This window comes from Perca fluviatilis, chromosome 12, assembly GCF_010015445.1.
Source record: "Perca fluviatilis chromosome 12, GENO_Pfluv_1.0, whole genome shotgun sequence".
NCBI lineage: Eukaryota > Metazoa > Chordata > Actinopteri > Perciformes > Percidae > Perca > Perca fluviatilis.
The window spans coordinates 33,288,402-33,424,644 of record NC_053123.1 but is presented as its reverse complement, the minus strand read 5'-3'; the positions used below and the strand labels follow the sequence as shown (position 1 = coordinate 33,424,644).

Here is a 136,243-nt window from a genome sequence, read left to right as displayed (position 1 = left end):
ACATGGGCTTTGAAGTGGTACCAATGCATGCCTGACGTTTTCCCGTTTAATTTAATACCATAATCTTCATTCTAGCCGCAAAAGTGAGCTCACTACAGCCTCTCATATACGACGAAGTGAAATCGCAGTCAACCTGCGATTAATTTCTAACGCGTTTAATGTTTCTAATTAACCTAACAGAAATTATTAAATACGTTAAGTTTGACAGCACTAAATGGCACGATAATTTGCAGATCAAGGTTTTTAGTTCAATGAGTAGAGAACCTGAGAGTTGTCATTTCTATAAGACAGGATGTGACGCAGTGAAGGGTTGTTCAATGGCACAGAATTGCACAGCGACAGAGGCAACCCGTTCTCACTCCTAATTCGTAAAATACGGACTTTTGGACATTGGCTGTCAGTGTCTGAAGCGACAAAAAAAACGCCCTTCAGCCTGTTTGTAGAATGTACCGGAGAGAGCAGCAGCTACACGGGATTTAGCGAATAGTTTGTAATGGAGAAATTCCATGGAGGGAGGTTGGTCAGGGTGGTGGATGGGTCAATCACAGGACTTTCACCCAGGAGACCGGAGTTTGTGTCCCGCATGTGTCTGTAACCGTCCCGTTATTCCCGCGCGTCACGGAAGCATAAGCCCACCCACGACCTTTTCCTAAACTCAACCGTCCCGTTCTTCCTGCAAGTCAGGGAAATGTAAGCCCACCCACGAGCCTTTCCTTAACCTAACTGCGTCAAAAGGGATGCCAATAGTCCCGACCAAGCGCGTTTGTTAAAGCGTGTTATGAGGGAGCTTTGCGATCTTTTTAGTATTGGTTTTGCTGGCATGAAGGTTTTAGGGATTTCAAAAGTGACCCCAGGCAACCCATGACTACACCACTTCTAACACTCAGACATGTTGTTGAAACTGCTGTAAGCAGTGCAGAATGTGAGAGAGCTTTTTTTCGAAATGAACACAATTGTTACACCTTTACGTTCCCTGCTGAGAAAAGGCAGACTAGTACTGAGGTGTTTGCATACCAGCCATTATGGGAAGTAATGAAGTTATAGATTAGTTATGAGTTATGAGTTATAGCTGTGTTGATTGTAAAACTAACCAGTGTAATTATCATTTTTATATCTTAATAAGTAATCAAAACTACATACTTGGTTGCCAAGCTGGCAGCTTTGAAGAGTTTATGTTGAGTCCTGGTTAGACTATGTTTACCTTTGTTTGTGTGTGTGTGTGTGTGTGTGTGTGTGTGTGTGTGTGTGTGTGTGTGTGTGTGTGTGTGTGTGTAAAGAGTCTGGCCTTGGATTGATTTTGTCTCTACATTTAGAACTCTTCTGGATCAATGTTTTGTGAGTTTATTTAGGAACATTTTAAAACACATGTCCGACTTTTGTTTGATTAATTATTATGGTTTATTGACTTACATATCCTTTTAGCTTAGGTTGTACTGATTTAGGGGATATTGAACATTTGAAGATACTCCCAAGAAATGACATCACATTAAGCTAAAATACCAATGTTAGAATTGAAGGATCTCTATTGCAGAGTTCAAAGGGTTTACAATCGACTATCCGCACAGTTCACAAAGATACCAAGTAGATTTAACATCAAAACTCTTTATTGAAATTAATGAGACTTAACACACAATTCTTCACAATAAAAGTGTAGTGTTGGACACATTGTACATGTTTGCATAGTAATGACCCTTTTTGTCAGTGTGTTTCCCATTTGTCAGGGTCATATTGAACTCTGTTTGAAATTTTGTACATATTTGCATAGTAATGACCCTTTTAGTCAGTGTGTTTCCCATTTGTCTGGGTCATATTGGACGCTGTTGGACACATTGTACATGTACATTGCATAGTATTATATATAGTATAATAGTTTTCCAAATGGCAGGGACATTTCTTGACTTGGGTGGATAAAATGCACAGACCAGAGGCGATTTCTTTAAGACTTCAAGGGAAGCTCAGCTTCCCCTAAAATGTAAAAAAAATAATGGTCAAATATGTACTGTTGTGTTAAAAAAAAATTTTGTGATTGGAAATTTTTATTTATTTTAAACTACAATTTTCAAGCTAGGATTGTACCATATGCTCGATGACATATTCAAGAAGGGGTCAAAATTTAAAAAAATTTTCCAGACTCCCTTAAGACATGAGAGCACAGGGTGATCCTGCACAGCAGGGGGAAGCGTGGCAGTAAGATGTAGAGTCAAATGGGTCAAATGGAGATCAGGGCAGTAATGAGCTTCTGCAGTGAGCCATCGTTGAGCCCGTTCTGGGGGGAGATACCACTGTGCCAGGTACCGTAGACAGAATGCATAGTGGTATAGCAGTACGTTTGGAATCCCTAAGCCTCCCTGATCACATTTTTGTTGAGGTTTTTTAAGGTGAATTCTTGGATGCTTCCCATTCCACAGAAACAGGTTACATAATTTATCAAACCTTCGAAAAAGATTCACAGGAACATTCACTGGGAGAGACTGCAAGATATAATTGAATTTAGGGGCAACACTCATCTTCAAAACATTAGCCTTAGCCCACCGACAGGTGAAGGGGTGACCACCTTTCCAAGTCTAATTAAAATTGTTCAAGTAATGGCTCTATATTTACTTTCATAATGTCTGATAGGGTTAGATGGAAACAGTATCCCAAGATATCTAATGCCTTGATTTGGCCATCTAAAGTTACCTGATTTGGAATAGCGTTTTTGGGCAGTATGTCGTTAACGCCAGGGCTTCACACTTGGACCAATTTATCTTATATCCTGAGATTTTGGCAAAAGAGCTGATCAAGGATAACAGCGCTATCAGTGCTGCTATCGCTGCTTCAGTAGCTGGTGCATGTTCGCCACTTCGGTAGCAAGGGTATCAGTGACAGGAGCGCCATCTTTATCGCTAGCAGTCTTTTCCGCAGCATGGTCAGTGTTTTTAGGCTTGTTGGTCTGTCGTCGCATCTCTTTTGCTGGTTGAAGTGACATGATAGATGTCAGAAGTTGGCCAAAGTATAATGCCGTTGAGTATTTAGCAGGAAGTAAGCTTAAAACTTTACAGGATGGTGTCTGGAGCTCACGGTCTGAGCAGCCATTCCCCAGCGAGCGTCATGTGACCCCTTGTTAACACTTTATTGACTAAACATGCATTAGAACACGTTCATCTCAAAGACGAGTTCGTTCAGAATCAGCTACATGAAGCATTCCCGTAGGGTCACAGGGAATTTCTCCGTTGACGCCTGGTGTGCATGGACCCCAATGGGGCTGCTTTGAACAGTTTTTTTCAGTGCTTGGATAAATGCTGCGATTATGTCCCGCCCACGGACTATCGGCATCTCTGGGTGTGAATGGAGGAGTGGGCTGGCCTAGACTCCGGGCTTCTGTATGATGATTGGAGGGTCTGTCGAAAGACTGCATCTCCTTTTGATTGAGAGCGATTTTGTACTATAATAAGTCGCCAAAGCTATTCAAGCTTACAGCTCAGTCCCATCGTAGATTTTGCAAGTGTAGTCGAAAGACAAACTGCTGCAACCTATTTGTTGGTATTTGCTTAACGAAATTGTTAGCCAATTTCCATCATACATTTCATAAAATTATACACCACTTTCCTTTTTTCAGTTTAACCTAATTCCCATATTTCCTACTTTGAGTTTAATATCGTTTTGTTAGATTGTTTGTTCATTTATTCAATCATACAGTAGGCTAGGCTAGTGTTGTTGGGGTGAACTAGCCACCTAGCAAACGATGGCAGACAATGCTAATATTGTCAACCTGATTTTGGCAAAGCCATTTGAAAGTATTCCTTATGAGGAGTAACTTAGATTCAAACAGGAGGGCAGATCAACACCTGAGAATGATTTAGTGCAAAATATAGGACAAAGTAACAGGTCTGTTCAGCTCTCCTGGTATGACAAAGTTTGCTGGCTGACAAAGAAAATGTACTGCTCAACATGCCTCTTGATGAAACCATCTATTATAATAATAATAATAATTTCAGTGGGGGTTTCATTGGCATAAAGTTACCTTAAATGTCCACCACATTGTCACCGTGTTCATTTTCTGCCATGTTCCTATACAAGCCTGTTCATTGTGGCTGACATTCGGGAACGTTTCCCTACACAATAAAAGTGCACCTGTAAATGACGGGAATTATGTCAATAAGATGGAACAATGTGAAACATCTGGGAAGGAATTGTTGCGTTTCATGGACGGGAGCTTAACACTGATCTTAAATAATGGCAGAATGGAAGCTAATATAAAAACAGAAGGCCTGTGCAATTACTGTAATAAAATTTTGATCGCCATTATGATTTTTTCTCAAAATCACGAAAACTATGAATTAGAGAAAACCGATTATTTTGCACATTGCGTTTTGCAATTAACAAAAAAGATTTATAAAGGGACATTTTACATTAGCTTCTGCATTGAGGAATAAACCTCTACATATGTGCGGCCACTCTACCAACTGAGCTAACCCGGCCACCTGTTTCACTGTTTTCAAACATCTTTCCAAGCATGCTTAAAGGCGAGGTTAGTTACTATTTCCAATACACACTTTTGTATATATTGTTTGAAATTGTCTTTATGCCTCGACAGCATAAATAACTCATGGGCTCTGAAAAAGGTGCAAAAAAGATCTGTCATCTCTAGCTGCTATAATCTTGTAAAACGGCCACCAATGAAACCTTGCGGTGCACTTGTAAATAACCAATGAAATGTCTCTTTTCCCCGCAGCGTGTACTCTTCCCCTGCTGTGAGCAAGCCTGAGCTTGAAGAACGTTGTCGCCGGAAATAAATAAATGTAGTGCAGTAAAAAGTACAATATTTCCTTTTTTGGTGGAGTATGAGTATACAATGAAAAAAAGGCAATACTTGATTAAAGTACAAGAATGTTGACATGCAGGCTGCAATTTGTTAATGTTTCACCTCTAACTAGAAAATAATTGTGTAATAAAAGTGTTTACTTGTTCCGTGATCCTTTCCAAGCATCACCATGGTGATCATTGATTCAAACATGTTTTTTAGGTATCAAGATTTTCAGATGTCACGCGGCCTGATAAGGGTCTCTCTCAACTGAAATAGAGGGACGTAACTTGAAGGGTCATGCAGGCGTAGACGTACTCTCTTGTGGCGCTTTGATAAACTATATAAAGAGTGAATATCTTCCTTTACTGACAGTCATCAGCTGGTTGTTCTTCTCTGTGTCAGCCAATCATCACCTCAGAAAAGGTAATTATATTTCAATTTATTATCACAATTTAACTGAGAGGACATTTTATACACTTTACACTTTAAATATTAATCTAAATATTAAACCATATTTATATTAGCCTATATAATACACTCATAACTAGAGATGGTCAAATACCATTTTTTGCTTCCTGATACCGATTCTGATATCTGAACTTGCTTATTGGCCGATACTGAGTACTGATCACATACCAGTGTGTCATATATTTTATTATGTTTTAACAACTGTCTACTAATATCCCTGTATGGATGTGATATGATTTCTATCTTTGTTGTCGGTCTGGCTTAGGTTAAACTTTTTGTGAAACATGAACAAACTTTCTTTTATTCTCCAGTTTGACATTCAGTTATAACGGAAAAAGAACATACATAAACTACTTTAATGTAGATTTTCTTTCGGGCTTTATTACGTGGTATCGGATCAGTGCATAAACTCCAGTACTTCCAGATACCGATACCAGCGTTTTTAGGCAGTATCAGAGGTGATACTAGTATAGTATCAGAACATTTCTACTAATAACTAGCAGGATACTTTAATTGATAAATGGCTCTCTGATCACAGTCACTAATTGTCTGCATTTATGTCCTTGTCTGCAGTATGTCGACTTTGTTTAACGTCTTTCCACAGATGGCATCAGGCTTTCCGTTTGCTTTGTTGCTCTGTTTGTCCATCGGACTGTTGGCTCCATCTGTAAGTAAAAACTATGCAACTCTTAATTTAAAAACAACTTTATGTGTTGCACATGCAGTATGATGCAGTGGTTTCCCAACCTGTAAGATTATGAGACAGTTATTAAATAATGTTACTAGTTTTAATGTAGGCTGAGTGCAAACTGTAAGCTGAAACTTTTGATAAGTTTGTTCTGTGAAGCACTTTGGGCTGCATGTTTGTATCAAAAGTTGAGTTGAGTAGTCCTGTAATTAGACTGCTCGTGTTTAAATACGTCTTTTTGTGATCACAGTGTTATGGACAAACCTCCAGCCCAGGTCAGTACAGTATCTCTGACTCGTTGCTCTGATTGTATTTGACTTGTTTGTTCATATAATGTTACTAGGGTTTTTGTATTTTTTTTGTTGTGTGTGTGTGTGAGTCAAGGTTATTATAGTTTTGCATTTTTCATTAGTTTTTATTTTTATTTCGTTTTGACTTTTTGTTTTCAAATTCAGTTTAGTTTTAATTAGTTTTTAAAGCGGGTTTGCTAGTTTATTTTTTGAAAATGCTTAGTTTTAGTTTAATTTTTATTAGTTTTAGTCTTTTTCGTAATATGGGTTATTTGTTGGGGGCAAGATTCAAAAAGGTCAGAAAAAAGTATTGTGTAATAATAACTCAACAAAAACATCATACAATTTTAGAAATATGTATTCACAATGTATTCAACAATAACACCAGTACATAAAATGTACATATGATGATGAGCATAAATACAGTATCTCACAAAAGTGAGTACACCGCTCACATATTTGTAAATATTTCATTATATCTTTTAATGGGACAACACTGAAGAAATTACACTGTGTACAGCTTGTATAACAGTGTAAATGTGCTGTCCCCTCAAAATAACTCAACACACAGCCATTAATGTCTAAACTGCTGGCAACAAAACTGAGTACACCCCTATGTTAAATGTTCCGACTACACTCTTGAACCTGCACTTTCATATGTCTCTTTGTAGCTTTGCTTATTTAAAGCTAATGTATTTGCACTTACTACTAGTTGTCTGGAGTTTGAACCTTCACAGTTGAAAGCACTTAATTGTAAGTCGCTTTGGATAAAAGCATCAGCTAAATGACATGTAATGTAATGTAAAATGTTAAATTAAAATAGCTCCACATCATCACATACCCTTCACCATACCCCCACATCATCATCACATACCCTTCACCATACCCCCACATCATCATCACATACCCTTCACCATACCCCCACGTCATCATCACATAGCTTTCACCATACCTAGAGATTGGCATGGTTTTATGTCGGTTAGCCTAATAGCTGGTTTGATTTGCACTGAGAGATGATTTTATGGAAAGTACCCCATGCCAATCTCTAGGTATGGTCAGGGGTGCCGGACTTGGGGTAAAACCAATACTGATTACCAGGGCCCAAAGGGAGAGAGGGCCCTTGAAAAGTCTGGAATATATTTTATTTCACCTGGATATTTTCATTTCCTAATTAAATTTCACAATGCATGTCAGATGAAATGTAAAGTTAGTGTATTGGCTGAATAACTTGGTTGATTGACTGACTACATTTTGTATACAAAAAGACTATCTAAGGTCTCACCCACCCCTTGCTAATGCACGAAATGGTTTAGTCCATCTGCACACATTTTGTTTACATTAGATCAGTTGAGCATCTGGTGGAGCGCAAACTTGTCTTCCTCAAAGAAATCCAACTCAGGCTACCAAAAAGAAAGGAAAGACAGGAGGAGGAGAGAAAACAAAATGAGGGGAAACAATTGGTAACTGACTTATTTTCAAAGAAAGGCGAGCACAAACTAGAAAACGAAATTCATGGTGCTAGACTAATTGAATATCTCCGCGACCGTTGCCGAAAACAGACTGAGACAACCCATTGAAAGAACATTTACTTTCAAATGATAATTTGTTTATACATTAAGGTAAAGGTTAAATATATAAACTACACTAACAATGCTGTTTGCATATAACACACCATTGTAATAGCCTAATTTAAAACATGTTTAATTTCAAATTAATGGGCTATAATGTCTATAATTAGCAATAATAGGCTAATCAGTGTCATAGGTAGCTTGGTAGCTCATCGGTAGATACATATTATGTCAACATTATAGTTATGTCAGACTCAGTAGAAGCAGATGTTAACATTGTGAAACACATGGCTCTCAATTTCAGGAACTGTCCCACCAGGGAGTGGAGAAACAACAGACCCCTCATCCTCCTCTTCGGATTTGAGACAAGGTAAGCAAATATCAAAATTGAAGCAAACCATGTTTAGTCATTTTGACTGAAAGGTGTTAAGTAAAACTAACATCTTAGTGTTTTTTTATTATATTAGGTTAATATCAGATGTATCCTTCATAGAGAAAGATGATAGAGAACATCTGATTGAGGATGATGGGAGTGAAGACAGCAGGGAGCATGAGTGTTGCTCTGAGCACAGTGTGGAAATGAGAGCTGAGGAACTGGAAAGTAGGCAGAGCAATGTAGACCAGTTTTTGCCAGAGGATCCAGGACTATGGCCAGTTAAATTAACAGATGATCAGAGAGACACCATAGTACGCAGGTTGGCAAGTTAAGGTATAGAAAAAACAAACAAAATGTAGTAGTAACCACAGTAAAGTAGGCTAGAGAATGTTGAGAAAGGAGGTTTGAAATGTGTTTTATCAGTCTACTCTAAGCATTACAGTTAATAGTTATTACCCTATAAACATCTAGGCCTACAGATTCATGTGTACAGAGGCCCAATTATTATTTATAAGAGTTGAAGAGTGAAGAGGGAAGAGTTGAGGAACATGGGGGCCCATCAGGACTGCCTATGCATAGGGCCCAGGGTCTTGTGCTACGCCCCTGGGTATGGTGAAGGGCATGTGATGATGTGGGGCTATTTTAATTCCAAAGGCCAAGGGGACTTTATCAGGATGCATAGTATCCTGGATCCATGAAATAACTGGCCTATAACAATAAACATCTGCCTGCCTCTATGGGAATTTAACATAGGGGTGGACTGATTTTTGTTGCCAGGGGTTTAGACATTAATGGCTGTGTTGAGGTATTTTGAGGGGACAGCACATTTACACTGTTATACAAGCTGTACACTTAATACTTTACATTGTAGCAAAGTGTAATTTCTTCATCGTTGTCCCATTAAAAGATATAATGAAATATTTACTAAAATGTGAGAGGTGTACTCACTTTGGTGAGATACTGTATGTAAACAGTCTACACAAGACGCAGCAGTAAGCGCAAAATGTGTTAGTAACTGTGCCAGGAAAAAACCTAAATAGCCAACAGACTAAAGAAGACAGACATCAACAGGTGTTTTGAACTTTGGTTCGAGTAAAGTGGCGAACTTTCTGAAGTCAATCGACTCACACAGTTGTGTAGACATCCCAGTATCAAGACAGATATTAACCCACGTTTCCTCATGCTTCTAGTGTTGCTGCGTATTTACTAACCAGCAGCTACCGGGTCTCCGGTGAAAGCCCTCCTGTAGTGTTCTCTGTCCTGCTGTTGTCTCCATCATGCTGCCTGGCCCTGGCCCCATACATCCATGCCCTGTACCGGGCTTATATTAGCTTCTGTTTCGGGGGAAGGGGGCTTTGCGTTCTCCTTGCCCTGTCACTGCTTGTTGAGGTAAGCTAGGTTAGCCTCCTTGTGCACGCTTCTCAAATGTACTTTCAAATTCGTGGGATTTTTCCCTTAATTGTCCACTTATTTTACCACCTTCCACTGCGAGGCACTTGCTTTTATCTGACACAGTCATAACCAAATAGGACTCTGCTGCTTTCTTCGGGCTTTTGGTACCGCTATGGTGCCAGGGAGGGGCATGGACATGTTGTGTTCAATTTGACATGGAATGTCGGAATTTCTGGGTTCCCAGTGGGATACTATGTCTACATCATAGACTGAATAAAACAGGTCTATGTTCGGAAATGTCAACTCTGAAAGATATAATGTTATTTGCTCTGTGAAAACATTGACAAAGACAAAAACTAAGGACATTTACCCGATAATTTTATTTAATTTTAGTTAGTTTTGCAAACAGACATTACAGTTTTAGTTTAGTTATCGTTTTTTTTGTAATGCCTCGTTTTTATTTTTATTTCAGTTAACGAGAATGTTTTTTCCCACCTAGTTTTTGTTATTTCGTTCGTTTTCGTTAACGATTATAACCTTGGTTTGCGCCTCCTTCCTCTTTTCTCCATGTTGGTTTGTCTTTTCAACTTTCTCAAATTTTCAGGGAGACCAAGATGTTGCAAAATATAAGATCTTAATTCAACCAAAGACCTGAGTTACTCTGCAGAAGAACTGAAGACATTCTCTAGCCTGCCTTGCCATGTCATTTTTACATCTGGGAGTCCATATCAGTACGTCCCGCGTTTAACATTAGGTACCACATAAGGCCATTGACCTCGCTGTCCCTGGATGTATGCCCAGATGTTAAAGGAATACGCCGTAGATAGGTGGGACAACGCAATTTTTTGTCTCAGTATAAGTAATTAGGTTGTTTTTTTGTCTTTTGTTGGCTCACTTTTACTCACAACATGCTAACCGGCAACATAGGATTCCATTCACTACGCTAAGCTAACTAGCGGCGGCGCTGCCAGTGTTGCACTGGACCAAAACAATGCATGCACAAAAAATTCGTTGGCCCACCTATCTACAGCTAGAGGAGACCCCACCTATCTTCAGCTAGAGGAGACCCCACCTATCTTCAGCTAGAGGAGACCTCACCTATCTACAGCTAGAGGAGACCCCACCTATCTACAGCTAGAGGAGACCCCACCTATCTACAGCTAGAGGAGACCCCACCTATCTTCAGCTAGAGGAGACCCCACCTATCTACAGCTAGAGGAGACCCCACCTATCTTCAGCTAGGGGAGACCGTGATAAGCCCTATTTCAACAAACGGTGGCGTATCCGTTTAAAGGAGAATTCCGGTCGATTTCAACATGTAGCTCTGTTGTTTGTAAATTTGGAGTGCTGTCAGTAGCGCGAAAAACGAAAACAATTGGTGTTGTCTACACCGTGTTATCCTCCTGCTAGCCTTAGCACCCGGGAGGCTGAAACAGGACAAGTTTTAAATGTGCTTTTAGCCTCTTAACATGTTCAAAATGTCATTTCAAGTGCCTACCCATGTGAAGTGATTCCTCCCGAGTGAACACAGTGAATCTGACTGAAAGAAAGAAATGCATAAAAGTTGTAATAATTCCGCTCTGTTAAAGGAATATTTCACCGCTGGAAAGCTGAATATATCTTTAAATTGGGTCACTTATGTAGTAGAAATGTGAAAAGAAAATTGAAATTGGTGCCTTCTAGGCCGAAAAAAGCCAGAAATGTGTTTTTGCGCTTATATGGATGAAAGACACCAAATCCCAGAATGCACCTGCGCCCGCTTCATGAGTCCACTTCGCCAAGCCCGCCTAATGCTTGACAGACCGACAGAGGCATTCAACTCAACTCAAGCATGTTTTATTGTCATTTCAACCATATACAACACAACATTGCAAATAGAGTCTTTAAATGCTTCAGATGTAAAGTTATTCGCTGTCAAAGTGACGCCAAAATGAATGGCAGTCAATGGAATGCTAACGGGAGGTGATGATGTGATGTTAGCATCAAAATGGCGCCACAGGAGCTACGCATTCCGAGGAGAAGCTTACCCCCTGTGTAGGCAACACCGATTGTTTTCATTTTTCTCGCTACTGACAGCACTCCAAATTTACAAACAACAGAGCTACGTGTTGGAATCGACCGGAATTCTCCTTAAACTTCCGTTACATCTGCTCTTGACTGATTGCATCACGCGGAAAGATATATTATAGGTTTATTATATTATTTATTATTATATTCCCGATAGGGAAAAATTATGTTAGGTTTCTGAAGGAAGGATGGGAGGAGTTTGTAACAACATTTTCTATATAATGTATTAATAATACAAAACAGAAGACATGCAACACTGCCTCACAGAAGTTAAAAAAACAAAAGCCAGTTTGCTACGGACAGGCAGAGGTCGATCAACTTCACATGCTTCACTCAGTCTGCTGCCGGCCGGCACAATGAAGGTCTCCTCCCTCCTTTATCCAGGGAGCTGAGTGAGCACAAGCAATAACCAACCAAGCTGGAGAAGGGAGGGAGGAGGCACACACACGCAACAAAAAATACAAACTGCTACGTAACAAGAATCTAACTTTCTCTTTTTTCTAACATTGTCTTGAAGGTCCCTGCCCTCCTGGTTGGACTCAGTTCGGCTCTCGCTGTTTCAGTTTCAACTACCATGCAAAGAGTTGGGTCAATGCAGAGGTACAGCAGTTTTATCAAGACTGTCCTGACCTATATTTAGATTTCTAGTGGTGGTGTCCTCTAGTGGCCGTAGTAGTTAGCGACAGGAACAAAAAATAAATCACTTTACTTACTGTTTTGCTGATGTCATATCTACTACGGCCATTAGAGGGCCACCACTATAAACCTAAATATGAGTCCTAATTGCTGCTTGAACAAACAACTAATGGGACTGTTTTTTGGGGAAGGACAGACTCTAAAAGTATTAATACTTTGTCACAGTAAAAGTCTTGTGTAAAAATGAGATGTCCTGAGATCGCATTTGTTAAAATTGTGATTAGGTTTATGTTTTTTTCTTAAATGTTTTTAACCTATTATATTGTCTCCATTAGACCTTCTGCAAGGCCGCCGGTGGGAATCTGGCTTCAGTCCACTCAGAAGAGGAATATGAATTCCTCAGAACCTTCATTCACCAAGTGACCGGTGAAAACAAAGTTGCCTGGATCGGAGGCTTTGACTCAGTGCAGGTGAGACTTTTATCATCACAGGAAATGATGTCACTCGTCTCTAAAGGTATCGAGAAAATGAAATTTGATGAAAGAGATAAAGTACAGAAAGAGGAAAAGTACTCCAAATAAAACAATATAAAAAAGGAGGATCCTCTTGATTTGACTTTGAACCAATCTTTCTCCTCCAGGAGAAGGAGTGGATGTGGTCTGATGGATCCCCATCTCGACTCGCTACTGTGAACTTAACTCAGCCTGACAACGAAGGTGGACGTGAGCACTGTCTTGAGATGAACTATCACGGTAAAAAACAACAATATATAAAACATCTTGTCTTTTAAATAAACAAGATGATGCAACAATGACCTCTAAACTTATAGCAGGCGGTCATATTTTGCAGTCTGAAAGATTAAAAGTTAGACATTAAAATTTTGGAAAATCTCTCTACAGACAAATGGAACGATTACGTGTGTGAAAAGAAACGTCATTTCCTGTGCTCCATGAACCTGTGAGGCCTCCCGCCATCATGATCTCACTACAGCTCATCTATAATCTCTGTCACTGATTCACTTTCAGTTTGTTGTGCAGACAGAAACAGCTCTCCTCATTGACAGACCTAATTTCACTTGTTTAATACTATCTGAAGAGTTAGGAAACAGTTCACATTTGAGTTTTAAGGAAACTGACTCTTGAGCTGGACAACAAAAGCAAATCAGTTATTGGACTTCTTTAATCTAAATTTTAAAATAACACAAAAATTAAATAAAGAAAACATTAAAATACTCTGACATCTCCATTTTAGTTTGCTTTCGAATATTGTCTCTTGTCAGTCTTTGTCCAAAGGTAACAACATCCACCTACCAGACATTAGAGTGATGACGATCTTCATCAAAATTTGTCCAAATAGAAAATAAAATCCAAACAAGTTGTCCTAAAGTTCTTTGATACAAGAGGGGAGTTTCTGGTGTGTTGATCTTTATTCGCCTGTTTTCTTCACTATATAATCAATAAGCATTACAAAATAAAGACATATTGTCACAAACAGTGTCTGGTCCTGACTTATTGACTCTTGTTTTCTAAAGTGGACAAAATAGTTGCTAATTGTGAATATGCTATTGCTTTCTTTAAATAATTACAATAAAACAAGGTTAAGATACTAACCAAAATACAAATAAAACATTGGATGAATAGATTAAATTAGGGGCTGCAGCTTTCATTCAATATTTTTGTTGTCCTTTAGTTCGGTTACATTATTGCTAATGTTACTAGGGTTTTATGTTTTGTATTGTGAGTCAAAGGTTATTATGGTTTGCTTTTTTCTTGTTTTTTTTTTATTTCAGTTTTGACTTTTGTTTTCAAATTCAGTTTAGTTTTAAGTGGTTTTTAAAGCGGTTTTGCTAGTTTATTTTTGAAAATGCTTAGTTTTAGTTTAATTTTATAGTTTAGTCTTTTTAATATGGGTTATTGTTGGGGGCAAGATTCCAAAAGGTCAGAAAAAGGTAGTATAATAATAACTCAACAAAACTCATACAATTTCAGAAATAATGTATTCTTTTCAACAATAACACCAGTACATAAAATGTACATATGATGTATAAATACAGTTTCTCACAAAGAGTTGGTACACCTAATATTTGTAAATATTTCATTATATCTTTTAATGGGACAACACTGGAGAAATTACACTGTGTGCACTTGTATAACAGTTGTAAATGTACTATCCCTCAATCCTACAACACACACCATTAATGTCTAAGCTGCTGGCACATACTGTTACCTATGTTAAATGTTCCATCTACCCTCTTGACCTCACTTTCATTATATCTCTTTGTAGCTTTGCTTATTTAAAGCTAATGTTATTTGCACTTACTACTAGTTGTCTGAGGTTTAACCTTCACAGTTAAACACTTAATTGTAAGTTGTTTGGATAAAAGCTTCACTTTGTTGTTGTATGTTAATATGCTCCCCTCCTACCCTTCACCCCTACTCTCTCCCTCCTTCCCCTAGGTGTTTTTGTTTATTTTGTTTGCATGGGTTTGTTCCCCGCATCTCTAGGTATGGTAGGGTGCCGGATTGGGTCCAATGCTGATTACAGGGAAGGGGTAAGAATGATATTTTTTTCACTGATATTTTCATTTCCTAATTAAATTTCACAATGCATGTCAGATGAAATGTAAAAGTAGTGTATTGTTATGGTTTATTGACTCTAATTTGTATACAAAAGCTATCAAAGGTCTCACCCACCCCCTTGCTAATGCAAGAATGGTTTAGTCCATCTGCACACATTTTGTTTACATTAGATCAGTTGAGCATCTGGTGGGCGCAAACTTGTCTTCCTCAAAAGAAATCCTCATTCCTTAAAGAGAGGAAGACAGGAGGAGGAGAACAAAAAGAGGGAAGAATTGGTAACTGACTTATTTTTCAAGAAGAAGTGAAACTAGAAAGCAGAAATTCATGGTGCTAGACTAATTGAATATCTCATCGACCTTGCCGAAAAACCAGACTGAGACAACCCATTGAAAAGAACATTTACTTTCAAATGATAATTTGTTTTACATTAGGGTAAGAGTTAATATATAAACTCACCTAACAATGCTGGTTGCATATACACACTATTGTAATAGCCTAATTTAAAAACATGTTTAATTTCAAATTAATTGCTATAATGTCTATATTAGCATAATATAATCAGTGTCATGGTAGCTTGTAGCTCATCGGTAGATACATATTATGTCCATAGTTTATGTCAGACTCAGTAGAAGAGATGTTAACATTGTGGGACACATGGCTCTCAATTTCAGGACTGTCAGGGGTGGAGGAACACAGACCCCTCTCCTCCTCTTGGTTGAGACAAGGTAAGCAAATATCAAGTGAAGCAAACCATGTTTAGTCATTTTGACTGAAAGGTTTAAGGTAAAACTAACATCTTAGTGTTTTATTATATATGGAGTTAATATCAGATGTATCCTTCATAGAAAAAAAGATAGTAGAACATCTGATTGGGGATATGCAGAGTGAAGGCAGCAGGGAGCTGGTGTTGCTCTGAGCACAGTGTGGAAATGAGAGCTGAGGAACTGGAGTAGGCAGAGCAATGTAGACCAGTTTTGCCAGAGGATCCAGGATACTGGCCAGTTAAATGCTTAACAGATGATCAGAGACACCATAGTACGCAGGGTTGGCAAGTTAAAGGTATAGAAAAAACAAACAAAATGTAGTAGTAACCACAGTAAAAGTAGGCTAGAGATGTGTTGAGAAAAGGAGGTTTGAAATGTGTTTTATCAGTCTACTCTAAGCATTACAGTTAATAGTTATTGCCCTATAAACATCTAGGCCTACAGATTCATGTGTACAGAGGCCCAAGTATTATTTATAAGAGTTGAAGAGTGAAGAGGGAAGAGTTGAGGAATGGGGGCCCATCAGGACTGCCTATGCATAGGGCCCAAGGGTCTTGTGCTACGCCCTGGGTATGGTGAGGGCATGTGATGGTGTGGCGCCCTATTTTAATTCAAAAGGCCAAGGGGACTTTATCAGGATGCATAGTATCCTGGATCCATAAAATAACTGGCCTATAACAATAACATCTGCCTGCCTCTATGGGAATTTAACATAGGGGTGGACTGATTTTGTTGCCAGGGGTTTAGACATTAATGGCTGTGTTGAGGGTATTTTGAGGGGACAGCACATTTACCTGTTATACAAGCTGTACACTTAATACTTTACATTGTAGCAAAGTGTAATTTCTTCATCGTTGTCCCATTAAAAGATATAATGAAATATTTACTAAAATGTGAGAGGTGTACTCACTTTGGTGAGATACTGTATGTAAACAGTCTACACAAGAGGCATGCGTAGTACGCATAAAAATGTGTTAGTAACTGTGCCAGGAAAAAACCTAAATAGCCAACAGACTAAAGAAGACAGACATCAACAGGTGTTTTGAACTTTGGTTCGAGTAAAAGTGTGCGAACTTTCTGAGAGTCAATGCGACTCACACAGTTGTGTAGACATCCCAGTATCAAGACAGATATTAACCCACGTTTCCTCATGCTTCTAGTGTTGCTGCGTGTTACTAACCAGCAGCTACCCGGTCTCGGTGAAAGCCCTCCTGTAGTGTTCTCTGTCCTGCTGTTGTCTCCCCCATGCTGCTGCCCTGGCCCCCATTTATACATCCATGCCCTGTACCGGGCTTATATTAGCTTCTGTTTAGGAGGGAGAGGGGCTTTGCGTTCTCCTTGCCCTGTCACTGCTTGTTGAGGTAAGCTAGGTTAGCCTCCTTGTGCACGCTTCTCAAATGTACTTTCAAATTCGTGGGATTTTTCCCTTAATTGTCCACTTATTTTACCACCTTCCACTGCGAGGCACTTGCTTTTATCTGACACAGTCATAACCAAATAGGACTCTGCTGCTTTCTTCGGGCTTTTGGTACCGCTATGGTGCCAGGGAGGGGCATGGACATGTTGTGTTCAATTTGACATGGAATGTCGGAATTTCTGGGTTCCCAGTGGGATACTATGTCTACATCATAGACTGAATAAAACAGGTCTATGTTCGGAAATGTCAACTCTGAAAGATATAATGTTATTTGCTCTGTGAAAACATTGACAAGAGCCAAAACTAAGGACATTTTACCCGATAATTTTATTTAATTTTTGTTAGTTTTGCAAACAGACATTACAGTTTTAGTTGGTTAAGTTTTTTTTGTAATGCCTCGTTTTTATTTTTATTTTCGTCAGTTATTTATGTTTTTTTCAACTTTTCATTGTTTTTTGGTTTCCTTTTAGATTAGATTTATAACTTTTCTTTTTTTTTTTTTTTTTGGTTTGTTTTTTTTTTTTTTTTTAAATTTTTAGGGAAGAAAAAAATGTAAAAAAATAAAAATTTAATTCAAACAAAAACCTGAGTTACTCTGCAGAAGAACTGAAGACATTCTCTAGCCTGCCTTGCCATGTCATTTTACATCTGGGAGTCCACATCGATGCGTCCCGCGTTTAACATTAGGTACCACATAAGGCCATTGACCTCGCTGTCCCTGGATGTATGCCCAGATGTTAAAGGAATCACAGATAGGCGTAGGTAGGGTGGCGCCAAATTTTTTGCTCTAGTATAAGTAATTAGGTTGTTTTTTGTCTTTTTTGTTGGCTCACTTTTACTCACCATGCTAACCGGCAACATAGGATTCCATTCACTACGCTTAAGCTAACTGCCGGCGCTGCCAGTGTTGCACTGGACCAAAACAATGCATGCACAAAAATTCGTTGGCCCACCTATCTACAGCTAGAGGAGACCCCACCTATCTTCAGCTAGAGGAGACCCCACCTATCTTCAACTAGGGGAGACCTCACCTATCTACAGCTAGAGGAGACCCCACCTATCTACAGCTAGAGGAGACCCCACACCTATCTACAGCTAGAGGGACCCCACCTATCTTCAGCTAGGGGAGACCCCACCTATCTACAGCTAGAGGAGACCCCACCTATCTTCAGCTAGGGGAGACCGTGATAAGCCCTATTTCAACAAACGGTGGCGTTATCCGTTTAAGGAAGGAAATTCGGGTCGATTTCAACATGTAGCTCTGTTGTTTGTAAATTTGGAGTGCTGTCAGTAGCGCGAAAAACGAAAACAATTGGTGTTGTCTACACCGTGTTATCCTCCTGCTAGCCTTAGCACCCGGGAGGCTGAAACAGGACAAGTTTTAAATGTGCTTTTAGCCTCTTAACATGTTCGAAATGTCATTTCAAGTGCCTACCCATGTGAAGTGATTCCTCCCGAGTGAACACAGTGAATCTGACTGAAAGAAAGAAATGCATAAAAGTTGTAATAATTCCGCTCTGTTAAAGGAATATTTCACCGCTGGAAAGCTGAATATATCTTTAAATTGGGTCACTTATGTAGTAGAAATGTGAAAAGAATATTGAAATTGGTGCCTTCTAGGCCGAGAAAAGCCAGAAATGTGTTTTTGGCTTATATGGATGAAAGACACCAAATCCCAGAATGCACCTGCTTCGCTGCTTCATGAGTCCACTCCCAAGCCACGCCTAATGCTTGACAGACCGACAGAGGCATTCAACTCAACTCAAGCATGTTTTATTGTCATTTCAACCATATACAACACAACATTGCAAATAGAGTCTTTAAATGCTTCAGATGTAAAGTTATTCGCTGTCAAAGTGACGCCAAAATGAATGGCAGTCAATGGAATGCTAACGGGAGGTGATGATGTGATGTTAGCATCAAAATGGCGCCACAGGAGCTACGCATTCCGAGGAGAAGCTTACCCCCTGTGTAGGCAACACCGATTGTTTTCATTTTTCTCGCTACTGACAGCACTCCAAATTTACAAACAACAGAGCTACGTGTTGGAATCGACCAGAATTCTCCTTAAACTTCCCGTACATCTGCTCTTGACTGATTGCATCACGCGGAAAGATATATTATATCCCGATAGGGAAAAATTATGTTAGGTTTCTGAAGGAAGGATGGGAGGAGTTTGTAACAACATTTTCTATATAATGTATTAATAATACAAAACAGAAGACATGCAACACTGCCTCACAGAAGTTAAAAAAACAAAAGCCAGTTTGCTACGGACAGGCAGAGGTCGATCAACTTCACATGCTTCACTCAGTCTGCTGCCGGCCGGCACAATGAAGGTCTCCTCCCTCCTTTATCCAGGGAGCTGAGTGAGCACAAGCAACCAACCAAGCTGGAGAGAGAGGGAGGGAGGCACACACCGCAACAAAAATACAAACTGCTACGTAACAAGAATCTAACTTTCTCTTTTTTCTAACATTGTCTTGAAGGTCCCTGCCCTCCTGGTTGGACTCAGTTCGGCTCTCGCTGTTTCAGTTTCAACTACCATGCAAAGAGTTGGGTCAATGCAGAGGTACAGCAGTTTTATCAAGACTGTCCTGACCTATATTTAGATTTCTAGTGGTGGTGTCCTCTAGTGGCCGTAGTAGTTATGACAGGAACAAAAAATAAATCACTTTACTTACTGTTTTGCTGATGTCATATCTACTACGGCCATTAGAGGGCGCCACCACTATAAACCTAAATATGAGTCCTAATTGCTGCTTGAACAAACAACTAATGGGACTGTTTTTTGGGGAAGGACAGACTCTAAAAGTATTAATACTTTGTCACAGTAAAAGTCTTGTGTAAAAATGAGATGTCCTGAGATCGCATTTGTTAAAATTGTGATTAGGTTTATGTTTTTTTCTTAAATGTTTTTAACCTATTATATTGTCTCCATTAGACCTTCTGCAAGGCCGCCGGTGGGAATCTGGCTTCAGTCCACTCAGAAGAGGAATATGAATTCCTCAGAACCTTCATTCACCAAGTGACCGGTGAAAACAAAGTTGCCTGGATCGGAGGCTTTGACTCAGTGCAGGTGAGACTTTTATCATCACAGGAAATGATGTCACTCGTCTCTAAAGGTATCGAGAAAATGAAATTTGATGAAAGAGATAAAGTACAGAAAGAGGAAAAGTACTCCAAATAAAACAAGAACAAAAAAGGAGGATCCTCTTGATTTGACTTTGAACCAATCTTTCTCCTCCAGGAGAAGGAGTGGATGTGGTCTGATGGATCCCCATTCGACTACACAAGCTGGAATCCGAATCAGCCTGACAACGAAGGTGGACGTGAGCACTGTCTTGAGATGAACTATCACGGTAAAAAACAACAATATATAAAACATCTTGTCTTTTAAATAAACAAGATGATGCAACAATGATGTCTAAACTTATAGCAGGCGGTCATATTTTGCAGTCTGAAAGATTAAAAGTTAGACATTAAAATTTTGGAAAATCTCTCTACAGACAAATGGAACGATTACGTGTGTGAAAAGAAACGTCATTTCCTGTGCTCCATGAACCTGTGAGGCCTCCCGCCATCATGATCTCACTACAGCTCATCTATAATCTCTGTCACTGATTCACTTTCAGTTTGTTGTGCAGACAGAAACAGCTCTCCGCTGACAGACTCACTTTCACTTGTTTACTATCTGAAGAGTTAGGAAACAGTTCACATTTGAGTTTTAAGGAAACTGACTCTCTGAGCTGGACAAAAGCAAATCAGTTATTGGACTTTTAATCTAATTTAGTAAATAACACAAAATTAAATAAAGAAAACATTAAAATACTCTGACATCTTTTCCATTTTAGTTTGCTGAATATTGTCTGTCAGCTCTGTCCAAAGGTAACAACATCCACCTACCAGACATGAGTGATGACGATCTTCTCATCAAAATTGTCCAAATAGAAAATAAAATCCAAATGTTGTCCGAAAGTTCTTTGATACAAGAGGAGTTTCTGGTGTGTTGGATTCTTTATTCGTCTGTTTTCCTTCACTATATAATCAATAAGCATTACAAAATAAAAGACATATTGTCACAAACAGTGTCTGGTCCTGACTTATTGACTCTTGTTTTCTCTAAAGTGACAAATAGTTATATAATTGTGAATATGTTATTGCTTTTCTTAAATAATTACAATAAAAACAAGGTTAAGATACTAATCCAAAATACAAATAAAAACATTGATGAATAGATTAAATTAGGGCTGCAGCTATCGATTATTTTAGTAATTGAGTATTCTACCGATTATTCCATCGATTAATCGAGTAATCGGATGAGAAACACTTTTGTTTTATTGAAGCGCAATAATATACAACAGTTTGGTTTAATTTTCGGAAAAAGCTACATTTGTATTGCATACATTGCTCACAATATCTCTTTGTGATTTACTTTTGTCGTTTAATTAAAGTTACTTAATTTTTTCTGTTGAGATGCTGAAGCACTGACATTGTGCTATTATTGTAGTAAGCTAGTTCACTGTACAGAGTTTTCAACGTTTGAACTGATTCCAAACTTTGGACACTTTCTGTTGTTTTCTCCACCCTGTCTCTATCTTAGCCCATTACGCTCTTTCGTCATTTTGTTATCACTCTTCATGGCATGTGTCGCAAGCAGCGTCACCCTGGTGTGCGACAGTAATAATCCCCCATGTGGAAACACCATGAGCGATACAGCGTTGGTAACATTAATTAAACAAAGCTTTGAGGTAAATCGAGAGCCTTTACGGGATAAAATTATAGTTTTGTGTGTGACCTATGGGTGGAGCGTTGACACAGGAAATGCTTATAGAAATCAACAGCCACAGGTACAGGTGTGTGGCAAAGGGGAAGGCAAGCAGTATTGTTTGATTTGTGTTTAACTGCAGGGCTAGACTGGCCATCGGGCATACCGGGCATTTTCCCGGTGGGCCGACGCACTTTTGGGCCGAATCGGAATATATAAATAGGCCTTTTTTTTTTGCGCCGGGCCATTGGTTAATTTTCTTTATTGACACTGGCCTGACCCAATCAAATCCAGGAACCCCCTTCCCCACTCCGGGCCGCAAATTTACGAATCCCACTATGGCCACGCCTCCCGGCCCTGACACACAAGCTGTAATTGTTATGCTGGAAGTTTAGCATCCACGTTAAAATGGACAAACAACCAATAAAGTGCAAGGGAGGTGCAGAGAAATTACAGGAGAAAAAGATTAAGAATCTTCAGGCGGATTCCTCAAAAATTTCGGACATTTGGGGCTGTAGTAGCTGCTTCAACATCAGCATTAGGCTACCTGAAGTAGAGGAGGAGGAGAGGTGGCTGGCTATACATAGAAGCAGAAACAACATCATGACAGGGAAGAAGCCACGAGGAGGAGGAGAGTGACCATGACAGGGCCATGGGAGCGAGTGAGGAAAAGATGGAAGAGAGAGTAGATGACGATGTGGTAAGGAGTAGGCAAATCAACAGGGACTCTCAGGAAGGGAGGGAGGCTGTGTGTGTGTGCTTATGCCCGCCTCACGTCATAACAACAAGCAGTTTGGCTGTAACATTAAAGTTAGTGGCTGTCAGGTAACCTAACTGCTAAGCTTACATTGAAAATGCTAGCGGTTGGCCTGTTGGGTAGTTGAAAAGTCTGTGTGATCAATAAAATCAGTGTTGATACAAGCATCAGTGTTCCTTGAATTGCTTAATTAGCTTGTATTGGTGCTCTTTTCCAGGGCATATTCTACTGTCAGCTTTTGTGGTGGCAAATTTTATTTTAACCATCTGTTTAATGATATAAACCATTCGTTTAAAGATTGTTTTAAACCTCCACAAAATCCTGCTCCTTCCTGTAGACTTTTAAAGCACCAGAGAGGGGTACAGCTACAGCCGTCAACTATAGCCCAGTAGAATTATTTAGTTTTACTAGTTTGAAGCTTCTCACATTGTTGTCTTTTGCTTAGATAGAAGTGGAGAAGGCCGATGACTGTTTACGACAGTGAGAACTACGTAGGTTTCTGTCTCCTGAGATAAACTGTTGTTTAGGCTAATGAAAAGAACAGGAGCAGAGGGGAAGGTGAGACAATGGTGTGACTGTAATGATGTCCTCTTTTTAACTATGGCCATGCTAAGAGATACGTTTAGAGGGGTGGCTTAACAGAGATTTTCACTATATGATGTGTGGATGTTTAGACTTTAGGTTAGAAGACCCTTACAGATGTGCCGTCGTACTTGTGAAACTGTTTTCTCTGCATTTGCAAATGTTTTAAATACTCAAAGACCAAACTTTGGTTAAATTCTCAAACAGTCGTTATTCGTTTTGATTTTATCATGAATATCAATAAACGCTGCTGCTTCATAGGAAAAATTCCACGACACTTTATTGTAGCTTTTGGGAAGGGTTATGGTTATTGTATTTGGACTTTTGTCCAAAGCGACGAAATATGAATCTTACAATATTTAAAATTAACAGTAAACAGTTTTTAAAGTTGCTAAGCCAATATTAAGCAAAATAGTAATAATAAAAATAATGGCAATACAATATCAAATATCAATAATAAAAAATAATAAAAATACCATAAATATATAAATCATAACTCTAAGTGTAAATACACTGGTGCAATGGAGTAAGGCCACGCATCATACAGATGTCCTTTGTTCATTTATTTCCACGTTTCATCGTAAGACACCGTGAAAACTAAAAGAAAAATAAACACATAAAATACAATAAGTCAAATGCAATTCCGCCAGTCATTTCACAGTCTCTCAAGCACGTTTCACCAACTAGACGGGCCCCCACAATGTACGCTTCACAATAATACGTTAAATGTAAAGAAAGTACAACAATATTAAACATAAATATGACAAGGCTGAAATACAAGTGCAAAATTACCGTTGTTCCCTCTTGAACCGTGCATCATTTTAGTTTGAAGCCGCGTTATGTGTCTCTGCGGCCACATTTACTCTCTCTGTCCGTCTTCAACCCACAATGCCACAGGTGTGGCCTTCATTGAACTCTGGTCATTTGACCTCCGCATCAAAAATGGTATTTGTGCTACAGAACAACATTTTAAACCAACTTATTTTTAAAGTAAAATATTTAACAAATATAACATCCCCTTTTTACTCTTATTTATTACATTTTTTTATGTTTTTAATATGGAATTATCAAAAATATAGACCACAAAGCAAATCTTTATAACACTGTCCCTCAGACAGTTACACTAAGAATGAATGAATTATTTAAGTGTAAGCTCAACAGATAAGTCTTGAAGGATCCAAAACCATCACATGAACGCAGAACACTAGGCAACTCATATCATAGAATGCACGCATATTTTAAGAGGACTGTCTGCAGGGAATGTGTCTGACCAATCACGGTGGGTGTGGGCCGCCTGGGCCAAAAATGCCAGGGCCGATTTTTTGTCCCAGTCCAGCCCTGTTTAACTGTAGAGATGAATGAAACTTACCTGAGATGAAATGGACAAACCTGAAATATACCTGTGCTACGGTGAACATGTAAGCATGCACAGTCTGACTCTATAAGATGGCCAAAACATAATCAGTAATTGGACTTTTAATCTAGAATAACACAAAATGAAATACAGAAAACATTCAAATACTCAGAAATCTTTTCCATTTTAGTTTCCTGAATACTGTCTGTTATAAACAGTGTCCACAGATCTGATATGAAAAACTAATTGGATTTCTCTCTAAAAGTTATATTCTGATCGATACAACTATCGTCTGTACATTAATTATGAAGTTCCCTACGAGCAAACGTTAGTTTAGCTTAGCATAAAGACTGGAAACATGAATCTGCTCTATGCAGTGTGGGAAATCTCCTCTCCTCTCTTCCACTAACACTGCTCCTCTGCTGCTAAATATGCTAAATGAATCCCTATCAACTGGGATCCTCCCCCCTTCTCTTCGGCAAGCCTCTATCTCTTCAATATAATAAAAAAATAAGGACCCAGACCATTGTTCATCTTACTGCCCCATTTCATTACTTAATGCTGATATTAAGATTTTTGCTAAGGCTCTTTCTCTTAGACGGGAATTGGTCCTTCGCCTCCATCATACTCTCAGAACAGACTGGTTTTTATTAAAAACGGATGTTCCTTTTTCAACATACGGCACCTCTTCAGTGTCATTTATAATGACAGCAATTCTCAGTGTCCAGAGGTTGTTGTATTGTTGGACGCTGAGAAAGCTTTCGATAGGGTGGAGTGGGACTATCTCTTCTCCTGCCTTTCTAAATTTGGAATTGTTCGTACGAATAGCAACGTCTCAGAATACTTTTCCCTCCACAGGGGCACCAGACAGGGCTGTCCCCTCTCTCCTCTCCTTTTTGTGGTGGCAATTGAACTTTTAGCCATTGCTCTCTGTAATATGTTGGATTTTAAAGGGATCACTCGCTATGGTATTGAACAAAAAGTGTCATTTTACGCTGACGATCTCCGCTTATTTATCTCTAATCCACTGGAGTCTATGCCATTTATTCTTAAGACTTTAGAGCACTTTGCGGCTATATCAGGGTATGAAGTCAATCTACCCCTAATTATTATTATAATAATCATTTATAATATCTGTGAGATGGTTTCATCAAGAGGCATGGCCAGCAGTACATTTTCTTTGTCAGCCAGCTAACTTTGTCATACCAGGAGAGCTGAAAAGACCTGTTACTTTGCCCTATCTTTTGCACTAAATCAATTTTAGGTGTTTATCTGCCCTGCTGTTTAATTCTAAGTTACTCCTTGTAAGTGTAACGGGCGTGCCTTGTCCTTAACAGTTTAAAATCAGGCTGGATGCACGTCCATTAACTCTCATGTGTTCTGCGTTGTGTTCTATGCTGTGCTGAGTGAGTGAAGGAAGGACCCGGACCACGACCAGCTGCTGGTTTCTCTTTTAATGAATAAGCAGGCAGAACGGTGGATTTGTCTGTACAAATCAACAGAAAAACACAAGGCTCTGTAACCCGCAGTCTCCTCCACATAGCACACAGGCTCCCTCTAAGCTCCTCCTCTCAGCTAGTCTGGGCGGGACTGCACATACATACATGACTAACAAAACTCCCAGTATTAACAGCAAAAATACTTTTAAATAAAAGAAATGTGGAAATGAATTAAATAAACCATAAAATGCTCAATGTATTTAACATGAATTTCTTTTACATGCTTAATACAACCAATGTAAACACATGTAAACACTATGCAAGATGAATTATAATGAACATTATACACATACCTGTACAAATCAACAGAAAAACACAAGGCTCTGTAACCGCGCTCCTCCTCCACATAGCACACAGGCTCCTCTCAAGCTCCTGTTAGCAAATAAAACATACAGAAAACCCTGTAGACTAGCATGTGGAAATGTCTACTTTAAAGCTTGCCAAAAGTCTGTTTAGAAGGTTTATATTCGACTGACACAGTAACTGCATGTTCCCAACCTAGAAACTAACATTTATAAATGCATAAAACAAGGTTTGCATTGTCCAAAACCGAAATAAATGTTTAAAAATGACGAGCAAAAACGAAAAAAACATTACCTCCTCTCAGCTAGTCTGGCGGACTGAGAGAGGCACCTGAATGACTGACACAAGGCCTACACGTCTTAAAGTGACAGAATGCAATGTTAACACCTTGGTTTGAATACAACATTCAGGCATAAATATAGGCACAAAAAAACATCTTAAACCTTATAGAAAACAATATTCATCAGGATTTGGTGACATTTCAACTGTAAAAGTAAAGATAATTTCAACCTGGTTACATTCACCCCTCCTGAAATTCACCAATATCCTGATAACGGGAAGTCTCAGGACTGCATGGAGCATACAATATGTCCACTACTGACACAATCTGGCACAAATGAAACAAAAGACCTAGTCCACAGTCAACTCAGAAGTTACCTCACATACAAGGTTCAGGGAAGAAAGAGGTTGATCAGGTCTCAGAATCCCCTTAGCTCAATGCGACGCCTGATACGCCACACAACACTTGGCCCAATAAAAAAACTTGTCCCACAGACATTTGCACGTATCAATGCTCATAACCCAGTCCAAAAAAAATAATATAACATATACTACATTAACATTACCAACATATATCAAGGCTTATCTCTGCAAAACAAGGAGAGATTGTGAACGGCCCCCAAACAAAATGTTTGAACCCCTCATAAATGGTTTCTGAACCATGGATTCTATCAGTCTGTTCACTGATCTCACTACTCTCCCCGCACGTGTTCTAACATGACCATCAGCTGCAGTGTGTGTGTGCGGGTCAGTGTGAACCAAAGCGTCAGCATGTGGTGAGTGTGAAGTATCTGATTGTGGTGCAGGTGAGATGGATGGGCAGCCAACAATGGCACCAACAGGACTGTGCACTGGACTAGACTGGTCCAGCTCTTCTGCATCAGCTGACTCAGATTCAGGAGGGACTTCAGGTGACAAAACTGCAAGACTCTCACCATCTCTGGAATTTGACAGATTCTGTGCACTGTCATCTTGAGACACTGAGGCTGTATCATCACCACAGTCAAGGTCTTCCTGATCAGACTCCTCGCTGGTCAAAGACTGATCATTTGTATGGGCATCCTGGTTCTCATCCATCCCAGAGAGAGGCAAGAAGTTGACCTCCAACAAAAGATTCCTGTGCACAACTCTTGTGTGTCCCTCTGCATCCTGTATTTTGTAGACATGGATATTGGGATTTGCACCAACAACCGTGAACACTCCGTCCTCCCATTTGTCGGCCAACTTCCTCTTTCCTCGTTCTCCTTTATTCGCTACCAAAACACGATCTCCCACGGAGAGGTAGGTACCCTCGACACGTCTGTTATATTGCCGGGCCTGGTGCTGTTGCTCAGTGGAAGAATGTTTCTGGGCGATTTCCATAGCACTTTTGAGGCAGGAAAGCAGGGACTTGGCATACGAGTCATAGTCAACAACTCCTGGGTCATTCAAAACCTGCTTAAACAGAATGTCCACTGGCAATCTAGGTACACGCCCAAACATCAAGAAGAAGGGTGCATAACCCGTAGTCTCATGAACGGAAGGGTCCGGAGCATGTTGCCCAAAGTGCGATTGAACCGCTCTGTTCCCCCATTGCCCATTGGTAGTCGCGTAGGTGATTTATGCGCGTACACCGGCCAGACGAAGGAGCTCTGCAATCAAGTTGCTCTCGAAATTGGTGCCCTGATCGGGTTCATCCTCTCAGGGAAACCGTAAACACAGAACACATTGTCCCAGAGCTTTTTGGCGACTTGTTTTGCCGTCTGATTGGCACAAGGGAATGCATGGGCAAGTTTGGTGAAATGGTCGGTGACTACTAGGACATCCACAGAACGCTGCTTGCTGTCCTCCGCCGACCAAAAATCCATGCACACTAACTCCATCGGGGCAGAGCTCTTGATGCTTTCCAGGGGCGCACGAGCAGCAGGTTCTGGCGACTTCCCAAACACACATCTCTGACAGCATCTGACATGTGCCCTCACATCTCTCTCCATATCAGGCCAGTAAAATCGCTGCCTTGCCAGTGAGAGAGTGCGGTCCTGACCTTGATGACCTGCCAGATCATGAATGCCCAACAATGTCTTTTCCTTTAGGCTCAGAGGCAACACATATTGAAATCTTTTCTGCTTGGACACAGGATCTCTTGTTACCCGATACAACATCCCGTCATGGACTTCCAACTTGTCCCATTGCTTGAACAATCTGAGGACCTTCGAATCAGCTCCATGTCTTTCACGCCTAGATGGTCGCTTCCTGGCTGCAACGAAAGGCAACACCTTAGCGATGCTGGGGTCTTGCTCTTGACTCAACTGCAGCTCCTGAGCAGAGAACATGGGCATAACATCCTGACCACTCGACAGCTGTTGGACGTGTTGGGCCAAACAGAGTGCCCTGGATTCCGCTGCATCAATCCAGTCACAGTGTGCCTGACAAAGAGCTCTGATCTCGGCTGAATCACACACCACCCTGGATGTTGGATGGTCCCCTGATCTGTAGCTTTGAGACTGGCAGCTGATCCTGAAAGCATCCTGCACATAATCCTCCTCTATCCCATCAGCTTCCTGAATCAGGGTGGGATATGGCTCCCTCAGCAGTCTCTGACAAATGGGCTTTGCGAAGAGGTCGCGACTCAAGGCGTCAGCCACCACATTTCTTTTCCCGGGCAAGTGTTTGAGATCAAAGGAGTAAGATGCAAGCTTAGAGACCCAGCGGATTTCACATGCGTCAAGCTTCGGCTTTGTTAGCAGGTAAGTTAGTGGATTATTATCTGTCCAAATGGTGAAGCTTCGGCCTTTTAGCCAGTGGCTGAACTTTTCACATACACTCCACTTCAAAGCCATGAACTCCAGTCTGTGAGCTGGATATTTCCGTTGCGACGCACTGAGGGTCTTGCTTGCAAAAGCAACTGGTCGGGCCTTGAACTCTCCTCGTGGCACTTGAGAGAGCACTGCTCCAAGTCCGTCCAATGATGCATCGACTGACAGGATAAATGGCTCGTCAAAGTTCGGATGGGCCAGCACAACACATTCCAACAGCATGGTCTTCAACTGGTCAAAAGCGGTGCCACATTCTGCCGACCAGTCTGCAGGGGTAAGCTTACGATAGGCACCTAGAGGCTTCTTATCTTTAGCTGACCGTCCTCGTCTCTTCTGTCCAGCCGTAAGTGCGAACAAGGGCTTCGCAATTGAAGAACAGTTTGGGATGAAATGCTGGTAGTAAAATACCATGCCAAGGAATGATTTGATTCTCCGGAGAGAAGGCGTGCACTCGTCATCCTCCATGAGGTCTCGTACCGTCATCTTGGTGATGACCTCCACCTTGGCAGGATCGACGGCCACACCCTCATCAGTAATGACATGTCCAAGGAATCTGACTTGTTTTCGAGCAGATGGCACTTCTTTGGGGCCAGTTTCAAGTTGTTCTCTCGCAACCTTGGAATACTGTGCGAAGTCTGGACAGGGCCTCATCCTCGGACGATGCAAAGACAAGAAGATCGTCAAGATAACACAGAAGTTTTGTGAAGTTCATGTCCCCAAAGATCCCAATCATCATCCTCATGAAGGATGCTGGACTGTTACACAGTCCCTGTGGCATGCGATTATATTCATGCAGTCCAAGGGGGTGTGAAAGCTGTATACTTATTTGTCGTCGGTGCATTGGGATATTGAAGAAGCCAGAAGTGAGGTCCATCGTGCTAAAGAGGCAATTACCACCAAGAGCAGCCAGACAGTCAGACTGGTGCGGCAAAGGGATGGCGTCCTTTAAGGTCCGGGCATTCAGCCACCTGAAATCAGTGCAAATCCTCAATCCACCGTCTTTCTTCCACACCCCACCAGTGGCGAAGCATACTCGCTGAAGACTTCCTGATAATCCTTTTTTCTTCCATATCAGTGAGAACCTGCCTCAACTTCTGATAATGGGCAGGAGGGACTCTCCTGTATGGCGCGAAAAAGGGCGTTCATCAATGAGATGAATGCGGTGCGTGTATCCCTTGACCTCACCACAGTCCAATGAGTGCTTGGAAGAAGATGTCTTGTATTCAATTAGTAGCTGTGCAAGCCTAGACTTACAGTCTTCACTGACCTGACATGTGTCTATGTCAACATCATCTTAGGCCCAACTCCGACAAGCTTTTAGCCAACTGATCAGTAAAATAGGCACTGGGGGAGATGTCAGGGTGGTGTTGCAGTGTGTCATGTCCTTGTTTCTCTGTGTGAGTTGCTGTATCTCAATGTCAGGTTGTGTGTTGTCTGCGCCTGGTTGTTTCCCTGAAGCCACATGTAGACCCTGAGAAGCAGCTAGATCCTCAATTGCCAAGCATGGAAACACATCAGCCAATTTGCAATTTCTCTTCAGTGTGATAGCCTTGTCAGATGGGTTCACAACTGTCATCGGGCCCCCATCTATCACCCCAGAGAGATGTGTGACAAAGTCGCCCCACTAGGACACCTCGTGGCATGGCTTTGGAGTTGGTTGGCTCTCGACAACAGTGCTTCCAGGTGACATCGGTACGCTGCAGGAGTCTACCCCAAACTAAGTGTTCATGTCTGGGTAGGAGTGTCACTGCTTGGGTGAGCTTGACAGTGCCTATTTTGTCAGGAACCTCACTCCCTCTCAGCTCGACATTGGTGAACATCGACAAGAACTGTTCAATATCGGTGATCAGACCGATGCCCGGGTCTGGATGCCATGTTCCAATAGTCATCATCAGCCTTCAGAACACGAATCACGTGTTTGATGATATAAGCCCAAGATGAGATCATCATGCTGACCAGGCACAACCAAGGTAGGTACGACACAGCGAACACCGTAAAGTTGCATCTCCAAATCATAAAACCCTCAGGTCGAGTCTGCAGACCACCACAACCAATCAGAACGATATTTTCTTCAGGGTGCTGCTTCTCAGGCAAAACACCAGCAGAGCTGAGTTTCTCTACCGCAGGTTCGCTGATACTACATGCCATAGAGCCAGAGTCCAACATGCCTTTGAGCTGCACACTGTGATTGGCAAGGACAGTAGCATAAAACAACTCACTGAAAGCTTCGATCTTCTGTGTGGCGGAATAACTATTCGGGTCCCCTTAGGTGCTTTGGCACAACAGTTCTCATATAAACCGAGCTGGGTCGTGTGTATCAGAGAGGGATTCATCCACAATACCCACACCGCCCCTCCCAAGGTGTGCGGGTTTTACTGAACTTTGGTTCTGTCCACCAGCTGTTGGCAGGTTGAAAGCGGCGCTGGTTGGTCTGATCAGGGCAGTCCCTCTTCCAGTGACCAGGCGATAAGCACTTCAAACACCTGTTCTCTCGCCTACAGTGAGACAATGTGGAATGATCAGAAGCCTCACAAACCCTGCACACCTTTTGAGAAGGGCGAGGGCACTGCGACTTGGGGCCTGGGGTTAGCTGGCACTTGTGTATGCTGTGTAACCAGTCAGTCTAACAAGTTCACCAAACTCCTTATGCAGACATTGTCAAAACACGGTAGTTAGTTTGGGTACCGGAATGGCACCGCCGGTACACGTGGTGTTTGGGACTGACGTATTATCAGCTATAGGCACATGACACTGGGAATGGACTTTGTGCTCTACTGTGCTCGGCTTAAGTGGCCTAACAGTTACAGCTTGGGTTTTCTTTCCCTGCATGTGCTCATCAAGCCTCTCTTGGATTTCACATGCCGACCATTTCTCCGCAGACTTGAACTTGAAAACACTTGCAAGAGACTGGTCTGGGCAGTGTTTGATAAACATCATACTGACTTCATGGCCTGGGTCATCAATGCTTCGGCCTTGCCTTTTCAGATATTCATCCGCTACATCAACTGTTTTATTTAGCCTTATCCAATATTCCATAGCATCTTCACCTGGCATGGGCAATGTATTGTAAAAATCTGCCAAAGGCATGCTCGAGTATGTCAGTTCACTAAAGTGTTGTTTCAGAATATCAAAAATCACATGTGGATTTGCAGTGTGGTTAATAGATGTGTTGTTACGCAGCTTTATCCTCACCACATCCCCTGCTTTGCCCATAAGCTTTGCCAGGACTTCTTGTGAATGCTCATGAACGGGAATAGCTCGCTTCTTTAAGTACAGAGTCATAAGATTTTCCCACTCATGAACTGTGAATTTGTCTGAGCTATCACCCCTGAATATAGGAGGCTCTTTTGCATCTGACTGCATGACAACCTTAACGTTAGGCAATGTCATCTCTGAGGGCTGTACCGAAGTACTGGCGTCGTGTGTACACCTGTCAGATTGCAGCTTAGCTGTAATGGACTCCCCTAGCTTCTCAGCTAACTGTGTAATGAGTGAACCTAAGTCTGGATTCTGCTCGACTCGGCTTGGCATGGCACGATCTACATGACGTGTAGAGGTAAACTGTGGGGTGTGTAATGCTGTGACACTAGGCCCTGGTGTCCTGGACTCTATGGGTTGAAAGAACAAACCCCTCCCACACCAAACTGGTCCTCGATAGAGTCACGCTCAGCATTGTTACCTTCACCCTCAACAAAATATGTGTAACCCTCTGCCATATTTCAGTCACTCCATACACAGAAAAATATAACACAATTAAAATCTTAATGGCTAAAGAGTAAGAGCACCAAAAAACAGATATGGGTAATTACATCAATCAGCAATCAATGGCACATCAGTAAACCACTCCCTTAGGTGCTGTTATATTGAAGAAGACAAAATGCAGTCCATGGGAATACCTGACCACGGTAAAAGGTAAGTGAATGCAGCTTCCCACGGCGAACGAGCTGACGTCGATCTCCAGACCAATCCTTGAAAGGTCACGGCACCATTGTAGACGCGTGCGTTTCCTTAACAGTTTAAAATCAGGCTGGATGCACGTCCATTAACTCTCGTGTGTTCTGCGTTGTGTTCTATGCTGTGCTGAGTGAGTGAAGGAAGGACCCGGACCACGACCAGCTGCTGGTTTCTCTTTTAATGAAGGCAGAACGGTGGATTTGTCTGTACAAATCAACAGAAAAACACAAGGCTCTGTAACACGCAGTCTCCTCCACATAGCACACAGGCTCCTCTCAAGCTCCTCCTCTCAGCTAGTCTGGCGCGGACTGCACATACATACATGACTAACAAAACTCCCAGTATTAACAGCAAAAATACTTTTAAATAAAAATGTGGAAATGAATTAAATAAACCATAAAATGCTCAATGTATTTAACATGAATTTCTTTTACATGCTTAATACAACCAATGTAAACACATGTAAACACTATGCAAGATGAATTATAATGAACATTATACACATACCTGTACAAATCAACAGAAAAACACAAGGCTCTGTAACACGCAGTCTCCTCCACATAGCACACAGGCTCCTCTCAAGCTCCTGTTAGCAAATAAAACATACAGAAAACCCTGTAGACTAGCATGTGGAAATGTCTACTTTAAAGCTTGCAAAAAGTCTGTTTAGAAGGTTTATATTCGACTGACACAGTAACTGCATGTTCCCAACCTAGAAACTAACATTTAAAAACCCAAAAAAAAAGGTTTTCATTTTCCAAAACCGAAATAAATGTTTAAAATAAAAGAACAAGCAAAATAATACATTACCTCCTCTCAGCTAGTCTGGCGGACTGAGGAGGCCCCTGAATGACGGCACAAGGCCTACGACGTCTTAAAGTGACAGTATGAGTATTGGTTTGAATACAACATTCAGGCATAAATATAGGCAATAAACACATCTTAAACATATAGAAAACAATATTCATCAGGATTTGGTGACATTTCAACTGTAAAAGTAAAGATAATTTCAACCTGGTTACATAAGGAAGACTTTCAATGGCTTTGCCAAAATCAGGTCGACAATATTAGCATTATCTGGCATGGTGGGCAATTTGCTAGCTGGCTAGTTCACCCCCACAACACTAGCCTAGCCTACTGTATGAATGAATGAACAAACAATCTAACAGAATTATGTTAAACTCGAAGGAGGAAATGTGGGAATTAGGTTAAACTGAAACAAGTAATGTGGTGTATAATTGTATGAAATGTATGATGGAAATTGGCTAGCAATTTTGCCAAGCAAATACCAAGAAATAGGTAGCAGCAGTTCGTCTTTCGACTACACTTGCAAAATCCACGATGGGACTGAGCTGTGAGCTCGAATAGCTTCGGCAACTTGTTGTAGTACAAAATTGCTGTCAATCAAAAGGAGATGCAGGCTTTCGACAGACCCTCCAATCATCACGCAGAAGACTCCAGGCTTCTGCGTGATGATTGGAGGGTCTGGAGGCCAGCCCACTCCTCCATTCACCCCCCAAAGACGCCGAATGTCCGTGGGCGGGACATAATCGCATCTTTTATCCAAGCACTGAAAAACACTGTTCAAAGCAGCCCCATTGAGGTCCATGGATGCCAGGCTTCAATGGGGAAATGCACTGTGACCCTACAGGAATGTATGAGAAGGAAATCGAGTCAGTCGACCTGCTTTATGTAGCTTATTCTGAACGAACTCGTCTTCGAGATGAACGTGTTCTAACGCATTTTTAGTCAATAAAATGTACAACAATAGTACATATTTGACCATTCTTTTTTTGACATTTTAGGGGAAGCTGAGCTTCCCTTGCAGTCTTAAAGAAATTGCCTCTGTTCTGTACATTTTGTCCAACCAAGTCCAGAAATGTCCCTGAAATTGGGAAACAGTCTGACAAAAGGGTCAATACTATGACAAACAGAGTTCAATATGACCCAGACAAATGGGATACACACTGACTAAAAGGGTAATTACTATGCAAATATGTACAATGTGTCCAACACTACACTTTATTATTTATTGTGAAGAATTGTGTGTTAAGGCTCATTAATTTCAATAAAGAGTTTTGATGTTAAATCTACTTGGTATCTTTGTGAATTGTGCGGATAGCTGATTGTAAATTAACCCTTTGAACACTGCTAAAAGAGATCCTTCAGTGCCAACAGTGGTATTTTAGCTTATTGTGATGTCATTTCTTGGGAGTATCTTCAAATGTTTAATATCCCTTAAATCAGCACAACCTAAGCTAAAAGGATATGTAAGTCAATAAACCATAATAAAACTCTTCAAAGCTGCTAGCTTGGCAACCAAGTATGTCGTTTTGATTACTGGCTCCAGTGTTTGCCTCATTACAAACTGCCTATTATTAAGATATACAAATTATCATAACACTGGTTAGTTTTACAATCAACATTTGGATTTATTTGTGTTTTACTTTTGTAATTTAATTTGGATTTGGAGGGCCTACAATTTTAACAAACATTAGAGAGTACACATTTTCAATTCTCAGCAGGGAACGTAAAGGTGTAACAATTGTGTTCATTTTGAACAAACCTCTCTCACATTCTGCACTGCTTACAGCAACTGTTTCAACAAAATGTCTGAGTGTTAGAAGTGGTGTAGTCATGGGTTGACTGGGGTCTTTTGAAATCCCTGAAGCTTGCCTTCATGCCAGCAAAGCCAATACTAAAAAGATCGCAAAGCTCCCTCAGTCCATGTTCCCCATACATCTGAGTAAAGGAGAGGGCCAAGTTGTTTTGTTAAGAATGTTCACCTTTTGAATCAAGGACTCTTCTTCCTCTGTCACCATTCTTGCCTCCATGTTGGATGACTTTCTGGCCTCTGTCACTGTGCAATTCTTTGCCACTGAACAACCCTTCCATCACTGCGTCACATGCTTTCTTATAGAAATGACCACTCTCAGGTTCTCTACTCTTTGAATTAAAAACCTTGATCTGCCTCTTGATGACAGTCACTGACTGAGAGAGTCTAATGTCTCTGTTCTGCAGAGCCTCAGAGAGATCTTTGAGTTCTTCGAGTGCATCCATCATAAGTCCAAGGTTCTTAACAAAACCAAAAGAATTTTACTTTGTTACAAAGCCCTAATACATACTCCTCTCATTGGCGCTCCTCTTAAGATCTTAATTTGAAGCTGTGAGATGATTGTATAGTGCTGCATACATTGTCCAAACAGCTTTAACTGTAGAGAATGATGACGCCACCCACCTTATCCCCAAGACTCTACCTATCCTTCTAAGACAACTGCCTACTTCAGTTACGGCAGTCTCAAGTTCTTTGACATTCTTTGGTGATTGATTATACAACTGATTGATTATTGTTCATAACATGTACAATGTTTTACTGTGTCTGACACTGACAACTCTAATCTATGGTTTAAGCAGTGCCAACCAATGAGGCCAGGGGACTGACTTTTGAGTTTTGCCAACACGCCATTCTTTCTGCCCAACATAACGGTAGCTCTATCTGAGTTCTTTTAGAAATGCTTCAAGATCATGTTTCTGAAGACAGTTAAGTAGGTCGGCTGTAATCCCATCTGAAGTGATGCTCTCTAGCTCACGCAAATCTATGAATATAAGGTCAATGGATCTGAATTATGGACAGATGTCCTGAGGTACACAATAAGGCAGGACCTCTTGCTTAACGAAGTGCTCTCTTCTACAATCGCTGTTAGCTTTGGTCGACTTTGTTTGATGCTGGCCAACAATGCCTGTCGCATCTCCCTGGATATGAAATTAATGATCTCAGTACATGTGACATTTGAATGAAGAACACGGCCAACATTCACACCGTTAAACATCTGCAAGTCAATGAGTTTTGGATGGTCAGTGTAGTAGGCTGTTCTAAACACTGAAAGTAGACTCAAGAATTTCAGACTCGGTTCTGAGAAAACTTGTTTCTAATGTTTTGTCTTGTTGCTTTTTAAGTATACTTTCATGTTTTTTATGGCTTTGGGAAACACTATGTTCATAATTATTTTTTTCAAAGATTTCATTTGTTTTGCAGTCATGTTACCATAATGGCCAACCAGACAATGTTGCCATTCACTTGAGGTGTACCTGAGTTTACCACTATACTCTGCTCCGAGTGATTTTACAGCAGTACATGTTTTGCATCCCAACTTTTTCTCTTTTACCATAAGAAATGGGTGGGTCTTACAGAAATATTCATACTGGTATACCTTCCAGCAGTCTGGCAAGTTGTGACAGGCTCCACCTCCTGATCTAGTGTCCTGCCCCATGTCTACAGCTCCAATGACCTGCCCTATGTCCACAGCTCCAGTGACCTGCCCCATGTCCACAGCTCCAATGACCTGCCCCATGTCCACAGCTCCTCGGCCCTGTCCAGAGTAGAGGTGGGGGAGATGGATATAGTTCAATATTGCAACATTTTCTGCGAGAAATTATATTGGTACAGTCACTACATGTATTACAATAGGCAAATCATTTTTAACAAATTCTCTGCACTTGCAAAGAAGACAATTGTGTGCATTACTAACACAAGGGATGGGGTAAATTTGTATTTGAAGGACTCCAATTTATCAGTTTTCCTATAGCCTAGCCTAACTTGATAAACATTTGAATAATAACGGGGTAAGGAACCACATCCTGGGTGAAATAATGCTCAGATCAGACTACTAGAAGTCAAGGAATCGAAATAATTGAATTGCAATACTTAATGACATGAAATGTAATTGTTGAAAAAATAATTTCAACCTCTTTACTCGTCTCCTCACTTCTGCCACCCTGTCCAGTGTCATTTCCACCAGTCTTTGGCTCCACTCTACATATGATGATGCTTAACTCATGTTAGTATAACAAACCTAGAAGCAGATCATATCTTATTCATCTTAACTTTGACATTAATAGAATGTTGATATCAATTAAATCATCTGGTAAGTCTACTGAGTACATTACTGTAAAGTCTGCTGCCAACACGTTACAGAGATAGTCATGCTAAAATGTCTGAAATATCAGCCCACCTTTCTGATCAGTCAGTTTACTCTTCTTGTGTGGATATGCTCCACTCATTTCAATTTATCTCTAAAAGTTGAAAATTAAATCAACCATTTATTCATTAACCACTGAGATTACCCCCCCCCCCCCCTACTTTGCTTTATATCATGCATTATTGATGCTAGCTAGCTAGCTGGCGTCATTTCAGATTCATCAATTTATGCACAAGTCACAAAAACTAAATTCTGACTGAGTAGATTGCTACTTTATTTTGAGTGGCCAGCTAGCAGTTCTCATTGCAGTTTGCTGATAATCCGGTGTCTGAAGTAAAATGCTCAAAACATCTCCTGAGAAAAATCTCACGGTCAACCTAATCTTGGTTATTTAATTGAGATTTAGTCTTATTTTCCTTACCTTGTCAATCAAGGCCAGGGAAATTTTTGTACAACCAACGTTGTGCTCTCAGATGAACTTGACAAAGTCAATCTACTACAGCAGCGGTTGCCCACAGCTCGTGAGATGTATTTTTTTCAAGGCAATAGAAGGTAATTAATTTTCACCAGTGCCCTCTCAGTACTATAAAGTTGGCTAAGACCTCTGGATCGAGAGTGTTTTTTTAAGCAGAGGTTTTATCACAGCTACTTTAAATGACGGTGGCACATAACCTCTTCAAAATGTTGCTCAAATAAAAGTATTAGGAAAATATTCTTCAAATCAAAAGTCATCATCATAATCAATATGCTGAATCCTTTGAAAGTGTTATATTATTCTAGAAAATTATGTATGAAAATTGTATTTTCTGTATCAAGTAAGAGCATTTCAATATTGTATTTTATTAACATGGAGTCAATTTAGTTAGACACTTTGTATACTACTGTGTAGATTAGTAGTATAAGTACAGCTTCATATCATTTTTTTATGTAAAAAGTAATTGTGTCACATAAATGTAGTGCAGTAAAAAATACAATATTTCCCTCTTAGTTTTGGTGGAGTAGGCTATGAGTATACAGTGAAAAAAAGGCAATACTTGATTAAAGTACAAGAATGTTGACATGCAGGCTGCAATTTGTTAATGTTTCACCTCTAACTGGAACATAATTGTGTAATAAAAGTGTTTACTTCACCATGGTGATCATTGATTCAAACATGTTTTTTAGGTATCATGATTTTCAGATGTCACACGGCCTGATAAGGGTCTCTCTCGACTGGAATAGAGGGGCGGAACTTGAAGGGTCATGCAGGCGTAGACGTACTCTCTTGTGGCGCTTTGATAAACTATATAAAGAGTGAATATCTTCCTTTACTGACAGTCATCAGCTGGTTGTTCTTCTCTGTGTCAGCCAATCATCACCTCAGCAAAGGTAATTATATTTCAATTTATTATGACAATTTAATTGAGAGGACATTTTATACACTTTACACTTTAAATATTAATCTAAATATTAAACCATATTTATATTAGCCTATATAATACACTTATAACTACAGATGGTCAAATACCATTTTTTGCTTCCCGATACCGATTCGGATACCTGAACTTGATTATTGGCCGATACCGAGTACTGATCACATACCGTGTGTCATATATTTCATTATGTCTTAACAACTGTATACTACTATCCCTGTATCCAGTTTGACAGTCAGTTATAACGGAAAAAGAACATACATATGGTATCGGATCAGTGCATAAACTCCAGTACTTCCCAATACCGATACCAGCGTTTTTAGGTGTATCAGAGGTGATACTGGTATAGTATCGTAACATCTCTATTTATAACTAGCAGGATACTTTAATTTGATAAATGGCTCACTGATCACAGTCATTAATTGTCTGCATTTATGTCCTTGTCTGCAGTACGTTGACTTTGTTTAACGTCTTTCCACAGATGGCATCAGGCTTTCCGTTTGCTTTGTTGCTCTGTTTGTCCATCGGACTGTTGGCTCCATCTGTAAGTAAAAACTATGCAACTATTAATTTAAAAACAACTCTATGTGTTGCACATGCAGTATAATGCAGTGGTTTCCCAACATGTAAGATTATGAGACCGTTATTCAATAATGTTACTAGTTTTAATGTAGGCTGAGTGCAAACTGTAAGCTGAAACATTAGATAAGTTTGTTCTGTGAAGCACTTAAGGCTGCATGTATGTATCAAAGGTGCTATATAAATAAAGTTGAGTTGAGTAGTCCTGTAATTAGACTGCTCGTGTTTAATACGTCTTTTTGTGATCACAGTGCAATGGACAAACCTCCAACCCAGGTCAGTACAGTATGGCTCGTTGCTCTGATTGTATTTGACTTGTTTGTTCATATAATGTTACGTAGGGTTTTGTATTTTTTGTTGTGTGTGTGTGCGCCTCCTTCCTCTTTTCTCCATGTTGGTTTGTCTTAGGTTTTTCAACTTTCTAAAATTTTCAGTAGACCATGATGTTGCAAAATATAAGATCTTAATTCAACCAAAAACCTGAGTTACTCTGCAGAGGAACTGAAGACTCTAGCATGCCAGTCATTTTTACATTTGGGAGAATGGAGTCAATATCAGTACATCATACGTTTAACATTAGGTACCACATAGGGCCATTGACCTCCCTGTCCCTGGATGTACGCCCAGAATTCCGGTCGATTTCAACGTGTAGCTCTGTTGTTTGTAAATTTGGAGTGCTGTCAGTAGCGAGAAAAACAGAAACAATTGGTGTTGCCTACACTGGGTTATCCTCCTGCTAGCATTAGCACCCAGGAGGCTGAAGCAGGGCAAGTTTTAAACCTATTTTTAGCCTCTTAACATGTTTGAAATGTCATTATTAGTGCCTACCAAAGTTATAAACGTTAACTAAAATGAACGAAATAAGGAAAACTAGGTGGGAAAAAATAGTTTCGTAAACTGAAATAAAAATAAAAACGAGGCATTACAAAAAATAACTACCTAAAACTGTAATGTCTGTTTGGAAACTAACTTTATTATTGAGTAAATGTCCTTAGTTTTTGTCTTTGTCAATGTCTTTCATAGAGCAAATAACGTTATATATTTCAGAGTTGACATTTCTGACCATAGACCTGTTTTATATAGTCTATGCCGTAGACAGGCGTGCTTTCACCGGCACCCCGATAGCTGCTGGTTAGGGTTAATATGTGTATTGATACTGGGATGTCTACACAACTTTGGGAGTGGATTGACTTCAAAAAGTTCACCACTTTATTCAAACCAAAGTTCAAAACACCTGTTCATGTATGTCTTCTTTAGTCTGTTGGCGTATTCCTTTAATAACACATTTTGGCATCTTGCTGTCGACTGTTTACATATTTGTGCTCATCATCATATGTACATTGTGGTGTTATTGTTGAATACATTGTGAATACATATTTGTAAAATTGTATGATGTTTTTGTTGAGTTATTATTACACAATACTTTTTCTAAAAAAATTTTAATCTTGCGCCTAAAAAAAGACTAATAAAAACTAAAGGTCCGTGTACTTTTTCGTTCATTCGATTTTCATTTCATAAACAGACTTAAAAAACAAAAAACTAATGGTTATTTGATTTTCGTTTTAAAATTAAAACATTTGAAATTGAAATACAAGGCATTTTTTTCCTTTTCATGTTCAAAAGGGGATGGGAGAAATTAAAAATATGATCTGATTTTCATTTTCTATATAACAAAAAATAAAATCACTCGGAAATAGAAATGAAAAAAAGTCTTGTTTTTCATAGATTGAGATTTCAAGGTTACAGCGCAGCTGTAATTAATTTCGTTATATATCTTGATAATGCTTGGGGGAATTTTATTTCATAATGTCACATGTATTTTTTCCCTCTCTCCTTCCTCCCTCTGACTTTCTTTTACGCATACAACTTCCCCGAAGAGAAATGGAACCAGCTGAGGAAACCCGCTTTCAGTTACGGCTGTAACGTTACCATACGTTACGTTACAGCCCAGCAAACTTTCTGTTGCTGTCGTAAATTTGATGATCGTGGGGATCAGCCTCGGTGGTGCTGGGTCTAATATTCTAATATTAGCTGCTGCTGTTAAGGTTACGCTAGCACTGCCCCCACCCCCTGTCTCTCAGTCCGGTCCCTCGGGTGCTGACTGACTTGGTCCGTCTGCAGAGCTGGCGTTACTGCCGCTAGCTGAGCTGGGAATCTCACGGCTCGTGATTTATTCATATTTTATTTTTGCAGATAGTGATATGCTATGATGCACTGATGCCAGGCAGGCTAGGTGCTTTAGGCGAAGTTCTGTGAGATAACAAAACTTCCTTTGAATATAATGTGCATATAATAGACGGAATAAATAAAAGTCCCCGGAAATAAATAAAAGTAAAACAATTATGTATTTAGGCTATTGAACTATAATGACTAATATGTTCATATTGTATTGTGTTCATTTATGTATTTTATGATCTATTTCACAGCCATATTAATGTATATTTATGTAAAGGGGGGCAAAACAACGGATGATCAGTCGCTCAGGAAGGACACAGTTTCCCTCAACTGCAGCCGGGACATTCTAAAATGCTTAACGTGAAAACGCTTAACGTGGTTTAATGTACCTTAACAATGATCAATAATTATCAAATTTCTCTCTCATATCCTCATAACCACTGAAAACTGTCAAAAAATCTAACCCAAAGTCCAATAGCTTATTATGGACGTTATCTGACTAATAACTGACTTATATCTGATTGATCATTGTTTAGGTGTACATTAAACCACGTCAAGCTTTTTCACTTTAAGCGCTAGAATGTCCCGGCTGCAGTTGAGGGAAACTGTAGCCTATACTTTCTGAGCGACTGATCATCCGGTTTTTTGCCCTCCTTTATATAAATATAATATACATGAATATGGCTATGAAATAGATCATGAAATACATAAATGAGGCAATATATATGAACATAGGCATTAGTCATAGTTCAATAGCCTAAATACAAATGTTTTACTTATATTTATTTCAGGGGACTTTATATGCAGATTATATTCAAAGGAAGTTTTGTTATCTCAAAGACTCAGACTAAAAGCAACTAGCCTGCCTGGCATCAGTGCATCATAGCATATCACTATCTGCAAAGAAAATAAAATATGAATAAATCACGAGCGCGGCAGATTCCCAGCTCAGCTAGAGCGGGTAACACCAGCTCTGCAGACGGACCAGAGTCAGTCAGCACCGGGGAGCGAACCGCGGGGACCGAGGACACAGGGCTGGTGGCTAGCTGCTAGCTAGCTGCAGCAGCTAATATTAGAATATTAGACCCAGCACCGGAGGTCTGATCCCCATGATCAGCAAGTTTAACGGCAGCAAAAGAAAGTTTGCTGGGCTTGGTAACGGTGGCGTAACGGTAACGTTACAGCCGTGAACTGAAAGTCGGTTTCCTCAGCTGGTTCGACTCTCTTCGGGCTAAGTTGTCTGCGGCGGGTAGAGACAGAGAGTCAGAGGGAGGCAGGGAGAGAGGGTAATAAATACATGTGACATTATGAAATAAAATTCCCCCCCAAGCATTATCAAGAGTATAAGTTTCCAAAGTAATTTTAGCCTGGGCTGAAAGCAACACTTGTAGGCTACGCTGGCGCTGTTGCCTTGGAAATGACAACATCCGGTCTCTGAATATGAAAAAACAGACTTTTTTAATTTCTATTTCCGAGTGATTTTATTTTTGTTATATGAAATAGAAAATGAAAATCACAGCATATTTTAAATTTCTCCCATGCCCTTTTGACCATGAAAAGGAAAAAACGCCTTGTTTTTCAATTTCAAATGTTTTATTTTAAAACGAAAATCAAATAACCATTCGTTTTTTGTTTTATAAAACCTGGTTATGAAATGAAAATCAAATGAACGAAAAAGTACACGGACCTTTAGTTTTTATTAGTCTTTTTTTAGGCGCAAGATTAAAAAAATGTCAGAAAAAGTATTGTGTAACAATAATTCAACAAAAACATCATACAATTTTACAAATATGTATTCACAATGTATTCAACAATAACACCACAATGTACATATGATGATGAGCACAAATATGTAAACAGTCTACACAAGACGCCGCAGTAAGTGCAAAATGTGTTATTAACGTTGTGTTCCAGGAAAAAACCTAATGGCCAACAGACTAAAGAAGACATACATGAACAGGTGTTTTGAACTTTGGTTTGAATAAAGTGGTGAACTTTTTGAAGTCAATCCACTCCCAAAGTACACGGACCACTAAAACTAAGCATTTTCAAAGAATAAAAACTAAACTAGCAAACCCGCGTTAAAAACTAATTAAAACTAAACTGAATTTGAAAACAAAAAGTCAAAACAAAATTAAAAAAAACTAATGAAAAATGTAAAACTATAATAACCTTGTTGCCTATCCATGTGAAGTGATTCCTCCCGAGTGAACACAGTGAATCTGACTGCAGTAGATGTGAAAGAAATGCATAAAAGTTATGCTAATTTAGCTCTGTTTAGTTCCGGTGTTCAGACGGCAGTAAGACGAGTGCTTAGGGACCGTCTACAAACTGCAACACAGAAAAGAGATACAAAAATATTTATTAATGTAATGATTAAATAAGGTAGTGTCTCCAAACCTTACCTCAATGATAACTCGTATCCTGCTAGTTGTACTGCAGCACTTTTAAAAAATAAGCATATGCCTATTTTTGAAAATATTTTTGTGTCTCTTTTCTGTGTTGTAGTTTGTAGACAGTCCCTAAGCAGTCGTCTTGCTGCCTCACCACTTTTATGCATTTCTTTCATATCTACTGCAGTCATAATTACTGTGTTCACTCGAAAGGAATCACTTCACATGGGTAGACCCTTGTAATGCCATTTCGAACATGTTAAGAGGCTAAAAGCACGTTTCAAACCTGCCCTGTTTCAGCCTCCTGGGTGCTAACGTTAGCAGGAGGATAACACGGTGTAGGCAGCACCAATTATTATCATTTCTCTCACGACAGACAGCACTCCAAATTTACAAACAACAGAGCTACGTGTTGAAATCAACCAGAATTCTCCTTTTACATCTGCTCTTGACTGATTGCATCACGCGGAAATATATGTTATGTCCTGATAGGGATTAGGGAGAAACAAATTATGTTAGGTTTCTGAAGGAAGGATGGGAGGAGCTTGTATCTAAATTGATTATATAATGTATTAATAATACAAACAGAAGACATGCAACACTGCCTCACAGAAGTTAAAAAACAAAAGCCAGCTTGCTACAGGCAGGCAGAGGTCGATCAACTTCACATGCTTCACTCAGCCCAGTCTGCTGCCGGCCGGCACAATGAAGGTCTCCTCCCTCCTTTATCCAGAGTGAGCACAAGCAATAACCAACCAAGCTGGAGAAGGGACGGAGGAGGCACACGCACACAACAAAAAATACAAACTGCTACGTAACAAGAATCTAACTTTCTCTTTTTTCCAACATTGTCTTGAAGCTCGCTGCCCTCCTGTTTGGACTCAGTTCGGCTCTCGTTGTTTCAGTTTCAACTTCCACGCAAAGAGATGGATCGATGCAGAGGTACAACAGTTTTATCAAGACTGTCCTGACCTATATTTAAATTTCTAGTGGTGGAGTCCTCTAGTGGCCATAGTAGTTATGACAGGAGCAAAAAATAAATCACTTTACTTCCTGCTTTGTTGCCGTCATAACTACTATGATGACTAGAGGACACTTATGGGACTCTTTGCGGGAGGACCGTTTCTAATAGTTACAGTAAAAAGCCTGTATTGTCCAAAGGTATGTCAGTATAAAGATGAGATGTCCTGAGATTGCATCTGTTAAAATTGTGATTAGGTTTATGTTTTATTCTTAAATGTTTTTAACAGGGGCGTTTCCAGGACTTGAGTAGATTCGGGGCTTAGCCTGGACCCATTTAAATAAACTGAATGCAATGCAAAACAGCAACTGGCTTGCCCAGCTTGTTAATAGCCAGTGTATGTTACTTTTAGCTGACCAGTTTGCAGATGTTATTTAGATGGCACCACTATTTGGCCTAATCATAACTGGCCTGGCCACCCAAAGGCCAGGGTTTTGTTTCCAGATTAGTTTGGTGACTTATGATGGGGTGGGGTCTGGGGTTTTAGCATTCAACACTTCATTTCCTGCATTGAATTTTTATGCACCTATTTCTACCTTTTTCTGAATCAATTTATGCAGGAAATATCTTTATATAAAAGGTAAACTTAGATTACAATCCAAATATAATGGAATATTTAGCAATAAGGCTGTCGGGCATTATTTATTGTGTTCATCTATTCATTTTCCTGTAGATCGGCTTTTCTAATTATATCTGAGTCAGCACACGTAGCCTAGGCATCATTCACTCCTCCCTCCTCTTTTGCGTCTTTTGTTGGGGAAGTAACCTCCTTAAATGTGCATATGACAATTGTTCACCTCAATGATGCATTCATTCATTTTAATGAATTAATAAACCCCTGGACTGTAATATTTCAGATGTGTTAGAGCAAGATTTCTGCTCATGTTCAAAACTTTGTGCACACTTTGTTCTCTGAGATTTGGAGGAGTTGTGATATTTTGAGAAAAAATAAAAAAAGGAATAAAGTCACTATATTTCAGAAAATAATCCACCTGCACCATAGTCTGCTCTGCATTACGTGATTGTGGTGGTGATGGCGCAGTGGATATGGATATGCCTTTGTTGTGGGGGACCTGGGTTTGAATCCCACTGCGATACATCAACCAATGTGTCCCTGAGCAAGACACTTAACCCCTAGTTGCCCTAGAGGCGTGCAACCTCACATATAATAATAATAATAATAATAATAATAATAATAATAATAATAATAATAATAATAATAATAATAATAATAATTGGAAGTTGCTTTGGATAAAAGTATGTAATGTAATGATGGCTCTGCTGATATGGCTAGACCTCAGACCGTCTGATAGACAAAGAGTCCTGTTTGAGAAGCTGGTCTCTGAATGAGCGAAGGTTTAGGGAAGTGGCTGTACGCTGCTCTATGTTGGAGGTGGAAAACCTAAACTACAGCAGAAATACACGGCGCTGAAACACAACACATCTGCCGCTGCATCTCCACAGCAGATCGTGTCCATTACAAACCTGAAGCTGCACAGACCACGGAAGGCGCGCTGCTCATCTCTATTTTTACAGCGAGAGTGGACACTAAAGGTGACCCACAGGTCTGCTTCAGAGCTCAGGCTTCAATTTCTCTGAAAATTACACCTTTCACAGCTTTCCTCACTTAGAGACGGTTGCTAGGTGATAGCAACAAATACGGCATGATGGTCAGACTCCGCACATAGCTGCCCGTTCTATTCCCCTTGGAAAAATAAACTGGACAAAGTTACAGTTCTACCGTGAGTTCTAGCACAATGAAATAAGGCAACTTATGATTTTGGGGGTTTACATAGGCTATTGTTTGGTTTTATATTTGTCAGTCAACTTTTCAACGTACATTCAGGGCTACACTCCAAACATTCTGATGCTGCCTCTGGTTTTTAACCTATTATATTGTCTCCGTTAGCACTTCTGCAAGGCCGCCGGTGGGAATCTGGCTTCTGTCTACTCAGAAGAGGAATATGTATTCCTCAAAACCTTCATTAACCAAGTGACCGGTGAAAACAGACGGACCTGGATCGGAGGCTTTGACTCAGTGAAGGTTAGACTTTCATCATCACAGGAAGTGATGTCACTCGTCTCTCAAGCTAACGAGAAAATGAAATTTGATGAAAGAAATAAAGAACAGAAAGAGGAAATTACTTAAAATAAAACAATAACAAAGGATCCTCTTTTGATTAAACTTTGAACCAATCTTTCTCCTCCAGGAGGACATGTGGATGTGGTCTGACGGATCCACATTTGACTACAAAAGCTGGGCTCCGGGGCAGCCTGACAACATCGACGGAGTTGAGCACTGTCTTGAGATGAACTTTCAGGGTAAAAAACAACAACATAAAACATTTTGTCTTCTAAATAAACATGATGATGCACAATTACCTCTAAACTTATAGCAGGTGGTCATATTTTACAGTCTGAAAGATAAAAAGTTAGAAATTAAAACTCTGGAAAATCTCTCTACAGACAACTGGAACGATGACTCGTGTGCCAACGTATATCCTTTTGTGTGCTCCAAGAAGCTGTGAGGCCTCCTGCCATCATGATCTCACTACAGCTCATCTATAATCTCTATCACTGATTCACTTTCAGTTTGTTCTGCAGACAGAAACAGCTCTCTGCTGACAGACTCACTTTCACTTGTTTATAATCTGAAGAGTTAGGAAACGGTTCACAACTGACTCTCTGAGCTGGACGAAAACATAATCAAGTTACTGGACTTTTAATCTAGTAAATAACACAAAATGAAATACAGAAAACATTCAAATACTCTGACATCTTTTCCATTTTAGTTTACTGAATATTGTCTGTCAGCGCTGTCCAAAGGTAACAACATCCACCTACCAGACATGAGTAGTAACGATCTTCTCATCCAAAATGTCCAAATAGAAAATAAAATCCAAATGTTGTCTGTACGTTCTGTGATACAAGAGGAGTTTCTGGGGTTGTTGGGTTCTTTATTCATCTGTTTTCCTTCACTTTATAATTAAAAAGCATTAAAAATAAAAGACATATTGTCACAAACATTGTCTGGTCCTGACTTATTGACTCTTGTTTTCTTTAAAGTGACAAATAGTTATATAATTGTGAATAATATGTCATTGCTTTTCTTAAATAATTAGAATAATTAGAATAAAAACAAGGTTAAAGGTGCCCTACCACATGTATTTCATTACTTTGTGGTAATGTCTGAAGTTCTACCATGGATGGTTTCAAACGTGGTATAGAAAGCCTGCAGGAAGACTCAGCTCAATTTGTGCCAGTAACTGTTGAGTAACGTCTGATTTATTTTTTAACACAAGCATTCAATCAGATGGACAAAAATACTAAATAATCATCTTTAGGCAAATTATAGTGCATCCAATCCAAAAAAAAAAATTAAAATTAATTAATTAATTACAAAATAGCTTAAATTAAAATAATCCAGGTAAATTCAAGTACTTAATAATACATAAAAAATAAATGAGCACAAGTAACACAAATTTCCAAACCTTTATACTTTTTTTTACCAGGCTCTCCAGGCAGAACTAGAACAAGGTCATGTAGCTGTTTAGCACTTTTACTAAGGTAAACATGCTTTCAATATGCGACCAGAGGCCTGTACTACGAAGCAAGATTTGGCGTTAACGAGCTAACGTCAGGTTCAACCCAGGGTTTTCTGTATCACGAAGCTGGATCACTTGATACCGGGTTCAATCGCTGTGGTAACTTAAGCTGGACGCCTAACCTGGTCGGGAGCAGGTTAAGTTGGAGATCAGAGATCAACTGGTGTAAAAACACCGTCTACTGACCAATCAATACTCGATTGATAACGGCGTCACTGTTCTTAGAAGATCAGGTGGAGCTCGGTGCGCAGAGAGAGAGAGAGAGAGAGGGAAAGGGGGAGACAGAGAGTGTGAGAGAGGGAGAGAGAGGGGCGCGCTCATAAAAGTTAAAACATTTAGAGAACGACAACCCCGTAAACATTCCCTGATGGGTATGTTTATGAAATATATAGATTTGAATGGGAGGGAATTACATATCGGCTATTTGTCGGCTTCTTGAGCCATGTGTCGCCAATGCGCACAGCAGTTTAAATTATGTTTTTTATATTTTTATTTGCTCTCGCGATCGTTCCCACTGCCAGGGTTGCAACGGATATCATAGGCTAAAGCAACGACAGTTTATGGAAAGGACAAGTGCAATTATGGTCAAATCTTGTGCCTGACTGATGGGGAAGTGATATTGATAAGCGTTGTGATTTAATTTATTATTGCGTTTTGCCTGTAAAACCGTGTCTGTGTTCTTCATATTTATGAAGAATTATAGTTTGCTCTTCTTATGTAAAATATGTGGCTATTGGTCATGTTGTGCAAACACTTTTACCGCCTCTTTTATGTGAACGCGCGCGCCACTGGATTGAGAAACCCTGGGTTGATTGAACTAGTTGTTAACCACCGTCGTGATACAGCTTATGCGGGACTGCGGTTGTTAGGTTAGGTGAAGCCAGGTAACTGAAATACATCCAGGGCATGTTGATCGTGATTCACAGTATAGGCCTCTGGGGTGTTCCTCCTCGTCTGTGTCTGCATTGCCTTTACGACTGTAAAGCTAACCCGTCCCGTCCATTCCGTCCCACCGCTGAGATTGAGTATGGTCACGTGACGAAACTGCACAACTACGTTTGATTGGTGAAACACAGTCACGTGGTAGAGCCTTTAGCAGAAGTCTCTCTCTCTCTCTGTCAAAATAAAACATTAAAATGTGTCGTACGCGGGGGGAATACAAACAATGACGCGTAGAATACCAAAGAGGTAAATAGAAAAGTAACGAGCTCATTGTAGCCTAATGTAGCGGAGTAAGAGTACAGTTTCTTCTTCACAAATAAATAAATAAAATAAGTAAAAGTAAAAAGTATAGTGATTTAAAACTAAGTATAATTTTTTCAAAAACTTACTCAAGTAAATGTAACGGAATAAATGTAACTCGCTACTACCCACCTCTGGTTCTCATTAATATTCAACGAGCTAAGCTGCTGTGATCGGCTAACAGCTAGCCAATGAGAGCCTGTCTATCAGCATCCTTTACCCAGCACAACTGGGTGAGCTAATGAATAGTAATGAGCTCAGGCAACACCACGTCAGACTGACCAGCTTTTGTGATTGGCCTGATTTCTCTACTTATTTCTTCAGTGGCTAGAGCTGACAAAGGTGGTAGCAGTTCATTTTTATATTCACCACATAACACAAACACATATGGACCTAACATATTTAAAGAAATGCAAGTAAAAGCGATTTTGTGTGGCAGGGCACCTTTAAGATACTTATCCAATATGCAAATTAACCCATTGATGAATAGATTAAATAATAACATAAAGTTTATTTTAAAGGGTTGCATTTCTTTTTCTTTTGAGTCATGAATTTTCTCTTACGGGATAAAATTATAGTTCTGTGTGTGATCACCGGGTGGTGCATTGACACAGGAAATGCTTATAGGAATCAACAGCCACATTACACGTTTGATTTGTGTTTAACTGTGGAGATAATTTAAACTTATCTGAGACGAAATGGACAAGCCTGAAATATACCTGCGCTACAGTGAACATGTAAGCATGCACAGTCTGACTCTATGAGCTGGCCAAAACATAATCAGTAATTGGACTTTTAATCTAGTGAATAACACAACATGAAATACAGAAAACATTCAAATACTCACAAATCTTTTCCATTTTAGTTTCCTGAATATTGTCTGTTATAAACAGCGTCCACGGATCTGATAAGAACAACTTCAACACAACTCTCGTCTGTACGTTAATTCATGAAATTACCTTCGAGCACACATTCATGCGCTGTGGCCGAGGCTGCCGTACAAGGTGCCACCTTCTGATCAGATAAACACAAATTTACGATAATGTGTGGCAGTTAAACTTGTTTTATATCACAATATATGAATCAGAAACATCTAAAGCAACACTTTTTAAGACAAAACTGAAAATTAACACTAACTCGACTAGCCAACGGACTTGTTTACCCATAAGCACTTGCGATGTACTTCCGGTGTTTTGCGCTGCCAAATTAACAGCTGTAATAGTCCGTTAGAAATGATTCTCTCTCTTCTGGAGAAATAATATGAATCAGAGGTGGAAAGTAACTATGTAAATTAACTCACAAACTGTGTTTAAAATACTCAACAACTTCACTTCCCATGAGGCTTTGACGCATTGACGGTGCTTCTGTGGGTCAGATTAAATAAGAGCCAGAAACACAGACGGCGGTATAAACATTTACTTAGTAATTTCACTTTGTTGTTCCTTTCTTACAGAAGAGCAATGTGCTTTTTAACGCTCCTGTTGTCTTCCTGTCAACCAGGTAACTTTTATTTTTTTCTGGGTCAAAATTTTAAATGAAAACTTATTTTTTCAACATTTTGTTATTCTTTTTCACCACTTGTCACTTGACCCAAAGTTTTTGTCCATATGCAGTTTTGTGTGTGACAACCGGGTGGAGCATTGACACAGGAAATCCTTATAGTAATAAACAGCCAGAGGTACAGGTGTGTGTCAAAGGGGAGAGCAAACATCTTTTTACTGTGTACGTTTTACTTACTACTTTTGTCTGTATTGTTTGATGTGTTTAACTGGAAAGATGAAGGGAACAGAGCTGCAATTCTGATAAAGGAACAGCTTGTTATCATCTGCATATGTTAATCATTTTAGCAGGTGGTTGGGCAGTTGTAAATAACCGCGGCAGTTTTGTCCTCCGTTCTCCAGTAGACTTGCAGTAACTCCGGCGACAACGTTCTTCAAGCTCAGGCTTGTTCACGGCAGTGGAAGAGTACGCGCAGCGGGGCAAAGAGACATTTCATTGGTTATTTCCAAGCACACCGCAAGGTTTGATTGGTGGCCGTTTAACCAGATTACAGCAGCTAGAGATGACAGATCTTTTATGCTTCTTTTTCAGAGCCCATAAGTTATTTATGCTGTGGGGGCGTTAAGACAAATTCAAACAATATATAAAAAAGTGTGTATTGGAAATAGTAACTAACCTCGCCTTTAAGCTTGCTTGGAAAGATGTTTAAAAACAGTGAAACAGGTGGCCGGTTAGCTCAGTTGGTAGAGTGGACGCACCTTCCTCGATGCAGAAGGTCCAGGGTTCTGTGACGGTTTTCCTGCATGTCTCTCCCCTTTCATATCTCAGCTGTCCTATCCATTAAAGGCAGAAATGCCCCAAAAATTCTTAAAAAACAAACAGTGAATTAGTTAATTGAAAAATAATAAACGTAAACGTAAAATAATCGTTTTTCTCTAATTCATAGTTTTTGTGATTCTGTTTTTATATTAGCATCTATTCTACCATTATTTAAGATCAGTGTTAAGCTCCCGTCCATGAAACGCAACAATTCCTTCCCAGATGGTTCAAATTGTTCCATCTTATTGACATAATTCCCTTCATTTACAGGTACACTTTTAGTGGTAAGAATTGTGTGTTAAGTCTCATAAATTAATCTTTGTAAACTAGATAAACTCACAAAACATTGATCCAGAAGATTTCTAAATGTAGAGACAAAATCCAAGGCCAGACTCTTTACCAGGTAACATGCACGCACGCACACAGTGTGAAGCTTCATGCTAACGTCATGCTAATGTTTATGGGCTAAGTCAGAGGGCCACACCCAGCCAGTCACAGTGTTTCACTACGTGGCAGAGTACATATATACAGAGTTGGAGGAAGTATTCACACTATTTACTTTCACTGTACTCAATATGCAGAACATTAATAATCCAGTCTGTTCGGTTTGTATTCCACGTATTTATTACTGTCAGTAGCATATTGACTGCTGCTGTATAAGAGCGTGAAGATCCTCAAAGGGAGGAGGTCGGGGGGATGTTTGGCTTCTAAAACACAGAGCTTTCAAGAGGGGGAGCAGAGTTCATGTCCCTGAAGAAATTAAGGAGAAAACACAAGACTTGCACCCAAAAAACAGGTGTTCATGTCCTGAAGAAAGTATTAAAAGTAAAGAACAATCCTCCCATTTTAGAAAGTGTAAAGGATCCAAACAACTTCTATTCTGTCTCTTTCTTTCCTTCCTGTCTCTCCAAACAGTTGTGTGTTTAATGGTCTAATCATCTCAGCTGGACTTGTTATATTGTTGGCTAGTTTCATTTAGAATAAAACATCAGATTTTATAAACTACATGTGTTTTTGTGCAGGAATCTGAATGTGTAAAGTAACTAGTAACTAAAGCTGTAACAGATGAATGTAGTGGAGTAAAAAGTACAATATTTCTCTCTGAAATGTAGCGGAGTAGAAGTAGAAAGTGGCATGAAAAGAAAAGACTCAAGTAAAGTACAAGTACCTCAACATTTGGACTTGAGTAAATATTACAGTTACATTCCACCCCTGAAAACCAGTAACAATAATCATGATGTGTTTTGTGTGTTTTAGGGGGAAAGCCCACAGTGGAGTACGACCCTGGTAGTGACCTCAGCTTCCTGCTGACACACTGACCAATCAGAAGAACGCAGGACGTGAAGATCTCACCATGTCACAATGTCAAAACTGAATAAACATTTTAAAGAGAAATCTGTTGTTTCTGTGATTTTTTCTGACTTTAATTAAGTACAAACTTGAGGTACTTGTTCTTTCCTTGAGTGTTTCCATGTTCTGCTCCTTTCTACTTCTACTCCACTACATCTCAGAGGTAAATATCGTACTTCTTACTTCACTACATATATCTGACAGCTTTAGTTTCTTGTTACTTTGCAGACAAAGGTTTTACGTACAACACAAGATACCAGCGCATCATGTTTTATGTGTAAACTATATCAAACAGTTCATAGAACCAGTCGAACCATGTCATATGTTCAGCAGGGACACATACTATCTGTGTTGGCTTGTTTGAACATCAAAGCTGTCAAACAAAACTCACATTGAGGACAAGTTGGTACTGTTAAAAGTACAGACAGTGCGTGTGTCCAAAGTTTTTTTTGTCTTTGTTTCCTTGTTTTTAGCTCTATGTATTGCTTTTGTTCACACACTTGACCATTAAAGCTGATTCTGGTTATGGTGAATCCCATTCCTCAGCAAACATACATGTACGTCTCTATGAACGTGTTTGAAAATACTTTCATCAGCTGAGTTTAACATCAGGAAATAGTAGCCAGTCCCTCCAGGATTTCGCGATGTCGCGATCGCAACAATTCACGCGAATTCAACCAATCACCGTGACTTTGGTGCGACTCGCAATTTTGACCAATCACTGCAACTTTTCCGCAAATCTGACCAATAACCGGAGTTTCCCGCGACTTCAACCAATCCCACGTGCCAGACTTTGTATCAGTATGTGACTCTGGGAGCCACTGACCAAGCGGGAGTGAGAATGGGATGACGTAACACACGCACGTTGCCAAATTCGTTTCTGATATGAAGACGAGATGTGTGTGACTCGAACATCTCACATTTACCAACAAAACGTACAGCGAAAGACCATGCAAAACATATAAACAATATACATTTTAACATCAATGAATGCTGTAACGTTTTTTCACTCTAAAGTCTAAACCGGAGATGAGACGTAGGCCTACAGGACGGTCTAAATTCAGGACAGCTATGCTTGTTATTGTAAGTGCAATGATAAGTTAAAGTACTTTATCAAAACGAATGAATGTGTCTCCCAGGTCAGGATAGGAAATTAACTAACAATGTATAGGTAAATGTAATGAAAAAAAAAATTGCAACTTTGTTTTGCAACTTTCACTGTCTCTCGCAATTTCATTGCAACAAAAATACAAAAGACATCGCAACTTTTATTGCAATTTTTTACAAAAGCTCCCGCAAAATCAGGCATTTTGGGCCGCAACAATCCTAAAAAAAGGCCGCGAAATCCTGGAGGGACTGAGTAGCTTATGCAGGTTTTCATGTACTAATTAACTGGCTTGATCGATTAAAAAAAGTACAATATTTCCCTCTGAGATTAAGTGGTGTTTAGTATACAGTGAAAAAAAGGGCAACGACTGATGAAAGTACAAGAATGTTGGCATGTAGGCTGCAATTTGTTAATGTTCCACCTGTAATGTAGCCTGGAAATCCAGACCCATTCCTAGGGCACCTCAAATGTAGTGTACGCTGGTGAATAGAAGAATGCCGGAATGATCAACAAGTGCCATTTACTTCAATAGGAAGCATTACATTATTAAAACAGTTCTTAATAGCAAACATTGTAGCAAAGCATGGTACCAAAGCCCATCTATGGAAAGCCTTTTCACTCCCTATTTAGCCCCATTGTACCAAATTTGGTTGCAGTTCCACCAGAGTTCCACTGGGGGTGATCGCAGGTGGGTGCTAAATGAATGGGACTCTATGGAGCTAGACGGCTAAATTTGTCTCTTTCGCCTGATTGTCGTTGAGAAATCTCAGATTTGATTGTAGTTTTTGCAAGTTCTACATGGTTTTGTGGGGGTGAAGGTTGATGAAGGGGGTATTTTTGTTTTTTTTTTTTTTACAGGGTGAGTCGTTGTTGCCCATAACACGCTAGCATTCTGCTAATGAATGCTGATTGGTCAGTGAAGGACTGATTATGACCAGAGATCCCGCTTGACGGCATCCGAAGCAGAACCAGAATGTCAGAGTGAATATTTCGGCGTGGTCTTTAAAACATTAGCATACATCTTTCTAGTACATGTAATGACAGGGAGAGCCTAACCTGTCAGCTGTGTTGTCGATGCCTCGAGAGAAAAAAGGAAGTGACTCAGAGCTTGCCGTAAAGCAGTATCTCTGGCCGTATATGTGTATGACATGATTGACATTTTAAAAGGCTTTTTAGAACAAAAAAACGACTTTAAAAAAATCTAACACCCAGCAGTGTGTATTTTCTTTGCCTCCCCTTTCGAATGCAACATTAAAGGTCCCATGACATGGTGCTCTTTGGATGCTTTTATATAGACCTTAGTGGTCCCCTAATACTGTATCTGAAGTCTCTTTTATATAGACCTTAGTGGTCCCCTAATACTGTATCTGAAGTCTCTTTTATATAGATCTTAGTGGTCCCCTAATACTGTATCTGAAGTCTCTTTTATATAGACCTTAGTGGTCCCCTAATACTGTATCTGAAGTCTCTTTTATATAGACCTTAGTGGTCCCCTAATACTGTATCTGAAGTCTCTTTTATATAGACCTTAGTGGTCCCCTAATACTGTATCTGAAGTCTCTTTTTTATAGACCTTAGTGGTCCCCTAATACTGTATCTGAAGTCTCTTTTATATAGACCTTAGTGGTCCCCTAATACTGGATCTGAAGTCTCTTTTATATAGGCCTTAGTGGTCCTCTAATACTGTATCTGAAGTCTCTTTTATATAGACCTTAGTGGTCCCCTAATACTGTATCTGAAGTCTCTTTTATATAGACCTTAGTGGTCCTCTAATACTGTATCTGAAGTCTCTTTTATATAGACCTTAGTGGTCCCGTAATACTATATCTGAAGTCTCTTTCTCTAAATTCAGCCTTGGTGCAGAATTACAGCCACTAGAGCCAAGGGCGTAAATCTGATCTAACAGTAGGGGGGGACAATAAACATAAAATTTCTGAAGAGCAATTTTTGAAGGGGACACAAATAATACAGCCACAATTATACTCGTAGAAGACATGCGTACACAGAGGAAAGCCTTAATACTATCATTAGTGTAGCATGGAGACTGTACCATTATCCTTCTTTTCACTGTTTCTCGTGATTCAATAAAATTTTTTTTTTTTTTTTTTTTTTATTTTTTTTTTTTTTTTTTTTTTTAAAAACAAAAAAAAAAAAAAAAAAAAATTTTTTTTTTTAATATTTCCTTTTTTTAAAAAATACAATACTTTTGTACACTTGTTAAATTAGCTGATCATAATGTAAATTAGTGAGCCACTGGTGAAGCTCATCTGCTAACCCTGACAGCCACACACCTCCAAAAATATGAACTAAGCTCAACACACTTACCTGAGACTCTCCACCTGACTGTCCCTGGTCTCCCTGAGACTCTCCACCTGACTGTCCCTGGTCTCCCTGTTCCTCAGTTCTTTCTGTCTCCTTTGCCTGTGACATAGTGACGTTAGTATTTCCATAAGCACCCATTCTTATAAAGATGTTACCAAATTGTCTTGATATGAGGACTTATTGTACTTACTCAGCGTTTTGGTGTAGGCTACTGAAAAAGGATCTTATGTCTGTTATTCTTTTCTCTGTCATTTTATCTAGACAACAACAACACAAATCTTAAGCTAACGTCAGATGTGTGAATATGAGTTAGGTTCATAGATTCACCACGCGGTCATATTATAATTCTAAAATGATCTTGCGTCCTCCACATAAATATTAGGTTATGTCTGGGACAGAGGATATATACTTAACTGATCAGCCACTTAATTTCATATTGAGCCAAAAACAACTGTAGATCTCCAAAATTAACCCTAATATAAGTTCACACACATAACGTAAGGCTTATCGCCGTGGTAACGTTAGTTGTAGTGGGTGCATTTCTATCCAACAAGTTAGGTAACGTTATACTATATTACACTAACATAGCAAACTTTTTTGTCATGACTAATTCATTAATTAGTCAGCATCATTTCTATATGAGGAAAGAAAAACTTAATCTGATGTTTAATGTGAATAAGACAGCTTTGAACCGTCTACTTACTACATTCCTGTCACTACCGATGTGACTGTCACCGTGAGTGTAGCGCAGATCCTAAAGCATGCAGTGGACCAAACCACTCTGAGGCAAGGGAGGGGGGACTCAAAATGTTTCTAAACTTAAAAAGCACTTTTGGGGGTTTGTATTGTTTTCCTGCTTACACAGATATTTAAGTGTACATCATTATGTTATTTACAATACTCAGCATTGTTTTAATGATATTTCTAAGGGGGGACAACCCTTAGATGGGGGGGGGGGGGTCGTGACCCCGGGATTTACGCCCTTGACTAGAGCCAGTCCCACAATGAGCTTTCCTTAGGATGTGCCATTTCTGTGTCTGTAGCTATTGAGGAGGAGAGAGGGGGGGGCAAGGTGGAGGGTGGGGGTGTGGCCTTCACCAACTGCCACTTTGCTCGTTTGAAAGCCATGATGTCTCTCTCTCATGGGGGGGCCAAATTCTCTTGGTGGTCAAAGCAGAGAAAGGGGAGGTAACCTTGCTCCTTATGACCTCATAAGGAGAAGATTCCGATCGGGCCATCTGATCTTTCATTTTCTCAAAGACAGAGCAGGATACCCAGGGCTCGGTTTACACCTATCACCATTTCTAGCCACTGGGGGACCATAGGCAGGCTGGGGGAACTCATATTAATGTTAAAAAACCTCATGAAGTGAAATTTTCATGCCATGGGACCTTTATAATTACTAGACAAAAACTTATATCCTGAGAAAAGTGGATTTTGAGGGCTATAGCTCCATAGACCTCCATTCATTCTGCACCCGCCCGTAAGCACCCTTTAGTGGAACCAGAGTGGAACTGCAACAAGTTCAGAAGCTGGAAGTATCGAGAGAGTGGAACTTCTTCCCTTATTAGAAATTCTTTGACGGTACATTCAGTAGTCACCATCTTCTTCTCTCACTCTCTGTACTCAGGGTCTCAACTTATACCTGCTTTACATCAGTGCCACTTAGTGGTAGAATGCAGCAGACATACAAAGATAGAACGCAACATCTAACTGGAAAATAATTTATGTAACAAGTGTTTCCTTGTTCCTTGATCCTTTTCATCAGCACCACCATGGTGATCAGTGATTCAAACATGTTATCAGGAACTTTGATAAACTATATAAAGAGCAGACATCTTCTATCAGTGACAGTCATCAGCTTGTTCTACTCTGTGTCATCTGCATAATAGGGAAAGTTAATAGTGTGCTTCGTAATTAATATTGTATATCGTATTTTTTTAATCATTTAAAAAAAATGTATTAGCATTTTAATGTTGTTCATCAACTTGGAGTCTATTTTAGATACTTCTACTACTGGGTAGTTTAGTAGTATTTGCACTGCTTCACATCATCATTTTTTAATTTAAAGAGTAACTTTAAGTTACTCTTAAGTTATTCTATAAATGTAGTACAGTCAAAATTAAAATATTAATTTTAAAAAAAAAAAAATTTTTTTATAAAAAAAAAAAAAAAAAAAATAAATTGCAAAGTAAAGTACACGTTGCGTGCTGCAGTTTTTCATGTGTCCAGAAGTTTTTATATGTACAAGTGTTTCCTTGTTCCTTTCCATGAGCACCACCATGTTGATCAGCAATTAAAACATGTTATCATGTTTCAATATTTGAGATTCCACGCCGCTTGATAAGTCAAGTCAAGTCAAGTGAGTTTTATTGTCATTTCAACCATATACTTTATATAGTGATAAGATAAGGATGTTTCTGTGAACTGGAAGAGAGGGATGTAACTTGAAGGGATCTTGCAGGCTGCAGACCATCTGGCGCTTTGATAAACTATATAAAGAGTGGATTTTCTATCAGTGACTGTCTCCGTTCTCCTTCTCCAATCATCACCTCAGCAAAGGTAATTATACTTCACTTTTTTAACCATTTAATATTTAGACATTTTAAATATGAATCTAAATATCAAACCATATCTATTATAGAATGCACTTATAACTAGCAGGATACTTTAATTTGATAAATGGCTCACTGATCCCAGTCATTAATTGTCTGCATTTATGTCCTTGTCTGCAGTACGTTGACTTTGTTTAACATCTTTCCACAGATGGCATCAGGCTTTCCGTTTGCTTTGTTGCTCTGTTTGTCCATCGGACTGTTGGCTCCATCTGTAAGTAAAAACTATGCAACTATTAATTTAAAAAAACAACTCTATGTGTTGCACATGCAGTATAAAGCAGTGGTTTCCCAACCTGTAAGATTATGAGACAGTTATTAAATAATGTTACTAGTTTTAATGTAAGCTGAGTGCAAACTGTAAGCTGAAACTTTTGATAAGTTTGTTCTGTGAAGCACTTTGGGCTGCATGTTTGTATCAAAGGTGCTAAATAAATAAAGTGGAGTTGAGTAGTCTTGTAATTAGACTGCTCGTGTAAATGCTAAAAATAGTCAGACTGATTCAGGAATGTCTTTTTGTAATCACAGTGTCGTGGACAAACCTCTGGCCCAGGTCAGTACAGTATCTCTGATTAATTGCTTGATTGTATTTGGCTTGATTGTTATTATAATGTTACGTAGGGGTTGTATTTTTTGTTGTGTGTGTCTCCTCGCACTCTTCTCCATGTTAAAGCTGCCGGCCGAAATATCAAAGGAAAAGATGAGGAAGTTGCGGGGTCTTCTCCCTCCTTTATCCAATGAGCTGAGTGAGCACAAGCAATCACCAACCAAGCTGAAGGGAGGGAGGAGGCACACATACAACAAGAAATGCAAACCCCTTTGAAGCCAGAGTTTAACTTTCTCTTTTTTCCAACATTGTCTTGAAGGTTCCTGCCCTCCTGGTTGGACTCAGTTAGGCTCTCGCTGTTTCATTTTCAACTTCCAGGGAAAGAATTGGATCGATGCAGAGGTACAGCAGTACTATCGCGACTGTCCTGACATATATTCAAGTTTATAATGGTGGTTTCCTCAAGTGGCCGTAGTAATTCAGACGGTAGCAAAGCAGGAAGTAAGGTAAGGAAGTATAAGAGCACCAAATGACCTGGCAAGGAAGAAGGTTGGGAAAGTGTGTGTGGATGGGTCGAACAAACACAGGACTTTACTTCGTAAAATAACTACTAAGGCCAGTAGAGGGCGCCGCCTCTACAAACCTAAATATGAGTCCTAATTGGTGCTTGAACAAAAGACCTATGGCAGCTATTTTCAGAGGGGGCAGTCTCTAAAAGTATTTTTACCACAAAGTACAAATATTGTTATTGTCCAAACGTATGAAAGTATAAAAATGTCCTGTGACTGTAATTCTGTTCTGAGATCACATCTGTTAATAACTTACTTTGTCTGTCAAAGCACTTTGTAAACTCTGTTTTTTAAAAGGTGCTCTATAAATAAAGCTATTTATGTTTTTGTTTCTTTCTAAACATTTTCAACTGATTATATTATCTCCACTAGATATTTTGCTTGTCCCTCGGTGGGAATCTGGCTTCGGTCCACTCAGAGAAGGAACATTCCTTCCTCAGAGACTTCATTAGGAGAGTGACTGGTGCAAACAAAACTTCCTGGATCGGAGGCTTTGACTCAGCGAAGGTGAGACTTTTATCATCGCAGGAAGTGATGTCACTCATCCTTCAAGCTGTCAAGAAAATGAAATTTGATGAAAGACAAACAGAACAGAAAAAGGAAAATTGCTCCAAATAAAAATATAGAAAAAAAGGAGGATCCTCTTTTGATTTCACTTTGACTTTGAACCAATCTTTCTCCTCCAGGAGGGCGTGTGGCAGTGGACTGATGGATCCAAATTTGACTACAAACCGTGGGGTGCAGGGGAGCCTAACAATAGAGGTGGAGCTGAGCACTGTCTTGAGATGAACTTTAAAGGTAAAAAACAACAACATATAAAATAACTAAATAAACATGATGATGCAAAAAATAAAAAAAATTAAAACTGGTAACATTCTATAATAACCTTCATTAATAGATGGTGAATTGAAAGTTAATTCATCTTTAGTTAATTTTCATTTAACTGTTAGCAAAAAGTCGTTTTAATTTTAACAATTAAATTATAATTCATAATATTTACTAATTATTAGTAGTACTGTAAATTAACAGTTTATTGTTACACACATTATAGCCCTCATATACTATATTAGGTATCAGGTAGTGATTCAAAATGTTTGTAAACCTTTAACCCTCCTGTTGTCTTTGGGTCAAATTTGACCCATTTTCAAAAGGTTTCTATATCAGAAATTTGGGTTTCTTTCAACCACATTTCAACAACAAAACGTGGATGGTTCCATAAAATGCTCTTCACAAGTAAAATAAATGATTAGTTACCTACTTTCATTGAATTTGGGTGTTTTGTTCAATTTTATAGCATTTTGAAAAAAAAGATGAAAGAACATTGAAAAATCCCACAAAAATGTCAAAAGGCACACACAAGTTGATAAAGTTCCCTTGGCCTTTGGATAGCCCCCCATCATCACATACCCTTCACCATACCTAGAGATTAGCATGGGCTACTTTCCCTAAAATCATCTCTCAATGCACATCAAACCAGCTATGAGGTTAACTGAAATAAAACCATGCCAATCTCTAGGTATGCTGAATGAGGTGGGGGGGCTATTTTAATTCCAAAGGCCAAGGGAACTTTATCAGGATGCATAGTATCCTGGATCCATGAAATAACTGGCCTTTAAGAATAAAAATCTGCCTGCCTCTATAAGAATTTAACATAGGGATGTACTTACTTATGCCCCCTGTATTTTAAGGAAGAACATTTATTTATTTACCATATATTATTCATTTACAAAGAAAATTGGTTTGGATTGGAAAAAGGTTGGATTTTTCCCAATTTTTTAATTAAGGCATTAAGATAAATTTCCAAAAGATGATTTTTTTTATTCCTCTTTTTAGTCAACTTTAGCATGGGTTCATAAACTTATGAGAACCACTGTATATATATATATATATATATTATACACACAGTGCCTTGCGAAAGTATTCGGCCCCCTTGAACTTTTCGACCTTTTGCCACATTTCAGGCCTCAAACATAAAGATATAAAACTGTAATTTTTTGTGAAGAATCAACAAAAAGTGGGACACAATCATGAAGTGGAACGAAATTTATTGGATATTTCAAACCTTTTAAACAAATAAAAAACTGAAATATTGAGCGTGCAAAATTATTCAGCCCCCTTAAGTTAATACTTTGTAGCGCCACCTTTTGCTGCGATCACAGCTGTAAGTCGCTTGGGGTATGTCTCTATCAGTTTTGCACATCGAGAGACTGACATTTTTGCCCATTCCTCCTTGCAAAACAGCTCGAGCTCAGTGAGGTTGGATGGAGAGCGTTTGTGAACAGCAGTTTTCAGTTCTTTCCACAGATTCTCGATTGGATTCAGGTCTGGACTTTGACTTGGCCATTCTAACACCTGGATATGTTTATTTGTGAACCATTCCATTGTAGATTTTGCTTTAGGTTTTGGATCATTGTCTTGTTGGAAGACAAATCTCCGTCCCAGTCTCAGGTCTTTTGCAGACTCCATCAGGTTTTCTTCCAGAATGGTCCTGTATTTGGCTCCATCCATCTTCCCATCAATTTTAACCATCTTCCCTGTCCCTGCTGAAGAAAAGCAGGCCCAAACCATGATGCTGCCACCACCATGTTTGACAGTGGGGATGGTGTGTTCAGGGTGATGAGCTGTGTTGCTTTTACGCCAAACATAACGTTTTGCATTGTTGCCAAAAAGTTTGATTTTGGTTTCATCTGACCACAGCACCTTCTTCCACATGTTTGGTGTGAATCCCAGGTGGCTTTTGGCAAAGTTTAAACAACACTTTTTATGGATATCTTTAAGAAATGGCTTTCTTCTTGCCACTCTTCCATAAAGGCCAGATTTGTGCAGTATACGACTGATTGTTGTCCTATGGACAGAGTCTCCCACCTCAGCTGTAGATCTCTGCAGTTCATCCAGAGTGATCATGGGCCTCTTAGCTGCATCTCTGATCAGTCTTCTCATTGTATGAGCTGAAAGTTTAGAGGGACGGCGGTCTTCGTAAATTTGTAGTGGTCTGATACTCCTTCCATTTCAATATTATCGCTTGCACAGTGCTCCTTGGGATGTTTAAAGCTTGGGAAATCTTTTTGTATCCAAATCCGGCTTTAAACTTCTCCACAAAACGGTATCTCGGACCTGCCTGGTGTGTTCCTTGTTCTTCATGATGCTCTCTGCGCTTTAAACGGACCTCTGAGACTATCACGGCAGGTGCATTTATCCGAAGACTTGATTACACACAGCTGGATTCTATTTATCATCATTAGTCATTTAGGTCAACATTGGATCATTCAGAGATCCTCACTGAACTTCTGGAGAGAGTTTGCTGCACTGAAAGTAAAGGGGCTGAATAATTTTGCACGCCCACTTTTTCAGTTTTTTATTTGTTAAAAAAGTTTGAAATAGCCAATGAATTTCGTTCCACTTCATAATTGGGACCCACTTGTTGTTGATTCTTCACAAAAAATTACAGTTTTATATCTTTATGTTTGAGGCCTGAAATGTGGCAAAAGGTCGAAACGTTCAAGGGGGCCAAATACTTTCGCAAGGCACTGTATATATATATATACACACATATATATATATACACATGTATACACACATAAATATATATACTGTACATGTATATACACACATATATATACTATATACACATATGTATATATACATACACACATATATATATACACATATTTACATACATATATATATACACACATATATATACATATACACACATATATAATTTTTTTAATCATTACCTGATACCTAATATAGTATATGAGATGATATGATATGTGTGTAACAATAAATGGTTAATTTACAGAACTAATAATAATTAGTAAGTATTATTAATTATAATTTCATTGGTTGTTAACAGTTAAATGACAATTAACTAAAGTTGAATTAACTATCCATTTACCATGTATTAATGATGGTTGTCATATGTTGAAGTCTGAAAGATGAAAACTTACATTAAAACTGTAATCTCTCTACAGAAAAGGTCTGGAACGATGAGCAGCGTGAAAAAATACTTCCTTTCGTGTGCTCCAAGGACCTGTGAGGCCTCCCGCCATCATGATCTCACTACAGCTCATCTATAATCTCTTTCATTGATTCACTTTCAGTTTGTTCTGCAGACAGAAACAGCTCTCTGCTGACAGACTCACTTTCACTTGTTTATTATCCGAAGAGTTAGGAAACGGTTCACATTTGAGTTTTAACATTAGAAGGAAACTGTCTCTCTGAGATGGACAAAAACATAATCAGTTATTGGACTTTTAATCTAGTAAAAAACACAAAATGAAATACAGAAAACATCTGAATACTCTGACATCTTTTCCATTTTAGTTTACAGAATATTGTCTGTCAGCTCTGTCCAAAGGTAACAACATCCACCTACTAGACATGAGTGGTGACGATCTTCTCTTCAAAATTTTCCAAATAGAAAATCCAAATGTTGTCTGAACGTTCTGTGATACAAGAGGAGTTTCTGGTGTGTTGGGTTCTTTATTCATCTGTTTTCCTTCACTTTATAATCAATAAGCATTACAAAATAAAAGCGATAATGTCACAAACAGTGTCTGGTCCTGACTTACTGACTCTTGTTTTCTCTAAAGGGACAAATAATTCTATAATTGTGAATAATATTTTATTCCTTTTCTTAAATAATTACAGTAAAAACAAGGTTAAGATACTGATCCAATATACAAATAAAGTTTATTTGAAAGTGTTGTGATTCTTTGTCTTTTGAGGAGACATGTAAGACCACGTGAATTTACTTTTACGGGATAATAACGTTTATTTTGACTTCATGTAGGTCTGTATCGAGGTATCATGACAGGCGGTGGAACTAAAATACCTGAAACCACAGTGCAGAAATACTACTTCTAGTTATTAGAGATAACCATGAAAATATTATTTGTAAAAGGTACAAACGTATCAGCATCAAAATACATGTTGGAGCCATAATGTAACTTTGTTTTGTTTAAATAGCAGGTTGGTGTCATGAATGGATATGCAGTTTTGTGTGTGACCACTGGGTGGAGCACTGACACAGGAAATCATTATAGTCATAAACAGCCACAGGTACAGGTGTGTGGCAAAGGGGAAAGCAAACATCTTTTCACTGTGTCAGCGTTGCATGTCAGTGGTATTACTTGATGTATTTAGTTGGAAAGATGAATGAAACAGAGCTGCAATTCTGATAAAGGAACAGCTTGTTATCATCTGCATATGTTAATAATTTTAGCAGGTGGTTGGGTAGTTGTAAATAACCGCGGCAGCAGCAACTTTTGCTGAGTTTTGTCCTCCGTTCTCCAGTAGACTTGCAGTAACTCTGGCGACAACGATCTTCAAGCTCAGGCTCATTCACGGCAGTGGAAGAGTACGCGCAGCGGGGCAAAGAGACATTTCATTGGTTATTTCCAAGCACACCGCAAGGTTTGATTAGTGGCCGTTTTACAAGATTACAGCAGCTACAGATGATAGATCTTTTTTGCACCTTTTTCAGAGCCCATAAGTTATTTATGCTGTCGGAGCGTAAAGACCATTTCAAACAATAAATAAAAAAGTGTATATTGGAAATAGTAACTAACCTCGTCTTTAAGCTTGCTTGGAAAGATGTTTAAAAACAGTGAAGCAGTTAAACAAATCAACAGTGAAAACACCTTGAAATATAAAATGTCCCTTTATACTTTTTTTTTAAGTTAATTGCAAAACGTAATGTGCAAAATAATCTTTTCTTTCGTATTCATAGTTTTCGTGATTTTGAGTCAAAATCCAAATGGCGGTCAAAATTGTATTAGTTGCACAGCCCTTCTGTTTTTATATTAGCTTCCATTCTGCCATTATTTAAGATCACTGTTAAGCTACCGTCCATGAAACACAACAATTCCTTCCCAGATGTTTACAATTGTTCCAGCTTATTGACATAATTCCCTTCATTTACAGGTGCACTTTTATTGTGTAGGGAAACGTTCCCGAATGTCAGCCACAATGAACAGGCTTGTATAGGGACACAGCAGAAAATGAACACGGTGACAATGTGGTGGACATTTAGGGTAACTTTATACCACCAAAACCCTTGACTGCACCGAAAACTAAATCCTGTGTGGGGTCAAGAGTCACCTATAATTCTGTTCCAGTGTTGGTCTTTCAAAGAGGGGAAGCTCATTTTCGGCATACATCATAAAAATTGTCCATTTATTTATAATAATATATATAATAATAATGTTATAATAATAATAATAATAATAATTATTATTATTTATAATATCTGTGAGATGGTTTCATCAAGAGGCATGTTGAGCAGTACATTTTCTTTGTCAGCCAGCTAACTTTGTCATACCAGGAGAGCTGAACAGACCTGTTACTTTGTCCTATCGTTTGCACTAAATCATTCTCAGGTGTTGATCTGCCCTGCTGTTTGAATCTAAGTTACTCCTCATAAAAAATACTTTCAAATGGCTTTGCCAAAATCAGTTTGACAATATTAGCATTGTCTGCCATTGTGTGTAGTTTGCTAGGTGGCTAGTTCACCCCTACAACACTAGCCTAGCCTACTGTATGAATGAATGAACGAACGAACGATCTAACAAAACAATATTAAACTCAAAGGAGGAAATGTGGGAATTAGGTTAAACTGAAACAAGGACTGTGGTGTATAACTGTATGATATGTATGATGAAAATTAGCTAGCAATTTCGCTAAGCAAATACCAACAAATAGGTTGCAGCAGTTCGTCTTTCGACTACACTTGCAAAATCCACGATGAAACCGTCTAGTTTCGAAGCACTGAAAAACACTGTTCAAAGCAGCCCCATTGAGGTCCATGGACACCAGGCTTCAACGGGGAAATGCACTGTGACCCTACAGGAATGTATGAGAAGGAAATCGAGTCAGTCAACCTGCTTAGCTGAACGGGCCTGAACGAACTTGTCTTCGAGATGAACATGTTCTAATGTATGTTTAGTTAATAAAATGTTATCACAATAGTACATATTTGACCATTATTTTTTTGACATTTTATTTTGCAGTCTTAAAGAAATCGCCTCTGGTCTGTACATTTTATCCACCCAAGTCCAGAAATGTCCCTGAAATTGGGAAACAGTCTGACAAAACGGTCAATACTATGCAAACATGTACAATGTGTCCAACAGCGTCCAATATGACCCAGACAAATGGGAAACACACTGACTAAAAGGGTAATTACTATGCAAATATGTACAAAATTTCAAACAGAGTTCCATATGACCCTGACAAATGGGAAACACACTGACAAAAAGGGTCATTACCATGCAAACATGTACAATGTGTCCAACACTACACTTTTATTGTGAAGAATTGTGTGTTAAGTCTCATTAATTTCAATAAAGAATTTTGATGTTAAATCTACTTGGTATCTTTGTGAACTGTGCGGATAGTTGATTGTAAATTAACCCTTTGAACACTAGCTTAATGTGATGTCATTTCTTGGAGCATCTTCAAATCTTTAATATCCCTTAAATCAGTACAACCTAAGCTAAAAGGATATGTAAGTCAATAAACCATAATAATTAATCAAACAAAAGTCTGACATGTGTTTTCAAATGTTCCTAAATAAACTCACAAAACATTGATCCAAGGCCAGACTCTTTTTACACACACACACACACACACACACACACACACACACACACACACACACACACACACACACACACACACACACACACACACACACACACACACACACACACACACACACACACACACACACACACACACACACACAAAAGGCAAACATAGTCTAACCAGGACTCAACATAAACTCTTCAAAGCTGCCAGCTTGGCAACCAAGTATGTAGTTTTGATTACTGGCTCCAGTGGTTGCCCCATAACAAACTGCCTATTATTAAGATATAAAAATGATAATAACACTGGTTAGTTTTACAATCAACATTTGGATTTATTTGTGTTTTACCTTTGTAATTTAATTGGGATTTCACATTTCATACACATTCTTAAAAACAGTACACAGTACAGAGTACACACAGCTATAACTCATAACTAATCTATAACTTCATTACTTCCCATAATGGCTGGTATGCAAACACCTCAGTATTAGTCTCTTTTCTTACAGGCCAGGTGCTCTGCAGATCTCCTCTTTGCTACCCTACTTTGTAACAAATTTAGTGGGGTCCCAGGATGCTAATGGTGGGCCGACAATGTTAAAGTGATGGTTCGGAGTAATTTCACCCTAGGGTCCTTTGCACCATGACCTCGAGCCATACACCCCCCCAGAAGCTTTTTTCACCTGGGTCGAACATTGGGAGAGTTAGCGTAGAGTAGCTTTATCAGCTGAATAGCTTAGCGCAGGGGCTAATGGACCCACATTTGTATCTCGTAAGTTACCCCACTAATAATGCCCGAAATGATACCAAACTTATACCCTAGTACAAATAGGTTATGCACTCATAAAACGATGGATTGGAAAGTTTGTAAGTACACCAGAAGTTTATGAACACTTGCCTGCTCTCTTCTGCTCTCTGTTGCTGCTGCTGCTACCTGCAGTTAGACGAGTGCTTAGGGCCGTCTACAAATTACAACACCGAAAAGAGATACAACAAAAGTATTTATTATTTTAACTTTTTTTTTAAGTGCTGTAGTATAACTAACAGGAGACAAGTAATAATTGAGGTAAGTTTGGAGACATTACCTTATTTAATCATTAAATTAATAAATATTTTTGTTGTATCTCTTTTTGGTGTAGTAGTATTTGTAGACAGCCCTAAGCACTCGTCTAACTGCAGGTAGTAGCAGCAGCAGCAGCTAGCAGAAGAGAGCAGGCAAGTGTTCATAAACTTCTGGTGTACTTACAAACTTTCCAATCCATTATTTTATGAGTGCATAACCTATTTGTACTATTGTAGAAGTTTTGGTATGACGCCACCCACCTTATCCCCAAGACTCTACCTATCCTTCTCAGACAACTGCCTACTTCAGTTACAGCAGTCTCAAGTTCTCTGACATTCTTTGGTGATTGATTATACAAGCAGTAAAGCTTGTCTAGAAATGATGAGAAGTGATTGGTTTTGGTACAGTGTTTTACTGCGTCTGACAGTGATAACTCTAACCTATGGTTTTAGCAGTGCCAACCAATGAGGCCAGGGAACTGACTTTTGAGTTTTGCGAACACGCCATTCTTTCTGCCCAGCATAACGGCAGCTCCATCTGAGCAGAAACCCACCATGCATTCTTTTAGAAATGCTTCATCAAGACCATGTTTCTGAAGACAGTTAAGTAGGTCGGCTGTAATCCCATCTGAAGTGATGCTCTCTACTTCAAGCTAATCTAAAAAGAAGGTCAATGGATCCGAATTATGGACAGATGTCCTGAGGTACACAATCAGGCAGGACCTCTTGCTTAACGAGGTGCTCTCATCTACAATCGCTGTTAGCTTTGGTCGACTTTGTTTGATGCTGGCCAACAATGCCTGTCTCATCTCCCTGGATATGAAATTAATGATCTCAGTACATTTGAATGAAGAACACGGCCAACATTCACACCCTTAAACATCTGCAAGTCACTGAGTTTTGGATGGTCAGTGTAAGGCCGGTTGGTCTTTGCTACATAGTAGGCTGAAAAGTAGACTCAAGAATTTCAGACTCGGTTCTGAGAAAACTTGTTTCTAATGTTTTGTCTTGTTGCTTTTTAAGAATATTTCATATATTTTTATGGCTTTGGGAAACACTATGTTCATAACTTTTTTTTCAAAGATTTCATTTGATTTGTCGTGTTACCATAATGACCAACCAGACAATTTTGCCATTCACTTGAGAAGGTGTACCTGTGTGGGTCTTACAGAAGTATCCATACTGGTGTACCTTCCAGCAGTCTGGCAAGTTGTGACAGGCTCCACCTCCTGCTCTAGTGTCCTGCCCCATGTCCACAGCTCCAATGACCTGCCCCATGTCCACAGCTCCAATGACCTGCCCCATGTCCACAGCTCCTCTGCCCTGTCCAGAGTAGAGGTGGGGAAGATGGATATAGTTCAATATTGCAACATTTTCTGCGAGAAATTATATTGGTACAGTCACTACATGTATTACAATAGGCAAATCATTTTTAACAAATTCTCTGCACTTGCAGAGAAGACAATTGTGTGCATTACTAACACAAGGGCAAGTGGTAAATTTGTATTTGAAGGACTCAAATGTATCAGTTTTCCTATAGCCTAGCCTAACTTGATAAACATTTGAATAATAATGGGGTAAGGAACCACATCCTGGGTGAAATAATGTTCAAATCAGACTACTAGAAGGCAAGGAATCAAAATAATTGAATTGCAATACTTAATGACATGAAATGTAATTGTTGAAAAAATAATTTCCACCTCTTTAAACATCTCCCCACTTCTGCGACCCTGTCCAGTGTCATTTCCACCGGTCTTTGGCTCCACTACATATGAGGGGAACTACAAAAGGAAGATTTCTTAATGTCAATGTTAATGATGATGCTTAACTCATGTCAGTATAACAAACCTAGAAGCAGATCATATCTTAGTCATTTTAACTTTAACATTAATAGAATGTTATCAATTAAATCATCTGGTAAGTCTACTGAGTACATTACTGTAAAGTCTGCTGCCAATGCATTACAGAGCTAGTCATGCTAAAATGTTTGTGGCCGTACAGCCTAAAACGAATGCAGAATGTTTGCAATTAAGCAGTTTGGCTGATTGTTGACTCCTGTAAGGTTAATTATTGTTCCAATAAAGTAGAATTAACTTTTGACACTAAGTATTAAGTAAGATAACTGTAATACTTTTTAAAGAGTAATAAGAAAAAAGTAAAATATTACACTCCCTGAGTAACTTGCCCAAGATCAATCTGATGATAAGGACTCTGTGTTTGAACAATTTCAATCTGGTTACAGATCACATCACAGCACTGAGTCTGCACTTTTGAGAGTACACAATGACATTGCCTTGTCTGTAGATGCCGGGAATCCTGCTGTTTTAGTGCTTTTGAACCTCACAGGTTTAGCTCCTTTTGGCAAATAGGAGCTTCTCTGTCATGATTGGGGACCTCTCCTCGTCAACAGCTCCTCTCTCTTTTGGGGTACCCCAGGGTTCAATTCTTGGCCCAATCCTGTTTTCCTTATATATGTTGCCTTTAGAGGCTATTATACACAACCTGTCATTTCATTGTTATGCAGATGATTTGCAAATTTATTTGCCTATGAAACCGAATAACAGTGTCGCACTAAACTCCCTGCTTAGTTGTATTAAATTATATTAAGTTGCGGCTTTCACAAAACTTTCTTCACGCACGCCAAACGGTCCTGCTTTGAGTTTGGGAGCTCTGGCTGCATACCTTAAGCCAGCTGTCAAAAATATGGGGGTTACTTTTTATCGCAACATTAAATTTGACAAGCAGATCAGCAATGTTGTTAAAATTAGTTTTTGCCAGCTTTGTTTAAGCCCTTTAGATTACTGTAATGCTCTTTATGTTGGTCTGAATCAGACCTCCATTTCACGACTTCAACTTGTGCAAAATGCTGCTGCTCGCTTTTTAACAAATACATCTAGACGTGCACACATCACTCCCGTTCTCTACACCCTACATTGGCTCCCTGTGCTTTTTAGAATCGATTTTAAGATTTTGTTTGTTCTGGCCCCGGAGTGTTTGTCCGAGATTTTAACCCTGCGTGAGCATGACCGGTCATTGCGGTCTTCAAATCAACTGGTTTTAGAAGTCCCAAGGTCGAGGTATAAATGGTGGGGTGATCTGCCATGAGACTGTGGAACAAGTTACCCCCTTATATTCACACTATTACAGGTGTAGCTCTTTTTAGATTTAAACTCAAAACCTATTTGTTTAGAATGGCTTTTAATACGTATAGTGGTGTGACAATTTCCCTCTTTTCCTCCTGTTTCTATGTAACCTTTCCTGATTTTACTGTTTTCTGTTTCATTCTTTTTATTGTATATGTTTTTTTTATTCTTGATTCCTGATTTAAAGCACTTTGGATACCTGCTGGTTGCTTAAAGTGCTATATAAATACATGTTGATTGATTGATTAAACCAGCTTAGTGCGGTTCTTTTAATGTCAATTAAATGTTTCAGTCTCTATGTTAATGTGTATGATGTGATGGTCAATGTCGCATGCAGCATTAAGATTTAATAAGACAAGTACAGAGACAAGTCCTTTGTCTGAAGAAGTTAGAAGGCAATTTTTAATTTACACCAGTGCCGGCTTAGTGCTCTAAAGTTGGCTAAGACCTCTGGATCAAAAGTGTTTTTTTAAGCAGAGGTTTTATCATAGCTACTTTAAATGACTGTGGTAAAGTAACCTGTTCAAAATGTTGCTCAAATAAAAGTATTAGGAAAGGAAAATATACAGTACAGGCCAAAAGTTTGGACACACCTTCTCATTCAATGTGTTTCTTTATTTCCATGACTATTTACATTGTAGATTCTCACTGAAGGCATCAAAACTATGAATGAACACATATGGAATTATGTAGTTAACAAAAAAGTGTGAAATAACTGAAAACATGTCTTATATTTTAGATTCTTCAAAGTAGCCACCCTTTGCTTTTTTTGATAGCGCTGCAAACCCTTGGTGTTCTCTCAATGAGCTTCATGAGGTAGTCACCTGAAATGGTTTTCACTTCACAGGTGTGCTTTGTCAGGGTTAATTAGTGGAATTATTTCCCTTATTAATAAAAAAGCAAAGGGTGGCTACTTTGAAGAATCTAAAATATAAGAGATGTTTTCAGTTATTTCACACTTTTTTGTTAAGTACATAATTCCATATGTGTTCATTCATAGTTTTGATGCCTTCAGTGAGAATCTACAATGTAAATAGTCATGAAAATAAAAAGGAAACGCATTGAATGAGAAGGTGTGTCCAAACTTTTGGCCTGTACTGTACTTCAAATCAAAAGTCATCATAATCAATACGCAGAATAGCTCCTTTCAAAGTATTATATTATTATAGAAAATTGTAAGAGCATTTCAATGTTGTATTTTATTAACGTGGAGTCAATTTAGTTAGATACGTTGTATACTACTGTGTAGATTAGTAGTATATATATAAGTACAGCTTCATATCATTTTTTTATGTAAAAAGTAATTGTGTTACATAAATGTAGTGCAGTAAAAAGTACAATATTTCCTTCTGAGTTTTGGTGGAGTATGAGTATACAGTAAAAAAAAGCCAATGCTCGATTAAAGTACAAGAATGTTGACATGCAGGCTGCAATTTGTTAATGTTTCACCTCTAACTGGAAAATAATTGTGTAATAAAAATGTTTACTTCACCATGGTGATCACTGATTCAAACATGTTTTTTAGGTATCATGATTTTCAGGCCGATGCTTGATATGGGTCTCTACTGAATGAATAAGAGGGGCGGAACTTGAAGGGTCATGCAGGCGTAGACGTACTCTCTTTGTGGCGCTTTGATAAACTATATAAAGAGTGAATATCTTCCTTTACTGACAGTCATCAGCTGGTTGTTCTTCTCTGTGGCAGCCAATCATCACCTCAGCAAAGGTAATTATATTTCAATTTATTATCACAATTTCATCGAGAGGACATTTTATTTTTTGAGAACACTTTAAATATTAATCTAAATATTAAACTATATATATATGTATATATATATATATATATTATACTTATAACTAGCAGGATACTTTAATTGATAAATGGCTCACTGATTACAGACATTGTCTCCATTTATGTCTTTGTCTGCAGTATGTTGACTTTGTTTAACATCTTTCCACAGATGGCATCAGGCTTTCCGTTTGCTTTGTTGCTCTGTTTGTCCATCGGACTGTTGGCTCCATCTGTAAGTAAAAACTATGCAACTTTTAATTTAAAAAACACTCTATGTGTTGCACATGCAGTATAATGCAGTGGTTTCCCAACCCAGGCCAGCTGACAGTCTTGCCTGGGCCCAGGACGAGATAATCTTAGATGGGCCCCCCCCCCGCGCCCAGAACTCTCCTTTTCCCTTGCTCTTCCTCTCCTCTGCTCTTCCTCCTCTCCTCTTCTCACATCTCTCACTGTGTGTGATCAGTCTCTGATCCATCCTGCTCAGACTGGGCAGCGGTCCCCTCCTGCATCTCTCTCTCTCTCTCTCTCTCTCTCTCTCCGGTAACCTGACTCTGTCCCTCCCGCATCACTCTCTCTGTCACCTGACAGCAGCTGGATCTCTCTCTGTCTCATCCTCTCTGACGGAGCTACCAAACTCAACTGTTTCTGTCAAAGAGAACGTGTTGTGTCGGGCTTTTATACAAGCTAATGGACGTTAACATGAGAGCTGGCCTGTTAGGTAACGTTACAAGGCTCGTAAACGTTGGCTGCGCTGTTTCTTACCTTGCTCTACGTTGACTTTAGGCTATTAGTTCTAGCTTCACCGTCGCCAACTTTTTTTAAATAATTGTTTAGAAAATCTCTAAGGCCTCTATTTTATTCTTCGCTTCTTCTCTATTCATTCCTTTTCTGAGCACCGGACTTGTGCTGACCGGACATTTTGAGCGTACCGAACTTCAAATCTACTGACAACTTCAAATTTTGATCAGTGGCCAAACCATTTTCGTGTTGGGGGTGGGGGGGTTTGACCACTATTTCAAGGACAATTAGGAAGAAAACAACTAAAAAGCTTTTATGTAACTGAAATATTAATTTTTTTCCCACAAATAGGCCTATTTTAATTATTTTTTTAAAAATGATTCCATAATTTAATGAGGGCCCAGTTCTGCCCCCCCCCCCCCTACTGTGGGCCCAGGACAATAGACCAGTTTGTCCCCCCCTATCGGCGGGCGTGTCCCAACCTGTAAGATTATGAGACAGTGATTAAATTATATTACTAGTTTTAATGTAGGTTGAGTGCAAACTGTAAGCTAAAACATTAAGTAAGTTGGTTATGTGAAGCACTTTGGGCTATATAAATAAAGTTCAGTTGAATAGTCTTGTAATTAGACTGCTCATCTTTAAATACTAATCAGACTGATTCTGATGTCTTTTTGTGATTACAGTGTTATGGACAAACCTCCAACCCAGGTCAGTACAGTATCTCTGGCTCGTTGCTCTGATTGTATTTGACTTGTTTGTTCATATAATGTTACATAGGGTTTTGTATTTTTTGTTGTGTGTGTGTGTGTGTGTGTGTGTGTGTACGTGTGCCTCCTCCTTCCGGTGTTGAGGTGGCAAGATGAGTGCTTAGGGACCGTCTACAAACTACAACACCGAAAAGAGATACAAAAATATTTATTATTTAGCTGAATTAGCAAAACTTTTATTTATTTCTGTCACATCTACTGCAGTCAGAATTACTGTGTTCATTCGGAAGGAATCCCTTCACGTGGGTAGACACTTGTAATGACATCTCGAACATGTTAACAGGCTAAAAGCACGTTTGAAACCTGCCCTGTTTCAGCCTCCTGGGTGCTAACACTAGCAGGAGGATAACACGGTGTAGGCAACACCGATTATTTTCGTTTTTCTCGCGACTGACAGCACTCCAAATTTACAAACAACAGAGCTACGTGTTGGAATCGACCAGACTTCTCCTTTAACGTCCCGTACATCTGCTCTTGACTGATTGCATCACGCGGAAAGATATATTACATCCTGATAGGGATTAGGGAGAAAAAAAATTATGTTAGGTTTCTGAAGGAAGGATGGGAGGAGCTTGTATCTAAATTAAAAAACAAACAAAAAGCCAGCTTACTACGGACAGACAGAGGTCGATCAACTTCACATGCTTCACTCAGCTCAGTCTGCTGCCGGCCGGCACAATGAAGGTCTCCTCCCTCCTTTATCCAGGGAGCTGAGTGAGCACAAGCAATAACCAACCAAGCTGGAGAAGGGAGGGAGGAGGCACACACACGCACAACAAAAAATACAATCTGCTACGAAACAAGAATCTAACTTTCTCTTTTTTCCCAGAGCTTCTTCAAAGTCCCTGCCCTCCTGGTTGGACTCAGTTTGGCTCTCGCTGTTTCAGTTTCTACCTCCAGGGAAAGACTTGGATCGATGCAGAGGTACAGCAGTTTTATCGAGACTGTCCTGACCTATATTTAGATTTCTAGTGACAGAGTCCTCTAGTGGCCGTAGTAGTTATGACAGGAGCAAAAAATGCTTTGCTGCTGTCATAACTACTATGGCCACTAGAGGGGGGCTGGCACTAGAAAATTGCTGCTTGAACAAATGGCTTAAGGGACTGTTTTTTGGGGGAGGACCTTTACTAAAAGTATTAATAATTTGTTACAGTAAACGTCCTGCATTGTCCAAAGGTAGTCCTGAGATTGCATCTGTTAAAATTGTGATTAGGTTTATGTTTTATTCTTAAATCTAAATGAACTGAATGCAATGCCAAACAGTAATTGGCTTGCCCAGCTTGTTAATAGCCAGTGTATGTTACTTTTAGCTGACCAGTTTGCAGATGTTATTTAGATGGCACCACTATTTGGCCTAATCATAACTGGCCTGGCAACCCAAAGGCCAGGGTTTTGTTTCCAGATTAGTTTGGTGACTTATGATGTGGGGGGTTTGAGGGTCCAGCCCCATAATCTTTTTTGCATTAAACACTTCATTTCTTGCATTCTGGTGAATTTTTATGCACCTATTTCTAAATATCTTTATATAAAGGGAAACATAGATTACAATCCAAATATGAAAACATAATGGAATATATTGCAGTAAGGCTATCATACATTCTGTATTGCTTTCTTCGATTTATTCTCCTGTAGATCGGCTTTTCTAATTATATCTGAGTCAGCACACATAGCCTAGGTTAATTTAATCGTCCCTCCTCTTTTGCGTCTTTTGTTGGGGAAGTAACCTCCTTAAATGTGCATGTGACAATTATTCACCTCAATGATGCATTCATTCATTTTAATGAATTAATAAACCCCTGAACTGTAATATTTCAGATGTGTTAGAGCAAGATTTCTGCTCATGTTAAAAACTTTGTGCACATTCAAAATACATCTGTGTTCTCTGAGATTTGGAGGAGTCTTGATATTTTGAGAAACATAAAGTTATAATAGGCTATTAAAAGAATAAAGTCACTATATTTCAGAAAATAATCCACCTGCACCATAGTCTGCTGTGCATTACGTGATTGCTCTGCTGATACGGTAGATCTCAGACCATCTGATAGACACAGAGCCCTGTTTGGGTCTCTGAATGAGTGAAAGTTTAGGGAAGTGGCTGTACGCTGCTTTACATCGATGGTGGAAAAACGAAACTACAGCAGAAATACACTGAGCTCAAATGTGACATATTGGTAGCATCTCCACAGCAGAGCACGTCCATTACAAACCTGAAGCTGCACAGACCACGGAAGGCGCGCTGCTCATCTCTATTTTTACAGCGAGAGTGGACACTAAGAGACCCACAGGTCTGCTTCAGAGCTCCGTGTGTTTGAGTCTGAACCATAGACTTGAAACGTCACATCACGGGGACTTCGAACTAAATCATTTTTTGCCCTCCTAAACTTTCTGTTGATGGTATCAATGTATTATATTTGGCTTTAATTTCGCCGAAAATTACACCTTTCACAGCTTTCCACACACAGAGACGGTTGCTAGGTGATAGCAACAAATCCAGCATGATGGTCAGACTCCGCACATAGCTGCCCGTTCTATTCGCCTCGGAAAAAAAACTGGACAAAGTTACAGTTCTACCGTGAGTTCTAGCACAATGAAATAAGGCAACTTATGATTGATACATAGGCTATTGTCCGGTTTTATATTTGTCAGTCAACTTTTCAACATACGTTCAGGCAGGGACGGCGATTGCTATAGGCGACCTAGGCGATTTCCTAGGGCGTCAAAAGTGTTGGGGGCGCCGTGTCGCCCTTAGGTCTACTTCCCATTAATAATAGAATCAGAACGACAAGCGAAATAAAACGTGTTTATTAATCATGATCATCCTAGGGCGCCCCCTCAGCCACACGTTTACTTGTCAACCTTGAATTACGCGACTTTTCCATTCTACGGGTCAAACTCAAACACACGGACCTCTGAAGCAGAGCTGTGCGTCGCTTAGTGTCCACTCTCACTGTAAAAATAGAGACGAGCAGCTGCACAGACACGGAGCTGCTGCAAGCGCACCTTCCCTGGTCTGTGCAGCTTCAGGTTTATAATGGACGCGCTCTGCTGTGGGCATGCTGCTGCAGATGTGTCCCTATTTCTGCGTAGTATTGTTTCCACCTCCGATGTAGAGCAGCGTAGCCTACAGCCACTTCCCTAAACTGTCTCATTCAGAGACCAGCGTCTCAAGCGGGGCTCTGTGTCTGTCAGGAGGTCTGAGATCTACCGTATCAACAGAGCAATCACGTAATGCACAGCAGACTATGGTGCAGGTGGATTATTTTCTGAAATATAGTGACTTTATTCTTGTAATAGTCTATTGTATTATCACTTTATTTTTCTCACAATATCACAACTCCTCCAAACCTCAGAGAACACATGAGATATGCTGTATTTTGAATTTGCATAAAGTTTTGAACATGAGCAGAAATCTTGCTCAAACACATCTGAAATATTACAGTCGAGGGGTTTATTAGTTCATTAAAATGAATTCATGAATCATTCAGGTGAATAATTTTAATATGCACATTTAAGGTGGTTACTTCCTCAACAAAAGAAGCAAAAGTGGGAATAGTAAATGATGCCTAGGTTACATGTGTGCTGACTCAGATATAATTAGAAACATTGAGAATAAAACATAGAATGCCTGAGAGCCTTACTGCAATAAGTCACCATGCACACAAATCTGGAAACAAAACACTGGCCTTTGGGTTGCCAGACCAGTTATGATTAGACCAAATGTTGGTGCCATCTAACTTACATGGAAGCTAGAAACTAAAATGAACATACATTGCTACTCTATTGCTGACACAGTGCTGTGGAGATCTGGCAATGTGAGACTGGGGGGGTGGGGGGGGCACAAAACTCAATCTCGCCTAGGGCAACCAAAGGGCTAGAACCGGCCCTACGTTCAGGGTTACACTCAAAACACTCAGGGCTGAAGCCCCAGCAAAATCGGCTCATGCCGCCTCTGGTTTTTAATCTACTATATTGTCTCCATTAGCACTTCTGCAAGGCTGCCGATGGGAATCTGGCTTCAGTCCACTCAGAAGAGGAACATGAATTCCTCAGAACCTTCATTCACCAAGTGAGCGGTGAAAACAGACGGACCTGGATTGGAGGCTTTGACTCTGTGCAGGTGAGAATTTTTATCATCACAGGAAGTGATGTCACTCGTCTCTAAAGGTATCGATAAAATGAAATGTGCAACAACAAAAAACACAACAAAAAACGGAGCATCCTCTTTTGATTTGACTTTGAACCAATCTTTCTCCTCCAGCCGGGCGTGTGGATGTGGTCTGATGGATCCCCATTCGACTACAAAAGCTGGGCTCCGGGGGAGCCTAACAACGGAGGTGGAACTGAGCACTGTCTTGAGATTAACTATAAGGGTAAAAAACAACAACATATGAAACATTTTGTCTTTTAAATAAACATGATGATGCAACAATGATCTATAAACTTATCACAGGTGGTCATATTTTGCAGTCTGAAAGATAAAAAGTTAGACATTAAAACTCTGGAAACTCTCTCTACAGACAAATGGAACGACAACGAGTGCAACAAGATATTTCCTTTCGTGTGCTCCAAGGACCTGTGAGGCCTCCCGCCATCATGATCTCACTACAGCTCATCTATAATCTCTATCACTGATTCACTTTCAGTTTGTTGTGCAGACAGAAACAGCTCTCTGCTGACAGACTCACTTTCACTTTTTGATTATCTGAAGAGTTAGGAAACAGTTCACATTTGAGTTTTAACATTAGAAGGAAACTGACTCTCTGAGCTGGACAAAAACATAATCAGTTATTGGACTTTTAATCTATAAATAACACAAAATGAAATACAGAAAACATTCAAATACTCTGACATCTTTTCCATTTTAGTTTACTGAATATTGTCTGTCAGCTCTGTCCAAAGGTAACAACATCCACCTACCAGACATGAGTGGTGACGATCTTCTCATCAAAATTGTCCAAATAGAAAATAAAAGTCCAAATGTTGTCAGAACGTTCTGTGATACAAGAGGAGTTTCTGGTGTTGTTGGGTTCTTTATTCATCTGTTTTCCTTCACTTTATAATCAATAAGCATTAAAAAATAAAAGACATATTGTCACAAACAGTGTCTGGTCCTGACTTATCGACTCTTGTTTTCTTTAAAGTGACAAATAGTTATATAATTGTGAATAATATGTAATTGCTTTTCTTAAATAATTACAATAAAGACTGATATGTTGCTGCTGTAACACTGTAATTTCCCATTTTTGGGATCAATAAATATCTATATACTCTATATATCTATCTAAAAACAAGATTAAAGGTGCTCTGCCACACATATTTTATGACATTGTGGTAATGTCTGAAGGTCTACCATGGACTCTGTAACCTTGGTTACCTTGTTTCAAGCCATTCTAGCGTGGTATAGAAAGCCTGCAGGAAGACTCAGCTCGATTTGTGCCAGTTCTCATTAATATTCAACGAACTAAGCTGCTTGACTGTGATTGGCTAACAGCTAGCCAATGAGAGCTTGGCTATCAGCATCCTTTACCCAGCACAACTGGACGAGCTCATGAATATTAATGAGCTCAGGCAACACCACGTCTGAATGACCAGCTTTTGTAATTGGCCTGATTTCTCCGCTTATTTCTTTTCAATGGCTAGAGCTGAGGAGTTGTAGTATTGTTTGATTTGTGTTTAAGTGTAGATATAATTGAAACTTACCTGAGATGAAATGGACAAACCTGAAATATACCTGTCCTACGGTGAGCATGTAAGCATGCACAGTCTGACTCTATGAGCTGACCAAAACCTAATCAGTAATTGGACTTTTAATCTAGTGAATAACACTAAATGAAATACAGAAAACATTATAAACAGCGTCCACGGATCTGATAAGAAAAACTTCAACACACTTATTTGATTTCTCTCTAAAAGTTAATGTTCTGATCGATACAACTCTCGTCTGTATATTTATTATGAAATTCACTTCGAGCAAATGTTAGCTTAGCTTAGCATAAAGACTTGAAACATGAATCTCCTCTATGCAGTCTCGGATATCTCCTGGGCCTGATGGCCTTCCGATTGAATTTTATAAAAAGTTTTCCACTAACACTGCTCCTATGCTGCTAAATATGCAAAATGAATACCTATCAACTGGGATACTCCCCCCTTCTATTTGGCAACCGTCCATCTCTTTAATATAAAAAAAAATAAGGACCCAGACGACATTGCTCATCTTACCGCCCCATTTCATTACTGGACTGGAATTGGTCCTCCCCTCCATCATACACTCAGACCATATACAGTAGTTAGAAAGCGCCTGCGCATATGCTTTGATATATACGGTAGCACCCAAAAGGTGTGTGTACTGCTCATTTGTTACTTGCATGGACAGTTCAGAGTAAAGAAGACTAAATGATAAACTGCCTCCTTCATCCATACTTCCAGGAGAGAAAGCTTATTCAATCAATCACTAATAGAAGAAAATAAGAACAACCCAAGGTTTCTTTTCAGCACTGTAGCCAGGCTGACAGACAGTCACTGCTCTACTGAGCCATCTATTCCTCTAGCACTGAGTAGTGATGACTTCATGAGCTTCTTTAATGATAACATTATAACAATTAGAGACAAAATTAATCACCTTTTGCCCTTAACTTCTAACAGTTCATCTTTAAATACAGGACCGCTAGAACAAATGACTAGTCCCGACATATACTTAGACTGCTTTTATCCTATAGACCTTCAACAATTAATGTTAAAGATATCCTCAGCTAAGCCATCTACCTGTCTCTTGGACCCCATCCCAACGAGGCTACTCAAAGAAGCGTTACCCATGGTAAACACTTCACTACTAGATATGATCAATATGTCCTTATTAACAGGTTATGTACCGCAGTCATTTAAAATAGCTGTGATAAAACCTCTTCTGAAAAAACCAACCCTCGATCCTGAGGTCTTAGCAAACTATAGACCTATATCTAACCTTCCTTTTCTATCCAAGATCCTTGAGAAGGTGGTTGCTAATCAGTTATGTGATTTTCTACATAGCAACAGTTTATTTGATGATTTTCAATCAGGATTTAGAAAGAATCATAGCACAGAGACGGCACTGGTGAAAATTACTAACGACCTTCTAACAGCTGCAGACAAAGGACTTGTCTCCATACTTGTTTTATTAGATCTTAGTGCTGCATTTGACACTATTGACCATACAATCCTGTTACACAGATTAGAACACTTAGTCGGAATTAAAGGAATTGCACTTAGCTGGTTTAAGTCTTATTTCTCTGAGCGATCCCAATTTGTTAACATTAACGATAAACCCTCCAAGCACGCCAAAGTTAGCCATGGCGTTCCTCAAGGCTCAGTGCTTGGACCAATTCTATTTTCCTTATATATGCTTCCTCTAGGCCATACTATTAGGAAACACTCAATTAACTATCACTGTTACGCAGACGATACCCAATTATATCTGTCAATTAAGCCAGATGAAAGTGGTCAGTTAGCAAGACTTCAAACGTGTATTGAGGATATAAAATGCTGGATGACCCACAACTTCCTGATGTTAAACTCAGACAAAATGGAAGTTATTGTGATAGGACCAACGCACCGTTGAAAGATATAGCTACTCTGGATGGTATCGCCCTGGCCTCCAGCACTGCTGTCAGAAATTTGGGAGTTATTTTTGATCAGGATTTATCCTTCAACGCCCACTTAAAACAAACCTCAAGAATAGCCTTTTTCCATCTTCGTAACATTGCCAAAATTAGGAATATCCTGTCTCAAAACGATGCTGAAAAACTAGTCCATGCATTCGCATTACTTGTAAATTAGATTACTGCAATTCCTTATTATCAGGTTGCCCAAATAAGTCCCTTAAGACGCTCCAGCTGATCCAGAATGCTGCAGCACGTGTCCGGCGAGAACTAAGAGAAGAGATCATATTTCTCCTGTATTAGCTTCTCTGCATTGGCTTCCTGTGAAATCTAGGATCGAATTTAAAATCCTCCTCCTGACTTACAAAGCTCTAAATGGTCAAGCACCATCATACCTAGAAGAGCTCTTAGTACCTTATTGTCCCACTAGAGCACTGCGCTCCCGGAATGCGGGGCTACTTGTGGTTCCTAGAGTCTCTGGAAGTAGACTGGGGGCCAGGGCCTTCAGGTATCAGGCTCCGCTTCTGTGGAACCAGCTTCCAGTCTGGGTTCGAGGGGCAGACACCGTCGCCTCATTTAAGAGTAAACTGAAAACCCTCCTCTTTGACAAAGCTTATGGTATAGAGGAGTCGCAGCGTCCACCTAACCCGGCCAATCTGCTTCTCCTCGTAGTCAACAGTTTTATATACTGTATAATTAATAATATAGCAAGAGTAGAGGGAGGCAAGCCAGTACAGCCCGATCCGGTTGGGGAGAGTTCTAGCCCGACCAGGCACCTCTCTTTAACCTGCCTCTCTTAGTTATGCTATTATAATTCTAGACTGCAGGGGAGGCTGTTTTCTTCCTATGACACACTGAGCTGCTCTCTCATCTCTACTTGTTACTTTTGTATGCATCCTGTCCCAGAATTGCTTGTTACTAATCTAGCTCTACTAATCTAGAGTTTACTCCCCGGAGTCCTTATGTTTCTTCTTCGCAGAGCTATGCTCTGCGATTCTCTGCAATTCCCGGCCGCGTCCTGCTGCGTCCTGCTGCATCCGCCGCATCCACCCATGCTCTGCAGCGCCACGCTACATCCCGCAACGTCCTGCTGTGATGTTCCTATGCACAGAGTAGTCTGGATCCGGTATAGGGGACTGCACTACTCAGTATGACACGATGTGCCCTGCTATGACATGAACTTCCACGATAACCTTCGAAGTCACTGTGACCTCTAATGTGACTACTATCGCCACTGTTCATCACACCCCCAACCGGCCCGTCAGACACCGCCTACCAAGAGTCTGGGTCTGCCGAGGTTTCTTCCTAAAAGGGAGTTTTTCCTTGCCACTGTCGCGATAGCCACCGCTAATGCTTGCTCTTGATGGAATTACTGTAATTGTTGGGGATTTGGAAATTATAGAGTGTGGTCTAGACCTACTCTATCTGTAAAGTGTCTCGAGATAACTTTTGTTATGATTTGATACTATAAATAAAATTGAATTGAATTGAATTGAATTGAAATTGAATTGAATTGAATTGAATCCGAACCATCGGCCATGCTGTGGTTTAATGCTCATTTTTCGATTGGTGTATCATTGCACCACCATAACGTCCTGCGACGTTAGATCAGAAGCAGCTAAAGTAGGCCTATCTGTCTTGTCTGCAAGTGTTCATTTTTTTCACAAAAGAGAGTAACGCGAGTAATGAACTCATTTCAATTTCAGTAATTGTAATTGCATTACTTGATGAAAAAAAATATTTAGTTACATGCTCGTTACCGCTAAAAGTAGTGGAATTACAGTAACGCATTACTTTCTAGCACGTTACTGCCAACACTGGTCAGAGCCTTAAAGACTCTACAGTGTAACCCTATGGGGCGGATATGCTATCTTGAAATAAATCGCTTATTTTCACCATAAACAGGCATATACATGTTATTATCTTCACGGGGGGACTTGTGAAATCTTTTGCTGCTTCCCTGTCTTTCATTGCAGCCAAACGCACAACAGTTGGGCATTTTTGAATAGAATTGGTCCAAGCACAGAGCCTTGTGGAACACCATGACTAACTTGTATTGACAATTCATCGTTAAAAAACTGAGATAGAGTCTCTATGTTAATATAATAGGAGGTGATGGTAAATAGTGTCGAATGCAGCAATAAGAGCTCATAAGACAAATACGTAGACAAGTCCCGCAAAATGCATGAAGCAATAAGGTCATTTGTAATTTTCACCAGTGCCGTCTCTGTGCTATGATGCTCTCTTAATCGTGACTGAAAATCTTCAAATAAACTATTGTTATGAAGAAGGTAACAAAACTGATTAGCAACTACATTCTCAAGGATTTTAGAAAGAAAGGGGTGATTAAATATAGATCTAAAGTTGGCTAAGACCTCTGGATCAAGAGTGTGTTTTAAGCAGAGGTTTTATCACAGTAACTTTGAATGATTGTGGTACAAAACCAAAACCTGTTTAAAATGTTGCTCAAGTAAAAGTATTAGGTAGTAAAAAAAAGTATTCAAAAAGTACCCATTATGCAGAATGGCCTCTTTCACATTATTATATTATAGAATATTATATTTTTCTGTAACAAGTAAAAGCATTTTAATGTAGTTTATCAAAGTGACTCCACTTTGATAAACTACAATAACATGCTTTTTTTGTATTTACACTTTATATACTACTGGGTAGAATAGTATTATTAGTACAGCTTCATGTCAGCGATTTTGGTTTTTAAGTAAAAAGTAACTTTTAAGTGTCACATAAATTTAGGACCATAAAAATTCCAATATTTTCCTAAAGTACAAGTATGTGTATGCGGACTGGAAGAGAGAGGTGTCATTTGCAGGTGGGAGACAGACTCACTTGGGGCGTTTTGATAAACTATATAAAGAGCAAACATCTTCCGTTAGTGACAGTCATCAGCTTGTTCTCCTCTGTGTCAGCCAATCTACACCTCAGCAAAAGTAATTATATTTAATGTAATTATCAATTATTTATTGTTAATAATAACTAATCCTGCATTCATCAAGAGGCCATTTTATATTTTGAGAAAACTTAAGTGTATTTTATATTTAGACATTTTAAATATTAGTAAACCTATTTAATATTAAATCATATCTATATTACATAATGCACTTATAACTAGCAAGATACTTTAATTTGACAAATGGCTTACTGATCACTGCCAATAATTGTCTGCATTTATGTCCTTGTCTGCAGTACGTTGACTTTGTTTAACGTCTTTCCACAGATGGCATCAGGCTTTCCGTTTGCTTTGTTGCTCTGTTTGTCCAACGGACTGTTGGCTGCATCTGTAAGTAAAAACTATGCAACTTTTAATTTAAAAAACAACTCAATGTGTTGCACATGAAGAATAATGCAGTGGTTTCCCAACAGGTAAGATTATGAGACCGTTATTAAATAATGGAAACTGTAAGCTGAAACATTAAATAAGTTTGTTCTCTGAAGCACTTTGGGCTGCATGTTTGTATTACAATAGTTGTATAAATAAAGTTGAGTTAAGTAGTCTTTTTATTAGACTGCTAGTGTAAATGCTAAATATAGTCAGACTGATTCAAGAATGTCTTTTTGTGATTACAGTGTTATGGACAAACCTCCTGCCCAGGTCAGTACAGTATCTCTGACTAATTGCTCTGATTGTATTTGACTTGTTTGTGCATATAGTGTTACGTAGGGGTTTGTATGTTTTGTTGTGTGTGCCTCTTCCTTCTTTTCTCCATGTTGAAGCTGCCGGCCGAAATAACAAAGGAAAAGAAGAAGTCGCGGGGTCTTCTCCCTCAGAGTTTAACTTTCTGTTTTTTCCAACATTGTCTTGAAGGTCCCTGCCCTCCTGGTTGGACTCAGTTCGACTCTAGCTGTTTCACTTTCAACTTCCAGGGAAAGAGTTGGATCGATGTAGAGGTACAGCAGTTTTATCAAGACTGTCCCAACCTATATTTAGGTTTCTAGTGGCGGCACCCTCTAGTGGCCTTAGCAGTACTGACGTTAGCAAAGCAGGAAGTAAGGTGACAAAGTATAAATGTCCAAGTAAGGATGGGTCAAACAAACACAGGACTTTACGTCGTAAAATAACTACTAATGCCAGTAGAGGGCGCCGTCTCTACAAACCTAAATATGAGTCGTAATTGGTGCTTGAACATAAGACCTAAAATGTAAAAAAAGTACAAATATTGTTACAGTAAAAGTCCTACATTGTCCAAAAGTATGTAAGTATAAAAATGTCTGCCCTAAGATCACATCTGTTAATAACCTACTTTGTCAAAGCACTTTGTATCCTCTGTTTTAAAAGGTGCTCTATAAATAAAGCTATTTATGTTATTTTCAACTGATTATATTGTCTCTATTAGATATTCTGCTTGTCCCTCGGTGGGAATCTAGCTTCCGTCCACTCAGAGAAGGAACATTCCTTCCTCAGAGACTTCATTAAGAGAGTGACCGGTGCAAATATAACTTCCTGGATCGGAGGCTTTGACTAGCCGAAGATGAGACTTTTATCATCATCTTTCAAGCTGTCGATAAAATGGTAAGATGGTAATGGTAGGAAAATTACTCCAAATAAAAATATGGAAAAAAAGGAGGATCCTGTTTTGATTTGGCTTTTACTTTGAACCAATCTTTCTCCTCCAGGAGGGCGTGTGGCAGTGGACTGATGGATCCAAATTTGACTACAAACAGTGGGGTCCGGGGGAGCCTAACAATAGAGGTGGAGCTGAGCACTGTCTTGAGATGAAATTTAAAGGTAAAAAACAACAACATCTAAAATAACATTCTATAATAACCATCATTAATAAATGGTGAATTGAAAGTTAATTCATCTTTAGTTAATTTTCATATAACTGTTGCAAACAGTCGTTTTAATGTTAACAATGAAATTATAATTAATAATATTTACTAATTATTAGTAGTGCTGTAAATTAAACCGTTTATTGTTACACACAATATAGCCCTCATATACTATATTAGGTATCAGGGAATGATAAAAAATGTTTGTAAACCTTTAACCCTCCTGTTGTCTTTGTGTCAAATTTGACCAATTTTCAAAAAGTTTCTATATCAGAAATTTGGGTTTCTTTCAACCAAATTTTCAGCAACAAAAAAGTAACGTGGATGGTTCCATAAAATGCTTTTCACAAGTCAAATAAATGATCAGTTACCTACTTTCATTGATTTGGGGTGTTTTGTTCAATTTTATAGCATTTGAAAAAAAAAGATAAAAGAACATTGAAAAATCCCCAAAAAATGTCAAAGGGCGCACATAAAAGTTCATAAAAACATGGGAAAATGTGACAAAAAAACTTAGATTTAAGTGACAAAAACGTTGACCCAGAAAAACAAAACGTTGTATGGTCGACGGGAAGACAACAAAAGGGTTAAGAAACCATTTTTACAAACATCTATAAACATTACATAGATAGATGGACCAGATATTCCTAACACTTTGTTAAGGGTTACTAGTTGGTTTGTAAACCGTAAACAGTGTCTGGATGGTTATTATAAAGTTACAACAGATGACTATAATACCTTGTTAAATAGTTAATAAATACTTTGTAAACCATCTATAAACATTATCTGGATGGCTGTTGTAAAGTGGCGACTGATGTTTTTCAGTTAGTTATTGGTTAGTAAGTGCTTGGTAAAGCAATGATACATGCCCTTCATTAAATTATATAAAAAATGATCTATATACATACAGTACAAATATACTGTATATATCTATCTCTCTCTCTCTCTCTCTCTCTCTCTCTCTCTCTATATATATATATATATATATACACAGTACAGGCCAAAAGTTTGGACACACCTCATTCAATGCGTTTCTTTATTTTCATGACTATTTACATTGTAGATTCTCACTGAAGGCATCAAAACTATGAATGAACACATATGGAATTATGTACTTAAAAAAGTGTGAAATAACTGAAAAAATGTCTTATATTTTAGATTCCTCAAAGTAGCCAGCCTTTGCTTTTTTTGATAACTCTGCAAACCCTTGGTGTTCTCTCAATGAGGTTCATGAGGTAGTCACCTGAAATGGTTTTCACTTCACAGGTGTGCTTTGTCAGGGTTAATTAGTGGAATTTTTTCCCTTATTAATAAAAAAAGCAAAGGGTGGCTACTTTGAAGAATCTAAAAATATAACACAACTTTTCAGTTATTTCACACTTTTTTAGTAGACAATAACAATATGTGTTCATTCATAGTTTTGATGCCTTCAGTGAGAATAAAATAGTCATGAAAATAAAAAGGAAACGCATTTGAATGAGAAGGTGTATCCAAACTTTTGGCCTGTACTGTGTGTATATATACATACACTACTGGTCAAAAGTTTGGGGTTGCTTAGAAATTTCATTTACATTATGTGCTTACATAATTGCACATGGGTTTCTAATTTCTAAGTGACCCCAAACTATATATATATATATATATATATATATATATATATATATATATATATATATATATATATATATATATATATATATATATACAGTGGCAATTGAGTACAGTGGCACTCAACTTTAGCATTGGTTCTGCTAAAGTTGACTAAAAAGATAAAAAAGTCATCTTTTGGAAATTGATCTTAATGCCTTAATACAATTTTTTTTGGAAAAATCCAACCTTTAAGGACACCAATTTTCTTTGAGAATGAATAATGTATAGTAAATAAATAAATGTTCTTCCTTAAAATTCAGGGGGCATAAGTCAGTCCAGAGGCAGGCAGATGTTTATTTTGAAAGGCCAGTTATTTCATGGATCCAGGATACTATGCATCCTGATAAAGTTCATTTGGCCTTTGGAATTAAAATAGCCCCCCCCCCACATCATCACATACCCTTCACCATACCCCCACATCATCACATACCCTTCACCATACCCCCGCACATCATCACATACCCTTCACAATACCCCCCACATCATCACATACCCTTCACCATACCCCCCACATCATCACATAGCCTTCACCACCCCCCCCTCCCCTTACCCTTCACCATACCACCACATCATCACATACCCTTCACACCAACCCCCCACATCATCACATACCCTTCACCATACACCCCCATCATCACATACCCTTCACCATACCCCCCCACATCATCACATACCCTTCACCATACCCCCACATCATCACATACCCTTCACCATACCCCCACATCATCACATACCCTTCACCATACCCCCCACATCATCACATACCCTTCACCATACCCCCACATCATCACATACCCTTCACCATACCTAGAGATTGGCATGGTGTACTTTCCATAAAATCATCTCTCAATGCAAATCAAACCAGCTATTAGGTTAACTGACATAAAACCATGCCAATCTCTAGGTATGGTGAAGGGTATGTGATGATGTGGGGGTATTTTACAGTTTTTCTCAATTGCTAAAACACTAAACCCTATTGTCTGAACCAAATGCTCAGTTGCCTGAACCCACTGATTGAATCAATCACTCTTTTGGCAAAACCATAAGCACTTTTCACCTGTTTAGACACAATTTGCCAACACATTTTCATTGTGATGCACCCGTGCTGCATAATGGTGAGCACAGGTGACAAAAGTCAAACACAATTAAAGCACAGGTGTCACAACTTGAACACAACAACTCAAAATTGATCACACTTGTGGCTAATGATGTGAGGGAACATATAAGCCAGTTCAGAGAGCACTGGTTTGTGAGGCCCTGCAATGGATAGAAATCTGAGAGGAAGAGTTCGTGTGAGAGGCGGTCGAGGTGGTCATAACAGTAATATCTGATGAAATCAGAGCTACTGGGATTGACCATGTTCTTGTCCATGGTATGAGCATGAGGGAGGCTGGACAAAGGGTACAACCAAACATCAGTAGATTCACTGTGTCCACCATAATCTGAAGATTTAGAGAAGAGAACAGGTAATTACCTTTTTTTGACATTATAGTACAGTATGTAAATGTCGACAGCAATTACTGTATGACATACTATATACTGTCCCACATTATACTGTAAGTAAATATATGTTTCAGTACATCACTGTACCAATGTACTGTAGTATTGTAATGGAGGGTTGGTCTAACTGTTTGTAGGCCTAGTATTCCATGTATATTTTTTGTAAGTCCATGTTCTCTTTTTGTAGAATTGAAAAACTGCCACATGGGAGGACAGGTATGTTCTCCCCACACCAAGAGACCCTAATTGTTGATATGGTCCGTGAGAACAATGCCATTAAACTGAGTGAAATTCAGCAGAAGATCATTGAGGACCATGTAAATTATGAGGGTATCAACAGTGTCAGCCTCTCTACTGTTGATCGTGTCCTCAAACGCGACACGCGTTATGAAACAGCTATACAGAGTGCCCTTTTGATTGCAACTCAGACAGAGTCAAAGAGCAAAGATTCCAGTATGTACAGGTTGGCATATTTCCAGACACATACAATGTTGATTACTCTAAGTAGTGATTTACTGTAGTGGCCTAAATCACTTTTTCCGTATCACTTACAAAACTATATCTATTTCTACAGAGGGTTTTTCAACTGGATGCAATGGAAAGACCCCATGAATACATCTACATGGATGAAGCTGGGTTTAATCTCACCAAGAGGAGAAGGAGAGGCCATAATGTGATTGGCCATCGGGCCATTGTTGGTGTCCCTGGGCAGCGTGGTGGCAATGTCACATTATGTGCTGCCATCAGCAATCATGTTGTCCAGCATCATGCCAACCTGGGGCCCTACAACACTCACCAGCTCCTCATTTTCCTCAATCACATGCAAGATGCTCTGTTAGGGCAGCAGGATGAGAATCCCATCTATGTTGTTGTTTGGGACCATGTGAGTTTTCACAGAGCCCTCCAGGTTAGAGAGTGGTTCAATATGAACCAAGGTTGTATCAATCTTTGCCTTCCACCGTACTCCCCTTTCCTCAACCCCATTGAGGAATTCTTCTCCTCATGGCGGTGGAAGGTATATGAAAGCCAACCTTACACCAGGGTAAATCTCCTGCAAGCCATGGGACTTGCCTGTGGTGACATAGGTGTGGAGGCATGCCAAGCCTGGATACGGCATGCCAGTTTTTTTTTTTCCCCCATTGCCTGGCCAGACAAAATGTGGCCTGTGATGTGGATGAAGTCCTGTGGCCTGACCCAGTATGGAGACATGATGCTGTGGCTGAGTAATGCACTTATTTGTATATTTTTGTACTTTATTTTTACATGGGCTTACTGTACACAAGTGGCAAACGCATAAGATTTCTGTTTGTTTTTAAAAGTGCTACGTGTAAATGCACAAGATTTCTGTTTTGTCTTTTTGTACAAGTGCTAAATGCACAGTTTTTTTTGTTTTAGCCTACAGTGAACAAACATTTATTTCTCCAGCTTCATGTCCTGAGCATTGTGTTTTCTATTTTTCTACATAGTGTTTAGTGACTGTTCAGTAGTGTTTTTAATTTTGATTGACTCGGGGCACGATTTGACAACATAGTTCAGTTTTGAGCACAGATTGAACTGTTTTGAGGTGAAAGTTTGGTTTTGCAAGAAGAGTCTGAGGTTTTGTGAATGTAGCTTGAAAATTGGGTTTTGTGTTCATAGTTTAGAGAAAAGGAGAGCAGCTTTCAAGAAATGTGTCTTAGCAATCGAGAAAAACTGTAATGATGGTTGTCATATGTTGAAGTCTGAAAGATGAAAACTTAGACATTGAAACTGGAATCTCTCTACAGAAAAGTTCTGGGATGACGAGCAGCGTGAAATAATACTTCCTTTCGTGTGCTCCAAGGACCTGTGAGGCCTCCCGCCATCATGATCTCACTGCAGCTCATCTATAATCTCTATCATTGATTTCACTTTCAGTTTGTTCTGCAGACAGAAACAGGTCTCCGCTGACAGACTCACTTTCACTTGTTTACTATCTGAAGAGTTAGGAAACGATTCACTTTTGTGTTTTAACATTAGAAGGAAACTGACTCTCTGAGATGGACAAAAACATAATCACTTATTGGACAGAAAACATTTGAATACTCTAACATCTTTTCCATTTTAGTTTACTGAATATTGTCTGTCAGCTCTGTCCAAAGGTAACAACATCTACCTACCAGACATGAGTGGTGACGATCTTCACTTCAAAATTGTCCAAATAGAAAATCCAAATGTCTGAACGTTCTGTGATACAAGAGGAGTTTCTGGTGTGTTGGGTTCTTTATTCATCTGTTTTCCTTCATTTTATAATCAATAAGCATTACAAAATAAAAGACATAGTGTCACAAACAGTGTCTGGTTATTTAAGTGTCTTAAATAATTACAATAAAAACAAGGTAAAGATACTGATCCAATATACAAATAAAGTTTATTTGAAAGTGTTGGGATTCTTTGTCTTTTGAGGAGACATGTAAGACCACGTGAATTTACTCTTACGGGATAATAAAGTTTATTTTGACTTCATGTAGGTCTGTATCGAGGTATCGTGACACATGGTGGAACTAAAATACCTGAAACCACAGTGCAGAAATACTACTTCTAGTTATTAGAGATAACCATGAAAATATTATTTGTAAAAGGTACAAACGTATCAGCATCAAAATACATGTTGGAGCCATAATGTAACTTTGTTTTGTTTAAATAGCAGGTTGGTGTCATGAATGAATATGCAGTTTTGTGTGTGACCACTGGGTAGAGCACTGACACAGGAAATCATTATAGTCATAAACAGCCACAGGTACAGGTGTGTGGCAAAGGGGAAAGCAAACATCTTTTCACCGTGTCAGCGTTGCATGTCAGTGGTATTACTTGATGTATTTAGTTGGAAAGATGAATGAAACAGAGCTGCAATTCTGATAAAGGAACAGCTTGTTATCATCTGCATATGTTAATAATTTTAGCAGGTGGTTGGGTAGTTGTAAATAACCGCGGCAGCAGCAACTTTTGCTGAGTTTTGTCCTCCGTTCTCCAGTAGACTTGCAGTAACTCTGGCGACAACGATCTTCAAGCTCAGGCTCATTCACGGCAGTGGAAGAGTACGCGCAGCGGGGCAAAGAGACATTTCATTGGTTAATTCCAAGCACACCGCAAGGTTTGATTAGTGGCCGTTTTACAAGATTACAGCAGCTACAGATGATAGATCTTTTTTGCACCTTTTTCAGAGCCCATAAGTTATTTATAGTGTCGGAGCGTAAAGACCATTTCAAACAATATATAAAAAAGTGTATATTGGAAATAGTAACTAACCTCGTCTTTAAGCTTGCTTGGAAAGATGTTTAAAAACAGTGAAGCAGTTAAACAAATCAACAGTGAAAACACCTTGAAATATAAAATTTCCCTTTATACTTTTTTTTAAAGTTAATTGCAAAACGTAATGTGCAAAATAATCTTTTCTTTCGAATTCATAGTTTTCGTGATTTTGAGTCAAAATCCAAATGGCGGTCAAAATTGTATTAGTTGCACAGCCCTTCTGTTTTTATATTAGCTTCCATTCTGCCATTATTTAATTTTTTTTTTTTCTTCTTCTTCTTAGATCACTGTTAAGCTACCGTCCATGAAACACAACAATTCCTTCCCAGATGTTTACAATTGTTCCAGCTTATTGACATAATTCCCTTCATTTACAGGTGCACTTTTATTGTGTAGGGAAACGTTCCCGAATGTCAGCCACAATGAACAGGCTTGTATAGGGACACAGCAGAAAATGAACACGGTGACAATGTGGTGGACATTTAGGGTAACTTTATACCACCAAAACCCTTGACTGCACCGAAAGCTAAATCCTGTGTGGGGTCAAGAGTCACCTATAATTCTGTTCCAGTGTTGGTCTTTCAAAGAGGGGAAGCTCATTTTCGGTATACATCATAAAAATTGTCCATTTATTTATAATAATATATATAATAATAATGTTATAATAATAATAATAATAATAATTATTATTATTATTATTATTATTATTATTATTTATAATATCTGTGAGATGGTTTCATCAAGAGGCATGTTGAGCAGTACATTTTCTTTGTCAGCCAGCTAACTTTGTCATACCAGGAGAGCTGAACAGACCTGTTACTTTGTCCTATCTTTTGCACTAAATCATTCTCAGGTGTTGATCTGCCCTGCTGTTTGAATCTAAGTTACTCCTCATAAAAAATACTTTCAAATGGCTTTGCCAAAATCAGTTTGACAATATTAGCATTGTCTGCCATTGTGTGTAGTTTGCTAGGTGGCTAGTTCACCCCTACAACACTAGCCTAGCCTACTGTATGAATGAATGAACGAACGAACAATCTAACAAAACAATATTAAACTCAAAGGAGGAAATGTGGGAATTAGGTTAAACTGAAACAAGGACTGTGGTGTATGATTGTATCATATGTATGATGAAAATTGGCTAGCAATTTCGCTAAGCAAATACCAACAAATAGGTTGCAGCAGTTCGTCTTTCGACTACACTTGCAAAATCCACGACGAAACCGTCTAGTTTCGAAGCACTGAAAAACACTGTTCAAAGCAGCCCCATTGAGGTCCATGGACACCAGGCTTCAACGGGGAAATGCACTGTGACCCTACGGGAATGTATGAGAAGGAAATCGAGCCACTCAACCTGCTTAGCTGATTCTGAACCAACTTGTCTTCGAGATGAACATGTTCTAACGTATGTTTAGTCAATAAAATGTTATCACAATAGTACATATTTGACCATTATTTTTTGACATTTTATTTTGCAGTCTTAAAGAAATCGCCTCTGGTCTGTACATTTTATCCACCCAAGTCCAGAAATGTCCCTGAAATTGGGAAACAGTCTGACAAAACGGTCAATACTATGCAAACATGTACAATGTGTCCAACAGCGTCCAATATGACCCAGACAAATGGGAAACACACTGACTAAAAGGGTCATTACTATGCAAACATGTACAATGTGTCCAACACTACACTTTTATTGTGAAGAATTGTGTGTTAAGTCTCATTAATTTCAATAAAGAATTTTGATGTTAAATCTACTTGGTATCTTTGGGAACTGTGCGGATAGTTGATTGTAAATTAACCCTTTGAACTCTGCAATAGAGATCCTTCAGTGCCAACAGTGGTATTTTAGCTTAATGTGATGTAATTTCTTGGAGTATCTTCAAATGTTTCATATCCCTTAAATCAGTACAACCTAAGCTAAAAGGATATGTAAGTCAATAAACCATAATATTTAATCAAACAAAAGTCTGACATGTGTTTTAAAATGTTCCTAAATAAACTCACAAAAACATTGATCCAAGGCCAGACTCTTTACACACACACACACACACACACACACACACAAAGGCAAACATAGTCTAAACAGGACTCAACATAAACTCTTCAAAGCTGCCAGCTTGGCGACCAAGTATGTAGTTTTGATTACTAGCTCCAGTGGTTGCCTCATTACAAACTGCCTATTATTAAGATATAAAAATGATGATAACACTGGTTAGTTTTACAATCAACATTTGGATTTATTTGTGTTTTACCTTTGTAATTTAATTTGGATTTTACATTTCATACAAATTCTTAAAAACAGTACACAGTACAGAGTACACACAGCTATAACTCATAACTGATCTATAACTTCACTACTTCCCATAATGGCTGGTATGCAAACACCTCAGTATTAGTCTCTTTTCTTACAGGCCAGGTGCTCTGCAGATCTGCTCTTTGATACCCTACTTTCTTACAAATTTAGTGGGGTCCCAGGATGCTAATGGAGGGCTGACAATGTTAAAGTGATGGTTCGGAGTAATTTCACCCTAGGGTCCTTTGCACCATGACCTCGAGCCAAACACCCCCCCAGAAGCTTTTTTCACCTGGGTCGAACATTGGGAGAATTAGCGCAGAGTAGCGTTATCAGCTGAATAGCTTAGCGCAGGGGCTAATGGACCCACATTTGTATCTCGTAAGTTACCCCACTAATAATGCCCGAAATGATACCAAACTTCTACACTAGTACAAATAGGTTATGTACTCATAAAACGATGGATTGGAAAGTTTGTAAGTACACCAGAAGTTTATGAACACTTGCCTGCTCTCTTCTGCTAGCTGCTGCTGCTGCTACCTGCAGTTAGACGAGTGCTTAGGGCCGTTTACAAATTACAACACCGAAAAGAGATACAACAAAAATATTTATTAATGCTACATAGTAGGCTGTTCTAAACACACTGAAAGTAGACTCAAGATTTTCAGACTCGGTTCTGAGAAAACTTGTTTCTAATGTTTTGTCTTGTTGCTTTTTAAGTATACTTTCAGCTTTTTATGGCTTTGGGAAACACTATGTTCATAACATTTTTTTTTCAAAGATTTCATTTGTTTTGCAGTCGTGTTACCATAATGGCCAACCAGACAGTTTTGCCATTCACCTGAGGTGTACCTGCGTTTACCACTATGCTCTGCTCCGAGTGATTTTACAGCACTACATACTTGCATCCCAACTTTTTCTCTTTTACCATAAGAAATGGGTGGGTCTTACAGAGGTATCCATACTGGTATACCTTCCAGCAGTCTGGCAAGTTGTGACAGGCTCCACCTCCTGCTTTAGTGCCCTGCCCCATGTCCACAGCTCCAGTGACCTGCCCCATGTCCACAGCTCCAATGACCTTCCCCATGTCCACAGCTAAAGTGACCTGCCCCATGTCCACAGCGCCAGTGACCTGCCCCATGTCCACAGCTCCAATGACCTGCCCCATGTCCACAGCTCCAGTGACCTGCCCCATGTCCACAGATCCAGTGACCTGCCCCATGTCCACAGCTCCTCGGCCCTGTCCAGAGTAGAGGTGGGGTAGATGGATATAGTTCAATATTGCAACATTTTCTGCGAGAAATGTTATTGGTACAGTCACTACATGTATTACAATAGGCAAATCATTTTTAACAAATTCTCTGCACTTGCAGAGATGACAATTGTGTGCATTACTAACACAAGGGCAAGTGGTAAATTTGCATTTGAAGGACTCAAATTTATCAGTTTTCCTATAGCCTAGCCCAACGTGATAAACATTTGAATAATAATGGGGTAAGGAACCACATCTTGGGTGAAATAATATTCAGATCAGACTACTACGAGGCAAGGAATCAAAATAATTGAATTGCAATACTTAATGACGTGAAATGTAAAAATTATTTCCACCTCTTTACACATCTCCCCACTTCTGCCACCCTGTCCAGTGTCATTTCCACCAGTCTTTGGCTCCACTCTACATATGAGGGGAACTACAAAAGGAAGAATGCTTAATGTCAATGTTAATGATGATGCTTAACTCATGTCACTATAACAAACCTAGAAGCAGATCATATCTTAGTCATCTTAACTTTAACATGAATAAAATGTTGATATCAATTAAATCATCTGGTAAGTCTACTGAGTACATTACTGTAAAGTCTGCTGCCAATACATTACAGAGCTAGTCATGCTAAAATGTGGCTGTACATAGGCCTATGTATAACCTGAATGCAGAATGTTTGCATTTAAGCAGTTTGGCTGATTGTTGACTCCTGTAAGGTTAATTATTGTTCCAATAAAGTAGAATTAACTTTTGATACGAAGTATTAAGTAAGATAATTTTAATACTTTTTAAAAGAGTAATAAGGAAAAAGTAAAATATTACACTCCCTGAGTAACTTGCCCATGTCAATCTGATGATAAGGACTCTGTGTTTGAAAGATTTCAATCTGGTTACAGATCACATCACATCACTGAGTCTGCACTGTTGAGAGTACACAATGACATTGCCTTGTCTGTAGACGCCGGGAATCGTGCCGTTTTAGTGCTTTTGAACCTCACAGGTTTAGCTCCTTTTGGCAAATAGGAGCTTCTCTGTCATGATTGGGGACCTCTCCTCGTCAACAGCTCCTCTCTCTTGTGGGGTACCCCAGGGTTCAATTCTTGACCCCATCCTGTTTTCCTTATATATGTTGCCTTTAGAGGCTATTATAGGAGCGCACAACCTGTCATTTCATTGTTATGCAGATGATTTGCAAATTTATTTGCCTATGAAACCGAATAACAGTGTCGCACTAAACTCCCTGCTTAGTTGTATTAATGATATTAAGTTGCGGCTTTCACAAAACTTTCTTCACGCACGCCAAACGGTCCCGCTTTGAGTTTTGGAGCTCTGGCTGCATACCTTAAGCCAGCTGTCAAAAATGTGGGAGTTACTTTTTATCGCAACATTAAATTTGACAAGCAGATCAGCAATGTTGTTAAAATTAGTTTTTGCCAGCTTTGTTTCCTGGTTAAAGTTAAGTAAGCCCTTTGGATTACTGTAATGGTCTTTATGTTGGTCTGAATCAGACCTCCATTTCACGACTTCAACTTGTGTAAAATGCTGCTGCTCGCTTTTTAACAAATACATCTAGACGTGCACACATCACTCCCATTCTTTACACCCTACATTGGCTCCCTGTGCTTTTTAGAATCGATTTTAAGATTTTGTTTGTTCTGGCTCCAGAGTATTTGTCAGAGATTTTAACCCTGCATGAGCATGACTGGTCATTGCGGTCTTCAAATCAACTGGTTTTAGAAGTCCCTAGGTCGAGGTATGAACGGTGGGGTGATCTACCCGAGACTCTGGAACAAGTTACCCCCTGATATTCACACTATTACAGATGTAGCTCTTTTTAGATTTAGGGCCCTATTTTGCACTCAGCGGACTTTTCCCTCCACAGAAGCACGTCGGTAAATTAGGGAATGTATTTGCGCTGCAGGGGGCGGTTCAGCGAAAAGAGGAGGCGTGTTCCAGCACACACGTTCCCTAGTGCTATTTTGCAGTTTCAGAAAACAATTCGCTAGTCTAAAGTCAGTAGCGCGTTATTCAGATGCTATTTTAGGGGCACATACTTGGCCATAATGTAGTGTGTACACAACGTGCATACACTTCTCTCATCTAAATGGACGCAGCAGTTCCCATTTTTGCAAACCATACATAATTACAAAGGAAAATATTACTGAAAATGCGCTTCAGGTGTTTGGATAGGTCAGGAGGTACTTTGCAGTACAATCCTCAAAAAGTCACAGCATTCTTTGTGGCTTGTTGTGTTTTACACAACATTTCCATGAATCATGGATGTGTTGATGACATAAATGAGGAAATATTAGAGGACTTAAGGAGACGTGATGTTGAACTACCGTGGGATCTGGTGCGTTTGGAGGCCCACGCTCCATGGCTGCAGCAATCCTCTCCAGACTTGAGGAGATACGCCCGAGGGGCTGCAGCAACACCGCCACCCGGCCAAGATGGGCATTTATTACTTTGCCGCATCCCGGACAGCTCCCGCTGGCGTGCGCCAGGAAAATCCGCCGTCATAATAGCAATCCGCCATGGAACAAGCGCGCCTGCTCTTAAAGGGAATGTGAGATGAGGCTCTCATTGGTTTATTGCACGTTACGCCCAAACCACACCTAGCTACTTCAGACCAACCCATTTTAGATTTGCGTCGGGCGCAAGAGTCATTTATCCCACCGGTATAATAGCAACAGCGCCCGAGAGCCACCCACAAAGCTACTTGCGTTTTGCATTTCATACTTGCGTTTCAGATAGTTAAAATAGGGCCCTTAAACTCAAAACCTATTTGTTTAGAATGGCTTTTAATACGTACTAGTGGTGTGACAATTACCCTCTCCTCCTCCTGTTTCTATGTAACCTTTTCTGATTTTACTGTTTTCTGTTACATTCGTTTTATTGTATATGTTTTTTTATGATGATTTAAAGCACTTTGGATACCTGCTGGTTGCTTAAAGTGCTATATAAATAAATGTTGATTGATTGATTAAACCAGCTTAGTGCTGTTCTTTTAATGTCAATTAAATGTTTCAGTCTCTATGTTAATGTGTATGATGTGATGGTCAATGTCGCATGCAGCATTAAGATTTAATAAGACAAGTACGGAGACAAGTCCTTTGTCTGAAGAAGTTAGAAGGCAATTTTTAATTTACACCAGTTTAGTGCTCTAAAGTTGGCTAAGACCTCTGGATAAAGAGTGTTTTTTAAGCAGAGGTTTTATCAAAGCTACTTTAAATGACTGTGGTACATAACCTGTTCAAAATGTTGCTCAAATAAAAGTATTAGGAAAGGAAATATACTTCAAATCAAAAGTCATCATCATAATCAATACGCAGAATAGCTCCTTTCAAAGTGTTATATTATTATAGAAAATTGTAAGAGCATTTCAATGTTGTATTTTATTAACATGGAGTCAATTTAGTTAGATATGTTGTATACTACTGTGTAGATTAGTAGTATAAGTACAGCTTCATATCATTTTTTTATGTAAAAAGTAATTGTGTTACATAAATGTAGTGCAGTAAAAAGTACAATATCTCCCTCTGAGTTTTGGTGGAGTATGCGTATAGAGTGACAAAAGGCAATACTTGATTAAAGTACAAGGATGTTGACATGCAGGCTACAATTTGTTAATGTTTCACCTCTAACTGGAACATAATTGTGTAATAAAAGTGTTTACTTCACCATGGTGATCATTGATTCAAACATGTTTTTTAGGTATCATGATTTTCAGATGTCACGGGGCTTGATAAGGGTCTCTCTCGACTGGAATAGAGGGGCGGAACTTGAAGGGTCATGCAGGCGTAGACGTACTCTCTTGTGGTGCTTTGATAAACTATATAAAGAGTGAATATCTTCCTTTACTGACAGTCATCAGCTGGTTGTTCTCTGTGTCAGCCAATCATCACCTCAGCAAAGGTAACTATATTTCAATTTATTATCACAATTTCATCGAGAGGACATTTATATTTTAAATATTAATCTAAATATTAAACTATATATATATATATATATATATTATACTTATAACTAGCAGGATACTTTGATAAATGGCTCACTGATCACAGTCATTAATTGTCTGCATTTATGTCCTTGTCTGCAGTATGTTGACTTTGTTTAACATCTTTCCACAGATGGCATCAGGCTTTCCGTTTGCTTTGTTGCTCTGTTTGTCCATCGGACTGTTGGCTCCATCTGTAAGTAAAAACTATGCAACTTTTAATTTAAAAAACACTCTATGTGTTGCACATGCAGTATGATGCAGTGGTTTCCCAACCCAGGCCAGCTGACAGTCTTGCCTGGGCCCAGGACGAGATAATCTTAGATGGGCCCCCCCCCCGCGCCCAGAGCTCTCCTTTTCCCTTGCTCTTCCTCTCCTCTGATCTGATCTTCCTCCTCTCCTCTTCTCACATCTCTCACTGTGTGTGATCAGTCTCTGATCCATCCTGCTCAGACTGGGCAGCGGGCCCCTCCCTCATCACTCTCTCTGTCACCTGACTGCAGCTGGATCTCTCTCCTCTTGGTCTCATCCTCTCTGACGGAGCTACCAAACTCAACTGTTTCTGTCAAAGAGAACGTGTTGTGTCGGGCTTTTATACAAGCTAACGGACGTTAACATGAGAGCTGGCCTGTTAGCTTACGTTACAAGGCTCGTAAACGTTGGCTGCGCTGTTTCTTACCTTGCTCTACATTGACTTTAGGCTATTAGTTCTAGCTTCACCGTCACCACCTTTTTTTAAATAATTGTTTAGAAAATCTCTAAGGCCTCTATTTTCTTCACTTTTCCTTCCTTTTCTGAGCACTGGATTTGTGCTGACTGGACATTTTGAGCGTACCGAACTTCAAATCTACTGACAACTTCAAATTTTGATCAGTGGCCAAACCATTTTCGTGTTGGGGGTGGGGGGGTTTGACCACTATTTCAAGGACAATTAGGAAGAAAACAACTAAAAAGCTTTTATGTAACTGAAATATTATTTTTTTTCCCACAAATAGGCCTATTTTAATTATTTTTTTAAAAATGATTCCATAATGTAATGAGGGCCCAGTTCTGCCCTACTGTGGGCCCAGGACAATAGACCAGTTTGTCCCCCCCTATCGGCAGGCGTGTCCCAACCTGTAGGATTATGAGACAGTGATTAAATAATATTACTAGTTTTAATGTAGGTTGAGTGCAAACTGTAAGCTAAAACATTAAGTAAGTTGGTTATGTGAAGCACTTTGGGCTATATAAATAAAGTTCAGTTGAATAGTCTTGTAATTAGACTGCTCATCTTTAAATACTAATCAGACTGATTCAAGAATGTCTTTTTGTGATCACAGTGTTATGGACAAACCTCCAACCCAGGTCAGTACAGTATCTCTGGCTCGTTGCTCTGATTGTATTTGACTTGTTTGTTCATATAATGTTATGTAGGGGTTTGTATTTGATGTTGTTGTGTGTGTGTGTGTGTGTGTGTGTGTGTGTGTGTGTGTGTGTGTGTGTGTGTGTGTGTGCGCGCGCCTCCTCCTTCCGGTGTTGAGGTGGCAAGACGAGTGCTTAGGGACCGTCTACAAACTACAACACTGAAAAGAGAATATTAATATTTAATATTAGAATATTTAATTTAATGTAATGATTAAATAGGGTAGTGGCTCCAAAACTTATCTCAATTATAACTTATCTCCTGCTAGTTGTACTACAGCACTTACTTTTTAAAAATAAGCATATGCCTATTTTTGAAAATATGTTTGTATCTCTTTTCGGTGTTGTAGTTCGTAGACAGTCCCGAAGCACTCGTGTTGCTGTCTCACCACCGGAACTAAACAGAGCTGAATTAGCAAAACTTTTATGTATTTCTGTCACATCTACTGCAGTCAGAATTACTGTGTTCATTCGGAAGGAATCCCTTCACGTGGGTAGACACTTGTAATGACATCTCGAACATGTTAAGAGGCTAAAAGCACGTTTGAAACCTGCCCTGTTTCAGCCTCCTGGGTGCTAACACTAGCAGGAGGATAACACGGTGTAGGCAACACCGATTATTTTCGTTTTTCTCGCGACTGACAGCACTCCAAATTTACAAACAACAGAGCTACGTGTTGGAATCGACCAGACTTCTCCTTTAATGTCCCGTACATCTGCTCTTAACTGATTGCATCACGCGGAAAGATATATTACATCCTGATAGGGATTAGGGAGAAAAAAAATTATGTTAGGTTTCTGAAGGAAAGATGGGAGGAGCTTGTATCTAAATTAAAAAACAAACAAAAAGCCAGCTTACTACGGACAGACAGAGGTCGATCAACTTCACATGCTTCACTCAGCTCAGTCTGCTGCCGGCCGGCACAATGAAGGTCTCCTCCCTCCTTTATCCAGGGAGCTGAGTGAGCACAAGCAATAACCAACCAAGCTGGATAAGGGAGGGAGGAGGCACACACACACACAACAAAAAATACAAACTGCTACGAAACAAGAATCTAAATTTCTCTTTTTTCCAAGAGCTTCTTCAAGGTCCCTGCCCTCCTGGTTGGACTCAGTTTGGTTCTCGCTGTTTCAGTTTCTACCTCCAGGGAAAGACTGGGATCGATGCAGAGGTACAGCAGTTTTATCGAGACTGTCCTGACCTATATTTAGATTTCTAGTGACGGAGTCCTCTAGTGGCCGTAGTAGTTATGACAGGAGCAAAAAATGCTTTGCTGCTGTCATAACTACTACGGCCACTAGAGGGGGGCTGGCACTAGAAACCTAAATATCAGTCCAAATTGCTGCTTGAACAAATGGCTTAAGAGACTGTTTTTTGGGGGAGGACCTTTTCTAAAAGTATTAATAATTTATTACAGTAAAAGTCCTGCATTGTCCAAAGGTAGTCCTGAGATTGCATCTGTTAAAATTGTGATTAGGTTTATGTTTTATTCTTAAATTTAAATGAACTGAATGCAATGCCAAACAGTGATTGGCTTGCCCAGCTTGTTAATAGCCAGTGTATGTTACTTTTAGCTGACCAGTTTGCAGATGTTATTTAGATGGCACCACTATTTGGCCTAATCATAACTGGCCTGGCAACCTAAAGGCCAGGGTTTTGTTTCCAGATTAGTTTGGTGACTTATGATGTGGGGGGTTTGAGGGTCCAGCCCCATAATCTTTTTTGCATTAAACACTTCATTTCTTGCATTCTGGTGAATTTTTATGCACCTATTTCTACTTTTTTCTGAATCAATTTATGCAGGAAACATCTTTATATAAAGGGAAACATAGATTACAATCCAAATATAAAAACATAATGGAATATATTGCAGTAAGGCTCTCATACATTCTGTATTGCTTTGTTCTATTTATTCTCCTGTAGATCGGCTTTTCTAATTATATCTGAGTCAGCACACATAGCCTAGGTTAATTTAATCGTCCCTCCTCTTTTGCGTCTTTTGTTGGGGAAGTAACCTCCTTAAATGTGCATATGACAATTATTCACCTCAATGATACATTCATTCATTTTAATGAATTAATAAACCCCTGGACTGTAATATTTCAGATGTTTGAGCAAGATTTCTGTTCATGTCCAAAACATTGTGCACATTCAAAATATATCTCATCCCATCTGTGTTCTCTGAGGTTTGGAGGAGTCGTGATATTTTGAGAAAAATGAAGTTATAATAGGCTATTAAAAGAATAAAGTCACTATATTTCAGAAAATAATCCACCTGCACCATAGTCTGATGTGCATTACGTGATTGCTCTGCTGATCACAGCCAGGCGATCCCAACCATCACAGATAGATTATAAAGACGCGTTCTCATATACAGGCGGCCGCCGTCTTGGGAGCTACTGTCTTTCTAAACTATCTTTTTAATAAAAGATAGTTAAAGTAAGTAAATAAATCTCAGACCTTCTGATAGACACAGAGCCCTGTTTGGGTCTCTGGTCTCTGAATGAGTGAAAGTTTAGGGAAGTGGCTGTACACTGCTCTACATCGGTGGTGGAAAAACGAAACTACAGCAGAAATGCACTGAGCTCAAATGTGACATATTATTAGCATCTCCACAGCAGAGCGCGTCCATTACAAACCTGAAGCTGCACAGACCACGGAAGGCGCGCTGCTCATCTCTATTTTTACAGCGAGAGTGGACACTAAGAGACCCACAGGTCTGCTTCAGAGCTCCGTGTGTTTGAGTCTGAACCATAGACTGGAAACGTCACATCACGGGGACTTCGAATTAAATCATTTTTTGCCCTCCTAAACTTTCTGTTGATGGTATCAATGTATTATATTTGGCTTTAATTTCGCTGAAAATTACACCTTTCACAGCTTTCCCCACATAGTGACGGTTGCTAGGTGATAGCAACAAATCCGGCATGATGGTCAGACTCCGCACATAGCTGCCCGTTCTATTCGCCTTGGGAAAAAAACTGGACAAAGTTACAGTTCTACCGTGAGTTCTAGCACAATGAAATAAGGCAACTTATGATTTTGGGGGTTAGGCTATTGTTTGGTTTTATATTTGTCAGTCAACTTTTCAACATACGTTCAGGGTTACACTCAAAACACTCAGGGCTGAAGCCCCAGCAAAATCGGCTCATGCCGCCTCTGGTTTTTAATCTACTATATTGTCTCCATTAGCACTTCTGCAAGGCTGCCGATGGGAATCTGGCTTCAGTCCACTCAGAAGAGGAATATGAATTCCTCAGAACCTTCATTCACCAAGTGAGCGGTGAAAACAGACGGACCTGGATCGGAGGCTTTGACTCTGTGCAGGTGTGACTTTTTATCATCACAGGAAGTGATGTCACTCGTCTCTAAAGGTATCGAGAAAATGAAATGTGCAACAACAAAAAACGGAGCATCCTCTTTTGATTTGACTTTGAACCAATCTTTCTCCTCCAGGAGGGCGTGTGGATGTGGTCTGATGGATCCCCATTCGACTACAAAAGCTGGGCTCCGGGGGAGCCTAACAACGAAGATGGAACTGAGCACTGTCTTGAGATTAACTATAAGGGTAAAAAACAACAACATATGAAACATTTTGTCTTTTAAATAAACATGATGATGCAACAATGACCTCTAAACTTATAGCAGGTGGTCATATTTTGCAGTCTGAAAGATAAAAAGTTAGACATGAAAACTCTCTTAAAAATCTCTCTACAGACAAATGGAACGACAACGAGTGCAACAATATATTTCCTTTCGTGTGCTCCAAGGACCTGTGAGGCCTCCCGCCATCATGATCTCACTACAGCTCATCTATAATCTCTATCACTGATTCACTTTCAGTTTGTTGTGCAGACAGAAACAGCTCTCCGCTGACAGACTCACTTTCACTTGTTTATTATCTGAAGAGTTAGGAAACGGTTTACATTTGAGTTTTAACATTAGAAGGAAACTGACTCTCTGAGCTGGACAAAAACATAATCAGTTATTGGACTTTTAATCTAGTAAACAACACAAAATTAAATACAGAAAACATTCAAATACTCTGACATCTTTTCCATTTTAGTTTACTGAATATTGTCTGTCAGCTCTGTCCAAAGGTAACAATATCCACCTACCAGACAGAGTGGTGACGATCTTCTCATCAAAAATGTCCAAATAGAAAATAAAAGTCCAAATTTTGTCAGAACGTTCTGTGATACAAGAGGAGTTTCTGGTGTGTTGGCTTCTTTATTCATCTGTTTTGCTTCACTTTATAATCAATAAGCATTAAAAAATAAAAGACATATAGTCACAAACAGTGTCTGGTCCTGACTCATTGACTCTTGTTTTCTTTAAAGTGACAAATAGTTATATAATTGTGAATAATATGTAATTGCTTTTCTTAAATAATTACAATAAAGACTGATACGTTGCTGCTGTAACACTGTAATTTCCCATTATTGGGATCAATAAATATCTATATAATCTATCTATCTATCTAAAAACAAGATTAAAGGTGCCCTGCCACACGTATTTCATGACTTTGTGGTAATGATTGGCTAAAAGCTAGCCAATGAGAGCCTGGCTATCAACATCCTTTACCCAGCCCAACTGGGCGAGCTAATTAATATTAATGAGCTCAGGCAACACCACGTCAGACTGACCAGCTTTTGTAATTGGCCTGATTTCTCCGCTTATTTCTTTTCAGTGGCTAGAGCTGAGGAGTTGTAGTATTGTTTGATTTGTGTTTAAGTGTAGATATAATTGAAACTTATCTGAGATGAAATGGACAAATCTGAAATATACCTGTGCTACAGTGAGCATGTAAGCATGCACAGTCTGACTCTATTAGCTGACCTAAACCTAATCAGTAATTGGACTTTTAATCTAGTGAATAACACAAAATGAAATACAGACAACTTTATAAACAGCGTCCACGGATCTGATAAGAAAAACTTCAACACACTTATTTGATTTCTCTCTAAAAGTTAATGTTCTGATCGATACAACTCTCGTCTGTACATTAATTATGAATTTCCCTTCGAGCAAATGTTAGCTTAGCATAAAGACTGGAAACATGAATCTGGTCTATGCAGTCTGGGAAGTCTCCTGGGCCTGATGGCCTTCCGATTGAATTTTATGAAAAGTTTTCCACTAACACTGCTCCTCTGCTGCCAAATATGCTAAATGAATCCCTATCAACTGGGATCCTTCCCCCTTCTCTTCAACAAGCCTCTAGCTCGTTAATAAAAAAAAAAAAATAAGGACCCAGACAATTTTTCATCTTACCGCCCCATTTCATTACTTAAAGGACAATTGCGCCGCAAAACGAACCTAGGGGTTAATAACCGATGTGTACCCACTCGATCGTTGTCTGGGACATGTTTTCATGCTAATTGAATGTGTTTGTAGCTTGAAACAAGCTAGCGTGGAGCGCTGATTAGCTTACAACGCTAGTATTCGGGGCACAAGGAATGTAAAAACAAATCGCTATTTATACCACTAAAACGGCTCAAAACCAGGGCGTGGAGACGTAACTGCACCGTTGACAAGCCCCTCCCGGCAGCACATTCAAGCACCCATCTGTGGACTAGCTAGTTCCTCCAGCTCTGGCCATCTTTCTTTCAGCCCGCGATTAGCCGATTAGCTTTCTTTGATTTCTTCATTGCAGTAAGAGTCACCTTTTCGCCAGGACCTCACAAGTTTCTCCTTCATTTCAAACTTTCTTTCTGCTGCTCGATTACCGTTTTCGGCTTCATATTTTACTACTTGCAGTTTGTTATCTCTTTTCTTTCTCAGTTGTCTTTAGGAGCAGCATTCTAGTCGTCACAAGCCTAGAGCGCCTTCTCGTGGCTGTAGAAGGTAATGTTTTCAGTAGGAATTAACATTTAAAAACATGTTAAATTATATATATTTTGAAATATAAGTCGCACCGGACTATAAGTCGCAGGACCAGCCAAAGTAGGAAAAAAAGTGCGACTTATAGTCCGGAAAATACGGTAGTTGTATCGTTGGATGCTGAGAAAGCTTTCGATAGGGTTGAGTGGGACCATCTCTTCTCCTGCATTTATAAATTTGGTATTGGTGAGGGCTTCCTAGCCTGGACACGACTTCTTTACTTATTTATCTCTAAACCACTGGAGTCTATACAATTTATTCTTAAGACCTTAGAGCACTTTGGGGCAATATCATGGTTTAAAGTCAATCTAGACAAAAGTGAGGTTTTCCTGTCAACGCAGCTGCCTCTTTGAGTTCACTATCACAGCTCCCCTTTAGAGTGGCAACAAATGGCTTCCAATACCTAGTTGTAACAGTTTCTACCAAATATAATAATCTTCTGAAGCTAAACTTTAAAACACTACTCTCACCTACTAACGATGATCTTAGTTGCTGGTCACTCTTGCCTCTGTCACTAGCAGGCAGAATAAATTCAGTCAAAGTGAATGTTCTCCCTAAGTTTCTTTATCTTTTCCAGTGCATCCCGGTTTTTATTCCAAAATCCTTTTTCCACAACTTGGACATGGCAATATTACAGTTCATCTGGAACAAAAAGGTGCCACGATTACGCAAGACAGTCTTGCGTAATTTTTATTTATCTTATTACTGGGCAGCTAACCTGCAGATGGTTATGTACTGGATGCGGGTGGCTCCTGACGACTCCCCTGTTTGGTGTCTAATGGAGTCCCTGTCATGCACCTGCCTCTCTGTGTGCGCTGGTCACATCCTCCCCTGTCTCAACTAGATTGTACCATCAACGAATATGTCGGGGAAGAAAAGACATTAGAGATAATTGGAGTCAGATTTTAAGGGCCTGAGGGCCCAGGAGGTTCAGAACTTGTCTTCCTTTTCAATATCATTACTCACCCCTCGTCTTGAATTCTGAAAGATCAGTCATCTGTAGCGTCACCAACCACCGACTTGCTGTCTGCATGAAAAGAACCAATGAAATGTGTCCTTGCCAGTAGCGGTTTTTGGTATTTTTTTTTCATGTCACATGGGGGCGGCACGAGAATTTGAAGAAGCGGTTTTCTGTTATCGTTCATGTCACTGTGTATCTGTGTCGTTTTTACTAGCTTGATTGGGTTTATCATATAGGCTACACTGCTATGTTAGCTAAGCAGTGCTATTTACACTGTTGCTATGTATCTGAGTTTGATTCATAATATAGACATCTCATTGTACAGTAAACTTCATGGAAATGAATCAGCTGTGTCCTGGAGTTTCTTGGGAGTGTTTAAGCTGAATGGAACATAGCCCATGACACGATGACATCATTGATGATTTTGCATCAAGGAAGGCCAGAAAGGTCAGATTTTAGTTTTAGTTTGTTTTCTGTTCTTAGGTCTTCTTTAAACCCTTTTGCTCTTTTGGGGAGCATAGGTCATTCATGAACTTCCTCCAACTGGTTCGGTGTTGGGCGGTCTTCTCTGCTTCCTTCCACGATGTTGTTGCTTTCTTGAGTTCTGCCTCAACAGACCTTTTCCAGCTGTTTCTTGGTCTTCCTGGTTTTCTTTTTCCTTGTGGGTTCCAGGTTAAGGCCTGTCTGGTCGTGTTGGAGGGTGGTTTTCTGAAGGTGTTTCCGATTCCAGCCCCATTTCCTGCGTTTGATTTGGGTTTCAATTTGTTCTAAAATAATTTGTGGGAAGGAACTTGTTTTGGTAGAACATGTGTATGTTCAAAGGTTGCTTTAGTCGTGCAACAGAAAACTCAACCAGAGTTTAAAACGCCAACACAAAGAAAGAGGAAGGTAACGGATATCCGACTGAAAACAGGGATGTCGGACGCAATCCCGGGAAGTGGAACATCATGGATGAGACTCAACATGTGTAATATTGTTCAACATACTTTTTTGTAAATAAACAGCATATGTAATTTTCAACATCACTTCCTGAGAGCCTCCTTGCCCGTTGTAGACGTGTAACCAACCTCCGCTCTAGCGGCATCGCCAGATAACACTTAAAGCAACACTAAGTAACTTTTAGCTGCAGCTGTAGTTCCAATGAGACCACCTGTAGGGGGACCGAAGCGGGAGCTGTAGTTCCAATGGGACAACCTGTAGGGGGACCGATGCAGGAGCTGTAGTTCCAATGGGATAACCTGTAGGGGGACCGTAGCGCGAGCTGTATTTCCAATGGGACAACGTGTAGGAGGACTGTAGCGTGAGCTGTAGTTCCAATGGGACAACGTGTAGGAGGACGGTAGCGCGAGCTGTAGTTCCAAAGGGACAATCTGTAGGGGGACCGCAGCGGGAAAAGTTACATAGTGTTACTTTAAATTAATGAAAGAGGTTCATAACTAGACCGACAGTTGTTTAAATATGTAGAAATGTAAATTTGAGTGTTGACGTTGCAGAGCGTTTCTGTCTGTTAAGAACATTGTCGTTTCTACCGCATTGCATTGTGGGATATTTATACCATGGTGTCAAGTATGGCATACGGTAATATTTCACTGGAAATAGTATGCAATTCACGTACTATTGGTTTCACGCTAAAGGTTTTGGAGGTACTAAGAAAATCTCACATAGTAGCTGTGTTTAAAACCAGGCGGCCCTTTGCTGCATGTCAGTCCCCTCTCTCTCTCTCCCCTTTCATGTCTTCTGCAGTCCTATCCAAATAAAGGCTGAAAATGCCCAGAAACATAATCTAAATAAAACATACTTATTGTAGATAAAAAGTATCTGTAATTTTCAACGTCACTTCCTGAGAGCCTCCTTGTCCGTTGAAAATGTGTAACCGACCTCCGCTCTAGCGGCATCGCCAGATAATGCTTAAAGCAACACTATGTAACTTTTAGCTGCAGCTGTAGTTCCAATGGGACAACGTGTAGGGGGACTCGTAGCGCGAGCTGTAGTTCCAATGGGACAACCTGTAGGGGGAGCATAGAGCGAGCTGTAGTTCCAATGGGACAACCTATAGGGGGACCGCAGCGCAAGCTGTAGTTCCAATGGGACAACCTGTAGGGGGACTGCAGCGCGAGCTGTAGTTCCAATGGGACAACCTGTAGGGGGACCGTAGCGCGAGCTGTAGTTCCAATGGGACAACCTGTAGGGGGACCGTAGCGCGAGCTGTAGTTCCAATGGGACAACGTGTAGGGGGACTGTAGCGCGAGCTGTAGTTCCAATGGGACAACCTGTAGGGGGACGGAAGCAGCTGTAGTTCCAATGGGACAACCTGTAGGGGAACCGTAGCGCGAGCTGTAGTTCCAATGGGACAACCTGTAGGGGGACTGTAGCGCGAGCTGTAGTTCCAATGAGACAACCTGTAGTGGGACCGAAGCAGGAGCTGTAGTTCCAATGGGACAACCTGTAGGGGGACCGTAGCGCGAGCTGTAGTTCCAATGGGACAACCTGTAGGGGAGACTTCAGCTGTGACCTGTAGTTATGGACAACCTGTAGGGGACCGTAGCCGAGCTGTAGTTCCAATGGGACAACCTGTAGGGGCGTGTAGCGAGCTGTAGTTCCAATGGGACAACCTGTAGGGGACGTGGCTGAGCTGTAGTTCAATGGGACAACCTGTAGGGGGACCGTAGCGAGTGAGCTGTAGTTCCAATGAGGACAACCTGTACAGAGGAGACTGTAGCTGTAGTTCCAATGGGACAACCTGTAGGGGGACCGTAGTGCGAGCTGTAGTTCCAATGGGACAACCTGTAGGGGGACCATAGAGCGAGCTGTATTTCCAATGGGACAACCTGTAAGGGGACCGTAGCGCGAGCTGTAGTTCCAATGGGACAACCTGTAGGGGACTGCAGTGTGCTGTAGTTCTAATGGGACAACGTAGGGGGGACTCGTGAGAGCTGCTATGTTCCAATGGGACAACCTGTAGGGGGACCGTAGAGTGAGCTGTAGTTCAATGGGACAACCTGTATGGGGACGTGGCATGAGCTATAGTTCTTGGACAACCTAAGGGGGACCGCAGTTGGGTGGTGGACAACCTGTAGGGGGCATGGCCTTTAGAGTTCAAAGGGACAACCTGTAGGGGGACGCGAGCAGCTGTAGTTCCAATGGGACAACCTGTAGGGGGACAGTAGCTGTGAGCTGTAGTTCCAATGGGACAACCTGTAGGGGGACTGTAGCGCGAGCTGTAGTTCCAATGGGACAACCTGTAGGGGGACCATAGGCGCGAGCTGTAGTTCCAATGGGACAACCTGTAGGGGGACCATAGAGCGAGCTGTAGTTCCAAAGGGACAACCTGTAGGGGGACCGTAGCGCGAGCTGTAGTTCCAATGGGACAACCTGTAGGGGGACCGTAGCGCGAGCTGTAGTTCCAATGGGACAACCTGTAGGGGGACCGTAGCGCGAGCTGTAGTTCCAATGGGACAACCTGTAGGGGGACTGTAGCGCGAGCTGTAGTTCCAATGAGACAACCTGTAGTGGGACGGAAGCAGGAGCTGTAGTTCCAATGGGACAACCTGTAGGGGGACCGTAGTGCGAGCTGTAGTTCCAATGGGACAACCTGTAGGGGGACTGTAGCGCGAGCTGTAGTTCCAATGGGACAACCTGTAGGGGGACCAAAGCAGGAGCTGTAGTTCCAATGGGACAACCTGTAGGGGGACCGTAGCGCGAGCTGTAGTTCCAATGGGACAACCTGTAGGGGGACTCGTAGCGCGAGCTGTAGTTCCAATGGGACAACCTGTAGGGGGACCGTAGCGAGCTGTAGTTCCAATGGGACAACCTGTAGGGGGACCGTAGAGTGAGCTGTAGTTCCAATGGGACAACCTGTAGGGGGACTGCAGCGCGAGCTGTAGTTCCAATGGGACAACCTGTAGGGGGACCATAGTGCGAGCTGTAGTTCCAATGGGACAACCTGTAGGGGGACCGTAGAGTGAGCTGTAGTTCCAATGGGACAACCTGTAGGGGGACGCAGGGCGAGCTGTAGTTCCAATGGGACAACCTGTAGGGGGACCGTAGTGCAAGCTGTAGTTCAATGGGACAACTGTAGGGGGACCATAGGCGCTGTAATTTCAATGGGACAACCTGTAAGGGGACCGTAGGCTGAGCTGTAGTTCAATGGGACAACCTGTAGGGGGACCATAAGCGCGAGCTGTAGTTCCAATGGGACAACCTGTAGGGGGACCGTAGCGCGAGCTGTAGTTCCAATGGGACAACCTGTAGGGGGACCGTAGCGCGAGCTGTAGTTCCAATGGGACAACCTGTAGGGGGACTAGCTGAGTTGTAGTTCCGGTGGGTCACCTGTAGGGGGACCATGGCGAAGCTGTAGTTCAAAGGGACAACCTATAGGGGACCTGTAGTGAGCTGTAGTTCCAGTGGGACAACCTGTAGGGGGACAAGTAGCGCGTGTATGGTTCCAATGGGACAACCTGTAGGGGGACTGTAAAGCTGTGAGCCTTAGTTTCAATGGGACAACCTGGGGGGGGGACCATAGAAGACTGTAGTTCAATGGGACAACCTGTAGGGGGACCATAGCCGGCTGTAGTTCAAAGGGACAACCTGTGAGGGGACCCCTTAGCTCTTAGTTTCAATGGGACAACCTGTAGGGACAGTGCTCTTGTGGTTTAATGGGACACCTGTAAGGGGACATGCTTGCTGTAGTTCCAATGGGACACATGTTAGGTGGACTGTATGAGCTGTAGTTCCAATGGGACAACCTGTAGGGGACAGTAGAAGGCGAGCTGTAGTTCCAATGGGACAACCTGTAGGGGGACCGTAGTGCGAGCTGTAGTTCAATGGGACAACCTGTAGGGGGACTGCTTGAGCACATGTAGTTCCATGGGACAACCTGTAGGGGGACGAAGCAGGAGCTGTAGTTCCAATGGGACAACCTGTAGGGGACGTAAGCGTGAGCTGTAGTTCCAATGGGACAACCTGTACAGGAGACTTCACTTAACGACAGGCTGTAGTTCCAATGGGACAACCTGTAGGGGACCGTAGACGAGCTGTAGTTCAATGGGAACAACCTGTAGGGGGACCTGGCATGAGCTGTATGTTCAATGGGACAACCTGTAGGGGGACCGTAGAGTGAGCTGTAGTTCCAATGGGACAACCTGTAGGGGGACTGCATGGCGCGGCTGTAGTTCCAATGGGACAACCTGTAGGGGGACCATAGAGGCAGGCGCCTGTATTTCCAATGGGACAACCTGTAAAGGGGACAGAATGCTGAGCGCTGTAGTTCCAATGAGACAACCTGTAGGGGGACCATGGATGAGCTGTATTTCAATGGGACAACCTGTAATTAGGGACCGTGCTGAGCTGTAGTTCCAATGGGACAACCTGTAGGGGGACCATAGCGAGACTGTAGTTCTAATGGACAACCTGTAGGGGACTACTTGGTGTGAGCTGTATTTCCAATGGGACAACCTGTAGGGGAACCATAGAGCGAGCTGTAGTTCCAATGGGACAACCTGTAGGGGGACCGTAGAGTGAGCTGTAGTTCCAATGGGACAACCTGTAGGGGGACGTATAGCTGAGCTGTAGTTCCAATGGGACAACCTGCAGGGGGACATGCCAGTGTAGTTCAGTAGGGACAACCTGTAAGGGGACCTGGCCAGGAGCTGTAGTTCCAAAGGGACAACCTATAGGGGGACCACAGCGCGAGTTGTAGTTCCAGTGGGACAACCTGTAGGGGGACCGTAGCGCGAGCTGTAGTTCCAATGGGACAACCTGTAGGGGGACTGTAGCGCGAGCTGTAGTTCCAATGGGACAACCTGTAGGGGGACCATAGAGCGAGCTGTAGTTCCAATGGGACAACCTGTAGGGGGACCATAGAGCGAGCTGTAGTTCCAAAGGGACAACGAGGGGACCATGGCGAAGCTGTAGTTCCAATGGAGACAACCTGTAGGGGGACTACGCAGCTCTAGTTCTAATGGGACAACCTGTAGGGGACCGTAGGCGAGCTGTAGTTCCAATGGGACAACCTGTAGGGGGACCGCGGCCGAGCTGTAGTTCCAATGGGACAACCTGTAGGGGACATTGAGCTTCAGTGTAGTTCCAATGGGACAACGTGGGATTGGCGTGAGCTGTAGTTCCAATGGGACAACCTGTAGGGGGCCAGGCTAGGAGCTGTAGTTCCAATGGGACAACGTGTGGGACATGGTTGAGCTGTATAGTTCAATGGGACAACGTGGTAGGGGACTGTAGAGCCGTGTAGTTCCAATGGGACAACCTGTAGTGGGACCAGAGAGCAGGATCTGTAGTTCAATGGGACAACCTGTAGGGGGACCTGTGAAAACTGTAGTTTCATGGGACAACCTGTAGGGAGACTCGTAACGCGAGCTGTAGTTCCAATGGGACAACCTGTAGGGGGACCGTAGAGCGTGCTGTAGTTCCAATGGGACAAACTGTAGGGGGACCGTAGCACGAGCTGTAGTTCCAATGGGACAACCTGTAGGGGGACCTAAGCGAGCTGTAGTTCCAATGGGACAACCTGTAGGGGGACCGTAGAGTGAGCTGTAGTTCCAATGAGACAACCTGTAGGGGGACTCGCAGCGGGAGCTGTAGTTCCAATGGGACAACCTGTAGGGGGACCGTAGTGCGAGCTGTAGTTCCAATGAGACAACCTGTAGGGGGACCATAGAGCGAGCTGTATTTCCAATGGGACAACCTGTAAGGGGACCGTAGCGCGAGCTGTAGTTCCAATGGGACAACCTGTAGGGGGACCATAGCGCGAGCTGTAGTTCTAATGGGACAACCTGTAGGGGGACTCGCAGCGGGAGCTGTAGTTCCAATGGGACAACCTGTAGGGGGACCGTAGTGCGAGCTGTAGTTCCAATGAGACAACCTGTAGGGGGACCATAGAGCGAGCTGTATTTCCAATGGGACAACCTGTAAGGGGGACGTGCGAGAGCTGTAGTTCCAATGGGACAACCTGTAGGGGGACCATAGGCCAGCTGTAGTTCTAATGGGACAACCTGTAGGGGGACTGCAGTTGAGAGCTGTCTTTCAATGGGACAACCTGTAGGGGAATCTAGGCAGGCTGCTGTAGTTCAATGGGACAACCTGTAGGGGACCGTAGAGTGAGCTGTAGTTCCAATGGGACAACCTGTAGGGGGACCGTAGCGCGAGCTGTAGTTCCAATGGGACAACCTATAGGGGGACCGCAGCGCGAGTTGTAGTTCCAGTGGGAAAACCTGTAGGGGGACCGCAGCGCAAGCTGTAGTTCCAATGGGACAACCTGTAGGGGACTCGTGTGAGTTGTAGTTCAATGGGACAACCTGTAGGGGGGACCATAGAAGCAGCTGTAGTTCAAAGGGACAACCTGTAGGGGGACCGCTTAGCCGCAGCTGTAGTTCCAATGAGACAACCTGTGGGGGGACTGGGTCTCGGAGCTGTAGTTCCAATGGGACAACTGTAGGGAGTCGGCGCGAGCTGTAGTTCCAATGGGACAACCTGTAGGGGGACCATAGAGCGAGCTGTAGTTCCAATGGGACAACCTATAGGGGGGCCGCAGCTGCTGTAGTTCCAATGGGACAACCTGTAGGGGAACTCGCCGCGCGAGTTGTAGTTCCAATGGGACAACCTGTAGGGGGACCATAGAGCGAGCTGTAGTTCCAAAGGGACAACCTGTAGGGGGACCGCAGCGCGAGCTGTAGTTCCAATGAGACAACCTGTAGGGGGACTCGCAACGCGAGCTGTAGTTCCAATGGGACAACCTGTAGGGGGACCGTAGAGCGAGCTGTAGTTCCAATGGGAAAACCTGTCCGTTCGCGGGCAGCCAGCCGGCAGCCAGCGTCCGTTCGCGGGCAGCCAGCGTCCGTCCGCAGGCAGCCAGCCGGCAGCCAGCGTCCGTCCGCGGGCAGGCAGCCAGCGTCCGTTCGCGGGCAGGCAGCCGGCAGGTTAGTCCGTCCAGACTTTCCCGATTGCCACTCCGCCTCTGCCTTAACAACCGTCAGTTGTTGTCTGGCGTTCCCCAGAGACCAGGGCTCATTTCCCGGGAGTCATGTTTGCTTTCCCCGTTCTTTTCCTAAACCCAACCCCGTTCTTTTTTCCTTTTTACAATTCAAATATCATTGTTTATTATAATCTAAATATCTATAATTCAAATATCATTATTTATTATAATCTATATAATATATATTATATTATAAAGGTGTTGCATTGACGTTTGAGAATGCCTGATGTCCGCCACCAGATGGCGCGCCCACGGAGTCAAACGTTTAGCTCCGCCCACATTTGGCCCAACCCGATCTGCGTACTGCAGTCAGGTGCAATTGATTTCCAATGGGACGTGTAGGAGGACTGTAGCGCGAGCTGTAGTTCCAAAGGGACAACCTGTAGGGGGACCGCAGCGGATACAGTTACATAGTGTTACTTTAAATTAATGAAAGAGGTTCATAACTAGACCGACAGTTGTTTAAACATGTAGAAATGTAAATTTGAGTGTTGTTGACGTTACAGAGCTCCTTGGTTTCTGTCTGTTAAGAACATTGTCGTTTCTACCGCATTGCATTGTGGGATATTTATACCATGGTGTCAAGTATGGCATACGGTAATATTTCACTGGAAATAGTATGCAATTCACGTACTATTGGTTTCACGCTAAAGGTTTTGGAGGTACTAAGAAAATCTCACATAGTAGCTGTGTTTGAAACCATGCCCTCATTCACTATTCTCTATATAGTGGATAAGACTCAACATGTGCACTATCGTTCAACATACTTTTTTGTAGGGACCCCGGATAGCTCAGTTGGTAGAGCGGGCGCCCATATATAGAGGTTTACTCCTCAACGCAGTGGGCCCCGGGTTCGACTCCAACCTGTGGCCCTTTGCTGCATGTCAGTCCCCTCTCTCTCTCTCCCCTTTCATGTCTTCTGCTGTCCTATTCAAATAAAGGCTGAAAATGCCTAGAAACATAATCTAAAAAGAAAAAAAAACATACGTTTTGTAGATAAAAAGTATCTGTAATTTTCAACGTCAATTCCTGAGAGCCTCCTTGTCCGTTGAAAACGTGTAACCGACCTCCGCTCTAGCGGCATCGCCAGATAATGCTTAAAGCAACACTATGTAACTTTTAGCTGCAGCTGTAGTTCCAATGGGACAACCTGTAGGGGGACTCGTAGCGCGAGCTGTAGTTCCAATGGGACAACCTATAGGGGGACTGCAGCGCAAGCTGTAGTTCCAATGGGACAACCTGTAGGGGGACCATAGAGCGAGCTGTAGTTCCAATGGGACAACCTGTAGGGGGACTCGCAGCACGAGCTGTAGTTCCAATGGGACAACATGTAGGGGGACCATAGAGCGAGCTGTAGTTCCAATGGGACAACCTGTAGGGGGACCGAAGCGGGAGCTGTAGTTCCAATAGGACAACCTGTAGGGGGACCGTAGCGCGAGCTGTAGTTCCAATGGGACAACGTGTAGGAGGACCGTAGCGCGAGCTGTATTTCCAATGGGACAACGTGTAGGAGGACCGTAAGCGCTGCTTAGTTCCAAAGGGACAATCTGTAGGGGGACCGCAGCGGGAAAAGTTACATAGTGTTACTTTAAATTAATGAAAGAGGTTCATAACTAGACCGACAGTTGTTTAAACATGTAGAAATGTAAATTTGAGTGTTGTTGACGTTACAGAGCTCCTTGGTTTCTGTCTGTTAAGAACATTGTCGTTTCTTCCGCATTGCATTGTGGGATATTTATACCGTGGTGTCAAGTATTGCATACGGTAATAATTCACCGGAAATAGTATGCAATTCACGTACCATTGGTTTCACGCTAAAGGTTTCGGAGGTGCTAAAAAAAGATATAGATAAAATAGTGAACTATAGAGGGAACCACCAAACCAGATTTTTGGAGAGTTTGTGGTTCCTGATTTAACCCTTGTGTTGTCTTCCGTTGGACCATGCACTTGTCGACGCATTTGTCCCTTTTTTCTAGCCACGTTTTTCAATGTTTTTGGTGTTTTACACTTCTTTTCGCTACCATGTCTAAACACCACTAACACCAACTCATTACTAGTTTTACACTTTTTGGATTTCATGGTCAATAAACCTCATTAAGGAAATGATACCTAATCCTGGAGTTAAAAAAGCTGAAATTGTGAATTATTTAGACCAATATTAAACCTACATTGTGTAATTTTTTGAGTTGATTCTTAGCAAAAAGCCATTTGTTCTTTCACAAATATGTCCTCATTCATGTGTAATTACTTCCACCAACTAATCAAAGTATTCTCGTACGCGTAGAATCTGACATTCAAAATACATTTGGGCGAGTCGTTCGAATGACGGCCGCCATGAAGCGCCTGCATCTTTAAAATACATTAGCCAAAGAGGGACATACCGCCGCCTTTCGCCTTCTTACACTCAGTGGCACCGTGACGTATGCCAGGGAGAGATTACTCGCCAGGGAAGCAAAAAAGAGAATTAAAACGACAACGCGACAGGCAAAGCAACAAGACCAAAGTTAATATTGGAGTGGCTAGAACAGCTGCGTGGAAACGATGGAGATACTAAGAGATAATTTCAGGTTCGGCCACCGTAGGAGGAAGGGCTAGAAAGTAATATTCAGTTGGTTGTCATATACTATTTCACCACTAGATGGGAGAAATTCTTACAAGATGTAGCTTTAAAAGGAAGGACAATGACAGAAGGGTCAACGTTCAGTCAGGATACTGACTTTTTCAAATGCTAAAATATTTTTTTTTTTAACAAAACACCCCAAATTCAATGAAAGTAGAAATTCGATCTTCTGTTGTATTTGTGCAGTGCGTTGTGTGGAATCATCCGTCCGTGTTATTTTTGGGTAATCAACATGAGGTCGTTAGAACGAAGCCCATGGCTGTGACTTCCGTCAGTATATAATACTGCTAACGTGCACTGACCACTTCCTGCCGTAGCGGCCACTTTGGACGGTTAGTGTCGTCCCAAAATGAACACTTACGTTAAAACGCTTACCGGAAATGATGAGCGGTCGGCTCGGCGCCTCTCAAAATCTGACGAAAATCTATTAAACTGACCTTTGTCGATCAACAAAACAACTGCACGGCCTATTTCTTGCTTAAAATGTCGCCGTGACACTCTGTTGAAATTCTCGAGAAGCCAGACCCACGTCAGGCGTTCTTCCAATCAGCTGCCGGTCAAGGGCGTGGAGCATCAACCACGGATGTATGACGTTGCGACATCACGCTTCAGTTGTGAAATCCGGGAGCAGCCAGACCCACGTGACGCACTCGTCCAATCAGCTGCCGGTCAACGTCCCTGGTCCTGCCCCTTTCAGCTTTGTAGTCAAAATGGCGCCAATTTAGTGCGCGTAGCGTCCATCACTGAACTTTTTGACCATTTTTAGGGGGTCATCCTGGTACTTTCAGTGCGCTGAGTTTTTGCATTATCTACACGATATACTTCAAACTAAGTGTTTGGAGAGGGCAAATAGGCGCTTTGAGACACAGCCTGTGTTTCTGAGATAGACATTTTAGATTAAACTTGACCCGAAGACAACACACGGGTTAAAAGAATCAACTGAAAGCCTCTCCTCAGATCTAATGACCATAGTCGGACTTCTTCAGCTTCAAGTTTGGTCTTTTAGCTTTTTCAGTGTCATGTATTTATGATCTAGCTCTAACTTTCCCAACGTTTTAGACGCAGAGATGGAGATAATAATGCTCCAAAATGATGTGAAATTGCATTTTCAGTTTAGAAAGCAGAAAGTTTTACTCCAGATATCCAGTTCTACCAGGAATATACAGCAGACCATTGATTACAAAAATCACTCTCTTTGTGCCACAGTTTTCCCCCCCAGAGAGATCTCATATTTATTTAAACGGCTCTTTGCTGATAAGAAACAAAGGACATAAACATATCTGGTATTACATTTTGTTAGGCTTTAATGAATTTGTGCACAAAAACTTTCCACTTTTTCAGAGACAAATTGTGATGATGAAGTCAGAGGTTAGACGTCTGAAGCAGATTCAGCCTGCAACACATCTCAGTCCGCTCGGATTAAAGGGAAACAGAGTATGCCAACATGTTCAAGAGATACCCCCCCTGTGTGTGTCTTGGTGAGTGTGTCTGTCTGTGTGTGTGTGTATATGTTTCAGGTGAATCTGAAATCAATTTTATTTATAGTTTTATACATACATACTGGCATACTCTGGCTTTTGTGCCTCTTAAATAACACGGAAACACCGTTTCAGGTCCATAGTCACTTCAGTCCACAAGGGAAGGTTTGGTTCATACTGACAGACGCGCGCACACACACACACACACACACACGCACACGCACACGCACACGCACGCACGCACCTGTATATATGGCACGAAAGCATCCACCTCCATCTGAGAGTCAGCATGGAGTCTATTACACCCAAACAGCACTGAAGAAAAAACATCACAATGTCCAGCTGATCCAACACAGACGATTAAGCAAAGTTTGTAAAAAGAATACAAAGAATATGAAAAGAATTGTGAATAAAAATTGTCGGTTATATTTCAGGCATGCAGGCAAACAAACACAATGTAAACGTCAACACCGGCAACAGGTTCACAATCTCCATAGGCAGACGGGCGCAGGAATGAAAAGGCTCAGAGGACACACTGTAAATACCTGTCAATGCATGTTAAATATGTCAATTTACTGGTGTAGTTTGGTATGAAATAAAGGGTAGGGCTGCACCATTTATTGAAAAGTAATAGAAACTGAAATTCAGAACCTTTACGCAACGTTAATCCTTTCCCCACACAACAGGGACCCTATTTTCCTAGGTGTTTTTGTGTCTAAGTGACTGATGGGAACAACATGTCTCTGACATTGGTCCAGTATTAAGAGAGATCACTGCAGTCGGCAGCGGAGAAACAAGCTACAATGTGAGTTAATAGGACAATTGTCCAGCTTGTATTTACCTTCACTAAAGTGCTCGTTTTTCCGCCGACAGACTCAGATTAATATTCTAAGTGTCTGACAACGTTATGGAAATGATCTCTAAGGAGGTCGACCTTTCTGTTAAAGAGGAAGATCCTTTTTTTAAAACATAAAAACATCTGCGAAATTGCATTCGCTAAACCCACCAGACTCCATGTAAATAAACAGTAATTTAAGCATCGTGAAACACACTTCATTCAAAGTCGTCAGAAACTAAAAACTATGAAAAGGCGTCATGGGTCGTCTTTCCACTTTTCAAACAATCACAACTCTAGTTTTGGTTAAAATAAACACATAGTTTACGGATTTACTATGTCCTATTAACATGCTAAAAGTACTACTTTTTTAAATGGAGTCTGGTGGGTTTAGCGCTAGTGATTTCAGAGCTGTTTCTGGTTAAACAGAAAGGTCTCAGAGAGGTTTTAAAGGTCTATCTCTGAAGGGATCCTTTCCATAATGTTGTCAGACACTTATACTAATAATCTGAGTCTGTCAGCGGCAAAAACATGATGCACATTTGCCCGATAGGGTTACATTGCAGCCCGGTCGGTCTGTGGCTGCTAGTTACAGCGTTCACGCTTAATACTGGACCAACTTCGAAGATTGTTGTTCTCATCAGTCACTTACACACAAAAACACAGGAAAATAGGGTCCAGGTTGAATCAGTAGTTACCCTTTAAGTTTAGACACAAAAACAATAGTAGTAGGCAACTCCCGGGACACGAACACTTGTTTCCTGGGTGAAAAGTCTTAACTTTAACTTTTCCAGGACACGTACTCCGCTCTTGAGAAACAATATAATGCAATGTGCAATGTAACCCTACAAGACAAATGTTCAGTGTCAGTTAGCGTCCACTAAAAGTTCTGTTTTTTTCCGCTGACAGACTCAGATTATTATTCTAAGTGTGTGATAACATTATGAAAGGATCCCTACAGAGATAGACCTTTTAGTTGAAGAGTAAGATCCTTTTAGTTTAACATGAACAGTTCTGAAATTGCCATCTATTGCAGGTAGATTAGTGTAAAGCTTTCGTGACTCTTACGCTTTGGCTACATTGAACGCGGTATGCGGACCGTTCGCGGAGCGGATGTGCTGCTTAATGTATCTTTAAAGGCCCGGACACACCAACCCGATAATCGTCCGTCTGACAGTCTGGCGAGGTCGGTGACTTGAGTCTGTTCGGTGTGTTCCATGCCGTCGTCCGTCCTAGGAGCCGTCGGCCTTTATTTTGGCCGACCTGACTTGCTAGGGTTGGAGGGCGGGCAGTCGGACTCAATGACCCATCTGATTGGTGGAGCGCTAAACCGGAAATTGCGAGCAGGGTTGAGTGACGAACGCCTCTCAAAATCTGACGAAAATCTCTTAAACTGACCTCTGTTGATCTGAAATGAAGACAGATTCAGCAACCGCACGGCCTGTTTCTCTCTTAGAATGTTTTCTATTAACTATTAACTATTTTCGTAAAATACGAGACCGTATTTCGAACAAGCCGCCATTACTATCGGCTGGAGAAGCCAGACCCACGTGGCGCGTTCGTCATTTCCGGTTTTCATTTTTTTTGTATTACGTCTCGCGCACGCGCAGAACGTACGCTCAAGACAGCGTTGCTTCGGTATGTTCTGAGGGGAGAGGACTGATCAGTCCGGTTGGCTGTCGGGTTGGTGTGGCACGACCTTTAACCGTCTCGCCCTGCAGCGCCACACGGCGTAGGATAGCGCGAGTCACAGGCGAGACGGAGCGCTTTTTGCTCTGGGATTGTTGTTGTTGCTTCTTCCGATTTTTGGAGCCGGCACAGAGCTGTGAAAACATCAACCTACTGTCAGACGTTATCAGAGACTCTCAAAATGAAACTGCCAGTACGCTCATTCACAGTCATTAACGTTTCCTGTCTATCGGTAGTTTAATTTAAAAGACATATAGACACTCTATGATCCATTTGGGTATCAAAGGGCTGCACACACCTCGCGTAAAATATATAAATAGAAGACTGTCCTGTGTTTAGGCTAGTAGATCTGGTCTCTACGGAGCAGACGCACCACTACGCTGCTCTCTGTCCGGTGTAAACGGTTTCATTGATTAAAGCGGAAGCGTAGCGTTGGTTGTGTTTCGCTGCAATGTAGCCACCCCGTAAGTGTTTCTTAGGCTACGTTCACACCGCAAGTCTTAATGCTTAATTCGGGATTTGCTCAGATCAGATTTTTTTGTTTGGCTGTTCATGTTACCTTTTAAAATGTGGCCTCTATCAGATTCCAGTGTGAACTGTTTTTGCGGTTTCGAACTGACCCGCACGCGCAAAAGACCAATAACAATGACATCAGACGCTGTCGCACTAAAGTTAGGGAGGTTATGGAGGAAATCAGCATTTTCGCTTTTATTTCAAAATGTTTGTGTAATGGCAGCCGTAACATTAATGCCATCAGTCTAGTTTTTAATGGGACTGTCTGTGTCTCGGGCTAACTCCTGCCGACGCATAATTGTGACAAATGACGATGTAGATTGACGTAAAAGTCGCATCAAATTAGCCTCGGTTGTTCACACTGCGGCCGCACTGAAAAACATCACACGTGGGTCTGATTCAGGACCACATATGGAGGTGGTCTCAATCTGATTTGAGTGTTCACACTACTTCTGAAGAAGTCAGACCTGGTCACTTGACCCCAAACATTTTTTTTTACCTGCAGTCTGAACGTGGCCTTATTCTTTCGTTTAATCTCTTAATTATTTTCCCAGATTTCTCATCATATAGATATATATTTTTTACTTCAATGACCGATAGGATGAAGATAAGGCTCCAAAAGTGCTTCAGAGGAAGAAAGAGAGAAAAGAAAAAATATATTTGAATTTAATGTTTAGTGCAAAAGTGTCTTTTGCATAGCTTCCTTCTGTCTTTCTAAACTATGTTTTATATTTCTTCTGGGCTCCTACATATTAATACTAACAAATAATCTCAAGACTTCGCTTTGGGGGAAAGACAGTAAACATCTTCTGTCGGGGGTCGGGGTAGGGGAGGAGAGGGTAAAACTACGGAAGCCCAGAGAAGACATACTGTCTTGTACACGCATTGTTTGTCTTTTGATCACAAGACCTGAACATAACAAGATCTGTTTTCCTGTGAGCATGAAATTATTGTTCCATGATTGAAAAACAAAGTGCTAAAGATGAAGGGCCCTATTTTAACTATCTAAGCGCACGGCGTGAAGAGCCTGGCGCAGGTGCATTCAGGGCGTGTGCCGCCGGGCGCCTGGTCCTAAAGGGTTGTCCTTAGTGTCTTCATTAATCAGAGGTGTGTTTTGGGCGTAACATGCAATCAACCAATCAGAGATCAGCTCCCATTCCCTTTAAAAGCCAGGCGTGTTTGGACCTTGGAGCATTGCTGTTATGATGGAGGATTTGCACCCTAATATTTTTATTAGTAATCTTCTGCATGTGTGTGTGTGTGTGTGTGTGTGTGTGTGTGTGTGTGCTGCTGTGCGTCCCTGTGTGTGTAACAAGCATAGTGTGCATGTGCTGTGCACGAGCCTAGGAGCATTTTACTAATGCTCTGTTAAAATAACAATGAAATGCTGCGTTACTGACTTTAGACCAGGTTTTTGTTGGTCAATGGCGCGATAACTTCCCGCTACAATACGCCCAGAATGCACCTGAACACACCTCCCTGTAAAACCAGCACGCCAAGAATGCACCTGAACACACCTCCCTGTAAGACCAGCACGCCAAGAATGCACCTGAACACACCTCCCTGTAAGACCAGCACGCCAAGAATGCACCTGAACACACCTCCCTGTAAGACCAGCACGCCCAGAATGCACCTGAACACACCTCCCTGTAAGACCAGCACGCCCAGAATGCACCTGAACACACCTCCCTGTAAGACCAGCACGCCAAGAATGCACCTGAACACACCTCCCTGTAAGACCAGCACGCCCAGAATGCACCTGAACACACCTCCCTGTAAGACCAGCACGCCCAGAATGCACCTGAACACACCTCCCTGTAAGACCAGCACACCCATGGGCCACAGATGGGTGCATTTGTTATTCAAACAATGTGGGCGCTGGACAGAAAATTGACAACTGCGTCAGTCTTAAACTAGCAAAGACACTTGGGTCGGGCTTTGTGCCGCGCCGGGTGTAAGATAGGGCCCGAGGTGAGAAAAGTAATTTTAACTCTTTTCACAGCTTCTTCCATCAAGACGAAGACAACTTTTTTTCTTTTACTTTAAATGTCTCCTTGAACACTAGTTTTTGCTCTCCTTTTATCTACAGTCTCACTACATGTCTTATATCGGTTTGTTGGATTTTCAGGTGGGTCTTACTCATGGATGTGTAATAATACCAGGGGTACATCCACGTTTCCTCCACTTGCTTCCCTTCCTTAGTCCATCCTACCGAGGAAGCATGGGAGGGGAAACGGGGAAATGTGTTTTTAGAGGGATGAGACGTCCTTTCCTCTGAAGCGTCATGTGAATTCGCCAGCTGTTTTGGGCAGTTAGCAAAGGCTTTCAGGAAGACTGCTCTCTGAGAGCACCTCAGAGATCCCTCCTCCATCCTCGGTCATAGCTCCTCAGAGATCCCTCCTCCATCCTCGCTCATAGCTCCTCAGAGATCCCTCCTCTATCCTCGCTCATAGCTCCTCAGAGATCCCTCCTCTATCCTCGCTAGGGTTGGGTATCATTTGGGTTTTTTCCGATACCGGTGCTAAAACGATACTTTTAAAACGGTGGCGGTGCCTAAACGGTGCCTGAACCGAAATATATATAATATATTTATAATGTATATAATACAAAATATAAAAAAGGAGCACAAAACGACAGTTGGCGACATTAAATAATGGCTTGTTCATTGCTAAGGCCATATGGTAAAAATTAAATGATTGATTAATAATGTAATAACAATAACTTATAACAATAACTTATTTCACCAGTAAATTGCTGGTAAATGACAAAAACAAGCACCAGATGGGAAAAGGGTATTTTACAATAACTCTGAATGCACCACAAGGCTGGCGAGTTTCAAGTGAATGCACCGTCCGTGTTGTTTTACCGACGTCGGCAGCTGCAGTCAGACTTACGTCCCGCTGTTGGAATCCTCTACAGGGAAATACAGTCACACTTAACACGCTTAACGTAAGCTGTCAGCATTTTAACCGTTCAGCTACTAGCTAACGGTAACGTAGCGTCATTTCGGAACCTGACTGGACCCGGACCCGTCCAGTCAGGGTCCAAAATGAGGCACCCAAATTTCCGTTCTTATTCGGTCTCGTTACTACCGTTAACGTCGTAACCAGTGCCTCATTGGCACCGCGTTTCGGTACCCAACCCTAATCCTCGCTCATAACTACTCAGAGATTCCTCCTCTATCTTTGAAGTTCAAGCGAGGAGATTTCAAATAAGAGACTTAAGAAGCAGCCCTGGATACAACGTTCAGAGTTGCTCAGTGGCGCATGAAGCCAAAAAAAGTTCAACTTCCGCGTCTACAATGACCTGGATTATCGGTGCTGCTTCCTCACTGTGCGGCCCGTAGAGCAGACGCCACTAGAGACCTCCGGTGGCCGAGCCGGCTAACTTGAATGGGGATTCAATGATATAATCGTGGTAGATTCAATGATATAATCGTGCTAGGTTTCTAAATGTTATCGGACCGAATTAATCAAATTCTAACAGTGAAGCGAGTCATTTCGCAGGGGTTGTGACGCTAAAAAAAGACTCCACTGGTTTACAGACCTCTCTTTCTCCGCGTTAGTCTGCGGGGGGAAAGTATTTTTGGGTCGGAGGGCGTCACGTGACGGGTCAGGAGTTGTAGTTCCACTGTTCGTTCGGAGCTCCTGGAGTTATATAAACAGCGTCTTTTGGACAATGCACTCAGACATGGAGTCACACTGAATCGGCTTCAGGTCGGTGTGTTCAGATTAAACTGAGTTCTGACTCAAAGAGGAAGGAAAAGTGAGATTTCGCTGAATTATTTTTGTGATTTCTGGAAAACATAACCGGTTATGTCGGCACCTTGAAACCAATTTCTCGTGATCACAAGAACAACAAAATATGAAAATGCATCTTTTCTTGTCGTCTCTGAGATTGTGTGTAGGAACAGAAACGTTGGGATATATATATATATATATATATATATATATACACACAGTACAGGCCAAAAGTTTGGACACACCTCATTCAATGTGTTTCTTTATTTTCATGACTATTTACATTGTAGATTCTCACTGAAGGCATCAAAACTATGAATGAACACATATGGAATTATGTACTTAACAAAAAAGTGTGAAATAACTGAAAACATGTCTTATATTTTAGATTCCTCAAAGTAGCCACCCTTTGCTTTTTTGATAACTCTGCAAACCCTTGGTGTTCTCTCAATGAGCTTCATGAGGTAGTCACCTGAAAATGGTTTTCACTTCACAGGTGTGCTTTGTCAGGGTTAATTAGTGGAATTATTTCCCTTATTAATAAAAAAGCAAAGGGTGGCTACTTTGAGGAATCTAAAATATAAGACATGTTTTCCTATTTCACACTTTTGTTAAGTACATAATTCCATATGTGTTCATTCATAGTTGTGATGCCTTCAGTGAGAATCTACAATGTAAATAGTCATGAAAATAAAAAAGGAAACGCATTGAATGAGAAGGTGTGTCCAAACTTTTGGCCTGTACTGTGTGTATGTATATATAAAACAACATTAAGACGCCTGAAACGCCTCCCAGTCCTCCAACAGGAGAACGTATTAATACTTATTTGAGAACATAATCCGAACCAGCATTAGGAAACCCCCGAAATGCAAGGCCTTATGGGTATATATACCCCAACCCGCCCACTTCGCTCTGCATCAACCAAACTGCTTGCTGCCCCCTCACAGCGAGAGAGAACTAATCACTCAACGTAATCCCGACTGTTCACTGTCCTGGCTCCCAAATGGTGGAACGAGCTCCCCATCGACATCAGGATGGCTGAAAGCCTACACATCTTCCACCGAAGGCTAAAAACACATCTCTTCGGACTACGCCTCGGATAAACATTATAAAAAATCAAAAAAAATCTAGAACCTGCTCTTTCATATGTCTCTTTGTAGCTTTGCTTATTTAAAGCTAATGTACTTGCACTTACTACTTGTTGTCTGGAGTTTGAACCTTCACAGTTGAAAGCACTTAATTGTAAGTCGCTCTGGATAAAAGCGTCAGCTAAATGACATGTAATGTAATGTAGAAAGAGACGGATGTAAGAACAAAAACAAAGTCTCACTTACAGGTTCTGATTCTGTCCAATGAACTACACTCACACTAAAATATTAGTGAAACTATGATGCTCCGATTGATTTGTGGGACTCTAAAGGAAATTAACAAACGGAGGCGAGTCATCTTCTCTCTTCCGGTTCAGATCCGAGACGCTGAACCGCAGCGAGACAACGCGCGACCGGAGACAAAGACACACAAACAAGAGTCCCTTGTCAGTCGGCGTAGTGCATGATGGACTCCACGTAGTTTCCCGGGAAGAGGCCGGTGGTGGCGTTCATCACGCCTTCGTACCAGCCGTCCTCGTTCTTCTTGATGACGTAGATGATCGACCCTTCCTGGAACGACAGCTCGTCCTCTTTGTCGGCCGCGTAGTCGTAGATGGCCACCACTGGGGGGGCGACAAACACACCACAATATTACTATCCCTCCTGTTGTCCTCGGGTCAAATTATTTTTTCATTCATCTTTCAACCAAATTTTAAAACAACGTGGATGGCTCCATACAACCGTTACTCTTCACAAGTTCAATAAATGATGAGTTCACTACTTTCACTGAATTTGGGTGTTTTATAAGATTTTATAGCATTTGAAATTATTATTTTTTATAAAAGAACATTAAAAAAGTGACAAAAAAAAGTAAAAAAAAAGGAAGAAGTGCTTAACAAGGTCCAAAATCAAAGAGATAACATACAGTACAGGCCAAAAGTTTGGACACACCTTCTCATTCAATGCGTTTCCTTTCTATTTTCATGACTATTTCCATTGTAGATTCTCACTGAAGGCATCAAAACTATGAATGAACACATATGGAATTATGTACTTAACAAAAAAGTGTGAAATAACTGAAAACATGTCTTATATTTTAGATTCTTCAAAGTAGCCACCCTTTGCTTTTTTTGATAACTCTTCAAACCCTGTTCTCTCAATGAGCTTCATGAGGTAGTCACCTGAAATGGTTTTACCTTCACAGGTGTGCTTTGTCAGGGTTAATTAGTGGAATTATTTTCCCTTATTAATAAAAAGCAAAGGGTGGCTACTTTGAAGAATCTAAAATATAAGACATGTTTTCAGTTATTTCACACTTTTTTGTTAAGTACATAATTCCATATGTGTTCATTCATAGTTTTGATGCCTTCAGTGAGAATCTACAATGTAAATAGTCATGAAAATAAAAAGGAAACGCCATTGAATGAGAAGGTGTGTCCAAACTTTTGGCCTGTACTGTGTGTATGTATTATGTATATGTATATATATATATATATATATATATATATATATATATATATATATATATATATATATATATATATAAAACAAAAAATTTGTGAAATAACTGAAAACATGTCTTATATTTTAGATTCCTCAAAGTAGCCACCCTTTGCTTTTTATTAATAAGGGAAAAACTTCCACTAATGAACCCTGACAAAGCACACCTGTGAAGGTAAAACCATTTCAGGTGACTACCTCATGAAGCTCATTGAGAGAACACCAAGGGTTTGCAGAGTTATCAAAAAAAGCAAAGGGTGGCTACTTTGAAGAATCTAAAATATAAGACATGTTTTCAGTTATTTCACACTTTTTTGTTAAGTACATAATTCCATATGTGTTCATTCATAGTTTTGATGCCTTCAGTGAGAATCTACAATGTAAATAGTCATGAAAATAAAAAGGAAACGCATTGAATGAGAAGGTGTGTCCAAACTTTTGGCCTGTACTGTACACAAACAATACATGATATACAATACAAAATAGCCAACAGTAAAAAAAAGGTAAAGATATCAAAGGTCAACTAGAATTGAAAGCCAACACGTAGTAATGGGTCTTAAGCAGGGACTTAAACGTTTCAATGGTCCGAGCTGTTCTTACATGAATAGGTAAACTATTCCAGAGGTTTGGAGGAGGTTTTAACCTGGATCTGGGCACTGATTGGACGACCTCAGTGCTCTGACAGTCGTGTGTACATGTAAAAGCTCTGATAAATAAGAAGGCGACAACCCATTTACACAATTAATACAATTTTAAATTCAATCCTGAAACAAACAGGAAGCCAGTGGAGCGTGGCCAAAACCGGTGTAATGTGGTCGCGCTTTTTGGTCCCGGTTAAAAGTCGAGCTGCTGCGTTCTGGACTAACTGTAACCGACGAAGGGATGACTGATCCAATCCAAACAGGTTCAGGGTTGGAGTCCGACCTGTGACGATTTCCTGCATGTCTTCCCCCCCCACTCTCTCTCCCCTTTCTCACCTAGCTGTCCTGTCAAATATTAAAGGCGGAAAAGCCCCCAAAAAATTATCTTGAAAAAATAAAAAAAACTTTTTTTATCGCTCGTTTTTGTCGCTTATTTGAATTTTTTTGTCTCTTTTGCAGCAGAGAGTGTTATTTACATAAACTTCTGGTGTACTTACAAACTTTCCAATCCATCGTTTTATGAGTACATAACCTATTTGTACTAGTGTAGAAGTTTGGTATCATTTCGGGCATTATTAGTGGGGTAACTTACGAGATACAAACGTGGATCCATTAGCCTCTGCGCTAAGCTATTCAGCTGATAATGCTACTCTACGCTAACTCTCCCAATGTTCGACCCAGGTGAAAAAAGCTTCTGGGGGGTGTTTGGCTCGAGGTCATGGTGCAAAGGACCCTAGGGTGAAATTACTCCGAACCTTCACTTTAAAGAAGGAAAAGAAAACCCCCAATACTTCTAGAATCACAGACTGATCTCATAAAGTGGTGTATGTATGACACGCCAAAATTGTATGCCGTTTTGGCGTGTCATTAAGACGCATAATGGCTTTTTAGCGCGTTTATCAACGCAATTCGGCCGCCATTGACCTACATTACGATTGAATTGTCGCCGTAGCGAGTAGTGTAAATGGGCTGATGGGTAAAACACAGGACTTTTCACCCAGGAGAGCCGGGATCACGTCCCACATGTGCCGATTTTCAGCCGTTATTTTATTTTATTTTTTTTAAGCCTTCCCCCAATGTTTCTTTCCTAAACCCAACCGTTTATTGTTTTCCTAAGCGTGTTTTTGTCGTTATTTTCCATGTTTTTGTCACTTTTTTGTGTTACTATATTTTTTTGAACGCGTGTGACGTTCTCGCGATAACACGTTGTGTGTATGTTTACATCAGCTGTCTACAGCGTAGACCAGGGGTCACCAACACGGTGCCCCCACGGGCACCAGGTAGCCCCCAAGGACCCAATGAGTAGCCCTCAGGCCTGTTCTAAAAATGAAAATTGAATATTGATATTATCTGTTTGCCACCTTGTTAAGTCATTGTTGATAATTATTGTGAGAAATCATTAACGTGATCAGTGTCTTCACATAGATGAGTGTCATTAATCATTAATAATCATAAATAACTATCATTAATCATTAATAATCATATATAACTATCATTAATCATTAATAATCATATATAACTATTAATAATCATATATAACTCATTAATCATTAATAATCATATATAACTAAATGCAAACTGAGTACATTTGTTATTTCAGAAGAGTGTATCAAACTGGTAGCCCTTCGTATGACTCAATACCCAGGAAGTAGCTCTCAGTTTCAAAAAGGTTGGTGACCCCTGGCGTAGACATACACGTGGATAGCTGAAAATGCGCACAGATAACACGCCATTTGGCTTTAGGAAAGTGGCGTGTATGTTTACGCAAAGTCATGATGCCACGTTGAGAATCACAATAAATGAAAATCACAACACAAGTCTAATCGGCGCCCATGTTTAGGGAAAGAATGGAATCGGGACAAAAGCATATCGTCCCAGCTCTAGTGTTGTGGTTTTCTGCACTACAGTAGTTCAAAGTAAAAGGGGGGACAGTCCGGACTCTGTTTTGGTGTACGGACCTTTCTCCAGGTAGCTCCTGGGGGCCCAGGGTGGGTCCTCCTCCGCGTACGGGTCGCTGTACTCCACCACGGCCGAGTCCTCCTCTTCACGCCCGTCCTCCAGCGGCTGGGGACTCGGAGTAAGCAGAGGCTCCTCGGGCCCCGATTGGCTCTCGGCAGCCGGGTGAGAGGGGGCAGGGGTGTCGGAGACTGGAGGTGAGGTACGTACGTTAAATAGATGAGACGGACTTGGATTTACAAGTAAAGACACGTATGGAAACATTTCTGTGACAATGTTTACATGCACATAATATTCCAGTTTTTGCTTTATTCCGAAAAAAGACAACAGTCCTCTAAGCCAGTGTTTCTCAAATGGGGGTAAGTTTTTGTCAGTGTTTTTGAAGTTTGTCACTTTTTGTCACTATTGTCGATCTGTTCTTGGGTGCCTTGCTTCCTTCCTACCTTTTTTCTACTGTCTTCTTTTTTTCTCCAAGTTTGTCGAAGTTTTTGTCGCTTTTTTCAAAAAACAATTCTGCCTTTTTCAAGGTTTTTGTCACTTTATTTTTTCCAAGTTTGTCTTCCTTCTTTCTACTGTGTTTTACAAGTCTGTCGATGTTTACGAAGTTTTTGTCGCTGTTTTCTAAGTTTCTGATACTATTTTCCACCTCTTCTTGCCTTACTTCCTTCTTTCTACCGACTTTTTCCAAGTTTTTAAGTTTATTTTAAAAGTTTCTGTCGCCTTTTTTCATCAGCATTTAAATGTTTTTGAGTTACATTGCTGTTGTTTAGTACATCTAAGTTTGAGAACCAGTGCTCTAAGCTGTTTAAACGTCCAATGAAAGTGAATATTTTTGCACTAATATTCTCGTTTACATACAGCCGTGCAAAATAGGATGTGTTCAAGGTGTTCCAGCGGTGGAGGTG

General features: G+C 40.4%; 8 protein-coding genes across 11 annotated transcripts in view; 7 read left to right on the top strand and 1 right to left on the bottom strand.

Moving 5' to 3' along the window:
• Positions 1–5,079: 5,079 nt before the first annotated feature.
• On the top strand, positions 5,080–13,327 carry LOC120570538 (galactose-specific lectin nattectin-like). 2 transcript variants are annotated; one of them, XM_039818930.1, is made up of 8 exons: positions 5,080–5,209; positions 5,828–5,921; positions 6,193–6,217; positions 8,105–8,170; positions 12,153–12,235; positions 12,607–12,741; positions 12,912–13,023; positions 13,171–13,327. In XM_039818930.1, the coding sequence occupies exons 2-8, from the start codon at positions 5,829–5,831 to the stop codon at positions 13,230–13,232; spliced, it is 576 nt and encodes a 191-aa protein (XP_039674864.1). In that variant the 5' UTR covers positions 5,080–5,209; position 5,828; the 3' UTR covers positions 13,233–13,327. The 2 variants fall into 2 exon arrangements, with proteins under 2 accessions (XP_039674864.1, XP_039674865.1); XM_039818931.1 differs by having other exon boundaries at positions 5,093–5,209; positions 5,859–5,921.
• Positions 13,328–15,484: 2,157 nt separating this feature from the next.
• On the top strand, positions 15,485–21,095 carry LOC120569409 (galactose-specific lectin nattectin-like). Its single transcript, XM_039817280.1, has 5 exons — positions 15,485–15,575; positions 19,521–19,603; positions 19,976–20,110; positions 20,282–20,393; positions 20,541–21,095. The coding sequence occupies exons 1-5, from the start codon at positions 15,485–15,487 to the stop codon at positions 20,600–20,602; spliced, it is 483 nt and encodes a 160-aa protein (XP_039673214.1). The 3' UTR covers positions 20,603–21,095.
• Positions 21,096–39,544: 18,449 nt separating this feature from the next.
• On the top strand, positions 39,545–48,901 carry LOC120570550 (galactose-specific lectin nattectin-like). The gene is made up of 7 exons (XM_039818946.1): positions 39,545–39,669; positions 40,195–40,257; positions 40,544–40,568; positions 45,720–45,802; positions 47,791–47,925; positions 48,092–48,203; positions 48,348–48,901. The coding sequence occupies exons 2-7, from the start codon at positions 40,195–40,197 to the stop codon at positions 48,407–48,409; spliced, it is 480 nt and encodes a 159-aa protein (XP_039674880.1). The 5' UTR covers positions 39,545–39,669; the 3' UTR covers positions 48,410–48,901.
• An 11,359-nt stretch (positions 48,902–60,260) lies between these two features.
• On the top strand, positions 60,261–66,116 carry LOC120570548 (galactose-specific lectin nattectin-like). 2 transcript variants are annotated; one of them, XM_039818942.1, is made up of 7 exons: positions 60,261–60,389; positions 60,594–60,656; positions 60,971–60,995; positions 61,309–61,391; positions 61,931–62,065; positions 62,245–62,356; positions 65,533–66,116. In XM_039818942.1, exons 2-7 carry the CDS (start codon positions 60,594–60,596, stop codon positions 65,595–65,597), a joined length of 483 nt encoding a protein of 160 aa, XP_039674876.1. In that variant the 5' UTR covers positions 60,261–60,389; the 3' UTR covers positions 65,598–66,116. The 2 variants fall into 2 exon arrangements, with proteins under 2 accessions (XP_039674876.1, XP_039674877.1); XM_039818943.1 differs by having other exon boundaries at positions 60,374–60,389; positions 60,563–60,656.
• An 8,871-nt stretch (positions 66,117–74,987) lies between these two features.
• Positions 74,988–81,751, top strand: LOC120570539 (galactose-specific lectin nattectin-like). Of its 2 annotated transcripts, XM_039818933.1 has the most exons (7): positions 74,988–75,078; positions 75,314–75,376; positions 76,569–76,593; positions 77,482–77,576; positions 80,635–80,769; positions 80,911–81,022; positions 81,170–81,747. In XM_039818933.1, the coding sequence occupies exons 2-7, from the start codon at positions 75,314–75,316 to the stop codon at positions 81,229–81,231; spliced, it is 492 nt and encodes a 163-aa protein (XP_039674867.1). In that variant the 5' UTR covers positions 74,988–75,078; the 3' UTR covers positions 81,232–81,747. The 2 variants fall into 2 exon arrangements, with proteins under 2 accessions (XP_039674867.1, XP_039674866.1); XM_039818932.1 differs by lacking the exon at positions 74,988–75,078 and having other exon boundaries at positions 75,284–75,376; positions 81,170–81,751.
• A 5,743-nt stretch (positions 81,752–87,494) lies between these two features.
• Positions 87,495–94,412, top strand: LOC120570554 (galactose-specific lectin nattectin-like). Its single transcript, XM_039818951.1, has 6 exons — positions 87,495–87,584; positions 87,872–87,896; positions 88,110–88,192; positions 88,639–88,763; positions 88,909–89,030; positions 93,991–94,412. Exons 1-6 carry the CDS (start codon positions 87,522–87,524, stop codon positions 94,053–94,055), a joined length of 483 nt encoding a protein of 160 aa, XP_039674885.1. The 5' UTR covers positions 87,495–87,521; the 3' UTR covers positions 94,056–94,412.
• An 8,419-nt stretch (positions 94,413–102,831) lies between these two features.
• LOC120570544 (galactose-specific lectin nattectin-like) lies at positions 102,832–108,657 on the top strand. The gene is made up of 7 exons (XM_039818939.1): positions 102,832–102,966; positions 103,182–103,244; positions 104,371–104,395; positions 105,530–105,624; positions 107,646–107,780; positions 107,910–108,021; positions 108,171–108,657. The coding sequence occupies exons 2-7, from the start codon at positions 103,182–103,184 to the stop codon at positions 108,230–108,232; spliced, it is 492 nt and encodes a 163-aa protein (XP_039674873.1). The 5' UTR covers positions 102,832–102,966; the 3' UTR covers positions 108,233–108,657.
• Positions 108,658–131,359: 22,702 nt separating this feature from the next.
• Positions 131,360–136,243, bottom strand: part of LOC120569408 (abl interactor 2-like) — a 61,094-nt gene continuing 56,210 nt past the window's right edge. The window contains exons 10-11 of the mRNA XM_039817279.1: positions 135,341–135,529; positions 131,360–131,864 (exon numbers count right to left, since the gene is read on the bottom strand). Coding sequence (XP_039673213.1) covers positions 131,689–131,864; positions 135,341–135,529 — 365 coding nt within the window. The 3' untranslated portion in view covers positions 131,360–131,688. The remainder of the gene's footprint in view (positions 131,865–135,340; positions 135,530–136,243) is intronic.

What these genes read in the sequence shown, in the direction of transcription:
- LOC120570538 (XM_039818930.1), top strand. Translation starts at nt 5,829, where the DNA reads ATGTCGACTTTGTTTAACGTCTTTCCACAGATGGCATCAGGCTTTCCG. An exon ending in GAGGCTTTGACTCAGTGCAG is followed by an intron (nt 12,742 to 12,911) that starts GTGAGACTTTTA and finishes TTTCTCCTCCAG; the next exon opens with GAGAAGGAGTGGATGTGGTC. An exon ending in TCTTGAGATGAACTATCACG is followed by an intron (nt 13,024 to 13,170) that starts GTAAAAAACAAC and finishes ATCTCTCTACAG; the next exon opens with ACAAATGGAACGATTACGTG.
- LOC120569409 (XM_039817280.1), top strand. Translation starts at nt 15,485, where the DNA reads ATGTTAACATTGTGGGACACATGGCTCTCAATTTCAGGACTGTCAGGG. An exon ending in CTCCTCTTGGTTGAGACAAG is followed by an intron (nt 15,576 to 19,520) that starts GTAAGCAAATAT and finishes ATTGTCTTGAAG; the next exon opens with GTCCCTGCCCTCCTGGTTGG. An exon ending in AGAGTTGGGTCAATGCAGAG is followed by an intron (nt 19,604 to 19,975) that starts GTACAGCAGTTT and finishes TGTCTCCATTAG; the next exon opens with ACCTTCTGCAAGGCCGCCGG.
- LOC120570550 (XM_039818946.1), top strand. Translation starts at nt 40,195, where the DNA reads ATGGCATCAGGCTTTCCGTTTGCTTTGTTGCTCTGTTTGTCCATCGGA. An exon ending in TGGACAAACCTCCAACCCAG is followed by an intron (nt 40,569 to 45,719) that starts GTCAGTACAGTA and finishes ATTGTCTTGAAG; the next exon opens with CTCGCTGCCCTCCTGTTTGG. An exon ending in TCTTGAGATGAACTTTCAGG is followed by an intron (nt 48,204 to 48,347) that starts GTAAAAAACAAC and finishes ATCTCTCTACAG; the next exon opens with ACAACTGGAACGATGACTCG.
- LOC120570548 (XM_039818942.1), top strand. Translation starts at nt 60,594, where the DNA reads ATGGCATCAGGCTTTCCGTTTGCTTTGTTGCTCTGTTTGTCCATCGGA. An exon ending in TCGGACTGTTGGCTCCATCT is followed by an intron (nt 60,657 to 60,970) that starts GTAAGTAAAAAC and finishes TTGTAATCACAG; the next exon opens with TGTCGTGGACAAACCTCTGG. An exon ending in GAGGCTTTGACTCAGCGAAG is followed by an intron (nt 62,066 to 62,244) that starts GTGAGACTTTTA and finishes TTTCTCCTCCAG; the next exon opens with GAGGGCGTGTGGCAGTGGAC.
- LOC120570539 (XM_039818932.1), top strand. Translation starts at nt 75,284, where the DNA reads ATGTTGACTTTGTTTAACATCTTTCCACAGATGGCATCAGGCTTTCCG. An exon ending in TCGGACTGTTGGCTCCATCT is followed by an intron (nt 75,377 to 76,568) that starts GTAAGTAAAAAC and finishes TTGTGATTACAG; the next exon opens with TGTTATGGACAAACCTCCAA. An exon ending in AGACTTGGATCGATGCAGAG is followed by an intron (nt 77,577 to 80,634) that starts GTACAGCAGTTT and finishes TGTCTCCATTAG; the next exon opens with CACTTCTGCAAGGCTGCCGA.
- LOC120570554 (XM_039818951.1), top strand. Translation starts at nt 87,522, where the DNA reads ATGGCATCAGGCTTTCCGTTTGCTTTGTTGCTCTGTTTGTCCAACGGA. An exon ending in ACGGACTGTTGGCTGCATCT is followed by an intron (nt 87,585 to 87,871) that starts GTAAGTAAAAAC and finishes TTGTGATTACAG; the next exon opens with TGTTATGGACAAACCTCCTG. An exon ending in AGAGTTGGATCGATGTAGAG is followed by an intron (nt 88,193 to 88,638) that starts GTACAGCAGTTT and finishes TGTCTCTATTAG; the next exon opens with ATATTCTGCTTGTCCCTCGG.
- LOC120570544 (XM_039818939.1), top strand. Translation starts at nt 103,182, where the DNA reads ATGGCATCAGGCTTTCCGTTTGCTTTGTTGCTCTGTTTGTCCATCGGA. An exon ending in TCGGACTGTTGGCTCCATCT is followed by an intron (nt 103,245 to 104,370) that starts GTAAGTAAAAAC and finishes TTGTGATCACAG; the next exon opens with TGTTATGGACAAACCTCCAA. An exon ending in AGACTGGGATCGATGCAGAG is followed by an intron (nt 105,625 to 107,645) that starts GTACAGCAGTTT and finishes TGTCTCCATTAG; the next exon opens with CACTTCTGCAAGGCTGCCGA.